Raw genomic sequence first — 144,179 nt, 5'->3', positions numbered from 1 at the left:
ACTCTGGGCACGCGAACTCCGGGCGCCTGAACTCCGGACACCCTAAGTTGCTCTAGGTGCTGGGGAAAAATTCGATGAAGCAATGCCCTCGGGCAGGTGCCTGGCCAGACACGCAGGCGATCCAGGAGCCTGGAGTTGCTCCAGGCGCCTGGACAACCAAAAACTCATCGACACGCTGAGTTGGAGCGCGATGATTGGCCAACCCACATCAGTGGTCCAGGCGCCCAGAGGGGGTCCAAGTGCCTGGACGTGGATAAATTTTGAGGATGAAGTTTTGACTATAGGTCACCACATCAACACAGTTTAGGTGCCTGGGAGTGGATCCAGGTGCCCAGATGGGGCTATAAAAGAAGGATTCAACCAGTAGCTTCAACATATCATTTCAAACATCTTCCGCTTCTACACGCTACTCCGAAAAGGTCTCTATGATGCCTGAAAGCTGCTCGAATGATGACTACATTGAAGATCTTCTTTTAAATCATCGGCATTATTTAATTTTGAAGTTACTTGTACTTAAAATGTAAATTTGATTTTGTAACTTTTCAATTAACTAGTGATTGCTCAACGAAAGTATTCTCACGTGCAAGCCTTAGAGTAGGAGTCGTCACAGGTTTTGAACCAAGTAAAACCAACTTGTGTCATTATTTTCTTTACTTGTTTTTAATTCCACTGTTTTTACTTGATCGTGTTTTCCAAAATCGTGAAAAAGCCATGAGAGCTATTCATGTAACACCTATAAATTTCCTCTATTTAAATACAACAAAAAAAAAGAAGTAGAAGAAGAGATAAAAGAAATAAAAATAGATTTACAAATGGCCTTGGGCTAGGATTGAACTCAAGACCTCTTATTTATGATTGGTTAAAGTTGTCATTAGGGTGGTGGTAAAGCATCACATTGGGAATAGGAAACAATTGATTATAAGTAGATTTTGTGTGAAAAGATGCTTCAACTTCCACCTAGTATAAAAGGGAAAGGAAGAGATCTCCTCTTCTTTCCCTAGCCGAATTTTCCCTTCTCCTTCTTATCCTTGATATTTTCAGCCAAGAAACCTAGGGCTCCAAATCTTGAAGCTTTTCAAGTGAAGGATCTAAGGAGTGGGTTTCTCTCAAGGAAGTAGTACATGCGGGGATGGTGTCTTGGGGATTAAAGCGTTCAAGAGGGGATTTATCTCCCTACACCCTAGAAGAGTAAGATTTAGCCAAAGGATGTAAGTACTTCTCACCTGCGGTATAAGTTTCTTCGTCGATGCATGTTGTAGTATGTATCTATGTAAGTTAAGAGAAAATTAATGCCATGATATGTTTTATGTATGTTAAAAGAGATAGATATTATGATTGTAAGATGCCCTCTAAAGTTTTGGGATTAAGAGCACGTTTAGAGTATTTGATTTGCTTCCCATTAAATTTTGGGACTAAGAAGCATAATCAAGTGGCCCAAGGTGCTTCCCCATAAGTGTGAGGGATTAAGTGCACACAAGCTGTTTGTTGAAATGACAAGCTAGTGCAAGTATAAGAAAGCGATATTTAAAGAAAGTATTTTACTTTGATGTGGCATTTTACTAGACACAAGGTCCATAGGTGGACTCCTAGATCACCCCTAGGCCCCTAGATCACCTAGTAGTACCTTAATAGGTTCAGGATTAGTTACCTCGGATCTTATTAAGGATGCGCACCAAGTGGTACAATGTCGGGCCCAAAGCAAGTTGATTATTATTTTCGCTAGTACGTAATATGAAGTTTTCCCAAGTTCATTGCTTATTTAAGTGGAAGCATTCTTAAGTTTGAGAATTAGAGATTATAAGGTGCAGTTTTGATGAACTCTATTGTATGACAAGGTCTATGGTTTTCATTACATGTTTTCAATACAAGCATGGTTTTATGTTGACGTTCTCATGATAATCCTATTTAAAAATGTTGATGTTTGCATGATGAGTCTATTTAAAAATACATGCCATGTACATGTTTCCAAATTATGGGTTTTAGCATGAGTAATTATTGAATGCATGTTTTGTGTTCATCAAGCAATTTTGCAAAGCATGTTTTCCCTTTTAATGCATTGTTTTGTGAGTAGATGACACTTACTAAGCATTCGCTTACAAAATTGTATTCCTTATACTGCAGATAAAGGTAAAGGAAAGCTCGAGTAAGAGGAAGCAACAGGAGCGGTGTCTGGGTGTGTGTGTGTGTCGGAACAGTGGAAGAAGATCGTGGGATTTGTGATAATGTATTTCCTTATCTCAGCTTTACCTGAACATTAATAAAAATCATGTATGATGAATTTACGGTTTGGTAGTAAATAACGTGTCAAAGACTCCCCCTAAAGTAGTGAGATATAATGATAAGCCAAGGAGGAGTACAAAGGGGAGAAACACTACTTTAGTGTAGCCATGTGTGACCCCCCCCACACGGCCGTGACACGGCCGTGTGGAGTCACACGGCCCCAACCCTCTCCCTTACGGCCAAGGTGACACGGCCGTGTGACCCACACGGTCGTGCACCTCTTGCTCTCGGCCAAGGCGACACGGCCGTGTGGTTTCACATGGCCGTGCACCTCTTCCTATCGATTAGAGTGACACATCCGTGTGGATCCACACGGTCGTGCACCCTTTTTGTCTCAGCCAAGGTGACAGGGTCATGTGGCTCACACGGCCATGCACCTCTTCTTCTCGGGCAAGATGACACGACCGTGTGGATTCACACGGTCGTGCCCCCCTTCATCTCAGCTGAGGTGACACGGTCGTGCCCCTCTTCCTCACTGCCCAGGTGACACGGCTGTGTGGAAGCCACACAGCCATGCCCTGCTCCAGCAGGGAAGGCCTTACATGGCCGTGTGGCGCACACGGTCGTGCCCAAACTTGGGTATAGTAAGTCCACACGGTCGGTCATCACCACACGGCCATAGCATGCCCCTTCACGGGTATGGCCACAGGGCTGGTTAGGGTCACACGGTCTAGACCCCTCAGTAACTATAGAGTTCCTCTCAGCTCTGCTTCACTCCAAACCATGGATTAACAGTCGAAACAAGTTCAGACCAGATTTCTGAATCGAGCGAAGTGCAAATAACAATGTCCTTAAAAGGTATAAAAAAAAACAAAAAGTAACGTCCATGCCCTAAGTTAGGGTTTTAGAAAGGCGGTCGTTACAATTCACCCCCCCATCTAATGTTTTCGATCCTACATTCCTGCTCCACTCCACGCACTTGCGATGCGACGTCCACCCCAAATCGGCCAATGGTCGGTACCACGTATGTCCTCGCTAAGAGATGACGCCAGAGCCACATCTCTTTCCTTCTTCAACATCATCGCCGGTTATCACCGGTCCATATGGTCTCGTGAGGAATACTGCTTGTGCCTCGCTAGACCGAGCCACCCTCGAGCTCTAATAACTACCTCTGGTTGCTTGCCTAACTGTTGTTTGTGCTCACTGCTCCGAGTGCCACCGCTGGTCCATAGTGATATCGACACCACCAGCGCCACCTTCGCCACCGTCTGCCACCTACCGCCGAGAGGCCACCACCAGAGGGTTGGGTAAATTTTGAGTTAAGCAAATAAATTAATGTTTTAATTAAATTTGATTAATGTGGATTAATTAATTGGTTAGTTAGTTTAGTTCTCATTAATTGATAAATTAAGTTAATAAATGGAATAATTTGGTTACCTTGATTAATATATTAATTTGATAGACTAATTCAAGATATAAATTTAATTTATTTATGATTTATTATTTAAGGTTAATTAATTACTCAAATTAATTAATATATTTTTAATTAATATGATAAATCCAGTTAGCCTCATTGACTAGTCCTGGGGTGACTGGCTTGACTCCACGGATTTTTTTCACCGGTTACTAGGGTAAATCGGGAAGTACTGGTGAACAGATTTTTAATTAATGTTATTTGATTAAGTGGATGAGTTAGATAATTGGTTGTTATATAGTTAATGAAAAGGTTAATTAAATTTATGGAGTGATTAATTGATAAATTGATGATCTGATTAATTAATAATATATTAATTAATTTAGAAAGATGTTAATCTATAATTTGAATCAATTAATGAATTGGATGATTAAGTTAGGATTAATAGAATCATTAATGGATTGAATAGGTTGGGTAAGTTGATTTACGTATGGATAGACCTCTTAGATTCTTTCGTATCCTTACTTGTAGGATTCGAGTTCAAAGAAAACTCTTTGACTTGAAGATCATTAGGATGATCTACAATCGAGGTGTGTAGTTCCTACTTGTCTTCTTTAGATCTTTGATCTTAGTGCATGATTATATCTATCTATATATTGATTAGGTATCATTTATTTGCTTATCTTAACTCTATTCATATTATTTTTTGAGCTTGACCTTGTATTGCTTGACCTTAGAGATAATTCATTTTAAATCTATGCAGTCTCATGATTCTTCATGCTTGATTTATTTTTTATATATGTATGTTATCACCATACCATAGTGTAGGATGTTAAGTATCCTGCTAGACCCTTGGTTGATGATTTGAGCTTGCACTTATTGACTCAGATCATACTATAGTATAGGATGTCAAGTACCCTGCTAGACCGTTGTTTGCTGTTTAGGCTCATACCTATATGATAGTGAGGTTAGATTGAGGGGTGATTATAAAGTGTTATATTGGATATGATTATTCAATTTTTTTTTGCTTATCATTACGTTGTTATATCATGGCAACCATTGTCTCCATTCATGGTTGAGAGAGTCGTTAGTAATATTTGGTATATCCTGAAGACCATTGTCTTCGATTCGTAGTCGAGAGAGTCGTTAGTAATCGTTGATATATCTTGTCGACCATTGTCTTCCATTCATGGTTAAGAGAGTTGTTAGCGATCATGAGACATACAACTGCTTATGGGACCATTCATGATAGAGCGTTGCTTCTGTAGTCTGTAGTTAGATAGCTACATGTCCTATTTTCCCACCAGACTAGATAGTGGTAGCTTGAGTTTGCCCACAAATAGTGACATTTATACACTCTGATAGCCCACTAGACTAGATAGTGGTAGCGTGATTCTACCCACAGTTAGTAGTTGAGGAGCTAGATGGCTACCTTATCTTGTCTGCACACTAGATCAGATAATGGTAGTATGAGTTTGCCCACAGCTAGTGACCTTAACTACCCACTAGACTAAATAGTCATAGCATGAGTTTACGCGTAGTCATGGCTTGATATATATTTGTTATATGATTGTTATGTGTTTTCTTTATGTAGGTGATTTATTGGTTATACCTGGTGGAGAAAGTTAGTGATGGGTTATATTGTTGTTTATGGTTTGATTAGAAGATGATTTTATGTTGGTGCCCTTACTTTTGTAGTAAGTGTTATTATCTGAGACTGCTTCCTTTTGATCTCCTTATATATATAGTATCATGTATTATCTTCTTATACCATTGAGTTGTTGTACTCACTATCCCTTGCTTTTACTTTGACTTTCATATTAGCAGATAGAGGATGTGTTGTGTCACTTAGAGGTCCTGGCTGCAGGTCCCACTCAAGTTTGTATTTCTGCCGCTATTTATGTTTTCTTTTCCTCATTGAATCGATGAAGTTTTGTTAAAATGGTATAACCATTATCTTGTGTAGTTGTAGTATGATGTCCTGTACATGCATACATATACGCATCATCTTTCATGTGTTTATTGACTTTATAGTGCATTAGAGTTTGCGTTGGCTTGAAGTTATTTGATATCAATTATTTCCTATATTGTTGTTAGAGGGCATTATCTGGTTTAGTAGACAAGTATACCCTTAGGGCATGACAATTTTATTGGAATCAAAAACAAGTTCGAGTTCGAATACTAGGTTTTATGTTATTGGGATTTCCATCTTGTTTTGATTTATAGTTTTTGAGTTTGGGATGCAAGGCAAGCCAAAGGACATCTCTGAGCTATAGGAAAGTATAGTATACTTCTAGCAATTATCTTACCTTTTGGGTTCACTACTCTGTTTAGTTCATTGTTATACAAGTTGAATATTGTAAGAATTAAGATCTGGTTAGTTAGACTCTGTCTAATAGTGTTGGATTATGTAGTTGTTTCTATACTTGTTTATTAGAAACTCACTTAGTTACAATTGGTTTTTGTATGATGACACTTAGTGAATCACCCTATTCGCAGTCGTGGTCGAGTTTAACCACGAAAGCGCTCAGTTGATTCTTTAGGACCTAAACATGATGTAGAGAAGGTGGATTTTTCTATAGCACTAATTGATACTAAGTTGGAAATTAGGGGTCGGGCCATCAAAAAAAACTTATTGGAGGTCAAGGAACATAGTCTCAAAAAGCACTAACAATCGTACATGCCCTTGCTACTACTAATTGAGTAATTGACAAGGTGAATATACTAATATTAGCTCAATTAATAGAGGATCAATATTCTCTATTCCATGGAAGATTTGACTCATCAAATACTCGTACCTGGTTAGATGATCTAGAAAGTACATTTGGATATATGACTCTTATTAATGTGAAGAAGGACATTGTGGGCTTCATGGCTCAAGGCTTGGCATTTCAACAAGTGAAGGTAGAACATCAAAGTGATGCAACAGAAGCATTATGGGCCATAACCCAAAGAGCGTCAATGACTATGTAACGACCCGCCTCCTACTAACTAAGCTATAAGGCCGGGGGTTACATTATACTGTTGCTAACTATTCTTAATGTGCGGAAAACTGAGTTAATTAAAAATTTTACTAACTAATACAATTTCTTTTGCTAATTGCTATTAGATCTGAAATTCATGTTTAAACTACATCTTGAATGATGTTCCTATGCTAAAGGAGGTAATCTAGGCTTCACATATGATCAAGGGCTGAAATGAGGGGTTTCCAGCTGTTATCAGGCCTCCCAATCGATCGGTGGATCGATTGGAGTGGTCTGATTGATCCATTGATCGATTCAGCTTGCTACTGTGCACGGGGTAAATTCTGGATCGATCGGCTGATCGATCCAGACTTGCCAATCGATCCAGTGATCGATTCCAAAGCTCTCTGTTCGCGAGAGCTAATTCCCCGATCAGTTGGTTGATCGATCCATTAACTCTCTGTTCGCGACAGAACGCTACCGGATCGATCGGCTAATCGATCCAAAAACTTACTGTTCGCGGAAACGAGCTCCCCAATCGATCAGCTGATCGACAGAGGGCCCTCCAATCGATCGGCTGATCGATTGGGGTTTCTGATTTCGCAGCTGAGCTATGATTTTAGCACTATTTCGTGCACAAATCACATATATCAATTCTATAAGCATAAAGTGAAACTACTAGGCATATCACTACTCATAGTTTGCTATCTAATATCAAACTTAGTGCATACTTCACCTTTCATACTACTTAAACATTCTAAAGTATAGAAAATAACCAAAATCAGAAATGCTAAATTTCAGGTTTGCTAGTTCCCAAGCATCTTTATTCCAAGTTCCTGTCACACACATCTTCATCGCATTGTCCTCCAGCCTCCGCTAATCCATCTTTCCTTTAACTTTATCTATAGTATAAGGAAAAGAAGTATCTATAAGCTTGGAAGCTTAGTAAGAAACCATCTACCTCACAAAAACATGTATACGATGAAAACATATTTTTTAAAGAATGCTATTTAAAACATATGCTGAACATGTTAAAGCATGGCATACTGAAATTACTAACATGAATACTAAAACATGTCATCGAAACTAATCATGGGATATCATTAAGAAAGAGCTAAACTGGAACATAAACTGAGCTAAACTGAACTAAGCTAATACTGAATTTAAATCATGTTCACATAACTGATTGTGAGTTTTTGAAAGCTATTTATCATAAATAGATGAAAATACTAATTATGCTACTGATGGGTCCGGCAACTGTACTTGCTATGCGCGTATCCCTAACTAGACCCGAGGTAGCAAATCCCGAATCTAGTAGGGTTTACTAGGTTATTTAAACCTAGGGATGACCATGGGAGCCCAACCCAAGGACATCTAGTCCAGTACAGTGCCACTGATAAAAGTAAAATACTGGATCATAAGCTAATTAATTTATCTTGCTTTTACTAGGTTATCTGAACCTAGAGCTAGGTTATCTAAACCTAGAGCTAGGTTATCTAAACCTAGAGGCGACTATGGGAGCCCACCCATTGAACTGTAGTCCCATATAAGCTGAAGCAAGACTAAATATGTTATTTTAAATGCTTCTACCGCATTTACTGAGCTATTAAAATGCCTACTGTAGCATTTTACTGAGCTAAACATTTTATCAAACACTTGGTGTGTACTAGAACACACCCTACATACTGAAACTCTGCATATGACTAAACTAATGCATAAAAACATACGAATAGCTACTTATACTGCAGGTGAGGGGTTTCTTACTTCTTGCGCTAATTTTCCTTACAACCCGATCGCTAGGTTTTCCGGAGAAGAGGATCTCTTCGACGATCTTCTTACGCCTATACGTTCTTCTTGCGGAGGGGAGCGTCCTCGTGCCGGAATTGTCGCCGGGAGGTGCTCCTATGGCCCTAGGGACGGAACCCTAGGCTTCTTGGGCTTGGGCGCTGAGAGGGTGAGGAGAAGAGGGGTTTCGACGGTGAGGGTTTGAGGGAGAAGAGAATTGCCGATCAAAATAACAACTCTCCACTTAATTTCTCTATTTATATTAACTAATTAATACACCCCCAACTAAACCTTAAATATAATTGTTCTCCTTTCCTTTCAGCACACCCCTGCTGAGGCCCCTTGGTTACTGGAGTCATCTATAAGGCGTAGAGTCTAATAGGTCTCGAGTTCGATTCCCGCTTAGGCTGTTTTACGCCCTTATTTATTTTTTCTACTTCGGCTATTCTAAAAATTCCAGAAAAATATTCTAAAATTTTAGAAAAATAAAAGAATATTTCTAAAATAAATTTGAGAATTTTTACAATCCCCCATACCTTATAAAAAGTTCATCCTCGAACTTAGAATAACTCTAGGTACTTCTGTCTCATATTAGCTTCCGTCTTCCAAGTTGCCTCTTCTGTTGTGTGATTCTGTCATATAACTTTTACTAATGGTACCTCCTTGTTCCGTAATTTCTTAACTGCTCGGTCTACTATCTGAATAGGCCGACTGTCATAGCTGAGGTCTTCGCGGACTTGTACCGACTCGGGCTCAATCACCTGGGTGGCATCTGTGATATGCTTCTTTAGCATAGAGACATGAAATACGTTGTGGATAGCTGACATCTCCTGGGGTAGCTCTAACTCATATGCCACCTGGCCAACTCTTCTAGTGATAAGGTATGGTCCCACATATCTAGGACTTAGTTTGCCCTTCTTCCCAAAACGCATTACTCCCTTCATGGGAGCTACTCTGAGAAATACTGTATCCCCAACTGAAAACTCTAAGGGTCTGTGCCGTGTATCAGCATAGCTTTTCTGGCGGCTCTGAGCTATCTCTATCCTCTGGCGGATCTGCTGTATAGCTGCTGTGGTATTTGCTACTAGATCTGTTTGAAGTTCTAGTTCTTTCTGTTCACCACTTTCATACCAGCAGATTGGAGATCTACACCTCCTCCGTAGAGAGCCTCGTAAGGTGCCATGCCGATAGTGGCCTGATAGCTATTATTGTATGCAAATTCTGCTAAACTCAGATATTTGCACCAACTTCCCTTGAAGTCTAGGGCACATGCTCGGAGCATATCTTCGAGTACCTGATTTACTCGCTCCGTATGACCATCTGTCTGAGGGTGGAAAGTTGTGCTAAATTTTAACTTAGTGCCCAATGTTGACTGTACACACTCCTAGAAGTGTGATGTGAATCTACTGTCTCTATCTAAAATGATGGTCCGTGGGACTCCATGCAGTCTGACGATCTCCTTGAGATACAACTGAGCTAGATGCTCCATTGAGTAGGATATCCTGATAGCTAAGAAGTGGGCTGATTTAGTCAATCTATCGACTATCACCCAGATGGCATCAAAACCATTCGTGGTTCTGGGTAATCCCATTATGAAATCCATGGAAATATCCTCCCACTTCCATTCTAGAATCTGAATAGGCTGCAGAACTCCTCCTGGTCTCTGGAGTTCTGCCTTGACCCTCTGACAGGTCAGACAGGTACTGACATATCTAGCGACGTCTCTTTTCATCCTAGGCCACCAAAAGCGTTTCTTTAGGTCCTGGTACATCTTAGTGGAACCAGAATGCATCGCATAAGGGGTCTTGTGAGCCTCGTCTAGAATCTTTCTCCGTAGTTCCTCCTGATTCGGAACGAATAGTCTGTCACCGAAATACAGTACCCCACTATCAAATACTCTGAACTCTCCACTTTTTGATTCTGCTAACCCTTGCTTGATTTTCTGAATTTCAAGGTCCTGATCCTGAGCTGTCTAGTTGTCACCAAGCAGGGTAGATGCTAAGGTCATAGTAGAGAGCTGTCCTACTATGAGTTCGAGACCGAAATCTGCAATCTCCTTTTGTAGGGGCGGTGACATGGCTGCTAGGGATGGTAAGGAAACACTGGATTTCTTGCTAAGGGCGTCTGCCACCTTATTGGCCTTTCCTGGATGGTAGAGGATGCCTATGTCATAGTCTTTGACCAGCTCGAGCCATCTGTGTTGTCACATATTCAGATCCTTCTGAGTGAAGAAGTACTTCAGACTCTGATGATCTGTATACACTCTACACTGCGCTCCATACAAGTAATGTCTCTAAATTTTGAGGGCGAACACAACTGCTGCAAGCTCGAGGTCATGAGTAGGGTAGTTCCTCTCATAATCCTTGAGTTGTCTGGAGGCATAGGTGATCACCTTACCTTCTTGCATCAGTACTGCTCCTAGTCCCAACTTAGAGGCATCGCTGTAAATATCAAAGCTATCGGTGTTTTCTGGTAGAGTTAGAATGGGAGCACTGGTCAATCTCCTTTTTACCTCTATGAAGCTGTTCTCACAGTCCTTTGTCCACTGAAATTTTCTGTTCTTCCTGGTGAGAGCTGTCAGTGGGGAGGCTATCCTGGAGAAATCCTCTACGAATTTTCTATAGTAGCCTGCTAGTCCCAGAAAGCTTCTGATTTCATAGGCGTTCTTAGGTCTTTTCCAATTACTCACAACCTCTATCTTATTGGGGTCTACCATAATACCATCTTTAGAGATGATGTGACCCAGAAAGGATACCTGATCAAGCCAGAATTCACATTTCGTGAACTTGGCGTATAGCTGGTTCTGCTGGAGAGTCTGCAGTACTATCCTCAGGTGCTCTGCGTGTTCTTCCTGAGTTCTGGAATAGATAAGAATGTCGTCGATGAACACGATAACAAATTTATCTAAGTATTCCCTGAATACTCTGTTCATGAGATCCATGAAAGTAGCTGGAGCATTCGTCACGCCAAAGGGCATGACTACGAACTCGTAATGTCCGTATCTGGTCTTGAAAGTCGTCTTGGGTATATCACCTTCTTTAACTTTCACCTGATGATATCCCGATCTGAGGTCTATTTTAGAGAACACTGCTGCTCCCTTTAGTTGATCAAACAGGTCATCTATCCTGGGAAGAGGATACCTGTTCTTTATAGTGACTTGGTTTAGTGCTTGGTAGTCTATACACAAGCGCATGCTCCCGTCCTTCTTCTTTACAAACAATACAGGCGCTCCCCATGGTGAGTGACTAGAGCGTATGAAGCCCTTGTCGGGTAGCTCCTGTAGTTGCTCCTGAAGTTCCTTCAGTTCTGCTAGAGCCATGTGGTAGGGTGCTTTGGAGATGGGATTCGTACCGGGGATGAGCTCTATCTCAAATTCAATCTCCCTGTCTGGTGCTAGACCTAGTAACTCCTCAGGGAAGACTGTTGGGTAGTCACATACAACTCGGACCTCTTCTAGCGTTTGGTCCTTGTTCTGACTAGTACTGACTACATGTGCTAAGAATCCCTTACATCCAGTATCAAGTAGTTTCTGTGCTTTCAGAGCTGAGAGAAACTTCTTGGCTTTTCTCTTTGGTTCTCCAATGTAACCAAACTGCACTCCTGCTTCAGGTTGGAATATAACTTTCTGTTTACGGCACTCTATGGAGGCACCATACTTGATCAGAAAATCCATTCCCAAAATGACATCGTAGTCAGCCATATCTAGCACTATCAGATCACCAAAAAGCTCTCTGCCTGCTATAATGACTGGCACTGCTTCGAGCTAGTGCGTGGATACCATGATCTCTCCTGAAGGCAATGTTATCAAAAACTGACCACTAAGTGCATCTGGAGTTAGTGCTAACTTTTCGGCAAATGCCCTGGATATATAAGAATGGGTTGCCCCAGTATCGAATAAGACAGTTGCACTTTGCTGTAAAATACTAATCTGACCTGTAAAAATTGTCGAGGCATTCGCTACATCCTCCCTGGTGAGTGAGTAGATCCTCGCGTTCGTTGTGGCTGAGGGGGCTTCTAGTCTGCCTTGGCTGATGTGTGGACCATCTATAGCAGCCTGCATCCAGTGTAGCTGTGCTGGTTTATCTCCATACTGAATCGGCTGTGGTGGAGGATTGTTGATTTTGTTCGGGCATTGCTTAGCCATATGCCCTTCCTGGCCACATTCGAAACATCCTCGTGTGCCCTTGCGACAAATTCCGGGGTGGAATTTCCCACAAGTGGAACATTTGGGATAACTAGGTTGTTTACTAGCTGGTCCTCCTTTTGGGTAGCTCCCTGGCTTACGTTTATGGCTGGGGTTCCCTTTCCAGTTAGAGTTGTGGCCCTGGTGTTTCTGAGTGCCTGAGCCTCCTTGGCCTTTAGACTCTGAAATGACTTGCTTCTGCTGTTTGATGTTGTTCTAGTAATGTTCGGTGGTCAGAGCACTGCTTACTAATTCTTCTTTAGTTTGCGGCCTATGAACGCCGCTGGCCACATTCATTGCTATCTCTGGCCTTAGTATTTTGAGCATCAACCAGACTCGTTTCTTTTCAGTGCTGACTAGTTCAGGGCATAAACGGGCCAGTCTATTGAATTTCTTCACGGCTTCCTCAACTGAAAGGTTGCCCTGGCGAAATTCAGTGAACTCGTCGTAGTGGCGGTTTGTGACCCGCATGTGGAAGAACTCCTCAAAGAATTCTCTCTCAAAGTCGGCCCATGTCATCTAGTTCACTGGGTGCTTCGCTTTAATTCTCTCCCACCACATACGTGCGTCTCCTGTCAGGCAGAATGAGGCGCATTTCACCTTTTCAAACTCTGGCCACTCCAGAAGCTCCATCGTACTTTCCAGTGTTTTGAACCAGGCTTGAGCATCCCATGGTTCACCGGTGCCTGAGAAATTCTCTGACTTGATTTCCTGCCACTGGATCAGATAGGCTTCTCTTCTTGCCCCTGCTGCTGGGGCTTCTGGTGCTGTAGGTTGGACTGGTGGAACCTCTAGCACCACTGGGGTTGCTAAGTTAGGTTCTGGAGTGACAGTGGGAGTGTTCTGCTGATTAGCCCTTAAGGTGGCTATCTCCTGTTGCTGTTCAGCTAGCTGCTTCTGTAACTGAGCCACTACTGCTGTAAGGTCTGGAGGAGGCACTGAGCTGCCTGCCTCATGTTGGGGCTCAGTAGCTGGTGTCTTTCTAATTGGGCGTCCTCGTACCATTTTCTAGAGAAATAGAGGACATACATAACTAATACCATCATATTTACATAACTATTACTATCATGTTAGATGCTATCATATATAAACATGCAACTGTTATCCATAAACATGAAAGCAAGAACATAATACCGTGAGAGGTATTCTTACTTGGAAGCTGCAGGTTCAATGCTGATGTGTGTGTGAAGGAAGTATGGAACTTGCTCTGATACCACTCTGTAACGATCCGCCTCCTACTAACTAAGCTGTAAGGCCGGGGGTTACATTATACTATTGCTAACTATTCTTAATGTGCGGAAAACTGAGTTAATTAAAAATTTTGCTAACTAATATAATTTCTTCTGCTAATTGCTATTAGATCTGAAATTCATGTTTAAACTACATCTTGAATGTTGTTCCTATGCTAAAGGAGGTAATCTAGGCTTCACATATGATCAAGGGCTGAAATGAGGGGTTTCCAGCTGTTATCAGGCCTCCCAATCGATCGGTGGATCGATTGGAGTGGTCTGATCGATCCACTGATCGATTCAGCTTGCTCTTGTGCACGGGGTAAATTCTGGACCGATCGACTGATCGATCCAGACTTGCCAATCGATCCAGTGATCGAATCCAAAGCTCTCTGTTCGCGAGAGCTAATTCCCCAATCGGTCGGTTGATCGATCCATTAACTCTCTGTTCGCGACAGAACGCTACCGGATCGATCGACTGATCGATCTAGAAACTTACTGTTCACGAAAACGAGCTCCCCAATCGATCAGCTGATCGACTGAGGGCCCTCCAATTGATCGGCTGATCGATTGGGGTTTTTGATTTCGCAGCTGAGCTATGATTTTAGCACTATTTCGTGCACAAATCACATATATCAACTCTATAAGCATAAAGCAAAACTACTAGGCATATCACTACTCATAGTTTGCTATCTAATATCAAACTTAGTGCATACTTCACCTTTCATACTACTTAAACATTCTAAAGTATAGAAAATAACCAAAATTAGAAATGCTAAATTTTAGGTTTGCTAGTTCCCAAGCATCTTTATTCCAAGTTCCTGTCACACACATCTTCATCGCATTGTCCTCTAGCCTCCGTTAATCCATCTTTCCTTTACCTTTATCTGCAGTATAAAGAAAAGAAGTATCTGTAAGCTTGGGAGCTTAGTAAGAAACCATCTACCTCACACAAATATGCATACGATGAAAGCATGCTTTTTAAAGAATGCTATTTAAAACATATGCTGAACATGTTAAAGCATGGCATACTGAAATTACTAACATGAATACTAAAACATGTCATCGAAACTAATCATGGGATATCATTAAGAAAGAGCTAAACTGGAACATAAACTGAGCTGAACTGAACTAATCTAATACTGAATTTAAATCATGTTCACATAACTGATTGTGAGTTTTTAAAAGCTATTTATCATAAATAGATGAAAATACTAATCATGCTGCTGATGGGCCCGACAATTGTACTTGCTATGCGCGCATCCCTAACTAGACCCGAGATAGCAAATCCTGAATCTAGTAGGGTTTACTAGGTTATCTAAACCTAGGGACGACTATGGGAGCCCAACCCAAGGACATCTAGTCCAGTACAGTGCCACTGATAAAAGTAAAATACTGGATCATAAGCTAATTAATTTATCTTGCTTTTACTAGGTTATCTGAACCTAGAGCTAGGTTATCTAAACCTAGAGGCGACTATGGGAGCCCACCCATTGGACTGTAGTCCCATATAAGCTGAAGCAAGACTAAATATGCTATTTTAAATGCTTCTATTGTATTTACTGAGCTATTAAAATGTCTACTGTAGCATTTTACTGAGCTAAACATTTTATCAAACACTTGGTGTGCACTAGAACACACCCTACAAACTGAAACTCTACATACGACTAAACTAATGCATAAAAACATACGAATAGCTACTTATACTGCAGGTGAGGGGTTTCTTACTTCCTGCGCTAATTTTCCTTACAACCCGATCGCTAGGTTTTCCGGAGAAGAGGATCTCTTCGACGATCTTCTTACGCCTATACGTTCTTCTTGCGGATGGGAGCGTCCTCGTGCCGGAATTGTCGCTGGGAGGTGCTCCTATGGCCCTAGGGACGGAATCCTAGGCTTCTTGGGCTTGGGCGCCGAGAGGGTGAGGAGAAGAGGGGTTTCGACGGTGAGAGTTTGAGGGAGAAGAGAATTGCCGATCAAAATAACAACTCTCCACTTAATTTCTCTATTTATATTAACTAATTAATACACCCCCAACTAAACCTTAAATATAATTGTTCTCCTTTCCTTTCAGCACACCCCTGCTATGGCCCCTTGGTTACTGGAGTCATCTATAAGGCTTAGATTCTAATAGGTGTCGGGTTCGATTCCCGCTTAGGCTATTTTACGCCCTTATTTATTTTTGCTACTTCGGTTATTCTAAAAATTCTAGAAAAATATTCTAAAATTTCAGAAAAATAAAAGAATATTTCTAAAATAAATTTGAGAATTTTCGGGCATGACTAGCAGGTTTACATCGAAAGTTTTTTGTACCTAAGTGTAAGGAGGAACATGGTATAATTCATTTCAGAGGGAGAGCACCATTCACTAACTAGAAGATCTACTATGAACATGCACAAATGATTTCGGAGGTAGCTAGTAGATGATGTAGTGTATAAGGGATCTCATACTGTTATAGACTATTTAAGATTAGACTAGTATATGTGTGCATTGCCTTGTTATTATCCTTAGATGAGGATAGTTTAGCATTACATATTGAGTAGTAAATTTAGAGACCAAATTTTTATTATTGGGGGAGAATATCAAATACTAATATATATATATATCGAAAAGGATTTGAAATGATTAAAAATGGAACTAAATGAATTTATTTAGGAAAATAAAATCAAAATAATTAATAAGCAAATAAATTTATAGATTTTTTAGAAATTTTTATAGATTTTATATGAATATGTTTATAATTTATGGGGAAAAAAGGATAAAGAAAAGCCTACTTAGGAATGCTTTTTTAAAATGAGAGTTGATTAAATTAATTGATGTAAGTTTTTGTAACGACCCGCCTTCTACTGGCTAAGCTGTAAGGCTGATCGTCACATTATGCTGTGCTAACTATTCCCTGACCATCATTGAATCTAGATGCGGAAGCAGTGCTAATTAAAAATTTTGCTGAACTATTATCTTTTCTCTATTCTACTGGTACTAAGGGGTATAATCTGAGCTATTTATGTCGTTATTACCTCCCCCCATGGTCAAGGAACCTAACTGAAGGTTTCTTGCTGATGTCAGGCTTCCTAATCGATCCACGGATCGATTGATGGGATTGGATCGATCCAGTGATCGATCCAGCCTGCTACTGTATGGTGAACATGAGTTGGATCGATCCAGTGATCGATCCAGCACACAACTGTGCTCGGGGCGATATTCTGGATCGATCGGCTGATCGATCCAGGCTGTTCAATTGATCCAGTGATCGATCCCCGACCCTTCTTGAAAACATCCCAAGTTTTTTTTTTTTTTTTTTTTTTACCAATCTCTATCAACAACTACGAATTGAATGATCACATTGCAGAACCATAACGGAACTATCATAACAATTAGACAAGGCTGTATCAACAAATGTGTATCAATAATGACCATAACCCCTCAACAATTCCCCACCCGAATGACAAAGAGAATGAAAATCTCTCACGGTAGATCTCGTATGCACTGCACTCCCGGACAACGGACAGAACTATGCGTCCATCCCGCCTCCTCGACTACTCCGTCCGTGGGCCTTCCAGCATATCTTGGAAGTTATCCTCACCTGTAATATAAATGGGGTGAGTCTACGACCCAGCAAGTACATACCAATATGAGTATAAAGATATCCATAAGATAGTAGAAATAGCAACTAGAAGCCTTTTAAAGAAAACATAGCACAACCAGGTACGGCATAAGAAAGATATAACATGCAACAGTGTTCCTACATAGCTAATAAGGTGAATATGTCACATATCCGGTAACCACAATTAGAGCCAGTCAACAGTCCCATGAACCTAGAGGTACCTCGTAGAGAACATGCATCCAGTCATATAGTCGAAGCTAACATAAATTCCAGTATCAGTCAAGTTTGGATGGGCCCTCCCCGGAGCTCATCCCGGGTCACCCATCCCGTACTGCTACCACATATGCTCATACTCATCCAATTAGCTATATAAGAAAACATAATATATCCGCGTTATACTGTAACAACCTATCACGCATATCCATTTCATTCATTCAGTAATCATTCCCATTCATAGAGACCTTTCCATTTTCGAATCATACGTAACATAAAATACACAATATAAATCATGCATAACAAAATTGAGAAACGATCACAATATAATCATACATATCCGTATAAGAACAGACCACAATGTAAGGTATACAAAACCAATAATCAGAACACCAAAGAAATCCGAAGAAAAGAAAACACCTTACAATGGCAAAAGAAATCCAAAACCTTCACATAAAACTACAGTTAACCTGAGAACCAAACAAGTGCGACCACAAAACGAACAGAACACCATCCACAACAATCAATTTCCAAGCAAAACACACTAAAACCTCAGCTAACCAAAGCCACTGGACACTTCAAGCTAGATCCGCAAGAAAAATCCATGGCAATTCATTCCAAATCATTCCAGCATTTCATGAAAATTAGAGAAATAAGAACAAAAACATAGTATCTCCAATCCGTGCCTAAAGCACTTGTAACCTGTCCAAGTCCTTCAAAAGCAGCAGAAAACATAACATCATCAATCCCAAGCTAAATCCGGTACTTAAATCAAGTATATCAAAGTAACGGAAGATCACAAGTAGGGAAGCTAACGTGTAGTCATCTAGGAAGATCACAAGCATACACAATTTTATACAGCACTAACCACAACAGAACCACATCGATCTACAATGACTACACCCTATCGTCTACTTGATTAAACCACCAATTTGAAACCAAATCGATAGAAACCCAAAAATCACCAATGCAGAAATCTCCAACCAATTAATACCATTTTGAAAATCTAGAACCCATCAAGTACTTGTAACCGCCATAGCAAATGTATTAAAATCTGTTGGATCAATTGCGAAAAACCTTGATTATCATAGAGGCAGATCAACCCCGCATTAAAACCAAACAAGTCCACATCTACCGGAGCAGAGCAACATCGAATTAGTTCTACATATTCTAAACCAAACCAGCAATGCTACACATGAAATCCAAAGAATATGGCAAGAAACAAAAACGAAACAAAGAATTGCGAAGCATCCACTACCCACCAAGTTCACCCGTCCTGTGAACAGGTACAAATAGAGAACCCGATGGAAACCTGAGAAATAGCATAGAACCTCAAAGAAATCGTATCAGCAAGCCTAACCATAACTAAACAACATTGAGACCACAAATCGAACCGCAACACCGCTGTAATCGCAAACCAAATCAAGAGTCCTCACGAAATCTCAAGATCGGCTCAAATACCTCACGGAAACCTTAAACTAAATTTAGAACTTCTCAAGAAACTCAACCACAACTCATTCCACAATCGATATCTTAGTCAAACATTTAAACAAACAAGTGTCACACAGAAAAAACTCGAAACATCATCTTCATGGAAGAATTCGAATCCAACTCAATCACTGCCTATCGAACACCAGAAGAACCACAGGAAGAACACTCCGAGGAAATCAAAGTCCATCAAAACAGAATGCACCGGTAAGAATCCAGAAGCATGCAAATCGAGCAAGAACATCAACGGAACCTCAAGCAGAATCACAACTCTATAGGGAAGAAATCAATCGCAAACTATACGACCGATCCGGTCACATAGAAAAACATTTCACAACTTCTACGTTCCTATCCCATACCTCATAGATCTCGCATAACCATAAGGATATGAACTTGCCTTCTTTCTTCTTGCGCCTCCACTCACAACCCTCGCTCCATGCTACCCCGCTGACGGTGAACTTCGCCCGATCAAGTGTCCTCCACGGTAGTCGGCTACAGGTTGCCAAGCTCAACCCGTGCTTGTGCGGCGATGAGGTGCTTCGTCGGTGTGGTGCTTGATCGAGAACCTGCGCTCGGCAGAGAGCCGATCGACACCAGCGAAGACGAAAAGAAGAGGTGAAATCGGCGATTCGGGCGAACCACAGGAATCGGGCGCAAAGTACAGGTATAAATATCTAGGTATTCCTAACCCAAGTTAATTAAATTAATCAACTCCTAACCTAACCGAGTATCATATATTTCCCTCAAATTTATTAGTTCTATCCCCTTAAAGTATGTCATATTAGTTTAATTAAAATTCCGAAAAATTTCTAAAATTCATAGAATATTTTATAAGTTAATCCTTTAATTAGCACTTATGTGCTCTTAGATATTTTTCATAAATCAATTCCTTAATATTTATTCATGGGTCCTTACAATTCTCCCCCCTTAAAAAAAAATTTCGTCCTCGAAATTAGACTTATCAATTAATTTGGGTAACGGTTACACACTTCTAGTTTGGTCTCCCAAGTAACTTCCTGCATCAGCTAATCTCCCATACCAACTAAAACATCCCTAAATTACCTCTTCTGTTGATTGGCGTAACTCTTCTGTCGACTTTGCGCCGTCTATATCCTATCTCGAATCTTGGCCTCTGAGTTCACAGTATGTATCATAATTTCTAAATCCAGAACTGCCCTATCTCCTACCTCGTCCATAAACTAGAAAAAAAATAACTTATTTCTAACAAATTCACTCAAATTCTAATTTATTTATTATTATTATATTTTTGAGTTCAACACATATTTATTCACGTACAAGGTCAATGTTGGATTAAGGATACAACAATGTGTAACCTTGTAATCATGCATTGCAAAAATAATCATATGGATTTTGACTTTGTTGTAATTATCAAAATGTATCCATAACAAATCCTTACCAATCATACCAACATAGGATCAATGTAGCCTTCACTATATCTGTTTTGCCTACTTCCCTAAACCTTAATGCCTATTTCATAACTAGATTGTAGCACCAACTATAACCGAAGTTTATCGTTACACTGTGATTCTTATCTACTATGTTAATACACTACAAATCAAGATATAATATTTAACCAAATTGCAACACCCATTATACTAAACTCTAGCATCTACTAGAATCATTATATAAACCCAAACTACTCTGAGATTGGCGCTATGCTTGTCATATGAAAGTATTCCTTCATCAGACCTTTGGTGAACAAACCTTCATATAGTCCTATCTATTTTCATAGGGGAATTCTAAGACCAGAAATCTAAGAAATTTCCAACTCCTCTTTCCATGCTTAGCTACAATATTTCCATTTTTTTTTATGAGCATACTGTTGGTGTAGTAAACCTGGCAACTTCATATTGGATTAACATTGCCTAATTCAAACATGACAATTTGTAGAAGTAATTATATTTAAGCATGGATAACAACTATTCCCTTCAACCAAGCATGTGCCAAATATATTAACTATAAGGTAACATGATATGGTATTCTTGGATTCCATCCTAACATTTTGTAGTGATGCATATCCTAACATGTGCAAGACAATATCACAGAAAAGGAAACAGAAATTATGAACATACTTGATAGAAATTCAGATATGAAAATTAAATCCTATTGGAAGCTAATAGAACACATTGCTATATAAAATGGAACACTTACCACCTGTTGCTCATACCAACATATGAGTCTAATTCGTTAAGGCATGCATTGCTTTTACAATTAAGAAACCTAAACATCCTGCTCCACAGATTATATAAACATCACAGAATCCAAAAATTTTCAAAATCAACACCCTTTACTAAATGAGCCAGCCACCAAATTCCCAACTGAAATTCCATGACACTACACATTAAGTTACTCTAGGTTCTAAAGCTTAAACATTCAATGAATCTATACACATGCAAACAAATCCAGGTTACTCTCTAAAGATGCACCCCTACTACTGTGGCCCAATTTGTGGCGTGATTCTGTCATGGCATTTAAGACAAGTGCATATAACATGGCATAGTTCAAATATAGCAGTTCATAACACTCCTACAGGTGGGTACATTGAAACAGAATCCATTCTTAATCAAACCTTTAAGCATCAACAACAGTACCGTTGCACTAAGCATGCGTATCAACTATTTCCTACAGCCAAATATGCGCAGAGACCACCTCTAACTAAACAGGTGCGTAAGCATGGTGATCTTATTACTGGGTTTACCTAGATATGCTAAGATATACAAGATCATAGTGTCCATAGTTGAAACATGAGCTTGTCCAAACCCATGCAAAATCCGCAACCAAGCATGTGTAATAATAATTTAGAAATTGTCATACGGGTAAGCCTAAAGCTAGTGCAGCAATAATATGAACTTAGTCTAAACTTATACAAAGACATTTGGAGTTCAAGATGCACATGTACAGGAACATTCAAGACCCCATGTTATACACATCCAGAAGTAGTAAATTGGTATTATCATGATGACAACATCAAAACTATAAACTTAACATGGACACCAACAACCAGTACACAAATCCCATTCAAAACACTAACGACTAGAAAATTAATGGCAGACGAATACTTGCCCACCTCAGTATATTATAAAAACCAGTTTGTATATAACTATAATTGCATCCATATAACTTTAATCTACTCTATTATCTCAAGTATATGCATAAACATAACTACATTTATGACTAGAAATTTAATTCTTACAGACTTGAAGGCAGAAGTAGCCGAGTTCCTGACGAGATGGCTTGCGCATGCTGTCCCTTAGGAGTGTGCTCTGATACCAACTGAAACATCCCAAGTTTTTTTTTTTTTTTTTTTTTTACCAATCTCTATCAACAACTACGAATTGAATGATCACATTGCAGAACCATAACGGAACTATCATAACAATTAGATAAGGCTGTATCAACAAATGTGTATCAATAATGACCATAACCCCTCAACAATTCCCCACCCGAATGACAAAGAGAATGAAAATCTCTCACGGTAGATCTCGTATGCACTGCACTCCCGGACAACGGACAGAACTATGCGTCCATCCCGCCTCCTCGACTACTCCGTCCGTGGGCCTTCCAGCATATCTTGGAAGTTATCCTCACCAGTAATATAAATGGGGTGAGTCTACGACCCAGCAAGTACATACCAATATGAGTATAAAGATATCCATAAGATAGTAGAAATAGCAACTAGAAGCCTTTTAAAGAAAACATAGCACAACCAGGTACGGCATAAGAAAGATATAACATGCAACAGTGTTCCTACATAGCTAATAAGGTGAATATGTCACATATCCGGTAACCACAATTAGAGCCAGTCAACAGTCCCATGAACCTAGAGGTACCTCGTAGAGAACATGCATCCAGTCATATAGCCGAAGCTAACATAAATTCCAGTATCAGTCAAGTTTGGATGGGCCCTCCCCGGAGCTCATCCCGGGTCACCCATCCCGTACTGCTACCACATATGCTCATACTCATCCAATTAGCTATATAAGAAAACATAATATATCCGCGCTATACTGTAACAACCTATCACGCATATCCATTTCATTCATTCAGTAATCATTCCCATTCATAGAGACCTTTCCATTTTCGAATCATACGTAACATAAAATACACAATATAAATCATGCATAACAAAATTGAGAAACGATCACAATATAATCATACATATCCGTATAAGAACAGACCACAATGTAAGGTATACAAAACCAATAATCAGAACACCAAAGAAATCCGAAGAAAAGAAAACACCTTACAATGGCAAAAGAAATCCAAAACCTTCACATAAAACTACAGTTAACCTGAGAACCAAACAAGTGCGACCACAAAACGAACAGAACACCATCCACAACAATCAATTTCCAAGCAAAACACACTAAAACCTCAGCTAACCAAAGCCACTGGACACTTCAAGCTAGATCCGCAAGAAAAATCCATGGCAATTCATTCCAAATCATTCCAGCATTTCATGAAAATTAGAGAAATAAGAACAAAAACATAGTATCTCCAATCCGTGCCTAAAGCACTTGTAACCTGTCCAAGTCCTTCAAAAGCAGCAGAAAACATAACATCATCAATCCCAAGCTAAATCCGGTACTTAAATCAAGTATATCAAAGTAACGGAAGATCACAAGTAGGGAAGCTAACGTGTAGTCATCTAGGAAGATCACAAGCATACACAATTTTATACAGCACTAACCACAACAGAACCACATCGATCTACAATGACTACACCCTATCGTCTACTTGATTAAACCACCAATTTGAAACCAAATCGATAGAAACCCAAAAAATCACCAATGCAGAAATCTCCAACCAATTAATACCATTTTGAAAATCTAGAACCCATCAAGTACTTGTAACCGCCATAGCAAATGTATTAAAATCTGTTGGATCAATTGTGAAAAACCTTGATTATCATAGAGGCAGATCAACCCCGCATTAAAACCAAACAAGTCCACATCTACCGGAGCAGAGCAACATCGAATTAGTTCTACATATTCTAAACCAAACCAGCAATGCTACACATGAAATCCAAAGAATATGGCAAGAAACAAAAACGAAACAAAGAATTGCGAAGCATCCACTACCCACCAAGTTCACCCGTCCTGTGAACAGGTACAAATAGAGAACCCGATGGAAACCTGAGAAATAGCATAGAACCTCAAAGAAATTGTATCAGCAAGCCTAACCATAACTAAACAACATTGAGACCACAAATCGAACCGCAACACCGCTGTAATCGCAAACCAAATCAAGAGTCCTCACGAAATCTCAAGATCAGCTCAAATACCTCACGGAAACCTTAAACTAAATTTAGAACTTCTCAAGAAACTCAACCACAACTCATTCCACAATCGATATCTCAGTCAAACATTTAAACAAACAAGTGTCACACAGAAAAAACTCGAAACATCATCTTCATGGAAGAATTCGAATCCAACTCAATCACTGCCTATCGAACACCAGAAGAACCACAGGAAGAACACTCCGAGGAAATCAAAGTCCATCAAAACAGAATGCACCGGTAAGAATCCAGAAGCATGCAAATCGAGCAAGAACATCAACGGAACCTCAAGCAGAATCACAACTCTATAGGGAAGAAATCAATCGCAAACTATACGACCGATCCGGTCACATAGAAAAACATTTCACAACTTCTACGTTCCTATCCCATACCTCATAGATCTCGCATAACCATAAGGATATGAACTTGCCTTCTTTCTTCTTGCGCCTCCGCTCACAACCCTCGCTCCATGCTACCCCGCTGACGGTGAACTTCGCCCGATCAAGTGTCCTCCACGGTAGTCGGCTACAGGTTGCCAAGCTCAACCCCGTGCTTGTGCGGCGATGAGGTGCTTCGTCGGTGTGGTGCTTGATCGAGAACCTGCGCTCGGCAGAGAGCCGATCGACACCAGCGAAGACGAAAAGAAGAGGTGAAATCGGCGATTCGGGCGAACCACAGGAATCGGGCGCAAAGTACAGGTATAAATATCTAGGTATTCCTAACCCAAGTTAATTAAATTAATCAACTCCTAACCTAACCGAGTATCATATATTTCCCTCAAATTTATTAGTTCTATCCCCTTAAAGTATGTCATATTAGTTTAATTAAAATTCCGAAAAATTTCTAAAATTCATAGAATATTTTATAAGTTAATCCTTTAATTAGCACTTATGTGCTCTTAGATATTTTTCATAAATCAATTCCTTAATATTTATTCATGGGTCCTTACACTTCTGTTCGCGACAGAAGACATCCGGATCGATCCAGTGATTGATTCCAGACTTCTCTGTTTGCAACAGAATGCGTCTGGATCGATCGGCTGATCGATCCAGAAGCTTACTGTTCGCGTACGAACTTCTCAATCGATCGGCTGATCAATTGAGAAGCCTCCAATCGATCGGTCGATCGATTGGGGTTTCTGATTTCGTACTGGAACTCTGATTTCAGCACTGATTCGTGCCAAATACATATACATAAGTTCTAAACTGACTAGGAAACATCCTAACATCACATAATTAATGTCCTAAGCATGGTAGAGTGTTTAATTTACTAGTTCATGGCATTTAGACATACTAAAGTATGGAACAACCAAAATGCTAAAGTGTTATAATGGTTTAAACAAAACTTGCTAGATCCCTAAGATCTTTATTCCAGGTTCCTGCCCACACACATCTTTATCGCATTGCCCTCCAGCCTCCGCTAGTCCATCTTTCCTTTACCTTTATCTGCAGTATAAGGAAAAGTATCTGTAAGCTTTCGCTTAGTAAGAAACCATCTACCTCACAAAAATATACATACGATGCAATTCATGTTTTTAAAGAATGCTATTTAAAACATATGCTGAACTTTACTAAACATGGCATGGCATGGCATACAACACGTAGAACTAAGAAGCTGAACATAGCAATAAAAGCTACTCATAAGCTAACCTGTGTATCCATAAGAAAGAGCTAAACTGATGTAAAAGCCGAGCTAAACTATTACTGATCTGATGCTAAGTTGTACTGAACTCACATAGCTATTTATGAAGTTTTGAAAACTAATTACATAATATGTGAAAATACATAATCATGCTGCTGTTGGGCCCGGCAACTGTACGTGTTATGCGCGCATCCCTAACTAGACCCGGGTTTGCAAGTCCCGAATTTAGTAGGGTTACTAGGTTATCTGAACCTAGGGATGACTGTGGGAGCTCAACCCAATGGATATCTAATCCAGTACAGTGCCACTGAGAAAGTAAAATACTGAATATTGCTAGTTACTGCTTATCCTGCTATTTCTAGGTTATCTGAACCTAGAGCTAGGTTGTCTGAACCTAGAGGCGATTGTGGGAGCCCACCCATTGGACCGTAGTCCCCTATAAGCTGTAATAAACTAACTGTACTAAATAAATTCTTCTATTGCATTTAGCTGGGCTGTTAAAATGCCTAAGTTGCATTTTGCTGTTCTAAGCACTTTTATCGAACACTTGGTGTGCTCTAACCCTACCCTCTATTAGGGAGGCCATCTCTAGGCACCCGACAGCGTCTACATCCTCCAACTGTAGGGGAAGGACATGTCCGGCCCATCTAGAGGTGCTCACTAAGTCCCTAAAACCGTGAAGTGGGTTAAATACACCCTAGGTGTCGAAAAGACTGCATATAGCTAATCTAAAGACATACAATCAAACGAAAAGTTACTTATACTACAGGTGAGGGGTTTCTTACCTCCTGTACTAGATTTCTTACAAATCTAATCGCTAGATCTCTGGAGGAGATGATCCTTTCGACGATATTCTCGCGTCTACACGTTCCTCTCGCGGAGGGGAGCGTCCTCGTGTCGAAGTCGTCGCTGGAAGGTGCCCTTGGAACCCTTAGGACGGAACCCTAGCCTTGCTTGTGGTTGGCGCCGAGAGAGGGAGGAGAGGGAGAGGTGGCGTCGGTGAGGGTTTGAGGAGAAGGAATCCCGATCAAAATAAATCCCACTTAATAATTTCCTAATTATATTAAGTGGGTAATTCGGCCCAACTCTAATATAAATTTAATTGCCTCCCTTTCCTTTCAGCACGGCCCTGTTGGGTTCAACTGGTTACTAGAATTATCCGTAAACCATAGGTCTCGGGTTCAATTCCCGCTTAGGCCGTTTTCGTTTTCTATTTTTTTTTACTACTTCCGCTATTGTAAAAATTCTGTAAAAATATCCTAAAATTCCAGAAAAATTATAGAATATTTCTAAAATAGTTTTGAGAATTTTTGGGCGTTACAATCCCCCATACCTTATAAAAAGTTCATCCTCGAACTTAGAATAATTCTGGATACTTCTGTCTCATGCTGGCTTCTGTCTCCCAAGTTGCCTCTTCTGCTGTGTGATTTCGCCAAATAACTTTTACTAATGGTACTTCCTTATTCCGCAATTTCCTAACTGCTCGATCTACTATCTGAGTAGGCCAACTGTCATAGCTGAGGTCTTCGCGGACTTGTACCAGCTGGGGCTCAATCACCTGGGTGGCATCTGGGATATGCTTCTTCAGCATAGAGACATGAAATACATTGTGGACAGCTGACATTTCCTGAGGTAGCTCTAGCTCATATGCTACTTTGCCCACTCTTCTAGTGATGAGGTATGGTCCCACATATCTGGGACTTAATTTGCCCTTTTTCCCAAAACGCATTACTCCCTTCATGGGAGCCACTCTGAGGAATACTGTATCCCCAACTGAGAACTCTAGAGGCCTGCGCCGTGTATCAGCATAGCTTTTCTGGCGGCTCTGAGCTGTCTCTATCCTCTGGCGGATCTGCTGTATAGCTTCTGTGGTATCTGCTACTAGATCTGTCTGAAGTTCTAGTTCTTTCTGTTCACCACTCTCATACCAGCAGATTGGAGATCTACACCTCCGCCCATAGAGAGCCTCGTAAGGTGCCATACCGATAGTGGCCTGATAGCTGTTGTTGTATGCAAATTCTGCTAAACTCAGATATTTGCACCAACTTCCCTTGAAGTCTAAGGCACATGCTCGGAGCATATCTTCGAGTACCTGATTTACTCGCTCCGTCTATCCATCTGTCTGAGGATGGAAAGCTGTGCTGAACTTTAACTTCGTGCCCAATGCTGACTGTACACACTCCCAGAAGTGTGTGAACCTACTGTCCCTGTCTGAAATAATGGTTCGTGGGACTCCATGTAGTCTAATGATCTCCCTGAGATACAACTGAGCTAACTATTCCATGGAATAGGATATCCTGATAGCTAAGAAGTGGGCTGACTTTGTCAACCTGTCGACTATTACCCAGATGGTATCAAAACCATTCGTGGTTCTGGGTAATCCCACTATGAAATCCATGGAAATATCCTCCCACTTCCATTCTGGGATCTGGATAGGCTGCAGAACTCCTCCTGATTTCTGATGTTCTTCCTTGACCCTTTGGCAGGTCAGGCAGGTGCTGACATATCTAGCAATGTCTCTCTTCATCCCAGGCCACCAAAAATGCTTATTCAAGTCCTGGTACATTTTGGTGGAGCCTGGATGCATCGCATAGGGAGTCTTGTGAGCCTCATCTAAAATCTTCCTTCTGAGTTCCTCCTGATCCGGAACACCTAATCTGTCACCAAAATACAACACCCCGCTAGTGGACACTCTGAATCCTCCACTTTCTATTTCTGCTAATCCTTGCTTGATTTTCTGAATTTCAGGATCCTGCTCCTGAGCTGTCTAGATGTCACCAAGCAAGGTAGACTCTAATGTCATAGTAGAGAGCTGTCCGACTATGAGTTCGAGACCAAAATCTGTGATCTCTTTCTGTAGGGGCTGTGACATGGCTGCTAGGGATAGTAAGGTAGCACTGGACTTTCTGTTGAGTGCGTCTGCTACCTTATTGGCTTTCCCTGGGTGGTAGAGGATGTCTACATCATAGTCTTTGACCAGCTCTAGCCATCTGCGCTGTCGCATATTCTGATCCTTCTGAGTGAAGAAGTACTTCAGACTCTGATGATCTGTATACACTCTGCACTGAGCTCCATATAAGTAATGTCTCCAAATTTTGAGAGCGAACACCACTGCTGCAAGCTCAAGGTCATGAGTGGAGTAATTCCTCTCATAATCCTTGAGTTGTCTGGAGGCATAGGCGATCACCTTGCCATTTTACATCAGCACTGCTCCTAGTCCCAACTTCGAGGCATCACTATATATATCAAAGCTGTCTATATTTTCTGGTAGAGTCAGAATAGGTGCACTGGTCAATCTCCTCTTTAACTCGCTGAAACTGTTCTCACAGTCCTCTGTCCACTGAAACTTTCTGTTCTTCCTGGTGAGAGCTGTCAGTGGGGAGGCTATCCTAGAGAAATCCTCTACAAATTTTCTGTAATAACCTGCTAATCCCATAAAGCTTCTGATCTCGCTGGCGTTCTTGGGTCTCTTCAAGTTACTCACAGCTTCTATCTTACTGGGATCTACCATGATACCATCCTTTGAGATGATGTGACCCAGGAAGGACACCTGATCTAACCAAAATTCACATTTTGTGAACTTGGCGTACAGCTGGTTCTGCTGAAGGGTCTGCAATACTGTTCTCAGGTGCTTTGCGTGTTCTTCCTGAGTTCCTGAATAGATAAGAATGTCATCGATGAATACGATAACAAACTTATCTAAGTATTCTCTGAATACTCTGTTCATGAGGTCCATGAAGGTAGCTGGAGCATTTGTCACGCCGAAGGGCATGACTACGAACTCGTAATGTCCGTATCTAGTCCTGAATGCTATCTTGGGTATATCCCCTTCTTTGACTTTCACCTGATGATAACCTGATCTGAGGTCTATTTTAGAGAACACTGCTGCTCCCTTTAGCTGGTCGAACAGTTCATCTATTCTGGGAAGAGGATACCTGTTCTTGATCGTGACTTGGTTTAGTGCCCGGTAATCTATACACAGGAGCATGCTCTCGTCCTTCTTCTTCACAAACAATACAAGCGCTCCCCATGGTGAGTGACTAGGGCGTATGAAGCCTTTGTCAAGCAGCTCCTGTAGTTGCTCAAGAAGTTCTTTTAGTTCTACTGGAGCCATGCGGTACGGTGCTTTAGAGATAGGATTGGTACCGGGAACGAGCTCTATCTCAAATTCAATCTCCCTGTCTGGTGCTAAACCTGGTAATTCTTCAGGGAAGACTGCTGGGTAGTCACATACGACTCAGACCTCTGCTAGCTGTTGGTCCTTGTCCTGACTGACATTGTCTACGTGTACTAAAAATCCCGTACATCCTGAATCCATTAACTTCTTGGCCTTTCTTTTGGGTTCTCCAATGAATTCGAACTGTGCTTCTGCTTCAGGTTGGAATACAACTTTCTGCTTACGGCACTCGATGGAGGCACCGTATCTGATCAAGAAGTCTATCCCAAAGATGACATCGTAGTCAGTCATATTTAGCACTATCAGATCACAAAAGAGTTCTCTGTCTTCTATAATGACTGGCATCGCCCTGAGCCAGTGCGTGGATGCCATAATTTCTCCTGAAGGCAGTGTCGTCAGAAACTGACTACTGAGTACTTCTGTAGGTATTGCTAACTTCTCAGCAAATGCCCTGGATATATATGAATGGGTTGCCCCAGTATCGAATAAGACAGTTGTACTTTGCTGTAAAATACTAATCTGACCTGAAACAACTGTCGAGACATTTGCTACGTCCTCTCTGGTGAGTGAGTAGATCCGTGCATTTGTCGTAGCTGGAGGGGCTTCTAGTCTGCCCTGGTTGATGTGTGGACCATCTAAAGCGGCCTGCATCTGATGTAACTGAGCTGGCTGGCCTCCGTACTGAATCGGCTGGGGCTGAGGAAGGCTGGTCTTATTTGGGCACTGCTTAGCCATATGCCCTTCCTGTCCACACTCAAAGCATCCTCGTGTGCCCTTACAACAAACTCCAGGGTGGAATTTCCCACAAGTAGCACACTTTGGATAACTGGGTTGTTTATTAGTTGGTCCTCCTTTTGGGTAACTCCCTGGTTTGCGCTTGTTGCTGGAGTTCCCTTTTCAGTTGGAGCTGTGGCCCTGTTGTTTCTGAGTGCCTGAGCCTCCTTATCCTTTGGACTCTGAGAGAACTTGCTTCTGCTGCTTGATATTATTCTGGTAGTGCTCGGTGGTCAGAGCACTGCTGACTAACTCTTCAGTGGTTTGCGACCTATGAACGCCGCCAGCCACGTTCATTGCTATTTCCGGCCTCAGCATCTTGAGCATCAACCGGACTCGTTCTTTCTCTGTGCTGACTAATTCAGGGCATAGAAGAGCCAATCTATTGAATTTCTTCACAGCTTCCTCAACTGATAGGTTGCCCTGACGAAACTCAGTGAACTCGTCGTAGTGGCGGTTGGTGACCCGCATGTGAAAGAACTCCTCAAAGAATTCCTTCTCGAATTCAGCCCATGTCATCTGGTTCACTGGGCGCTTCGCTCTGATTCTCTCCCACCACATGCGTGCATCTCCTGTTAGACAGAAGGAGGCGCACTTCACCTTCTCATGTTCCGGCCAGTCCAGAAGCTCCATCGTACTCTCCAGTGTTTTGAACCAGGCTTGTGCATCCCATGGTTCACTGGTGCCTGAGAAGTTCTCGAGCTTGACTCTCCGCCACTGGATCATATAGGCTTCTCTCTTTGCCTCTACTGCTGCTGGGGCTACTGGTGCTGTAGGCTGGACTGGTGGAACCTCTAAGACTACTGGTGTTGCTAAGTTTGGTTCCGGGGTGACTGTGGGGGTATTCTGCTGACTAGCCTTTAAGGTGGCTATTTCCTGTTGCTGCTGTAACTGAGCCACTAATGCTGTAAGGTCTGGGGGAGGCACTGAACTGCCTGCCTCATGCTGGGGCTCAATATCTGGTGCCCTTCTAGCTGGGCGTCCTCGTGTCATTTCTAAAGACATAGAGAACACACATAACTAAGGCAATCATGTTTATATATCTACTATCATTATCATGTTAGGTGCTATCATCAATCAACATGCTACAGTATCTATAAACATGAAAGAAGAACATAATAAAGTGAGAGACGTTTCTTACTTGGAAGCTACAGGTTCAATGCTGATGTGTGTGTAGGAAGTATGGAACTTTCTGCTCTGATACCACTCTGTAACGACCCGCCTTCTACTGGCTAAGCTGTAAGGCCGATCGTCACATTATGCTGTGCTAACTATTCCCTGACCATCATTGAATCTAGATGCGGAAGCTGTGCTAATTAAAAATTTTGCTGAACTATTATCTTTTCTCTATTCTACTGGTACTAAGGGGTATAATCTGAGCTATTTATGTCGTTATTACCTCCCCCCATGGTCAAGGAACCTAACTGAAGGTTTCTGGCTGATGTCAGGCTTCCCAATCGATCCACGGATCGATTGATGGGATTGGATCGATCCAGTGATCGATCCAGCCTGCTACTGTATGGTGAACTTGAGTTGGATCGATCCAGTGATCGATCCAGCACACTACTGTGCTCGGGGCGATATTCTGGATCGATCGGCTGATCGATCCAGGCTATTCAATCGATCCAGTGATCGATCCCCGACCCTTCTGTTGCGACAGAAGACATTCGGATCGATCCAGTGATCGATTCCAGACTTCTCTGTTTGCAACAGAATGCATCTGGATCGATCGGCTGATCGATCCAGAAGCTTACTGTTCACGTACGAACTTCTCAATCGATCGGCTGATCGATTGAGAAGCCTCCAATCGATCGGTCGATCGATTGGGGTTTCTGATTTCATACTGGAACTCTGATTTCAGCACTGATTCGTGCCAAATACATATACATAAGTTCTAAACTGACTAGGAAACATCATAACATCACATAATTAATGTCCTAAGCATGGTAGAGTGTTTAATTTACTAGTTCATGGCATTTAGACATACTAAAGTACGGAACAACCAAAATGCTAAAGTGTTATAATGGTTTAAACAAAACTTGCTAGATCCCTAAGATCTTTATTCCAGGTTCCTGCCCACACACATCTTTATCGCATTGCCCTCCAGCCTCCGCTAGTCCATCTTTCCTTTACCTTTATCTGCAGTATAATGAAAAGTATCTGTAAGCATTCGCTTAGTAAGAAACCATCTACCTCACAAAAATATGCATACGATGCAATTCATGTTTTTAAAGAATGCTATTTAAAACATATGCTGAACTTTACTAAACATGGCATGGCATGGCATACAACACGTAGAACTAAGAAGCTAAACATAGCAAGAAAAGTTACTCATAAGCTAACCTGTGTATCCATAAGAAAGAGCTAAACTGATGTAAAAGCCGAGCTAAACTATTACTGATCTGATGCTAAGCTGTACTGAACTCACATAGCTATTTATGAAGTTTTGAAAACTAATTACATAATATGTGAAAATACATAATCATGCTGCTGTTGGGCCCGGCAACTGTACGTGTTATGCGCGCATCCCTAACTAGACCCGGGTTTGCAAGTCCCGAATTTAGTAGGGTTACTAGGTTATCTGAACCTAGGGACGACTGTGGAAGCCCAACCCAATGGATATCTAATCCAGTACAGTGCCACTGAGAAAGTAAAATACTGAATATAGCTAGTTACTGCTTATCCTACTATTTCTAGGTTATCTGAACCTAGAGCTAGGTTGTCTGAACCTAGAGGCGACTGTGGGAGCCCACCCATTGGACCGTAGTCCCCTATAAGCTGTAATAAACTAACTGTACTAAATAAATGCTTCTATTGCATTTAGCTGGGCTATTAAAATGCCTAAGTTGCATTTTGCTGTTTTAAGCACTTTTATCGAACACTTTGTGTGCTCTAACCCTCCCCTCTATTAGGGAGACCATCTCTAGGCACCCGACAGTGTCTACATCCTCCAACTGTAGGGGAAGGACATGTCCGGCCCATCTAGAGGTGCTCACTAAGTCCCTAAAACTGTGAAGTGGGTTAAATACACCCTAGGTGTCGAAAATACTGCATATAGCTAATCTAAAGACATACAATCAAACGAAAAGCTACTTATACTGTAGGTGAGGGGTTTCTTACCTCCTGTGCTAGATTTCTTACAAATCTAATCGCTAGATCTCTGGAGGAGATGATCCTTTCGACGATCTTCTCGCGTCTACACATTCCTCTCACGGAGGGGAGCGTACTCGTGTCGAAGTCGTCGCCGGAAGGTGCCCTTGGAACCCTTGGGACGGAACCCTAGCCTTGCTTGTGGTTGGCGCCGAGAGAGGGAGAAGAGGGAGAGGTGGCGTCGGTGAGGGTTTGAGGAGAAGGAATCCCAATCAAAATAAAACCCCACTTAATAATTTCCTATTTATATTAAGTGGGTAATTCGGCCCAACTCTAATATAAATTTAATTGTCTCCCTTTCCTTTCAGCACGGCCCTGCTGGGTTCAACTGGTTACTAGAATTATCCGTAAACCATAGGTCTCGGGTTCAATTCCCGCTTAGGCCGTTTTCGTTTTCTATTTATTTTTGCTTCTTCCGCTACTCTAAAAATTCTGTAAAAATATCCTAAAATTCCAGAAAAATCATAGAATATTTCTAAAATAGTTTTGAGAATTTTCGGGGGTTACAGTTTTATATCTAAAACCTAAGTTTGATTACCATCTTTCAGCGTCGTCTCCCTCCTCACATGCCCATTGCCGCTTGTGGTCGTCGCTGTAACGCTATCGCAAGTGCATGATTATATCATCAATAATATAAAAGATTATCGAACCCACATAGGCTGCTTATAAGTACTAGTGATCTCTTACGGAGAATTAGTTAAACAATTGATGATTGAAAGTTATATGCTATGTAAAGGGAAATAGATTGAGAAGAGGAAAGAAAGAGGAAGAAACTTAGTTTGGAGAAATGTTCTAGGGGTTCAGTTTCATTGTGATGTTTATCAATGTATCATGTTCCACCAATTGCCTATCCTTAATTAACATGCACTTGCAGGAAGTTAGATTCATTATCAACTCTCCCTTGCAGTGGTCAAGCCGGCATGCTATTTGGATCAATATCCCTTGCTATTAAATAGAAATGATTCCTATAGAGTCCAGTAATGGGTCACCTCTATCACTAGGGCCCCTCAGTCATAAATCACAAGAACACACTAATATTTAATAACCATAGAGATAAAGATAACAATTACGTACAATTTCATACTTCCTTGTGAGGAATTACTTCTCCTTTCAAGGTGATGCCCTAGACGTCCGGAAATGGGTTACCCCTGTCATTAGAGCCCTTCAGTCATACAATCTAGGGTATCCCCCCTACAGGATCAATAATTCTAAACAACCATTCAATCAAACATGAGGATTAAGCTCAAACACAATGTATGCACATAAGATCAAATAGATACAAGATATGATAATGTCATGTAGATTGGAAATTGACATATCCATGATTTCTTACATTAATCCACACCACAATTACTCTCTTAATCATAGAACAATAGACTTACTCCATGGTAAGAAGAAAAAGATCAAAAGACATAAGAATTACAAGCATCAAAACACAACTAGAAGAAGAAGGGAGAAGAAGCTTATCCAATCGTGTAGAGTGATCTTCAGATCCAATCCTTTGCTTTTGAAGTCGATGAGGTGATGGAAATGGATTCAGATTATTGAATGAAGATCAAGAAGAGCATAGATTGGCACCAAGATGGATCTCCCAAAGGGAGAACCTTCCTCCTCTTGGAAAGGGGAAGAGATCCTCTTATATAGTGTTGGGCACAGGCCTGGCACGACTCGTGCAACCGCCGTGTGGCATCCACACAACCACCTTCTTCTTAGCCTTGGTTCAGGTGGCACGATCGTGTGGATTTAAATGGCTGTGTCTTGCTTGGTCTTTGGATGGGTGGCACGGCCGTAAGGAGTTACATTGCCATGTTCTACTCCTCTAGTAGACCACACGACCGTGTGGAGTCACACGACCGTGTTCTACTCCTCCTCTAGTAGGCCACACGGTCGTATGGAGCCACACGACCATGGCCTTTTCCTTCTCTGCTTCTCTGACACAACCATGAGGATTCACACGACCAGAGTCTTCTATCCTTGTTTGCTCTCCGGATTGTTTATGAGCACCATTTTCATCCCAAAAGTGACTCCTGTCAATAAAAAAATACACAAAGAGTAGATATATGACAAAGAAGAGTAATTATACTAAAAATATTACAAGATGTGTAGAAATGCACAGATCAAACATAAATAAAGTACGTGAATGTACATCAAAGTATGCATAAAAGTGTATATAATCTACACACATCAATCACTGCGCCGACTGCTCACGCGCCTCATATTCGGCGCTACACGTCCCTTCCATCCACCTCGCCTCGCGCTATTGGCCACACCACCTCTGCCATTTCCTTGCATGCACACAGTTCTATTCCTCCGTGCGAGCGAATGGTGCTACCCATGCACGCCCAGCCACTGGCGATGCTTGACTATTCTTGCGAATAGCTAACGATGGTGTCATATTCCTACACTCCATGCACCAATAATGTAGCATCCACCCTGAATCAGCGGATGGTCGGCACTACCTCTGTCATCGCTAAGAGATGATGCTAGAGCCATGTCTCTCGCCTCCTTCGATGCCATTGTCGATCATCGCCGATCCATGTGATCCCATGAGGAATAGTGGCCCCGGTTGCTTGTGTAACGCCCCGCCCCTTCCCGCTTAAGCTGACGAGGGTTACTTATTCTTTCTTCTTAAAACAGCGGAAGTCTTATCTATAGTATATATATATATATATATATATATATATATATATATATATATATATATATATATATATATTTCTTTAAACCTTTCTTTTATTTTTAACACATCATCATCAACTACCTATCATATGAGTCACATAACATGCTTAACATAACTTAAACCATAATACTAAAGAGCATGATGAAGTGTCATAGAGTTATAAAGGAAACAACATGAACATAATTCTTATTAATTAAAAGCAGGTTTTTCTCTTTAGCCAAGTCACTACTACACACGTCCTCCTTGCCCCCTCCTGCTGCTCCCTTAGTACATCCATTCTTTGCCCTTATCTGTAGTACAAGGAAAGTAAGCTGTGAGCACTCAAGGCTCAGTAAGATCCTTTCCTACTCACAAAAATCGTATAGCATAAATAAAGCTTCAATGCATAAAGCATAAAGACAACTCATCATATCATGTATAGAAGCATCATATCATAACAAAATCATATGGTATCATGGCATATCCTTATAAAGTCATAAAGTGCATTCTAGCATAACATGATCATGATCATAACATATCAAAACATAATCATAAGGTTCATCCTAACATAACATAACATAATCATAGGCATCATGGTATATCGTAACATAATCATAATGTGTTATGCAAAATGACTTTTAAAAACATGATTCATGCAATAATATATGCAACATGTCCTTTGAAAACTTATTTCATACATACTTAAACATAATCATAACATGGTTAGGGCCCCGGCTTGTACCACATACATAAATGCGCGCGTTTCTTAGGTCCAAGGTAGCAAGTCTTGAACCCTACAAGGCATACATACTAGGCCTGTTTCTTAGTCCATCGACCTAGGGGCACTTAGGAGCCCATCCCTAACGAGGCTCGTTTCTTAGTCCATCGACCCCGGGGCGCTTATGGAGCCCACCCTTGGTACAAGCCATACATAAAGTAAAATAGCATGTCTTACATATCATGGTTCTTATCATTTCTTGCACATTGTATCTCTTATCATATCATACCATATAGAATTTTGGGCACACAACTCATCATAATGGTATGTAAAAATTTGGGCACACAGCACATCATATATTTTATGCATAAATTGGGCACACAGCTCATCACATATATCATGCATAAATTGGCACATAACTCATCATAAATAATACACATCATAGCATAAGGGTTTCCATCATGTATAGATCATAAGTGTGCATAATTAAACATAGAAGCATAGAAATCTCATAATCATGACATATAATATACATGGAAAACATAATTAGGTTTCTAACCCTAATGTCTTATAGTGGCCGAACCATATAGATTGGGTTTTTGGTAAAAACTCCATACCAACATGTGAACCCTAAGTAAGCATCATTTCTTATACTATAAGAAACACCATGAGCAAGTTTAGGTAGAGTTCTAGGATTCTTAAGCTTACAACTTATCATGGCCGAAACTTGTCGAGCGTACATTGGGTTAAAAACTATCATTCAAGCTTGTGAACCCTAAACAACTTCCATAGCAAAAATATCAAGGAATAACATGAGCATCGTTGAGTTAGGTTCTAAGTTTCCTAGGCCCTTAAACATGAAGTGGCCGAGAGTTATAGGACTTAAAACTAAAGTTCAAGTGTCCTAAAAGCATGAGAACCTTAAACAACTTTCATAGCAAATATTTCAAGGAATAACATGAGCATAGTTGAGTTAGGTTCTAAGTTTTCTAAGCCCTTAATCATGAAGTGGCCGAAACTTGTAGGGCTTAAAACTAGGGTTCAAATGTCCTAAAAGCATGAGAACCTTCAACAACTTTCATAGCAAATATTTCAAGGAATAACATGAACATGGTTGAGTTAGGTTCTAAATTTCCTAAGCCCTTGAACATGATGTGGCCGAATGTTATAGGACTTAAAACTAAGGTTCAATTGTCCTAAAAGCATGAGAACCTTAAACAACTTTCATAGCAAATATTTCAAGGAATAACATGAGCATAGTTGAGTTAGGTTCTAAGTTTCCTAAGCCCTTGAACATGATGTGGCCGAATGTTATAGGACTTAAAACTAAGGTTCAAGTGTCCTAAAAGCATGAGAACCTTAAACAACTTTCATAGCAAATCTTTCAAGGAATAACATGAGCATAGTTGAGTTAGGTTCTAAGTTTCCTAAGCCCTTAATCATGAAGTGGCCGAAACTTGTAGGGCTTAAAACTAGGGTTCAAGTGTCCTAAAAGCATGAGAACCTTAAACAACTTTCATAGTAAACATTTCAAGGAATAACATGAGCATAGTTGGGTTAGGTTCTAAATTTCCTAAGCCCTTGAACATGATGTGGCCGAATGTTATAGAGCATGTAATTTAATTTCCATGCAACAATAAACATAAGAACATTAAGTTAGTTTCATAACATTTCATCAAGGAGGTCATGAGCATCTTAAACTTGTTTTAAATTCTCCTAGGCTTCAAAAACTAAACATGGCCGAACCTTCATGGACATGAAATAGAATTCAACTTAACATACAATCATGGGCATATCATAATAGTTTCATATCTTATCTTAGGGAGATCATGGCATGCTTAGTTTTAAATTAAAGCTCTCCTAGGCCCTTAGTTCTACCATGGACGAATACTCATGAATCTAAGTTCTACCAAACATTTTAACATAGAGACATGAGATAAATCCTTATCATAAAATACATGTTACAAGAAAATATCGAGCATATCAAATTTAGATCTTTTCATTCCCTAGGTCCTTCCTTTGGTTTTATCTTGGTTGGAATTCTTCATGTTGTTTTCTTAGATTTTTATGTAACCGAATCTTCATAGAACAACAAGAGCTATTGTACCATAGGTGAGGGGAACTTACATCCTTTCGCTTGTGGTTTTCCTTAGAGAGAAAAGTGTTCTAGGTGTCAAGGAAGGAGGAAGCTTCTTCTTCTTGTACCTCCTTTTGTTTCCTTTGCTTGTAAGGGCTAGAACTTGAAGGTTTCTTCTTGGAAATTAGATTTCTTGGAGAAGAACTTAACTTAGCTATTGGAATGAGGAGAGGGAAGTTTTCTTGGTTCGGTGAAGAATGAAGAAGGGAGAAGGAGGAAGAAGAAAATGAATTTAATCCCTTATTTTTCTTCTCTAAACCTATTTATCCCTTTGCCAAATGAAACATGTCCTCATTCATTCCCTCAACTCCTCTTTTCCCTCACTCCTTTAATTCCCACGAAAATAGAGAGAGGGAGGGAAGTAGACAATCCCTCTTTTGCTTGCTCCTTTTCTTAACCAAGAGGGAAAAGAAGGTAAGCAACTTGGTTTTCTCTTACTCTTTTTGCTTAGTTTTCTTTTCTCCTTTAACTAGATTTTCCATTCCTTTCTATCCAATTATTTCTCCTTATCCTAATGGTTATATTCATCAATTTATCTCCATAAATTGTGGGAGGTTCAAGGTTCAATCCTTGACCTCACCTCTTCTTATTCTATATTTTCTTTTGTTTTTATTTTCATTTTTCTCTTATTCTTCTCATTTCTTTATGCTCTAAGGAAAATAATATTCATATACCTATCGTATAATTTCGTGGGTGTTACAACTTGTGCCTCGCTAGCCCGAGCCACCCTCAAGCTCTAACAACTATCTTTGCTTGCCTGCCTAACTGCTATTTGTGCTAGCCGCTCTGAGTGCCACCATCGGTCCATAGTGTTGTCGACATTGCCAGGGCTACCTTCGCCACCACTGTCCACCTACCGCTGAGAGGCCACAACGGGAGAGTTGGGTAAATTTTGAGTTAAGTAAATAAATTAATGTTTCAATTAAATTTGATTAATGTGGATTAATTAATTGGTCAGTTAGTTTAGTTCTCATTAATAGATCAATTAAGTTAATAAATGGAATAATCTGGTTACCTTGATTAATATGTTAATTTGATAGACTAATTTAGAATATAATTAGAGATTAATTGGATTAATATAGGTTTGAATCATTAATTGATAGTTGGTAAGTTTTACTTAACAGATTTAATTTGGTTACGATTTATTGTTTAAGGTTAATTAATTGCTCATATTAATTAACATATTTTTAATTAATGTTATTTGATTAAGTGGATAAGTTAGATAATTGGCTGTTATAAAAGTAACGAAAGGTTAATTAAATTAATGGAGTGATTAATTGATAAATTGTTGATCTGATTAATTATTAAATAGATTGATTAATTAAGAAATAAAGATATTAACCTATAATTTAGATCACTTAATAAATTGGATGATTAAGTTAGGATTAATAGAATCATTAATTGATTGAATAGGTTGGGTAAGTTGATTTACATATGGATAGACCTCTTAGATTCTTTCGTATCCTTTACTTATAGGATTCAAGTTTGAAGCAGACACTTTGAATTGAAGATGATTAGGATGGTCTACAATCGAGGTGGGTAGTTCATGCTTATTTTCTTTAGATCTTTGATTTTAGTGCATGATTATATCTATCCATATATTGATTAGGTAGCATTTATTTACTTATCTTGAATCTATTCATATTATCTCTTGAGCTTGACTTTGTATTGCTTGACCTTAGAGATGATCCATTTTATATCTATGTAGTCTCATGATTCTTCATACTTGATTTTTTATATATGTATGATATCACCATACCATAGTGTAGAATGTTGAGTATCATATTGAACCCTTGATTGATGATTTGAGCTTGCGCTTATTGAGTCAGATCATACTATAGTATATGATGTCAAGTACCATTGTTTGTTGTTTAGGCTCATGCCTATACATTAGATTAGACTGAGGGTTGATTATAGAGTGTTATATTGAATGTGATTATTCAGTTTTTTGTTTATCGTTACGTTATTATATCATGATGACCATTGTTTCCCATTTGTAGTTAAGAGAGTCATTAGTAATCGTTGGTATATCCTAACGACTATTGTATCTGATTCATTGTTGAGAGAGTCATTAATGATCGTTGGTATATCTTGTCGATCATTGTATCCCATTCGTGGTTGAGAGAGTCATTAGTGATCATAAGACATAGATTACCCACGGGATCATCCGTTGTAGAGCGTTGCTTCTGTAGTTTGTAACTAGATAGCTACACGTCCTATTTACCCATTAGACCAAATAGTGGTAGTGTGAGTTCACCTGTAGATAGTGACATATATATGCTCTGACTGACCAATAAACTAGATAGTGGTAGCATGATTCCACCCGCAATAAGTAGTTGAGGAGCTAGATACTTACCTTATCCTGTCTTCCCACTAGACCAGATAGTGATAGCATGAGTTTACCCGCAAATAGTGACCTTGACTGCTCACTAGACTAGATAGTGGTAGCATGAGTTTACGCGCAATCAAGACTTGATATATATTCATTATGTGCTTGTTATGTGTTTGCTTTATGTAGGTGATTTATTGGTTATGCCTAGTGGAGTAGGTTAGTGATGGCTTATATTGTTGTTTATGGTTTGATTAGAAGATGATTTTATGTTCGTGCCCTTACTTCTGTAGTAAGTGTTATTACTTGAGACTGTTTCTTTTTGATCTCCTTATATATATATATATATATAGCATCTTGCACCATCTTCTTATACCCACTGAGTTGTTTTACTCACTACCCTTACTTTTCCTTTGATTTTTAGGTTAGCAGATAGAGGATGTGTTGTATCGCTCAGAGGTCCTGGCTGCTAGTACCACTCGAGTTTGGATTTTTGTACGAGTTAATTTATTTTTCTATCGCTACGCTGTTTATGTTTTTCTTTCCTCATCAAATCGATGAAGTTTTGTTAAAATGGTATAGCCATTATCTTGTGCAATTATAGTATTCCTGTACATGCATACATATACACATCATCTTTCAGTGTTTATTGACTTTATATTGCATTAGAGTTTGTGTTGGCTTGAAGTTGTTTAATATTGATTATTTTCTATATGCTCACTAGGGGGTATCGTGATATTTGGTGAACAAGTATACCCTCAAGGCATAACACTATGTATGTGGTAAGCCAAGGCATTTCGCACGTGAGTGTAACGAGCGAAAGGTATATCCTTCTTCTTTACATGGTATGAGTTATGTGTTATCTAATGTGATGTTTGCTAACTCATCTTCTTTGTGGATTGTAGATTCAGGAGCCACAGACCATGTAGCTCATGATAGAAGTACATATATGGAATTCTGCCATTTAAGTCCTCATGCCAGAAGACTGTATGTGGGAAATGAGGCATTTGTGAAGGTGAGAGAGATTGACACTTACAAGTTGTTGCTACAAAATAATCAAGTCATGTATCTCCATGACATGTTATATGCTCCGAAAATAAGGCAGAATCTAGTTTCTTTTCATAGTCTATACCTGTTAGGATATTGTGCTATAATTGGAAACTCTAAGGCTTTCATCTCATATGATACTACTTTAATATGTTTTAATTTTGTCCATGAGAGACTATATGCACTGAACTTGATTTCTTTTCATGAGTTTTATCCTACATCTACCATTGCCTTTAATTCTGATAATGTAGTGGATGATGTGAATGTTTGGTATAGCAGACTTGGTCATATAGGGCAAGAGAGGATGGGTCGGTTAATAGCATGTGGCGCATTAGGCCAGCTAACCAAGGTCGAGTTAACATTATGTCAGTTTTTTATAGAAGGAAAAACTATGAGAAAACCATTTGGAAAAATAATGAGGGTTGGGACTCTATTGTAGTTAGTTTATTCCGACATTTACGGACCCATGAATGTAAGAGCTTGAAATGGAGCCACATATTTTATTACGTTTATAGAAAATTTCACACATTTTGGTAATGTCTACTTGATCTCACATAAGTCTGAGACACTAGAGTGCTTCAGAAGGTTTATTAGCGAGGTAGAAAATCAGCTAGACATGAGAATGAAAACTCTCAGAACCAATCGGGGGTGTGAGTATCTATCTAAGCAGTTGAGAGAGCTCAATTTCAAAAAATATGTTATAAGACAGTTGACTATTCCTGCTATTCCTTAGCAGAATGGAGTCACCGAGAGAAGGAATAGGAATCCATTGGAGATGATGAGGTCCATGATGGCGCAGGCTAATTTACCAATCTCTCAATAGGGAGATGCGTTATTGATTGCAGTCTATGTCCTTAATCATGTTCCAATCAAGTTCGTGATTAGCACCCCATACAAACTTTGGACAGGGAGGCAGCTTGTCCTTAGCCATCTTAGGTCATGTGGTTGTGTTACGTATGTTAGAGATTTCTCACATAAGTACGACAAGTTAGGCCCGTGAGGAAAGAAGTGCATCTTCATCAGATACTCTAAACACTCCAAAGGATATGTGTTCCTAGGAGAACATACGAATGACATAATAACTAAGATTGAATCTCATGATGCCATGTTTCTCAAGAATGATTTTCTTAAGAGAGGAGAAATCGATTAAGACTACACCTTCTATGAGATGGATGAGCCTAGTGGTACAATCGAGCCCAACAGTAGAATTTAAGACCTGGTTACGGATCTTGGTCATAGTGGAAGTGGTCCATCTAAAGGTGGGGAGGCTCTCTCTCCTCATAGGAGTGGTCGAGGAAATACCTTTCATCGTTTCCTTATTGAGAATTTCTCATTGTGACTCCAAAGGATGATGATGAACCAAGGACCTTTGGAGTGACTCTCGAGGGTTCTGAAAAAGACCAATGGTTAATGGCCATATAGGAAGAAATAGAATCAATGAAAGTCAACGGGGTTTGAGACTTAGTTGACTTACCTAAGGTATAAACGCCATTGGGAATAAGTGAGTTCTCAAAATAAAGAGGAAGGTTGATGGATCGATCGAGAGATAAAAAACTCATCTTTTAGTAAGGGTTACACACAAACAAAGGGTATTAACTATGAGGAGACTTTCTCTCCAGTAGTCAAGTTTACATCGATCTATTTACTTTTAGCGATTGTTACAAGTTTAGATCTAGAGTTACACTAGATGGACATTAAGATCGCTTTCCTAAATGGAAGTTTGGATGAGAAGATCTACATAGAACAACCCTCTGGATTCATTTTAGTAGGTCAAGAAGATAAGGTTTGTCGACTTCAAAAGTCAATATATGGCCTAAAGCAATAATCTAGGCAATGGTACCTAAGATTTCATGAGGAGGTGATATCCTATGGTTTAACAATGGTCGAGGAGAATCATTGTGTATATTTAAAAAGGTTAAATGACTATTTTGTGATTCTGTCGTTATATGTGGATGACATAATGTTAGTTGGGAACAACATTGGTATCTTATAACCATTAAAACTTGGTTGTCATCTAGCTTCGACATGAAAGACATGAGTGAAGTTAAGTTCATCCTTGGAGTAAAGATCCAGACGGATTGCTCGAGAAGAGTTTTGGCTCTTTCACAAGAGACCGTCATTAAGGAAATTCTTTAGCGCTTTGGGATGAGTGATAGTAATCCAATTGATACTCTAATCACTAAAAGTAAAGGCCTGAGCTTGGAATTATGTCCTAAAACTCAAGTAGAAGTAAGGGAAATGAGTAAAGTACCTTATTCCAATGCAGTAGGAAGTCTAATGTGTGCAATGTTGTGTACACAACTGGATATATGTTATGCAGTCAATTTAGTATATAGATATCAAGCAAATCTTGGAAGGGGTCACTGGAGAGCAGTGAAAAGGATTTTTTGACATTTCAAAGGAACTATAAACTTCTCTTTGTGTTATGGAGGAGGTGATTTGTGACTTGTGGGATATTCAGATGCCAATTGGGGAGGCTATCTGGGTAAACACAAATCAACATTAGGTTTTTCTTTCTTGCTCAATGGTAGAGCCATTTGCTGGAGTAGTAAGAAGCAAACCTGTGTTGCTCTATCTATGATGGAGGTTGAGATCATTGCTTGACTCATTAGCAGTTCAAGAGAGTGTTTGGCTTCGAAAATTATTAGATGACTTAGGGATGGTAGCGGATAGTGAAAGACCAATAATGATTTATTGTGATAATCATGCCGCTATCGCTTACACTCGAGACTCTAAGTTTCATAGTAGAACCAAACACATAGATATAAGATATTATTATGCTAGAGACATCATTGAGAAGAATGAAGTGACTATCAAGTACATTTCAACACACATTATGGTTATTGACCCCTTCACTAAACCTATTAATAGAGACTCTTTTATAGGACAAAGAGTCATTGGGTTTGTGTACTTTATGACATGTCTTATTTTGTATCGATTTGACTATAGTAATGCATAATGAAATATATAACTTCTTGTGCATTAATTGGTCATATTTATATATATAACATCTTTGTAATACACTTGTTATATATATGTTCTGTAATATAATAGATAAGTCAGGCAGGCAAGGTCGACTCTATCACACGAGTGTCCACCTCCAAGAGTGGGGATAAGACGGTTTCTAGCTGTAAGAGGTTTTGAGAGTAGCCCTGCTAGAACTTAAGTCGCCCTAATATGTGTTTAGGATGAGGTTATATGTGACATGATCGACATGGACATAGTCACATCCATATTGCCTGTAAGAAGATAGGTTTGAGATCTTAAATATCACCTACGAATTGTGATATGTCTTTGAGGTACTCTCTCAGAGATCTCTGGGTAGAGTCTTATATTGGTGTAGCGGGGCCTAGTAAGAGGGGGTGAATTACCTACAATATTTAAAAAGACCTTTCTTGATCTTTAGATTTAATTAGTAGCACAATTAAATCTAATAATAATAAAACTGAACTAAATAACTTAAAAAGGAAGATTAAGAGGTCAAAATTTTACTTTGTTACAACCAAGGTGGTTGTTAATCTAAGATAGTGAAAAACACTAAAAGAACTCTTTCGTTGCAGCCGGAGAAGCCTCCTACAATCGTTAAAAAGCTCAAAGAAATGCTAGTAAAGTGTTACAAGAGTTGTAGTTCAAGTTCTTGATGATTTCCTACCTCCATGAGTCTTTTGATAGCCCTTGGAAAACTCTATCTGAGGCTGGAAGGCGCATAAGTTCTTGATGATTTCCTAACTCCACAGGTCTTTTTATAGGCCCTAGAAAACTCTATCCAAGGCTAGAAGGTGTTGGTGCGGGAAGCATCAGATGATCGAACCTATGTTTTGATAATGGCAAAGGGTTCAAAGTTAAGGTTACTTATTGTCTAACAAGTTTGAATGAGCTTGTAGGAAAGTCCTAAGTGTTCTTAGGCAAAAGTCCTAGCTATGGTTAGGCAGGTGGAAAACCCTAGGGGATGGTAACCCTAGGTCCTAGAGGGTGGTAACCCTAAGTCCTAGGGGGTGGTAACCCTAGGCTGAAAGTCTTGGCAGGTTGAGCGCTTTGGGCAAAACCCTAGAGTCGGGGACTCTAGGTGAAAACCCTGGTGGTCGCGGACTAGGTGGAAGACTAGACGAGTCATGGAGTGGATTTCCAACAGAAAGTCCTGAAGCCTCAGGTATTGAGAAAAAGTCCAGTTAATCTGGAGGACCAGTCTGGCAATAGGTAACTTCTCCTGAGAGGAGTAGGTGAGGACGTGTTCCCCGCTGAGGGAACAGTAGGCGTCGGTTCGACCGAGGGTTTCCGGAGGAAATCCGAAGTCAGAATTACACAGTCCGAAGGCTGTCAAATTATTTATTTACATACTAATTGCTATTTGTCTAACTCTATTTTGTAGGAAACTAACAAGTTTTGCAGGGTCAAACTGTCAAATTATTTATTTACATTTTAATTGCTATTTGTATAACTCTATTTTATAGGAAACTAACAAGTTTTGCAGGGTCAAACTTAGCCTTAATCGGTCGACCAAACCTCAGTATAGCAGGATCAGATTTCTAGATATCAGACCAGGTTTAATCGAGGGATCGGTCAACCGAACAGTGAATATACGGTGATCGAGATCAGGTCAGATTGATCAGATCAGACCAGATAAGTCGGCGAGGATAGTGGGATCGGTCAACTGAACGACGGGATCGGTTGATCGAATGAGGACTCATCCGAAGCTGAATCTAGACTGGAAAGCAGACTGATTCAGGCAGGATCGGTCGACCGTACCAGGGGATCGGTTGGCTGATCAGCGATGAGTCAAACTTGATCCTAAGATCAGTAGATATGAATCAAGCCTAGCTTGGCTATTTAAGGAGGGCCCGACTAGTTGCTTCAACAACACAATTTCCAAGATTAAGAACGGACAACTGCTGCTCTCTTCAATGCTGCTCCGACAACTGACGAATAAATTTCTAATTCCATATTGTCAGTATACTTTGTTTTTTCAATACTTGTAATTGTTTACTTATTAAATATTTCTGAACTATTAGTGATTGTCCACCGAAAGTGATCAATAATCGCGGGTCTTGGAGTATGAGTCATTACAAGCTCTGAACCAAGTAAAAGAAAACTATGTTAGCATTGCTCTTATTCTCCTTCGTTATTCCGTTGCGTTATTCTGAGTTTTCCGAAACGAACGAATTAGCCACGAATGATATTCACCCCCTCTAACATGTCATCGATCCTACAATTGGTATCAGAGTTAGGCCGTTCTGAATTGGTGAAACCACCAATCGAGCAGAGGGGGTTCCTTTTGAAAGAAAATTATATTTCATTGTTGTTTTTAAAATATTCTTACGTCTTTCATTTTTTTTCCTCCAAAATTATTTTTGAAAAATTATTTTTCATCTTTTCACCATTGGTTAGTATTAGCAAAATATCACAGTTATCAAAATTTATAATAATATTTTTATTAATATTTTATTATTTTTTTCTCAACATTAGTGAATTACTATTTTTATTTTTCTCCCACACTACTAATCCAAGACCAAGTCTTGAAACATTTGTTATTTTTCTTTTGTGCGAAATTTTTTTAATGGCCCACCAAGAAGGCTACAACACAACTTGCCCCCTCTTTTCTTCGGTGAAGATTTTGGCTACTAGAAGGGCCGAATGTAGTACCACCTCAAGATGCAGGAGGAAATGTGGATAATAATCCAGACATGATTTACATTTCCCACCGAAGATAGCGTCCTTGTCCTCATGACAAATGGGACACACCAACCCGCAAGAAGATTGAGGCTGACGCAAAAGCAACAAAAACTCTTCAATGCGGCCTAACCAAAGAAGAGCAGAACTGGGTTGGTCCCTTCAACAGTGCAAAGGAGTTGTAGAAAAAATTGATCAAGCTACATGAGAGAACTTCCGACACGAAGGCAAGTAAATGAGACTTCACATTAAATAAATTATATAATATAAAAATATAGAAAGGTGAGTCAACAAGATAGCTTCATGCTCGCATACATGATCTTCTAAACGAACTCCACGCGATTAGATAGAAAGTAGAGAATTACGACGTAATAAGGTACGCACTAAATGCTTTTCTGAGAAATATATTGTGGGCATCAATAGTAGATACCTACAAAGTATCCAAGGATCTTTTGTTAATTAGACTAGATGAACTCTTTTCAGAATTTAAAATTCATGAACAAACTAATGCCTTGACAGGTGAGAAAAGTATTGCTTTGATTGTAGGTGCAAGCAGAACACGGGAACCGAAGCTCAAGCGCTATACTGAACCCAAGTCCGAAGATGAACCGGACTCAGAAGACGACGATGAGATTGCTACCGAACTCGTAAACCTAGTCCAGAGACTATACAAGAAGAAGAAAGGATTCATCAAAAAGGAGATAAAAAAGGTGATCCAATAAAAAACAATGCAACCAAGCCCTAAAATCGAGTCAGAAGTAACCTGTTATGGCTACAACAAGAAGGGACACATTAAAGCAAACTGTCCAAACCAGAAGGAAACAAAGAAGGAACGGAAGAAGAAGAAGGTTCTTCAAGCAATGTGGGATGAATATTCATCAGAAGACTCCGATGAGAACCTTGAAGCAGACAAGTATCCTCGCACTTCCAGCCCGAGAACAACTTGACAAGTCTAAAACTAAAAGCGAATATGATGCTGAGTTCGAGAGAAGACACAGATCCGTATCTGTTTCTGAAGGGCCAAACAGCGCTGTAAGATCCTCTTAAGTAGATAAATTGTACAATTTAATTAATTATTTAATGCATAAATTAGCCAAGTCAAATATCCAAGTCAAGTCACTCTAAAAGGAGGTAACTACCCTTAAGGAAGTGACTAGCCCAAGCTCTTTGACCGAATCTATTCAAACTAGAACTTCAACTCAAGTTCAACAACTTGAGAAAGAAAATTCCAGTCTGAGAGATAAAGTCAAAGAACTAAAGGGAACATTGGAATGGTTCACCTTAGGTTCTAAGAATCTTGATCTGATTCTTGAAAAACAAAAGACCATATACAATTGATCTAGACTTGGATACAAGACTAAATACAAGTTCAAATCATACTTATCTCTTGTCAATAGAACAAATAGAAGAACAGTTCAAGCATGGGCCCCCAAGTCTAACTTGGTTAATCAAGTTGGACTTGGTCAATATTGGATCCCCAAGGATCAAATCCACTACCGTGATAGACCCTATCGAGGCTATGATCCAGGGGAAGCCAATAGAAAAACCATTGTTATCATTAGATAGATTTGTTTGATGCTTGCATTACTACTTTCACTATACATGCTTAGACTAGGGTAGATAAGAACCTAGGCTTGATTCACACTTGACTAGTTAGACCTAGGATTTTCAGAAAGAAAATTAAATATTCAATTTCTTTGAAAGGTTTTGTCTAGAAGTGGTGGATGATCTCATACCCAAGAAGGCATAGTGTCTCGCCACAGCCTGAAAGCTAACCATTGAAATAAATATTTAATTGACTAACTATTAAATCGTAGTCAAACTCAAATGTAAATCAATCCTTAGATGATAATCTAAATTGAAGATAAAATTAACCATCTCACAAAAACATATAAGGTTCCTTGATTGACAATTTAGAAAAAGGTGAGGTGGACTTAGGTAAATAAATAATTTAGTTCAAAACAAGTCAATTAAACAATTAACTTAATAAATTAATTAAATAATTAACTTAATAAATTAATTAAATAATTAACTTAATAAATTAATTAAATAATTAATTTAACAAATCTAAATAATTAACATAATAAATCTAAACAATTAACTTAACAAATCTAAACAATTAAACAATTAACTTAATAAATCTGAATCAATTAAACAATTAACTTAATAAATCAAAATCAATTAAACATTTAACTTAATAAATCAATTAAATTAAATTAATTAATTCAAACCCAAGGAATTAAGTGAATTAAAAATTAAAATTAAAATTACATAAAACTCAATCAACCATCTCACAGTCACTCATAGGAGCAACATGATTGACAACCTAGATTGAGTGAGATGGAAAATAAGGGGTTGAACTCAATCAATCTATCTTACAATCCTTTTAAAATTGGATCCAAAACAAATACTTTATATGTACGAACATAATGATTTGGACCACATGTTAGATAGTGGATGCTCCAGACACATGACTGGAGATCGATTGAAATTCACAAAGCTAAAATATCAAAACCTAGGGTCAATTGCATTCGGCAATGATGGAAAGCTTAAGGTAATTGGAATAGGTAATATCAAATTAAGTTTCGATTTTATTGTTCAAAAAGTGTTATTAGTCGATAAATTTAATTTCAACTTACTTAGCATAAGTCAATTGTGTGACTCCGGATACCTAGTAACATTTTCTAACTCTGATTGCTTAATTAAAAATATTGAAAATACCAAAATCATACTTAAGGAAATTAGGAAAAATAATGTTTACACAATTAACCTACCTACCTCCTCATTAAAGTGTCTTCTGATACAACAAGAGGAAACCAAGCTGTGGCACAGAAGGCTGGGTTACACTCACATTAGACTTATTTCAAAAATGAATCAAAATGGTCTAGTTAAAGGTTTAATCAAATTAAAAAACTTAGAAAATTTAATTTACAGTGTTTGCTAACAAGGTAAACAAGCTAAGTCAACTCACAAACCGACAAACCTAAGTTAAACCAACTCAATACTTGAGCTCATACATTTAGACCTATTTGATTCAGATAGAGCCAAATCACTAAGCAGAAACCAATACTGCTTAGTTATAATTGATGATTACTCTAAGTTTACTTGGGTAAAATTTCTAAAGACTAAAGATGAAACCTTTGAAATCTTTAGTAAGTTTTGCAAGATAGTAGAAAATGAAAACAATACTAAAATTAAAAGAATTAGAAGTGATCATGGAGGAGAATTTGAAAATCATAAATTTATTGAATTTTATGAAATTAATGGATACAAACATGAATCCTCATGCCCTAGAACCCCTCAACAAAATGGACTAGTAGAACGAAAAAATAGAACATTACAAGAAGTTGCTAGAACCATGTTAAATGAATACAACATAAACAACCAATTTTGGGCTGAGGCAATAAACACAACATGCTATATTCAAAATAGAATTTTAATTAATAAATTTTACAATAAAACCCCTTATGAAATATATTATAATAAAATACCCAATCTAAACTATCTAAAAGTATTTTGTTGTAAAGTACACATATTAAACACTAAGGATTACTTGGGAAAATTTACATCAAAATCCTCAACGGGTATCTTCTTAGGGTATCAACAACTAGTAGGGCCTATAAAATTTATAACAATAATACCCTAAAAGTAGAAGAAACATCCAATGTAATTTTTGATGAAAATAACTCACCTAATGAAATCAGTGAAAATAATATCCAAATTACCAGAAATATTGAAGATGATGAAAATAATGAAATTAGGCTTGAATCAAGTGAATCATAAGAACCAATTATCGACTCTAATATAAGACCATCTAGAATAAACCTTAATCACCCATCTAATCAAATTTTAGATGATCCAACCCTAGGGGTTTGAACTAGATCATCTTATAGAAACCTAGGTCAAATAGCCTTTATTTCTAAAATTGAACCCAAAACTATAAAAGAAGCCCTACCTGACCCAGACTAGATAATTACAATGCAACAAGAATTAGCTTAATTTGAAAGAAACCAAGTCTGGGAACTTGTACCTAAACCCACAAATAAATCTATAATTGACACTAAGTGGGTATTTAGAAATAAATTAGATGACAAGGGTGGAATAGTAAGAAATAAGGCTAGACTAGTAGCAAAGGGGTTCAACCAAGTAGAAGGGTTAGATTATGATAAAACCTATGTACCCATAGCCAGACTTGAATCTATAAGGATATTGCTAGCCTATGCAGCACATAAGGGATTTCAGTTATACCAAATAGATGTAAAATCCGTATTCTTAAATGAGTTCATCAAAGAAGAAGTTTATGTAAATCAACCTCCAGGATTTGAAGACCTAGACCACCCAAATCATGTCCTTAGATTAAAGAAAGCTTTATATGGACTAAAACAAGCACATAGGGCTTGGTATAAACGACTTTCAACATACCTAATAACTAAGGGATTTAAACAAGGACAAATTGACCAAATCCTGTTTGTTAAAACCTTAGAAAATGATATTTTTTTTATAGCCCAAATATAAGTAGACAACATAATATTTAGCTCAACTAATACTAAATTCTTAAAAGAATTTATCAAATTAATGGAAAATGAATTTGAAATGAGTCTAGTAGGTGAACTCAACTTCTTTTTAGGCTTACAAATAAGACAAACAAAAGAAAGAATTCATATTTTTCAAACAAAATATGCTAAGAAATTAATTAGAAAATTTGGAGTGGAGAATTTTAAAAATGTAAATACCCCAATGGCAGCTAATGCTAAAATTGACTCTGACTTAGAAGGAAAATTAGTAGACTTAAAATACAATAGAAGTGTAATAGAAAGTCTACTGTACCTAACTACAATTGATCTGATATTTTATTTGTAGTAGGTATGTGTGCTAGATACCAATCTTATGCAAAAGAATCACACTTAACAAATGTTAAAAGAATCCTAAGCTACATTAAGGGAACCCTAAGTGTAGAACTCTGGTACCCTAGGACTAGTACATTCAACTTAATTGGGTTCTCTGACTCAGACTATGCTAGATGTAAATTAGATAGAAAAAATACAAGTGAAAGCTGCCAATTTCTAGGTTAGTGCCTAGTAAGCTGGTCTAGTAGAAAGTAATACTATGTTTCTCTATCCACTACTGAGGCAAATACATAGCCATAGGAGAATGTGCATCTCAACTGTTATGGGTGATGCATACCCTAAAAGATTATCAACTTGAATACAAAATTACAAAAATCTAAATTGATAACATAAGTTCAATAATTTAACTAAAAATCTAATTCACCATTCAATGACTAAACACATAGAAGTTAAACACCACTTTGTAAGGGTTCACGTTGCTAAAGGTGACAATGTACTTGACTATGCTGATTCCAAGTCAAACCTAGCTGACATCTTTACAAAATCTCTACCTGAACTTGAGTTCAGTACACTTAGAAGAGAATTATGAATGTGCACAGTAGAGTAGAAATTGTTAACTTCAAAAAGTTGTTATTATCTTTTCAAAATTATGTTTTGTTTTAAAAATTCTAGGAAAATTATTTTCAAAACTCTCAGTTTTACTAGAATTTTTAAAGATTGGAACTAGTGTAGGATTTTCCCCTTTAGAGAGCATGTACCTATATATTTTAGTCAGAGCATCTCATAAACACATTAGGATTATCTTGTTTGTATATGAAAAATACTTAGAATGGTGTGAGGATCGGTCTGGCAACAGGTAACTTCTCCTGAGAGGAGTAGGTGAGACGCGTTCCCCGTTGAGGGAATAATAGTATCAGTTCGACCTAGGGTTTTCGGAGGAAAATCGAAGTCAGAACCGGACAGTCCGAAGGCTATCAAGTTATTTATTACATATTAATTGTTATTTGTCTAACTCTATTTTGCAGGAAACTATCAAATTTTGCAGGGTCAGACTTAGCCTTGATCGATTGACCGAATGACCGAATCAGTCGATCGAACCTCAGTATAGCAGGATCATATTTCCAGAGATCAGACTGGGTTCGATCGAACAGTGGATATACAATGACCAAGATCAGGCCGGATTGATCGGATCAGACCAGATAAGCCAGCGAGGATAGCGGGATCGGTCGACCAAATGGCGAGATCGAACGAGGACTCATTCAAAGCCGTGATCTAATGATGAAAATTATATTCCCTTGTGTACAAGTGGGAGATGTTAATAACTTATGCCCACTATGGGACATCCATATGGTGTTAGTAATGTATGCCTGTTATGAGGCATTCAAATGGGATAATGGAGGTTATCTCATGACTCCACTAACATAAATGACTGCACTAATATAAATGTATGTTTGTAATTCCATCTTATGACTCCACTAACATGAATGAATATAGTAACTCATCTCATGACTCCACTAACATAAATGAATGTTAGTAACTACATCTCATGATTCCACTAACATAAATGAATATTAGTAATTCCATCTCATGACTCCACTAATATAAATAAATATTAGTAACTCCATCTCATGACTCCACTAACATAAATGACTTTACTAACATAAGTGAATATTAATAACCTCTTAATTAAATGATTATCCATATTCTTATCTTATCCTATAAATCATACTTTTTTGTGAAGTATTGTGAGAGAAAAAGAAAGAAAATGGAGTCTAAGAAAGAAGAGAGTTGTAGTATCTATCTTGTTGAGAAGAACAAAAGAAGACCATCGTCATACATCATCATGTTAAAGATTAAAATGTTGTGACATAACATTAATAGCTAGTTTGAGATATGTGACTATCATCTTGACTTCGAACAGTCCGTGGCTAAGGTTTCTAAAATTTTCGAAAGTTTACGGTGTTGGAGACTATTGCATCACTAACTAAAGTACAAATTTAATTTCCACACTATAGAAATAAATTATACATTTTATTTTTATCAACATCCAATAATATTAAATTACCTAGTTCAGACATGAGAGAGCGTTCTTGGAGCTGTTCCTCATGCTAGAGCTGTTCCATGTTCACATCCCAACGTTTCATCAATCATTTATATATATGCACGTTTGAAGGATAAAGATCGAAAATCCTAATTTAATAAATTTAAAATTTTGAAATAATATCTAAATAAATTCTGAAAAATAATAAATATCTCCAATTGCCTCAAATATAGCACCTACAACCAACAACCAATAATATATCACATGAACCCTAAAAACCAATTTTCAAAAGCTTAGGTTCTGAAATTACCTCAAAGAAAATTCAAAATTTCTGTTAAGATTTGAAATCGAGTGACCCAAGTCCTAAGGAGCAAGAAATCGTCGAATGATAGAAAAAGTAATCGAGCAAGGACCGACAGATTCGAACATGATCGAAAGAAAACTTTGTAAAATGGATAGTACTAGATACGTTTTGTAAAGATGTTTCCAAATCTAATAACGGATCTAAATTTCGAGTACAAAGTCGAAGTGATTTGAAAGAGAAAGAAAATGAAAGAGAAAGAAAATGAAAATAACAAAATAAAAACAATATGACAGAAATAAGTGATTTGAAAGGTGAGGAGAGAATGTTTATAAATATATTATAGTATAGCTGACCAGATTTTAAGAATATTATTTGGAATCTGGCATATAATAATATTTATACATTAAGTATTATACTTTTAAGAGAATGCATATCACATGACACCACACCGGTTATGCTTTTGAGAGACATCGCATCGCATTCCCTGGACTTGTCCATTCAACATTTTAATCGTCAGGATAAACCTTCACCTCGACTGATTCTTTAAATTAATTGGGCATTTTATATGTTCTATCTTACTTTACTTAGAGACAGGGTCGGGATGCTGCTTCCGTCAACCTTAACTTTGCCCTGGCCGTCACGCTTCACTGTAACAAATCTACCATCAAATTACCAGCTGTTACTCCAATAATTGTTTAATGATTGCTATATTATTAAAGCCACTATTGTAGCTTTTTAAATTATTGTGCCAATGCACAGCTGTGTCGCCTACATAATCATGTTGAAGCTAAGTCACTGAACAACAACGAAGAAAGAAGCAGAAAACAAGATGGAAAGCCCTCTCCTCCTGATTGTCTCACTGATCTTCCTCCGTTTATTTTCCTCAGCTCTCTCATCTTCGGTGGTCACCCATTTGCCTGGATTCCAAGGCCCACTACCTTTCTACTTAGAGACAGGGTCTGAATGCTGCTTTCCCCCTACCTTAACTTTGTTGTGACCGCCATGAGCCTCTGCTTTAATTCTTTCAGGTACGTGGAGGTGGACGAGGAGCACGGAGGAGAGTTTTTCTACTACTTAACCGAGTCGGAGAACAAGCCGACAGAGGATCCTCTGCTCCTCTGGCTGACCGGCGGCCCTAGGTGCTCTGCCTTCTGCGGCTTGGTCTTCCAGATCGGTGGGTGAAATTTCCTTGTTTTCTATGATTAACTACTCTCGTTTCATAGTAGAAATCCACTCGCAGGCCCCCTGAAATTTGTGACAGCCGAGTACAATGGGAGCTTGCCAAGCTTGGTGTACAATCCCTATTCCTGGACCAAGGTGACTTCTTCTTCTTGATCAGTAATTGAGGAAGAAATATGATACATGCTTTTGTCATGTCTGCGTGAAAACATTCATGCAGGTAGCCAACATTATATTTTTAGATTCCCCATTGGGTTCTGGATTCTCATACTCAAGAAAATATGAAGGGTATGATGCCAACGATACGATTTGGTCCGAACAGGCTTCTAAGTTTCTTTTACAGGTGGGAAAGATCATATATTCCTGAGGTAATTACTGTAAGTGCCTTAAAGATGTAATCTTTCACTTTTGCAGTGGCTTGTTGAGCACCCACAGTTCATCTCCAATCCCCTCTACATTGCTGGGGATTCATATGCTGGAAAAATTGTACCTATGGTGGCCAAAAGAATATTGGATGGTAACTCTACTTTTAACTTAACTATTGATGAGGCTGTGAACTGTGAAGTGAGAGCTATTTTCATTTACTGTAATCCAGGTATTGATGAAGGGAAAGAACCACTACTTAACCTCCAGGTAAATTGCTAGAATTGATGGGCTATTGGCAATGAATGGAAAATACCTATTTAGGATCTTTTAATTGTTGTCATCTGATTGTATATGAAAGGCAAAGTCTTTACTTATGGATGACTTTCAGGGTTACTTGATTGGCAACCCATTCACAGGTGAAAACATCGATGAGAATTCTAAAATACCTTATGCTCACGGCATGGGGATAATATCAGATGACTTCTTTGAGGTAATCTAAGTCCAGTATTGATCAATTAGGGCGAATATATCAAAATGATATCTTATATCACCTTACTTTCTGAACTTTTAGATGATACAAAAAAGTTGCAGCGGGCAAGACTATCGGAATCCCACCACTTCAAAATGCCAGATACATCTTAACTCATTTAGAAATGTCAGTTAATATAAATAACAACACACCAACAATAACTTGACAATAGATAAACAATAACACAAACAATGGAATACATAACTGAAACTCTAGCAGCACTAATTAAACAAGGGCAACAAGGTTGAGGAAACTATCAAGTCAAGCAATGTAGTGAATGTACTTAAGCGATGTAGTCGGGGAAACTAAACAAGTCAAGACTTAGTCAAAGGAATCAGTTCATCTTGGTTCACTACTAGTTCTGCTACAATCCACCAACGTAAATTTAGTTTGAGCTTGATTTGAACCGAGAGATTTAACATCCAAAATATCCTCAAAAATTGAAAGTAAAGGATCCTAATAATCTATAATTATATTTACATGAATCTTTTTAAATTTTCTGAAATATAACAAATACGTTTCATGGACAGTTATTCGTATCGGAAATTAATGATGAACACATTTTAGAAATGTATTGTCCTGAGTGTCGATTGAAACCACTACCTAGTCTTGCGAGCACAACTTCTGGTAAACGAATTTTGAAGGAGAATCAAAACATTCTTCACCCTCCACCATTTCCCGATCCGGGTTGTCGAGTAAGGACTCAACTCCATTTGATGAATGAATTTCTTATTTTATTGTGCTAGGTAAATTGATCATGTTTACTGATCACAGTGTTATGTCTATACTCTGGCTTACTATTGGGCTAACAATAACATGGTAAGGAAGGCACTCAATATCAAACAGGTACGCTTTTCCTTGTTATTTCAATCATTTAACGATCTTGGGATATATAGAACACAAATGAATTCAATTGAGCTGAAAGTTAAAAGCCTCATGCGTGGTGTAAATATTGTTGAAGGAGACGATTAAAGAATGGATAAGGTGTAATCGTCACTTATCATACCCGATAGAACCCAAGAGTAATATCAAGTATCATCTCAGCCTTTTACAAAGAGGATACCGTGCTTTGGTTTATAGGTGATCAAATTAATATAAATATCATTTGCTTTGTTAGAAAATAGTTTTGTCATTGCAAGGTTTCTTCATTCCTAGTGGTGATCATGATCTGATGGTACCCTTCTCGGGGACAATACAATGGGTAAAATCCTTGAATTCTTCTATTGTGGAAGACTGGAGATCTTGGCATGTTGGTGGTCAAGTTGCTGGGTATGTTTTGTTTCTATAGTGCTTATAAGAAAGCCAACTGTTTTGAGATTATTCTAATTATTGTTCATTAAATCCCAATAGGTATACCATAACATATTCCAATAATTTGACATTTGCAACTGTGAAGGTATGCTGAAAACATATATGATATTTTTCCATCCTTGTACTATTTAAATGAATTGTTTGGTCATGTTCAGGGCAAATTAGTTCTCATTTTTTTTTTCACATAGGGTGCTGGACACACAGCTCCGGAGTACAAATCACAAGAATGTCTAGCTATGATCATGAGGTGGATTTCTGGTGCACTACTATGACGTTTTTTTTTTTCTTCATCGTGGAGTTTTATCTTAATATAAAAAGATCAAGAAAAACATTATTAATGCTTTTTCACTCAATTATCATGGTGATTGTTATTTTATATTACTTTCCCGCAATTGGAGTCTTAGCTACTTTCTGAATGAAAGATGAGCTCAAATTGCTAAAGTTTAAACATTTTGTTGGTTCAAATGGTGTAAAAATTGAATCTTTAAATTTCTGTGAATATAAATTAAGAAATAACTTGGTTGATTGCTTGGTTCATAGTCTAGTGATTGTTACTCTAAGACTTACGAGCCCATGATTCATTTTAGATAAATAATTCACTAATGCTCTCCTTTTCCGAAAAAAAACTTTTAGAGGAGGAAAGATCGTACAAGATATGAAGAAGATACACACTACTATCTGCTTAAATAAATGCAAGTATTAAATATATTGATAACATAGGATGTAGAGATTTGTTGTCAGTTGATGGAGAGCCTTTTGGCATATCCTAGACCTTCTTCCTTTTCAACTAGAGCAACTCTTGTTTTGCCTTTTCTTATCATCAGAGCTAACCGACACTATCAAAAAAGAGGGTAAGACTTCCGTTTTCTTTTCCTTTTACTGTAGTTCAAACAAATTGATTAATTATTACTTATTTATTTATTTTACTTGTTTAGGGATATAACTTGAACTATTTCAAAATGTAACATCAATATGTTGCAAAGAAAGAAAAAATATTGATATCTTCTTTTTTTAAGAAGAAAGATTGTCAGACTAGTGAAATATTTCAATTCTTACTGTCTCTACAATACAACTTCAATTTAGTAAATGTATACCAATTCCAGTGTCCAAATTCCTTTAATTTCCTCTCTTAGCGATGTCCATCATTCATCCTCTACTTATATTAAATGAGATTCGAGAAAAAGAAAATAGATATGTGAATATCATATGAATGTATGAGATGAGGTAATCGTTCTTATCAATAGATGGGCCCTTATAAATTAGATATATTAGAGTATCCGGGTATAAGTGCTGACGTGCCTGCAACTTCTATCAGTAAGATAATATTAACGAAACTTCTCGGTCGCCTATGTACCACCCAGTCACCTGGGTAGGGGTCATACTTCATCTTAACTGTTGTGTTCAGGTTACTGATAATTTTTCCCCACCATCACATGAAAGTTGCTCGGTCGCCCTATATTCAGTTGTCTAGACCCTCTAAAATCTTTTTGTCAAGAGTTATCACGAGCCAATCGTCTCCAAATTCCATCCGATTGCTTGAAACTGTCTAGCATGCTTTCTTGCAATTGTCACAAGTAATGAGTATGATATAGAATATTAAGTTACTCACACTTACTTGACTAAATTAACTTGTCTAGTTAAGTTTTGCCAAGCAATCAGCCTCTAGCTGATTCCACACACTTGGACTTGTGCCAAACAATCAACCTCTAGCTGGTTCCACTCACTTGGACTTTTTGCCAAGCAATCAGCCTCCAAATGATTCCACACACTTGGACTTAAGTCACCTAGACTCTAGCTAGAAATTTATCTATTAAGTCTTAACCACTTTGACTTGATTCATCTAGCCTTCAGCTAGGAATTTGTTTACCAAGTCTTAACCACTTAGACTTAATTCACTTAGCTTTTGTATGTATCCCATGTAATTTTGATGTGATCAACTAAGTTAAGTTAGGTCCTGTTTGTGTTTGATGCCTTGTATCTAAGTGTTCATGAATCTAGAAACATAAGAAGCCGAGTGAAAGACATAGCTAGAGAGAAGGATGGCACGAGAAGTGAGTCGATGGGATCAGTGCATCCGAGGGATGGATACTATGGAAGAGTACACTAGTGGATGAGAAGGACATGCGCGGCGTCTCCGAGGGACGAGAAGTAGGGGAGGAAGCCTATTTGAGGATAAGGTCAGAGTTAGATTCAGGTGAGCTTAACTCTAGTTGACCGGAGTATCACCCACATGAGAGAAGCACAGAAAAAGGTTAACTTGGGAGTTAACCTTGGCTTCTGAAGACTCGATGCGCCTTATTGTGCTTAGAGGCACCTCGATTGCATACTGAGGCAATGTTGCAGCAAAAGGCGCGGAGGCACCTCGGATGATCTAACGCGCCTTGGATGCGAGCAAAGCAGATAAGCTTCAACAGGCGTGGAGGTGCCTCCAAAGGATTAGATGTGCCTCCAATAGACGTAGACTGAATGTTAAGTGGCCATTGCATATGATAAAGTTTTCTCCTCTGCTGGAGGCGCCCTCAATGAATCGAAGCGCCTCCAATGACCAAACTAGCAATTATAAAAGTAGTCTGTGAGCTACTATCTCAATAACAACTCTTATAATCAATTTCTAGTTCATTTTTGAGCATTTAAAGAGTGTAAGAGGTTTTTCCATCTTCAAAGAAGGAGATCTTCATTGAGTTTTCAACCGACTTGGATTAGCAACCACCTAAGTGTTAGTCCCTTTTGGCACGATCGACAAGAGGGAGTGAATTACTCTGAAAAATAAAACCAAACCTTTCTCGTTCTTTTTAAACTAAATTAGAGAAACACTTCCTTGTAAAAGAATTAATTAAAATAAACTAATTAATGAAAAAAAGAGACACAGTATTTACTTGGTTTGCAATAATAAGATTGCTAATCCAAAACTATGAAAAGTTCACTAGAATTCTCCTTCTAGTGGAGTAGTCTCTTATAACATTGACAGCTGACAATCAAAGTAGTAAAACAAAAAAATAATTCGAGTATAAGTGTTGTTCTCTACTACTAAGACTAGAGCTCTATTTATAGCCTGCTGGTCAGATCTGACCATTTGCTGACATGGCAGCTCCGGGCGCCTGGAAGGGCTCCAGGTGCCTAGGCATGGATAAAACTTTATCCACGTTGCAACGGTTCTCAACGGCTCACAATGGATTAACCTTATATGGTCCGGGCGCTCAGACTGTGCTGACCTAGCCCATTCGAAGCCTCGTCAAGGGAGGCGCCCTTGGGTTGCCCCAAGGTCCGAGCGCTAGGAGCATCCGGGTGCCTAGAACTGTTCCAGGCACCTGGAGTTGCTCCAGGCGCCTAGAGCAGTCAACCTTTATTGACTGCTTATTTTTCCTCAAATCTGGCTCCATTTGCTTGGGTGATTTTGACCATCTAGAATAAGACTCATTTGAATTCATTTTTCGGCCTTCTCCTCAAGAAATCTTCTACTCCGACTTCTCGTCTCTCAGAAATATTGTGCACTTCCTTCTCGTACGCCAACGTACTCTTCCGCACCATCTCGTCCCTCCCGTCAACTCTCTCCCGTGTCATCCGTCTCACTAGCTGCGTTTTTCTCTCGACTTCGTCTGCTCCTATGTTGATGTACACTTAGTCATAAGACATCAAATATACACAGGACCTAACTTAACTCGGTTGATCGTATTAAAATTACTTTGGGGTATTTACAATCTCCCCATTTTAGATGTACATAAACTCGAGTTAGAGTTAGAGTAAAACATAGAATTAATAAAATGACAATTAAAATTAGAATTTTATAAACTAAAAATTACAATATAACCTCCCCTAGATTTAAGCTCTCATCTCTCATTCTTCCTTTGTCATGCCCCGAGAGTAAGGTTGTCCGACGAAAATCGGACAACATCTCCCCAGTAACAGTGACAAATGAAACCAGTATATATTACCCAAGGCTACTCACAAGCCAACAACAACCCACACGGCTAGATATAAAATACAACCACACAGTTATTCACACAACTCACACGGCTAAAATAAAAAGAACATAACCACGCAGTTATATAATAAACAGCCCACACGGCTATACTAAAAACAAAGCGGAAGACATAAGAAAAATATAAAAAAAATATAACTAGCTGCGAGTCGACCCGACTTGACACAACAAGTTCATAACCGAAATAAAGGACACCAGTTCGAAAAACCATACAGAAGGTACATAATACAAATACAAATACAAATACAAAACCAATAATGTGAGTGGAAGCAATAATGATAGAAGTCACTCGATGTGACATGGGACTGATGGACAGGATCTTCAGGCGACTCCATAAATCCTTTACCTGCTATCTAAAGAAATAAACCAGTTTACGACGTGGTGAGTACTAAGGCTCAGCGAGTAATAGACAGATAGTATATGAGCATAATATATATATCACTAAAGATTCAAAGGTATACAGTCTCGTAGAGAAATAACAGATACTACCATGATACACAGTAAATGTCCATACCTGAAATCATATCCTAGGCTAGTAATAGAAGGTCAGGAGCAGTAAGGATCTGTCATAATACTGCTCATAACTACGAGGGTAACATGTGAGAAATATACATATACCAATAAGTAACCCAGTGTCTAAACACATACATAGGTATATATATCTCAACATATGTAAGCATATTAGCATAAGTAAGCAACAGCAACATGCGTAAGCAACAACAACATAAGCAAGTAAAATAACAAAAGTGTATGCATGGATGGTCACTCCTGCAAACCCCCGTACCATGACCCTTGTATGGTCGAGAGGCCGGGATAATGACAAACTGTACAACACTCCAACTATCACTACTCTCGAGTGACCGAGTGGATAGTTGCATAGTAGCTAACTAGTTACATCTGCAACGGGATCCTTGCTATTCGCAACTCCAGCTATCACTACCCATGAGTGAGTGAGTGAGTGGGAGCACGATAGGACAAGCGACATCTGCTCCAGCTACCACTACCCATGAGTAGCTGAGCTTGCAGCTCATACTAACGACTCTCTCAACCACAAGGGAGACATGATCGCCGGCATGAATGCAATGACATGATGCGTAAAATACAACAGTCATCATATATATATATATAAACAGAAATCAGGTATGCTACATGAAACCTGCATGCTTAATAAGATACATGAATAAATAATAGTCAAAGCAAGTAAGCGTGGTATCTAGTATATGCTAAATATCATAGATAACAATGTGAGATTGTATAGATATAGAAACGAGTAGCTCAAAGATAGAGTGGATAAGCATCAAACATAGAAAAAACATGAGTGGTGTCAAGATAAACACAGTAACTATCCGAATATATAGTTCAAGCATTAAGATCAATGTACTAAAAAGATAAAACAAGAAGTACCCGCCTTTATCTGTTGATCGTGCTAAACAATCCCACATCGAGACGCTTGTCTCAAATCAAAAATTCTGCAAATCACATAATATACAGTTTAGCAAATCACATACAATAATTAGTTAAACCCAATCCTAACTCAATTAGATAACCATGTTTAAATTCCACCTGATAATCTAAATCCAATTAGATAATTAATCCATCCTTAATCCACCGATCAATTTCTTAATTCTTATAAATTAATCACTAATCAAATCCAATTACATCATCTAACAACTGTAATAATCCTCAATCCATAACAACAAAAATAAAAGCAAAATCTCAAAAACTTGTATCCTATAGATTCCATTACCTCAATAGCACAAAACTTAGCCCCTTCTCCAGAAATGATGTATCCATCCAATAACCTAACCACCTCAAGGATGCCTGTTTGCTGTGGTAAAGATCTGAAACCCAGAAAAAACTCGTAGAGCAATTAGATTTATGAAATCCTTACAATTGGAACTAAAACTTACCCTAATCAACCCCCTTCTCCAACTTGGATCCCTCACAGAAATAAGCCTCGAAGAGATCAGGGATCTGCTCAGTGAGATTTCAACAACCCGCTGTTTGAATGCCTCAGCTCAGTTGGTCGCCTCCCGGTGGTGGTACGGGTCGGTACTCCAAGAATACATCGACAAAGAGCGTCGGTGGTCGATCAGCTGGGAACAACATGAGCAGAGAAGGTGGCGATGCCCTAGGTGCAAATCTGCCGACAATTGAACTCAAGCATTCGCCGAAAGAGGTGGTAGCTCCTCCCTTCCTACAACAGCAAAGCAACTGGAATTAGTGATGTTGTGGCTCAGCGTCCATCGGGCGACACGGCTTCGGGCGGCATCGGCAATGTAGGGCAAAGGCGATGTAGAGAGAGAAAGTAGAGGGCGAGGGATCGGGTGGCGACAAAGACGCGACCATAGTGAGGAAGAAAGGAGAGGAGGCGGTAGCGTAAGGGGAAAGCCGTCGGTGTCGATGTCTAGTGGTCGGCGATCGACGCGATGGGGACCGACAGAGGGGAAAAGGAAATCGTGGAAGAGAAGGAGAGGATTCGACATTTAAAAGCTAGGTCACTGTAGTTATTTTTTATACTTAGGGTTAGGTTAATTAAACCCTAAGTTAGCTCCTCAATTAACTACTAACTAAACGGGTATTCCAAAATAGACTTTCACTTAACACAATCGATTCATCTACTCAAAACGATTCATACGGACTCTGTTTACATCCTGAAATATTTCTAAAAAAATCTAATAAGATTATTTCTCTCATAACACTTATTATTTAATTATTATTTGAGTACCGTATTTTATATCCTCTCTGATCACATCAAAATAAAGTTGGGAGAAAAACACAAATAAATAAAAGATTGAAACTTTTTCTAATGATTAAGAAAATATAATTCAAAGTGAGAAAGATTTTTATAAAATATTTTTCCAAAATCTAAATATTTAAGATTTAATAATCACACTTATCAAATTTAATTTAAAAATAAGTTTAACACATTAAAAAATTTTGAATTTTTTTCTTACGATTCAAAAGTAGTATATGAATATGTAAAAAAAATTTTACAAAAATTCTTTAAGTATTTTAGCACAAATAAATTATTTTGTACAGAAACGTAGTTTTTTACTAGATAAATTTTAAGACTAGATTTTTATCTAAAGAAATCTCCCAAATTTTTCTAATTATTTAGAACAGAATATGTTGCTAATGAAAAATTAAATTTTTAAAGATAAGTTTTCAAGATTTTTTAGTTTTATAAATAAGTTTTTCGATAAATAATTCATAGAAAATTCATTATTTATCAAAAAAATTAAAAAATTTAGATAGAGAACAAACTTTTCCATTAAAAAAAAATTGAATAAGAAATTATAAGAAAACCTCGCACAAAAAATATTTTAAGTAGATAATATTTATTTTTAAAAATAAATATTTAAAAATAGTATTTCTATTCTAAAAATCTAGCTAATTTTTATATATGTTCAAAATATAATGGTAGTTGTAAAAAAAATAAAGTTTTTCAATTTTTTATAGTACAAATTTAGACTTCTATAATTCCTTGAAGTATTTGGATTAACACATGCAAAAAAAATTTGATTTTTCAATTTGGTCTTTTAATTTTTCATTTCATCCTTTAGTTTATCATACAATTCTAAAGGACATATATTCGCTAAGATTGTTTTCAATTCTAAAACTTCATTTTTTTAAATTATTCATAACATGAAGCATATCATAAGGAATCATAACATGATGTCATAAGTGCACATACATAAAGCATATCATAAGGAATCATAACATGATGTCATAAGTGCATATAACCTAAAGCATATCATAAAGAGTCATTATCATGCATGGTTGGGGTTTTGATCTTCCTACAAACCCTAAATCATCCTTAGCCGAACCTTAATATGAGGTTCCAATTTTTTTTAATACCACATGTAGCATGAAACTAACAACATGTAAGAAATCATATATCATAAGGAAGCATAAATAAGCATGGTTAGGTTTCAAAACTTTGCTCTAAGTCTCAATTTCAACCTTGGCCGAAACCTAAATGTGAGGTATTCAAACTTTTAAATACAACATGAAGCATGAAACTTAAACTAACCATATATTAAAGATCATACATCATAAGGAAGCATATACAAGTATGACTAGATTTCAAAACCTTGCCCTAGACCTTGTATCCCAACTTGGCCGAAACATCAATGTAGGGTTTCTCAACCTTTAATACCACATGGAGCATAAAACTCTTAACTAACAACATATAAGAGATCATGTATCATGAAGGAGCATAAACAAGCACGTTTTCATTTCAAAACTTTGCTCTAGACCTTGTCTCTTAACTTAGCCGAAACTTCAAGGTGGTATTTCTAGGTTTTTCATGCAACATAAGCCATGGATATTTAACCTAACATAGCATAAGAAAGCATACATCATGAGGAAGCATAAAACAAGTATAGTTAGGTCAACAACTTTCTCTAAGCCTTTAATTCAACCTTGGCCGAAACTTCAAGGTGGTATTTCTAGGTTTTCATTCAACATAAGCCATGGATATTTAACCTAACATAGCATAAGAAAGCAGACATCATGAGGAAGCATAAAACAAGTACAGTTAGGTCTCAAAATCTTGCCCTAGACCTTGTGTTCATCTTTGGCCGAAACCTAAAGAAAGGTTCTAGATTTTTTTTATACATCATGTAGCATGAAAACTTATCTAACAACATATAATAGATCATGTATCATGAAGGAGCATAAATAAGCATGTTTAGATTTCAAAATCTTACTCTACACCTTATATTTTCTCTTGGCCGAAACCTAAGGTAGGGTTCTAGATTTTTTTTTTATACAACATGTAGCATGATTTGTAACTTGACAACCATAAGTGACCACAACTTCTTATCTTGGCCGAAACTTGCAAGGAGATCCCTAAGTCCTTTTTTTTCAAACAAAACGTAAAGCGTACGATAACTATTGTACTGCAGGTGAGAGGATACTTACTTCTCTTGCTTAATCCTCTAAGAGAAGAAATCCTTGGTTGTGAAGCTTTTCCTAGAGAGCAAACCTTCTTGCTTGGTTCGGCAATGGTGAGGAAGAAGAGAGTGGTTTCGGTGGAGAGAAGGAGGAAGGAGAAAGAGAGAGCAAAAATGAAGATTTTCATTCTTTTTCTCCTTTTATTCCAATTAAGAGGAAGAAGGAAAAATGATCTTTTCCTTCCCTCTTCTTTTACTCATCCTAAATGAAGGGAGAAAGTAAAAACTCTCTTTTCATTGTAAGAAGAGAAGGAAGCTTGAATTTCTCCTCCTTAGTGAAGTGAGCCTTCACTTTCCTTACCTTTAACCATAATTTCCCTCTTTTCATATCAGCACACCCCTGCTGGGGCTACTGGTTATGACATGGAACCACTTACCAAGAGGTCAAAGGTTTAATCCTTGGTCATGCCTCTTTTTGGTTCTTTTTCTTTTATATTTTTGAAAATCCACATAAGGCCCATACTATATCATGTATAAATCTATTTGAATTATTAAGGTACATTTTAATCATGCATAAATCTATATTAATCATGCATAAATCTATATGAATTATTAGAGATCCTATGGGTGTTACATTTATTGCTTTTATTTACTGTGATGTGTGTGATGTGTCTTTGCTAGGTTAAAATTCCTCACCTTAAATAACTAAGTGGGAGAGTGATTTTTAAATAAATTTCACGGTCTCCATTACTGGTTTGTAAGTGATGCAACAAACTTGCGTGTTGGCTCTGAGTGCCTCCCTCCACAACGGATGGGTTTGTTGTGAATCACTAGATCAAACTTCCTTTATGGATGGTTATAGGAAATTATTTAGGAGCGTGTGATCTTCTCCAACTGAAGGGGCACAATCCTATTTAATGGACTAAATATCAAGTAATGGTATATACTTAGACACATTCAATAGTATCCTCCCCAACGGAGTCACTGCTATTGTTTTACGTGACCAAAGGAAAATCAACTATTAATTTTATTTGTCATAAAGTTAGGATGACAAGATCATAAAATTAATGGGTAAGACCCTCCTCTTACAAATGTTGAATTTGTATACGTCCACACTAACGTGGCATGCATAATTCCCGGTGTTTGAAGTGTTGGTGAATTTAAATAATATTATTTTGAGGAATCAATATTATTTTAAATTCAAAAGTTTTGACCAAATATTTGATCAAAGAAAAACCAACTATTAATTTTATTTATCATAAAGTTAGGTTGACAAGACAATAAAATTAATGGATAAATCACAAGGATTTTGAGGTGTTGGTCTTGACCAAATATTTTTATGATTCTTAGGATTTCAAATGTTTGTCAATCCCCTAGCTGTTATACTATAGAATAGACTTAGTAGTCCCAATTATGATTGGAAACAAAACTTGGACTCTAAGGTGGACTTTCCTCTCAGAAATGAGAACAATAGAAGTGTATTTTATTCATTAGTTGTTGAAACATGTTTAGTGGTGTTATCTACCGGTACCTGGTGTGTAGATACGGGAACCACTGATCATGTCTGCAATTCATTGCAGGGGTTCCAGGAAACCTGACAACTATATGAAAGGGAAAATACTGTCTACATGGGCACCGCTGCAAAAGTAGCAGTTGTTATAGTGGGAGATGTTTATCCTTTGAAAGGAATAAAACATTGATTGTTTTTACGTACCAAGTTTTAGAAAAAAAATTGATTTTAGTTTCTAAAACTACTTAAGCATAGATATTCTGTCTATTTTGATAACAAAGTTGTTATCAAGAAAAATAGGAAAGTTTTCAGTTCTGGTACGTTGGTTGGCAATTTATAATCCAATACTCCCACGATGCAACAAATGGAAATTATAACATATCTTCTAACTTTAATAAGAGAAAGCAACTTTTGGAAATGAATCAATCATATCTTTGGAATCTAAGGCTAGGTCATTTTAACTTGAGTAGGATTCAAAGGAAAATAGCTGATGAACTTTTGGGTTCATTTGGTGGTGGAAAACTTTCCAACCTACGAGTCTTGCTTGGAAGGAAAAATGACCGAGAGGCTTTTTAAGTCTAAGGGGTATAGAGCCAAAGATGAATTGGAATTAGTTCATTCTGATTTGTGTGGATCTATGATTATCTAGGCAAGTGGTGGTTTCGAATAATTCATTTTTTAGATGACTATTCAAGATACGGGTACATTTACTTGATGTGCCGCAAGTCTAAGTACTTTGATAAGTTCAAAGAGTACAAGGCTGATGTGGAGAAACATCAAGGTAAAAGTATCATGACACTACGGTGAGATCGTAGTGGCGAGTACCTCTTAGGAGAGTTTAGGAGTCACTTATCAGAAATCGGGAGTCAATCCCAACTGACTGCACCTGGTACACCCTAACAGAATGGTGTGGCAGAAAGAAGGTATAGGACTCTTATAGAAAAGATTAAATCGATGATGAGTTATTTAGAATTACCAAATTCGTTTTGAGAATATACTCTGGAAATGGAAGTGAGCATAGTACCTTCTAAGTCAGAACCCTCTACTCCCATAGAATTGCAGAATGGGCGTTGTTGGAATGTATACTAAAAGTCTAGCTTTTGTATAAATATTTACTTAGAAATAAGAATCACATTGGTCAAATTATCTAGATTTATGCTAAGTGTAGTTGTTCAATTAATTTATATTGTAGATAACATGGTGTGTGGTGTCACACACAGAAGATCATGTTATCAGTTTCTTATAAATTATAAATAGTAGTTCACGACTAAGATGGTTAGGAACAAATCATTGGTATAGTCGTAGTGTAATTTGGTATTAGTCAATCTTGACTATAAAATTACACTAATACACTCTGAGTATATTGAGCATGACCATTTGAGGTAGTTGTTAGGATCTTAGATGGCTAGAGGGGGGGGGGGGTGAATAGCTCCTTTAAAAACTTAAACGAAAACTTCTACACAGATAATCGTTAGCACAGCGGAATTAGACAACTAAAGGAGAGAAAAACACAAGCACACTAACACTAGGATTTACGAGGTTCGGGGATAACTTGCCCCTACTCCTCGGCGTGTCCGTAAGGTGGACGACTCCTTGATCTTCGGTAGATCACACCCCGGATAAACTCCGGCTAGATCCTCCTTCTCGGTGGAGTAACCTCTCCACAAAGATCACAAGAGTAGATTTGAAAGTGAAGCACAATTACTTACAGAGTGTGGCTAAAGGATTGAACAGTTTAACTTACAGCCACGAAGCAGAAAAACAACGACAGGAGGAATCAGCCAAGAGCTCAACAAAAACGCACAGCCTCTTGCTTGAACGACAGAGAGAGTTTTTCCAGAGTGTTGGTGATCCTCTCCACTTCCTCCTTCTTATTTCTCTGCTTTCTTCACTGCGTTTGCCTGCATCGAATCACTGCAAACCAGTAGCGTATCATTGTCGCCAAACCAGGCGTCGCCAATCACGCTTCTTCCTCATCTGAATATCTGAGCTCACACCAATACCATCCTTGGTCTTCACTGGTGTCTCTGAACTCGAACCAATGAGGAAGAGTCAAGCTGATTGCAGCCAGTGAGCCAACTGAACAAGCCAGTGAACGTTGATGCTTCTTTTGCACAATCTGCAGCGATAACCAGTGGAAAAAAACATTTTGTTTTATTCCTTTGATAGTCATTGATTTGAATTAAAGCATCACCATGGTACCTGCAACCTGTTACTCAAAAAGCTCACAAGCAGATGTTAGATCAGACGTATAACAAACGAATTAGAAATCAGCAGAAACTGACAGTGTGTGCAGACAGTGTGGTGGATCGGTCAGCGGACCGATCCACACCTTTGGATTGAACTCTGATCGGTCGTGAAGACCGATCAGGGTATGGCCTGATCGGTCGACAGACCGATCAAGGTTTAATGGGTGCGGTTCCTCGCACTCCTGAGATCGTCACCTGATCGGTCTGGAGACCGATCAGGATATGACCTGATCGGTCCGACAGACCGATCAGGGTTCATATGGATCGGTTCACGGACCGATCCACTTCCTTTTTCCTTCTCGCGACATCATCTCCTGATCGGTCTACAGACCGATCAGATTACACTCAGTAGGCTACTGAGTGTTTCCTGATCGGTCTACAGACCGATCAGATTACTCGATGTGCTACTGAGTGACCGATCAGAGACCCTAGTTTCACTAGATCGGTCTGTGCACCGATCAGGAAAACAAAATCCCACTGGATCGGTCTGTTGACCGATCCAACGCCCATGTGATATTGGGATTGGTCTTGAGAACGAGCTACCGAGCCCTCTCTGACCTAGTCCGGAGAACGAGCTACCGAGCCCTCTCCGACTTCGTCCGGTCCAGAGAACGAGCTACCGAGCCCTCTCTGACCACTCCGTGCCAAGTCTCCATACTTGGACTTTTCCCATGCCAAGCTCCCTGCTTGGACTTTTCACCAGATGTCTGGTCAACCTTGACCCATCTGGATTTCCCTTGCCTGGCTTCACTCACCAGGACTTTCCCTCCCAATGGATCAACCTCGATCAGTAGTCAGTCTGAGTTTGATTAATATCTGATACAAACTTAAATCAGTGTCAACATCAAAACAACAGCCAGGTCAGACTGTATCAACAATCTCCCCCTTTTTGTTGTTTGACAACACGATTTAAGTTTAGATCAGAATTGTTCAAATTTTCATAATTTTAGGGGAATCAAGATCCTCCCCCTAAGGCGGATACTCCACTATATGAGGGTCTTCAAATTTTCATTCATCTAAACTTAGTTATCTTCTCCCCCTTTGTCAAACACCGAAAAGGTGCGAATATGGTAAGATAACATAAAGAGCTCCCCCTTAACCCTTACTGTCTGTTTCGTAAAGCACTTAGAATGCCCTCTAAGTGTATTATAAGACAGTAATAAAGAAATAAAGGACAAACAAGACATGCAAGTGAACAGCATATTAATATCCAATAGAAAATGAAGCATAATAAAGAGCAAGTAAATAGAAAACGGAGTAGCATAAATACAGGAGTAGCATCAGAAGTGCAAACATCCAGGTCAGTCATAAAGACTAACAAATAACATCCAAAATACAGACAGCCAACAAACAAACTGTGTCAATCAACATCCTCACACTGAGGAATATCACCATCATCGGCAAGAGGGGTGAAATCCTGAGACGGCACGCTGGAGGATGGATAGCCTGGGTAAGACTGCGGAGGCGGGTAGCGTGCCATCCATCCGAGTAGCAACTGCTGTGTCACCACCTGATGACTGCGCATATCATCGAAACGCTGGTCAATATGCCCGCGCAGGTCATCATAGCGCTGGTCTATCCGAATACGCAAGCCATCCAGCTCAGCAGATATCATCTCATCATGCCGATCAAAACGGCTCTCTAGCTCGGCGATCTGCCAGCGCAGATCAGGATCGTCCTCTCCATCGTCAGCAGCAGCAGGAGCAGCAGCAACAGGAGCAACCTGTCGTGGAGGTCCCCGTGGTAACTCACCCAAAACTCTCCCATCCTTCCACTGAACACCCCCATTTTGTCCAATGATGCCAGACTTGGAAAATGCCCGTTTCCCAAGTCGACAATCCTGCCTGACCATTTTGACTACCCTACCCTTAGACACATCAACCTGAAGGGTCTCGAGCCAATCAGTAATTATATGCCCATAAGGCATATAAACAGTGGAGCCACTGGGCCGAGAATATGAAATGATCGAAGAGTAGATGCTGGACATAATGTCAAAGTCGAGACGCCGACGTAGCCCATACAGCATCAAACAATGATAGGGTCGGATTTCAGCAAGAGGTTTGGATGTAATTGGAAGAATACAGTTTGTGACTATCTTAAAAAGAATATAGTCAGGGGCAGATAGTCGTAGGGCAGCAAAAGTGGGAAAGTCAACATCCAACTCATCTAGGTCATCTGGTCTAGGATGACCGAAGAAGTACTCATAGATGGAGTCAGGTGAGACATCAAGTGGAGGACGTAATGATTCTGGTAAATCAGGATAAATTGAGAAAAGATCCCCCGTACACATCCGGCAGCCTAGATACCCAAAAAATTCTCTGATGGAGAAATCGATAGATCTTTTAGCGACTCAGGTTTTATAAACATCATCACTGTTCTGATGAAGATTGTTATAGAACTCAGAAACTAGGTCAAGGTTGATGTCCCTCTCTAAGTAGACTACCGAGTCAAGTTTAAAATAGGCTAGGGTTTCGGACACAGAAGGACAAAATTCATCCATATACTTGCGATCCACAGATCGACATGGAAGCAGCTTGAATGTCCTCTGTTGAAATGCTTGCTCAAAATGGCGGTTTGGGAATCTACTAGAACCAGCTGGTTGGGGTCGAGAGGGAGCAGGAGACTTGGATTTCTCAGCTGGGGACTTAGAAGAACTCTGACCGGCTGCTTTCTTCCTAAATAGATAAAGATTTGGACACGGTCGGGGCAAATGGGAGTCCACGGGAGCCACACAGAGAGAACCGAGACAACACACATAGAGAAAATGTGAAAAGAAGCTAAAACGCTAAGAATGAACAAATCTCGGAAGGAAGAAGAGTTACCTGGGCGCCATTGTAACCTTCGGCTTTTAGAAGATGATGGGTCGAGAAGACGGGAGGAAAAGAGGGGCGTCGGCTAGGTTATGAGTCGGTCGGCTAGGGTTTTGAGAAGGAAGAAGATCGGGAAGAGAGTGGGTCGGGAGGTGTTAATGAGGGGATAGTGCACAGTGTGATCTGATCGGACGGCTGTCCGAACAGAGAAATCCTGACCGATCAGGAAACATCCTGATCGGTCAGTGATCGTCCTGATCGGTCGTGGAGACCGATCAGGGATCTTCCTGATCGGTCCTTGGACCGATCAGATGTGGATCAGTGGGCTGCGATCTGTGCCGGTGTCTCCTGATCGATCCCTGGATCGATCAGTGAACTCTGTCAGGAATTTCATGTCCTGATCGGTCGTGGAGACCGATCAGGTATCGTTAAATCTCCTGATCGGTCGTGGAGACCGATCAGGGAACCTCCTGATCGGTCCCCGGACCGATCAGAGGTCGATCAGTAGCGAATGAACTCTACTGATCGGTCGTAGAGACCGATCAGATATCGACCTGATCGGTCCCTGGACCGATCAGTGTCTGATAATCCTGAAATTCTGATTTCAGTAACTAAAATTTTTGAGCCGTTGTTGATCGAGAATTCTGAGAAGTTCACCAACTAAGAATTCAGAACCTCCCAAATTCATAACCTAGTACCTAAGGATCAACACCCACAATTATGAAAAAAAATGAACTCATATGGCCTGAGCGTGTTTAGAGCCCGAAAGTTTCAGACTTCAAAACCCAAAAACTCAGACATTTGGAATCTTAGAGTTCCAATCTTAGATAACCTTATAAAACTATTACCTATAGTGAACCAAGGTATTGGTTAAGACCTAGGATTGCTATGATCAGTTTCAAGTTTGTCAAAATATAAACAACTTGTCCTAATTTTCAAACAAGGCATGAAAGCTGAAATTCTTGATCCTTGTTATGTTTAGTTTCAAGTTTGTCAAAATATATCCAAGTTGTTATTATTTCCTTTAATAACCTATCGTTTTATCAATCAAAGTCATGACATGAACCAAGCAACAATACCAATCAACACATCAACCATCAACCATGATTAGAAAATTTCTAGGCAAAAGTCCAACCAAGATTCCTTAGTTGGAATATATGAGTAAGATCTAGGAGCCAAATACACATGAATTATGTGATGGCCTTCCTCATACTCAATTAATGTCTCTTCAACCTAATTATTCAAGGGATGCATGATACATTTTGAATAATTGGGTTGATCCTAGCATCTCACCCCATTTCTAGCAAACAAAAGTATTTTGTTAAACCTTATAGTTTGTGTGAGATGTTCCCAAGTTGCCCAAATTATTGTCCCAATTACTCTAGTCATTTTAATAGTCCTTATTGATCATGGTGAAGTTCTAATGACCTAAGGAGCCAAACACATTCCCAATTCCCTCCTTAAATGACTAAATTCATTCTCCGGAAGGGGTTTGGTGAAAATATCAGCTAGGTTTGACTTTGACTCCACATATGTGAGCACAATGTCACCCCTAGCTACGTGATCTCTAATGAAGTGATGACGCACTTCAATGTGCTTGGTCCTTGAGTGATGGACTGGATTTTTAGTTAGGTTGATCGTGTTAATGTTGTCACATAGCACTTGTACACCCTTATAAGAAAGTCCATAATCCTCTAGGGTGTGTATCATCCACAACAATTGTGATACACTCTCTCCCATGGCAATATATTCGGCCTCGGTCGTGGAGAGAGCAACACAATGTTGCTTCCGACTTGACCAACTAACTAAAGATGAACCTAAAAATTGGCAACCCCCACTAGTGCTTTTTCGATCCAATTTGCACTAGTCAGAATCGGTATAGCCTATCAAGTCAAAAGACTCTGTACGAGGGTACCATAGACCTACTCGAATTGTGCCCTTAAGGTATCTCAATATTCTCTTAACTGCAATTAAATGAGATTCCTTGGCACAGACTTGATATCTAGCGCACATGCCCACAGCAAAAAGTATGTCTGGTCGACTAGCTGTGAGATATAGAAGACTACCAATCATGCTTCTATATTGCGTTAGATCAATTGGTTTTCCACTCTCATCATTGTCAAGGCGAGTGCTTGTCGCCATTGGAGTGGACATTTCCTTAGAGTCACTCATATTGAATTTTCTAAGCATCTCTTGAGTGTATTTCGTCTGATGGACATAAATGCCATCTCGAGTTTGTTTGATTTCAAGTCCAAGGAAGAATGTCAATTCTCCTACTAGACTCATCTCAAACTCACTTTCCATGTGAGAAATAAATTTATTCAAATAGCCCTTGTTATTTGAGCCACAAATTATGTCATCGACATATACTTGGGCTACAAATATGTTTTCACTATCTCTTCGTAGAAATAGTGTTGGGTCTATTTGTCCTCTTACAAAACCCTTCTCTAGTAAATATGTTGACAACCTTTCGTACCAAGCTCGTGGTGCTTGTTTAAGCCCATAGAGAGCTTTCTTGAGCTTGTATACGTGGTTTGGAGCTTCGGTACTCACAAACCCCGGTGGTTGTTCAACGTAGACCTCTTCTTTAATGAAACCATTTAAGAAGGCAGATTTAACATCCATTTGATAGAGCTTGAAACCTCTATGTGCAGCAAAAGCTAGCATCAAACGAATGGACTCTAATCGGGCCACGGGAGCATAAGTCTCATCATAATCGAGACCTTCGACTTGACTATAGCCCTTGGCTACAAGTCTTGCCTTGTTTCTTACAACTTCTCCCTTTTGATTTAACTTATTTTTGAAGACCCATTTAGTTCTAATAATGGTGGTCTTCTTAGGTCTAGGAACTAAGTCCCACACTTGGCTCCTTTCAAATTGACCTAATTCGTCTTGCATAGCTATGATCCAATCAAGATCGTGCAATGCTTCATCAACTAGTCTTGGTTCAATCTCTGAAATCAATGCAACTTCATTAGACTCATTTCTAAAGAATGACCTAGTCCTAACCCCTTGTTGGATATCTCCCACAATTTGATCTTGGGGATGACTAGTGGTTATCCTAGATTGTCTTGGTGTTGGTGGTGCCTCATGAATGGTCTTACTAGGCACAGGCAAGGACTCAATATCAGGCAAGGGATCAACCGGAGCCCTTTGTTGCCTTTGCTCATCGTCATCAGAGTCAACCTCGACTCTTTCTTCATTTTGATCATTCAAACTTAGATTTCTAAGTTCAAGTTGAATTTCTCCTACATCCCTTGATTGTTCATTTGATTGAGGGATTTCTTCAAAGGCTACATCAGAGGACTCTTCAATCAATTTAGTCCTATTGTTGCAGACTCGATAGCCTTTGCTGGTGAGCGAGTACCCGACCAGTATCCCTTCATCAGCCTTGGCCGAAAATTTTCCAAGATGGTCCTTGGTGTTCAAAATAAACACCTTACAACCAAACACCCTAAGATGTTTAATTGTAGGTGGTTTCCCAAACCAAAGTTCATGGGGAGTCTTTCCTAAAAACCTATGTATCAGGATTCGGTTTTGCACATAGCAAGCTGTATTCACAGCTTCAGCCCACAAGTAACTCGGTAGTGAGTACTCATTGAGCATGCTTCGTGCAGCCTCTTGTAAGACTCGGTTCTTTCTCTCCACAACCCCATTTTGCTGTGGGGTCCTTGGAGTTGAGAACTCATGTCTATACCCTTTTGCTTGACAAAATTCTAAGAACCTATGGTTTTGAAATTCACCACCATGATCACTTCTAATGGTTTTAATTGTTGTTGATTTTTCATTTTCAGTTCTTCTACAAAAAGAAATAAAAATATCTATGGTTTGATCCTTAGTTTTCAAAAAGAAGGTCCATGTATATCTAGTAAAATCATCAATAATTACTAAACAATATCTACTACCATTCAATGAAATGACATTGTTACAATCAAACAAGTCCATATGTAATAAGTCTAAGGCAGTAGATGTACTCACAATGCTTTTACCTTTATGAGATGCTTTTGTTTGCTTACCCATTTGATATGCATCACATAGTTTGTTCTTTTGGTACTTGATGCTTGGCAAGCCTCGTACTAGTCCTTTGTTGGCCAACTTCCGAATGTTCTTCATGTTTACATGTGCCAACCTTCTATGCCAAAGCCAAGACTCTTCTTCTTTTGACATGAAACACTTAATCAAAGCATTAGTAGCACTTTTAAACGATACTTGATAAATATTATCAACCCTTGTGCCTACTAGTACCGTGTCAAGTGTGTCAATGTGTTTAACCAAACATTTACTTGAATGAAATTCAATTATGTAACCCGTATCACACAATTGACTGACACTTAGGAGATTAAAAGTCATCCCCTTGACTAGAAGAACATTCTTGATGTGGAGACATTCGGATATATGAATGTCTCCAACCCCTATAACCTTAAGACTACCATTATTGCCAAAAGACACATTACCTCTATTTTTATTTTGTATGGTAGAGAATAGTGACTTGTCCCCTGTCATGTGCTTGGAGCATCCACTATCAACAAACCAAGTTGATAGACGCTCCCCCTCGACCAATGCCTACAAGACACGAAAGAAGGATGTTTTAGGTACCCAAATTCTGGGACCTAATGCATCTACAATGAGAGACTTAGGCACCCATGCCTTGGTCACCTTCTTCCTAGTCTCATGAACCCTAGAAACATGTGTTCTATGAAATTGGGTTCTTGACACTAAAGAAATAAAACTAGACTCCTTAGGTTGGTATCCTAATCCAGCCTTGTTGTAAACCGCCCTTTGGGCATTTAGAATCATGTCTAAGGTCTTAGAGCTGGTTGAGAATTTCTCAAGCATTTTCTTGAGCTTCTCAATTTCACCCTTCAAGGTTTTGTTTTCATCCTCTAGGGCCTCTTGATAAAGGTCATCGACCTCATCTTCCCTAAGGGCCCTTAATTTCTCTATTTCATCTTTTAGCAGTTTAGTTTCTATTTTTGATTTTTTACGGGTAGTAGACAAATGTGCAATTGTTTTATAACACTTTTCTAAATGGGGAGATGTTACCTCTTCATCATCCGAAGATGATGAAGTCGCAGCTGAAGAGCTTGAGTCCTCACTCTCGGACTCGGACTCCTCTCTTGCCATGAGGGCTAACTGCCGTGTACTCTTCTCCCTCTTCTCTTCCTCAGATGAACTTGAAGAAGACTCATCCCATGTAGCTTTTAGAGCCTTCTTCTTCTTGACTCTTTCCTCCTTCTTTTTGGCTCGTTCCTCCTTCCTTTTTAATTTCGGACACTCGCTCCGATAGTGTCCCTTTTTGCTGCACTCATAACATGTAACATTAGTTTTGTCAATATTTTGTTCACTAGGTTTACCTTTCCCTTTGTATCTTCTGCTCCTTCTCATGATTCTTCTCACGAAGTTGGCCATCTCGCTTGATGATGATTCCCCTTCATCATCGGACTCGGAGGAGGATGAAGATGAAACAATTTCTTTCTCCTTCTTCTTTTCTCTCTTCCTTCTTCCCTCCTTGCTCTTTTCTTCTGCAACCAAAGCAATACCTTTCTCTTTTTGCCCTTTGTTAGCAAGTTCATGTAACTCCATTTCACAAAAAAATTCATCTAACTTAACAATGGAAAGATCCTTGGATACCTTGTAGGCATCCACCATAGATGACCACAAGGCATTCCTAGGAAAAGCTTTTAGAGCATACCTTACGAGGTCACGGTTTTCTACTCGTTCATCCACCGAATGGAGACCATTGATGATCTCCTTGAACCTTCCATGTATCTCACTTACAGTTTCATTTTCCTTCATGACAAGGTTCTGTAGTTGGTTTAGGAACAAATCCCTCTTGGCGATCCGAGAGTCTCGAGTCCCTTCTTGGAGCTCGATGAGCTTGTTCCATAGATCCTTCGCACTTGTGAAAGGACCAACCTTGACAAGTTGATCCTTGGCTATCCCACATTGCAAAGTGACAACCGCCTTGGCATCGGCTTGTCCCTTGCGAGTTTGCTCGGTTGACCATCTCGATGAGTCAAGTTCCTTACCTTCTTCATCCTTTGGAGGTGAGAATCCCTCCTTGACGGAGAACCACATGGAGATATCGGTCTTGAGGTAATACTCCATGCGGCTTTTCCAGTATTGAAAATCTGCTCCATCGAAATAAGGTGGACGGTTGGTGCTGAGTCCCTCCTTCATGGCCATTGTTTAGCTCTTTGGGTTGTTAAGCCGTAATGAAGAGCACCAGGCTCTGATACCACTTGTTAGGATCTTAGATGGCTAGAGGGGGGGTGAATAGCTCCTTTAAAAACTTAAACGAAAACTTCTACACAGATAATCGTTAGCACAGCGGAATTAGACAACTAAAGGAGAGAAAAACACAAGCACACTAACACTAGGATTTACGAGGTTCGGGGATAACTTGCCCCTACTCCTCGGCGTGTCCGTAAGGTGGACGACTCCTTGATCTTCGGTAGATCACACCCCGGATAAACTCCGGCTAGATCCTCCTTCTCGGTGGAGTAACCTCTCCACAAAGATCACAAGAGTAGATTTGAAAGTGAAGCACAATTACTTACAGAGTGTGGCTAAAGGATTGAACAGTTTAACTTACAGCCACGAAGCAGAAAAACAACGACAGGAGGAATCAGCCAAGAGCTCAACAAAAACGCACAGCCTCTTGCTTGAACGACAGAGAGAGTTTTTCCAGAGTGTTGGTGATCCTCTCCACTTCCTCCTTCTTATTTCTCCGCTTTCTTCACTGCGTTTGTCTGCATCGAATCACTGCAAACCAGTAGCGTATCACTGTCGCCAAACCAGGCGTCGCCAATCACGCTTCTTCCTCATCTGAATATCTGAGCTCACACCAATACCATCCTTGGTCTTCACTGGTGTCTCTGAACTCGAACCAATGAGGAAGAGTCAAGCTGATTGCAGCCAGTGAGCCAACTGAACAAGCCAGTGAACGTTGATGCTTCTTTTGCACAATCTGCAGCGATAACCAGTGGAAAAAAACATTTTGTTTTATTCCTTTGATAGTCATTGATTTGAATTAAAACATCACCATGGTACCTGCAACCTGTTACTCAAAAAGCTCACAAGCAGATGTTAGATCAGACGTATAACAAACGAATCAGAAATCAGCAGAAACTGACAGTGTGTGCAGACAGTGTGGTGGATCGGTCAGCGGACCGATCCACACCTTTGGATTGATCGGTCGTGAAGACCGATCAGGGTTTAATGGGTGCGGTTCCTCGCACTCCTGAGATCGTCACCTGATCGGTCTGGAGACCGATCAGGATATGACCTGATCGGTCCGACAGACCGATCAGGGTTCATATGGATCGGTTCACGGACCGATCCACTTCCTTTTTCCTTCTCGCGACATCATCTCCTGATCGGTCTACAGACCGATCAGATTACACTCAGTAGGCTACTGAGTGTTTCCTGATCGGTCTACAGACCGATCAGATTACACTCAGTGTGCTTCTGAGTGTTTCCTGATCGGTCGCCAGACCGATCAGAAACCCTAGTTTCACCAGATCGGTCTGTGCACCGATCAGGAAAACAAAATCCCACTGGATCAGTCTGTTGACCGATCCAACGCCCATGTGATATTGGGATTGGTCTTGAGAACGAGCTACCGAGCCCTCTCTGACCTAGTCCGGAGAACGAGCTACCGAGCCCTCTCCGACTTCGTCCGGTCCAGAGAACGAGCTACCGAGCCCTTTCTGACCACTCCGTGCCAAGTCTCCATACTTGGACTTTTCCCATGCCAAGCTCCCTGCTTGGACTTTTCACCAGATGTCTGGTCAACCTTGACTCATCTGGATTTCCCTTGCCTGGCTTCACTCACCAGGACTTTCCCTCCCAATGGATCAACCTCGATTAGTAGTCAGTCTGAGTTTGATTAATATCTGATACAAACTTAAATCAGTGTCAACATCAAAACAACAGCCAGGTCAGACTGTATCAACAGTAGTTTCTTTTTATACTGACTAAATAAAAAAACAATACCTCTGTTATTATGGAAGTGTATGCTCTTAATCCTAATATAATAACAAGCACATATACTTAATATTTATTTCTTTGATTTATCAAAAGGTGCGATTTAGCTTGATAAATCAAAAGGCCCGATAAGTTGGGAAATGATATTACTTATAGTGTGTATTGTTGATTATAGAAGGAAACTGTGTCCTAGTAATCTAGGTTGATAATGTCCCCAAGAGGAGCTCATAAGGATTGTCATGTTAAACCCTGTAGGTGGACTTAGTCCGACATGACGATAAGATTGAGTGGTACTACTCTTGTACTAAGACATTAATTAAAATGAGTTGTCAGTAACTCAATTAATTAGTAGGCATCCGATATCTTAAACACGGGGAGATTAACACACTCTTGATAAGAAGGAGCCCATAATGTAATTTGGGATTGGTGTGGTAGTGCAATAATAACTCTCTAGTGGAATGAGATATTATTGATGAACTTGAGTTGTGTGTTCGATGCGAACACGGGATACTCGAGCTCGTCGGGAGGGCAAAACCAATTTCTCCTCTAGGTCCCTGTCATAGCCTCATTAATGCCTCATATCCACTCATGAAAAGTCCATCTTGGTGTCCAAGAGGGGGCCGTCCCATGGCTTGGTGACCAAGCCATGGTGCCGGCCACTTCCTCCTCATAGGGGCCGGCCTCTTGCTTGGTACCCAAGCAAGAAGGAGGCCGACCACATAATTCAAAGTATGAGGGGTGTTTTGAATTTTTAAAATCTTCTCATTGTAGATAACTACAAGTTTTAAAAGATAGATTTTAAAATTATAAAACTTTCCATATTTGAATTAGATCACATGGTTTAAAAGAAAGTTTTAAAAGTTTTAAAACTTTCCTTTTTTAACCATCCACATGGTTTTTTTTTTAAAAAGAGAGTTTTAAATTTAAAACTTTCCTTTTTTGTAAACATGTTAAAAAAAGAAAATTTTAAATGAGAAGTTTTAAATCTTAGAACTTGTTTTAAAATTTTCCTTTTTCAAAACATCCACATTAGGAAATTAAAAAAGAGCTTGTAAAATTTTATAAGAGCTTTCCTTCTTTGCTTATAAAATTTTTACAAGATATATTTTTCTTCTTTTATGGGCCGGCCACCCTTGCTTGGTGCCCAAGCAAGGGGACGACCATTCAATCAATTAAGAGGGGAAAAAGGAATTAAAAAGGAGGAAAGGAAAACAAGAGGAAGATTTTAATTTTTTGTAAAAATCTTTCCTTATTTGCCTTGGGCAAGTATTATAAAAAGAAGGGGAGGAGAGACCTCATGATGGATCAATTCTTATTCTCTTGCTTATGCTCTCTCTTATGGTTGGCCCTCTCCCCTTTTCTTTCCCCTTCCTCTCTTTTGTTCCTTGGTGATGGTTGTGGCCGAAACTTAGAGAAGGAGGAGGAGTTTTTGGGTGGTGATCATCTTAGAGGTTTGTCGCCCACACGATGTCCAAGAGGAGGCGAGGAATACGGCAGAAGATCAAGAGGTTGTTGCATACAAAGAAAGGTATAACTAGTAATTATTTTTCGCATCATGCTAGTTTTTCTTTGTATGAATTCCAAACACAAGAGGCATATGATTCTAGCGTTTCAAATTTGTGATTCGAGTTTGTGTTTTTTTTTTTTTTCGAATTTGTGATTCGATTGTTCTTTTTGGTTAAACCTAGAGTTATATAAGGAAATTAAATATTAGATTTCTTTAAAAGGCTTTGTCTAGGCGGTGGTGGATGATCCCATATCCAAGAATGACTAGTGCCTCGCCATGCAATCCTAGAAGCCAATTTTGGAAATTAATATTTAATTAAATTTATAACATAGGTGGATTTGGATCAATAATGTTAAGCATCGTTTGTGATCCAAATATAAACCATTAAGAACAAATAAGTTAAATTTGGAATCAATAATGTTAAGTTCCATTTGCGATTTCTAATTTAATTTCTAAAGAACACAATAGGTTGTTTAGGAAAGGTTCGACACTTGTACAAAATTTTTGTATAGTGGAACCGGTATGATCTTCCTAGGATCAACCAACAATTGATATTAGAGCTAGGGGTTACCTCTGTGTGTTTGGTTTCCAGTTTAATTATGCACATGTCATACATAATTTAGGCAGGATAATAGTAGGATGTACTAACTCTATGGTTGTAGGCTCTAACTATTATGACTTACAGATATTGTGTGTGATTGGACCCTTGGACATGTCAAGGGCATTTTATTATGTGTGCATGATTGTAATATTAAATACAGCAGGAGCTGTATTAGTTATTAGGATTTTACATTTTTGTTTCGATCTAGATTAGATGTACATTCCTTTGTGGAATATAGGATCGATATATGTAAAATTCTATTTTTGTCGCGGATCGTATCCTTGTAAGGCGTGGTACTATTGGAGGACCAGAAGCACAGTGGAAAAGGAAGCTCGATGGACCCGACGGCATGAACCCTAGAGTTGGCAGCACGCGAAGGACAGTGATGGAAAAGACCATAATAGTTGGAAAATAATTTCCATATTTATTGCTTTTATTTACTGTGATGTGTGCTTGCTAGGTTAAAATTCCTCACCTTAAATAACTAAGTGGGAGAGGGATTTTTAAATAAATTCCATTGTCTCCATTACTGGTTTGTAAGTGATGCAAACAAACTTACGCGTTGGCTCTGAATGTCTTCCTCTATATTGGATGAGTTTGTTTGTGGATCACTAGATCAAACTTCCATTTTGGATTACTATAAAACATTAATTAGGAGCGTGCACTACAACAAAACCTGCAAACGACAACACCCCTACGACAACGGTTTTATGAGAAAGCGTTGCGTATTTGCTCAAAGACAACAGTTTTTGCCAAAACCGTTGTCTTTGAACTCCCCATTAAATATAAAAGACAACGATTTTGGCAAAACTGTTGTCATTGAGCAATATTTTTTTTAAACGACAACACTTTTTACAACGGTTTTATAAACCGTTGTCTTTATCCGCGTTTTTAGCGTCTACGATAACAGTTTTGAAAAAACCGTTGTAATTGAATTTGGTCATTTTCCCCCCTCGCTGTTTTCCTTTCCCTCGCTGTTTTCATTTCGGCACCGTGTTTTTCCTTTGCGCTCCCGAACCTAGGGCAATTTTCTTTCCCTCTCCTCATACAATCTCTTCACACCATCCCGTCGACCATTGGATCTTCCTCCACAACGGTGTGCTCTCCTCTCTCTCTCATTCTCACCCTCACTCTTGATTTGTCTACCTTTGCCTCCTAAAGGTTCGAGATGAGCCATGTCCTTGGTGCGCTCCTTGCATCTTCCCCTCTTCTGGCACAAGCCTAGACCCGCTGCCTGCGTGCCAATGCAGGTAGCGCCAACTTCGTCATTGACAGGAGCGACGATGCGGTCTTCATCACCTTCTCCAGGAAGCAAGCCGTCACTTCGTCGTCTGGCCTTGGTAGAGGGTTCTTCGAACATGTTTCCCTATATAGCGACACACATGACATCTTCGCACCGCTGGGAAGAGGCGAGGAGGGTGACGGCGGGAAGCCGCAGCCCATGCTCCTCCAGGCCAGTGCCCTCCGCTTGTTTATGAGCTTGTACCACACCTCCGAGTTCCAGGTCTGCGCTCGATCTTTTTTTCCTTCGATTAGGGTTTCCTCTGCTTTAGATTCAATCAAATTAGGGTCATTTTTTTAAAAAAATAATTCACCAAATCGTCTTAATCGTATCATTAATTGAATATGGCGATCATTTTCCACGAGATTTGTTCCTCTAGTTTTTCTTAATGACTTCTTAGATCAGAGAAGAACATGAAAACATACGTCTATTTCGCATGTAAGCAAGCTTCTTCTGCAGGGTTTATAGCAGACTGCAAAGGCATCAAGATTTTAGCCATGGCATCCTTGTTTATTGTTGTTTCTGTTCATGTCTATAGAACTACAGCAGAGTCGGAGATGCATATTTCTACATTATATGCTCCAAGAAGACTGCCCATTTTCTAACAAAGAGAGACAACAAGTTTCAGTCAAAATAGACTAATTTTTCCATGCCTGGAGAAGGCAGCAGAATCTTTGATGTCCAAGTAAATTTGATTTGCTTTCCATCATAAAATTAGCATGTGACCTCTTCTATACTCCTTTTGTTGTTTAGTCAGTATTAAGATAAGAAGTTCTGATTTTAAATCATTAATTAGTATTAGGATGGCGCCGAAGCCGCTGGACTACAAGTTGCTGAATGAGAATGTGAAGAAAGTTGCATATGCTGTTAAAGGGGAGCTTTACCTTCGGGCTTCGGAGTTGCAAAAGGAGGGGAAGAAGGTTATGATGCTTTCTCATACACAATTTTCATTGATTCTGCCACAACATGATTTGAGTTAAATAGAATAAATTTTATTGAAAGAGACTCTTATTTCGATTCTTGAAAGATCTGACTTTGATTGTTTTTTTCCATTCTTGTTATCTGGTTGAAGATATCTTCCTGGGTTATTTAGCATTGTATATGTTTGCTTTATTGCTTGTATCAAGATATGAAGTGCACATATGCCTTTGATTCTTTTTATTGTTAGCTTGTTGGGATGCCACTTGTGAGATTAAAATTTGAGGTTATAATACTGCACTCCCCTTGCAATTTATTCTTAAGAAACAAGATACAAGTTGGACTTACTTTCCATGAGATTGGTTTTTTTTGTTGTTTGCAGATTATTTTCACAAATGTCGGGAACCCTCATGCTCTCGGATAGAAGCCATTAACATTTCCCCGTCAGGTTTCCATTTTCTCTTTATTCTTTCTTAAAAACTACTTGTATCAAAGTGTTGATCATTCTTCTCTATTGCTTGACTTAAGGAACGCAGTGAGAAAAAAATCATCTTCACAAATCAAAAATTCCTTGTACATGGAGCAATTTCTCCTTCTCTGTGCTCCCTGAGATAAAGAGACATTTTTCATTAGATTTCATTTTTTAATGGTGTAATTTTTTACCTATACTATTCTCCAGGTGGTAGCATTATGCCAAGCTCCATTTCTATTGGATGACCCTAATGTCGGGCTTTTATTCCTAGCAGATGTCATTGCAAGAGCTAAACATTATCTTTCATTGAATTCGGGTGGTTTAGGTATTCACATATTCCTACAATTTTCAACTCGCAGTCTGCTTAAACCTTTTCCTTTTTGATGCAGTCTGTTTCTCAAGCTAAACTGCTTTGCAACTTGTTTCCTCTTGTTAACGGTGATCTGGAAAAGAAATGTATTCTGTACTTGTTTGTGCATTTGTAACCCAAGCAATTTTTATGTTGGCCTTTTCATAACATTTGTGTCATATTCCGGTTTTTAGTTGTATCTTTATATGTAACAAACCCAAAACATCATCTGCAGGCCTTGTTATTTTTTTTCATGTTGATGAGTAAATATTGTTTTAGTCATTCTGATAAGAATCTCAACTTTCTTTCGAGCAATCAGGTGCATATAGTGATTCTCGAGGACTTCCTGGAATTAGGAAAGAATTTGCAGAGTTCATTGAAAAATCTATGCATGAGTTGGACTTTTTTATTTCTTCTTCTAACTCTTGACATTTTGTATGGTCGATAAGTCATTTGCAATGGATGTTCAATCGAACTATCAGATTATTAGAAGCAGGTATCGAGCTAGTGTAAGTCCATTTGCATGTCTAAATATCTTTTGTCTATCATTCAGCCACCATATTTTATTATCATCTTTTTTATGCCAGATATGTATTTGACGATCAACCTCCAGAGCTGAAGAAACAAGAACTTGCCAAAAGGCTAGTCTTTACAGTTTTGTCATTGTCCCCCTCCTTTTTTTTTATTGCAAGATAATGACAATCTTTAAGCTTATTTTATTCTTTAGATATTTAAAGAGGAAAGATGCAACTAACGATCTGAACACAACAATTGAGGTCATTGCTTGTGCATAACAAGTACCTTTATTGGGACTCTTTAGTGTGCTAGAATTTCTTTTGCTGTCTTGGTTACATTTGTTGTTTGCAGACTGGTGATTTGGAGGGAATTGAAAAGTACAACAAAAGGACTGTCAAGGTAATCTTTGATATTGCTATTTTATTGGAAATTACCATGAGGATCTTATTGATTATGATGCAATCAGCATAAAGTTAGCATGTTGATTATCTGTTTTCTTCATATGTAACATAGAGTTTCTTTAAATATATTTTGAACTTTCAAATTACTTTCTTGAAGAATTTGATTCTAGTAGATGACTGTAGAGTTTTTTCACAGGTAACCAAGCAACATATTGAAGATTGTAAACGTCTCTTAAGACTAATGGGTGTGCCTACTATTGAGGTAAACTAGTCTACTTTCACTTATTGAATTCTTTATCCTTGCTACAAGAATTTGAACTAACAATGACACAATTTTACTTTCTCTTGCAAACATTTCCTAAAGCTGCATGCAATTGCTTAATATACAAGTATTGTATCTCTAGTTTTAGAAGCTAAACTCATCTTTCTGATCTAAAGGCACCCTGTGAAGCAGAAGCTCAATGCACAGCTCTTTTCAAAAGTGACAAGGTAAAATGATGCAATGTAACACATTCTATTTTATTTTTTTTAACTTTAATATCCTAAACGTATTTGTTTGTTATCAATCTCTAGGTGTTTGCGGTTGCCTCAGAAAACATGGATACTTTAACTTTTGGGGTACCAAGGTTTCTCCATCATTTAATGGATCCTAGTTCCAAAAAAATCTCTATGATGGAATTTGACGTTTCAAAGGTATATTTATTCTGCTTATTGTTAATTGAATTACTGTATTTATTCTCATCCTTATTTTTCAGGTTCTTGAAGAGCTAAGACTCACTATGGATCAGCTCATTGATTTGTGTATTCTCTCTGGATGTGATTATTGTAATAACATTAAAGGTAAACTTTCTTATGAGATATTGTACATTCAACAAGTTTAACATACAAGGCTAGTACTCTACTGCTTACTGTTTACGAAATTTGATAACTAATGTTCATTCAAATCTCTAGTATGATAATGCTTGTGTGGTTGAATATGATGTCAGTGCTACAACTGTTCCATGTCTATGTTACTTGGACTTGATATAGTTCAACATGAGTATGATCGCAATCTCTGACATGACTATTTTTTCAAATTGTACATGTGTTCAATAGGATTAGTCATTGTTCACTCTTAGTGTCACTGTTTGAGTGTCATTATCCAAGTATCTATATCCAACGCAGATTCCATGAAATAAATTATACACATACCTTTGCCCAATACCTCATTCTAACATTTGATGTTACATGACGCTTATTTAGTTGTTTCTGCATTATGCAAGGACTGACGGTTAAATTATATTTTGTGAATACCAGAGTTCTTTTCCTTTCAGACACAGCCTTGATATTCCTCTTCCAATGTGTTACTCATGAATGCAGCTGATTGAGAGAGGATTTATTATTATTATTATTAGAACCATATTTTGATAAGGCTCCTTGAGTCACATGGAGTACATTAGTTGGAAGAGTTTTTCCATTTCTTCTAGCAGTGGCTAACAGTTCTGCAACATGTACAAATAGATACTCAAAGATTATGTTCAAGGGTAGTCATAAGTTTGAGTCAATGTAAAACTTGATGAAGTTGCAAAAAATCCTCTTTAAACCAGTCATTATTTGAAAACGTAAGAGAAGGAGGAAAATTTGTAATTGTCTATTTTTTTCCCTAACTGGATAAAAGTAGTTTTTTAGTTGCTCTTATTCTTTGGTAGTCATATTTATAGTAATTTTGACTATAACCACCTCAAACATACAACTTCGAGTATAAAATGGCTTGTTTCCTTGTATTGCTTATTTTCCAAGAATTCATATTGTCATGTAGACTATAATCTGGAATTATGGAATTTTATAAGTTTTGTTGAATTTTTCTTTCGCAGGTCGGGCAATTCATGAGGCTTGAGTTTTTTTGATGCAAGAAGTGAGCTTTGTTAGGATGTAGCTTGCCTTGCTAATTTGTAAATTAAAAGCGCGCCATATGGAGAACAACAAATGGAAAACATGTGATTTAATGTATATGGAGAACAGTAATGGAAAATATGTGTATTTTGATGAGTAACAACTCATTTTGTATATTTTTGTATATGTGTGGCTACAAGATGAATTATATATGGATGTTTATTTTGGATTTAATGTAGTAAATATTTAGTTTTGTATTGGTGGTTTGTTTATAGTAAAATAAGATTGGTTGTTTGGTATTAATGAACATTAAAGACAACAGTTAAAAATGTTGTAAAAACTATGTAAACCACAACGATTTTTTTTTGAAAAAAGTGATAAAAGACAATGGTTTTATCCGTTGTAAAATATATTAAAACTATTGTAAAAAAAAAGTAAAACGAGTAAATATTATCTACCACAACAGTTTATATCTGTTGTAAAAAGAGTCTACTACAACGGTTTATTTCTGTTGTTGAAATTAGCTACAACAACGGTTTTAAACCGTTGTCGTATCCTTCGTAGCTAAATTTTGAGCATATATACAACAACGGATAAAAACCGTTGTCAAATGTCTACAAAGACAACGGATTCAAAACCGTTGTCGTAGGGCAATACATTCTACAACACCCTCAGTTACAATGGTTTTTTGACCCTACGACAACGGATAATATCCGTTGTTGTTTGCAGTTTTTGTTGTAGTGGTATGATCTTCCCCATCGGAAGGGGCACAATCTTATTTAATGGACTAAGTGTCAAGTAATGGTATACACTTAGGCACATCTAATAGTATCCTCCCCATCGGAGTCACTGCTATTATTTGTATGACCGAAGGAAAACCAACTATTAATTTTATTTGTCATAAAGTTAGGTTGACAAGGATAAAATTAATGGGTAAAACCTCCTCTTACAAATGTTTGATTTTGTATACGTCCACACTATCGTGGCATGCAAAATTCACAGTGATTTGAGGTGTTGGTTAATTTAAATAGTATTGTTTGAGGAATCAATATTATTCTAAATTTAGAGTCTTGACCAAAGTTTATTTTGTGATTCTTAAGATGACTTTCAACCCACTGGCCATTATACTATAGAATAGACTTAGAAGTCTCAATTATGATTAGAAACAAAACTTGGACTCTAAGGTGGACTGTCCTCTCATAAATGAGAACAATAAAAGTGTATTTTATTCATCAATTGTTGAAACATGTTTAGTAGTGTTATCTACTAGTACTTGGTATGTAGATATGGGAGCCACTGATCATGTCTGTAATTCATTGCAGGGGTTCTAGGAAACCCGACAACTATATGAAGGGGAAATCACAGTCTACATGGGCACTGCTGCAAAAGTAGCAGCTGTTGCAGTGGGAGATGTTTATCCTCCGATAAGAATAAAACATGGATTTTGAGAAATTGTCTTTACGTACCAAGTTTAGAAAGAACTAGATTTCAATTTCTAAACTATTTAAAGAACTTATATTCTGTCTCTTTTGATAACAAAGTTGTTATCAAGAAAAAGAGGGAAGTTATCTATTTTGGTACGTTGGTTGGCAATTTATATAAATCCAATAACTTCCACGATGCAACAAATGGAAATTAATAACACATCTTCTAACTCTAATAAGAGAAACCAACCTTCGAAAATGAACCAATCATATCTTTGGCATCTAAGGTTAGGTCATATTAACTTGAGTAGGATTCAAAGGAAAATAGTCGATGAACTTTTGGGTTCATTGGTGGTGGAAAACTTTCCAACCTGCGAGTCTTGCTTGGAAGGAAAAATGACCGAGAGGCCGTTTAAGTCTAAGGAGTACAGAGCCAAAGACGTGATGAAATTGGTTCATTTTGATTTGTGAGGACTTATGACTATCCAGGCAAGAGGTGGTTTTGAACATTTCGTCTCTTTTATAGACAACTATTCGAGATACAAGTACATTTACTTGATGTGCCGTAAGTCTAAGTACTTTGATAAGTTTAAAGTGTACAAGGTTGATGTGGAGAAACGTCAAGGTAAAAGTATCAAGGCACTGCAGTGAGATCGTAGTGGTGAGTACCTCTTAGGAGAGTTTAGGAGTCGCTTATCAAAAGTCGAGATTCAATCCCAACTGTCTGCACCTGGTACACCCCAACAGAATTGTGTGACAGAACGAAGGAATAGGACTCTTATGGAAATAGTTAGATCAATGATGAGTTATTCAGAATTACCAAATTCGTTTTAGGGATATACTCTGGAAATGGCAGTGAACATAGTACCTTCTAAGTTAGAACCCTTTACTCCCATAGAATTGTAGAATGGGCGTAAGCCTAGTCTGAAGCATATTCGAAATTGGGGTAGACCAGCACATGTGCTGAAGGGAGACACTGAAAAGTTAGAATTATGAACAGGAGTTCACTTGTTCATGAGTTATCCTAGAAAGACGAAAGGTGGTTTATTTTATAGTCCTAAAGATCAGAAGGTCATTGTTGGCACCAATGCCCGATTTTTAGAAAAGAACTATGTAATGAACCATAAGCCCATGAGAAAAAATGTTCTTAAGGAAATAATAAAGGACACGTCTAATCTAGTACCAACAATACAAGATGAAGTACCACAAAAAACTGCAGCATGTGTCATAAATGATGCACAGTTACAGACAGTGCCTCGTCATAGTGAGAGGGTTGTTAAACAACCTGAAAGATTCATGTTCTTAGGAGAGTCTTCGACTTGATCCCTGGTGAACATGAACCTGATCCCCGATCATATGACGAAGCACTCCAAGATAAAGATGCAGTATCTTTACAAAGATCAATGAATACAGAATTAGAATATATGTATTCTAATAAAGTCTGGGAGCTTATAGAACCACCAAATGGTGTAAAAGACATTGAGTGTAAATAGGCCTATAATAGAAAAAGAGGGATAGATGGGAAGGTGGGAACTTTCAAAGCAAGGCTTGTTGAAAAAGGAAACCTTTTCACCGGTAGCCATGCTTAAGTCTATCCGGAATCTTTTATCTAGTGTTGCTCATATGAATTATGAGATTTGGCAAGTGGATGTCAAGACAGCTTTCCTTAATGGAAGTCTTGAAGAAAACATCTATATGAAGCAACCAGAAGGGTTCATTGAAAAAGGCAAAAGGCATCTAGTATGTAAGCTAAATTGGTTTATTTATGGACTGAAGCAAGCTTCAAGGTCTTGGAACATTCGGTTTAATGAAGTAATCCAGTCGTATGGATTTATTCAGTGTCCAGATGAGTCTTGTGTATACAAGAAGTGTGATGGAAACGAAGTGGTATTTCTTGTACTATACGTAGATGACATTTTTGATAGTTGGAAACAATATCAAAGTGTTGTCGGAAATAAGGGTATGGTTGTTCAAGCAATTCAATATGAAGGACTTGGGAGAATGTGCACATATTCTCAGGATGAAAGTAATAAGGGATCGCAAGGAAAGAATATTGTGCTTATTCCAAGCATCATATATCAATAAGATCCTAGCTTGTTTTAGCATGCAAGACTTCATGAAAGGTTTTTCTACCTTTCAGGCATGGAGTAACTTTATCTAAAGAGATATCTCCGAAGACATCAAAAGAGATAGAAGGCAGTTCCTTATACTTCAGCTGTAGGAAGCCTAATGTAAGTTATGCACGAGACCAGATATCTGTTTTGTTGTGAGCATAGTTAGCAGATATTAAAGTAACCTTGGACAGGGACATTGGACTGCTGTAAAGCATATAATAAAGTACTTGAGAAAGACTAGAGATTATATGCAGGTTTACCAAGCAGATAATTTTCTCCCTGAAGGTTACACGGATTTTTGACTTCCAATCAGATAGGGACAATGGTAAGTCGACCATGGGGTTTTGTGTTACTTTAGGAGGTGAAGCCACAACAATGGAGGAGTGTTAAGCATGTAGGACCATTGCGGCCGGCTAGAAGGGGGTTGTTGGTTAGTCCTGTAAAGACAAAAGGCAAACAACCCTTCTCAAAATTTTTAAGCTAACACTTGCATAAATAATAAGCAGAAAGTAAATAGAACATTAAAAAGAACGAGGCACAGGGATTTACTTGGTTACAACCGATGTGGTTGTTAATCCAAGGAAGATTAAGCACTAAAACTCCTTCAGGCGGAGAAGCCTCTTACAACGTTGAAGCGCAGAAATAGAAGCTTAACTACAATTAAAGCGTACAAGTGTTTGGAAATGAAATGCTCGTGATTGTTGAAAAGCTTCTGGACCAAGGCTATATTTATAGCCTTGCTCGGGGTGCCCCGAAGGGTTCCGGGCGCCCTGGTGGGATAAACTTTATCCCCCAATGATCAGATCGAGTCAAAACTCGATCCTGGTCAAAAGGCTGGTCCGGGCGCCCGGAAGGGTTCCGGGCGCCCCGGAGCCCGAAGTCAACAGATGTTGACTTTTTCGTCCGGGACCTCTTCTCTGGTTCAGTCCCGCCTCGGTCCGATTCTTCTCCTCCAGATCCGCTCACTTGGGTGATCTCTGCCATCCAGAAAAGGGCTCACCCGAACCCAAGTTCCGGTCTTCTCGAGCAGGCTTCGCTCCGGCTCCTCGTCCCTCGAAGTCGTAGCATGATTCCTTCTCGTCCGCCAGCGTACTCGTCCGCAGTGTTCGTCCCTCAGTCCCACCGAGCCCGTAGTCTCTCTCCTGTGCCAACCTTCTCGCTAGCTGCGTCTCTTGCACCCCGAGCAATCTTCCGCTCCGGCTTCTCGTCCCTCGGAACCAACGCACGCTTCCTTCTCATCCACCGGGGTACTCTTCCGCGGCACCTCATCTCTCGGACGCACCGAGCCCGTCGGCTCTCTCCCCATGCCGTCCTTCTCGCTAGCCGCGTCTTCCGCTCGAGTACCTGTGGTCCTAAGCTCCTGTACACTTAGACACAAGGTTAGAAACACCACAGGACCTAACTTAACTTGTTGATCACACCAAAACAACCTTGGGGTTCCAACAATCTCCCCCTTTTTGATGTGATCAACCCAAGTTAAGATAGGGTCAAAAATAGATATGAAAATTAAACAATTTTCAATTTTTCAATTTTTCAATTAACGTGCAACAAGATAGAAACAATAAATTTCAAAAATTTCAATTTTTCTACCTCCCCCTAGACTTATACTTTTTCTTCTCCCCCTTTGATCACATAAAAAATTGGGGTTGCAAGAAAAAATCTAAGGTTTGACACTTAGAAACTTTATAAAGATCTATTTCACTGATTTTCTGACAATATTTCTAAGTCAAAGTGAATTTCTAAAAGAAATTCTAAGTCACTAGAACTTTTAGAAAATTTTGAGAACTTTGAAAATTTTGTAATAATTTCCACAAAAGCAATCTCAAAATATCAGAGAAAATTTCTAAGTTAAAAATAACTTTTGAAAAATTTCTAAGTTTTCGTCATGAAAATTAAGAATTTTCTCAGTAGAAAACTTTATGCATAAAATTTTTTTTTGGAACATGTAGAAATAATAAAAAAAAATCTATGTATTTATTTTTAATTTTATTTCATCATTATTTTAATGCTTTTATCAGAAGGTTTTAAATTTCCATTTTAACTTATTACAATTTCTCAAATTTGAAGTAAGAAAATTTGAACATACGAAGAATTGTATCATGTTAATATCTGTTAATAGTTTGTTGAGATACTTTAATCAACAGGCTATTTCTTTCAACTTTAAAGCAACAAATATTAAACATGCAAGAAATTGTATTGGCAAAATAATTGGTAAAAATTCGTTTGATAATTTTTCTAATTTGCAAGATTCATTTGACAAAATATTTTGTAACTTGCAAGAGTCTTTTGGCAATATTTCTGATTTGAAAAATTCTTTTGACAAAATAATTTGTAATTCGCAAGAATCTTTCGTCAAAACTTTTTGCAATTCGAGAAACTTTTTCGATAATATTTCTAGTTTGCAAGAATCTTTCGTCAAAATATTTTTTAATTCGAAAAATTCTTTCGATAATATTGGTAAACCGAAAAGCTTTTTCGATGATTGAATTTTTGATTCGCAAAAATTTTCAGGCAACTTTTCAATTGATTGTGCCAATTGTTCAGAAGGTCATACCTGACTTACCTTTTCGGCAATTGATTCTCCCCCTGTCGAGTTGCTTTCTTTCGAAGTCTCTCCCTCTTCAACGATGCTCATCTGGGATGAGCTTTCTGTGGCTTCGGGATGGAATTCGCCTGTTGGGGTTGTTGCGGTACTTACCTCGGTTTCGGACTCTTCAGATGGCGAATCGGTGTTGGATTCGTCCTCGACTTCAGCTGGTTCATTGTGGAGCTTCAAGAACTTTTCCCAAAGTTCTTTTGCGCTTTTGTATTCGTCGATTCTGTCGAGATCTTCATTTGGTATTACGGTTAGAAGATGAAATTCTGCCCGTCCGTTTGCCATCGATTCGTTACGTTGTTTGTTGGTCCAGAGGCGTAAATCGATTTCTTCTCCATTCGCATTATTCGGTTCTTCATAACCAAATTTCATTATTGAAAAAATACCAGAATCAGAGTTTAGATATACCTCCATTTGTTTCTTCCATGAAGAAAACTCCCCCTCAAATGCTGATGGATATTCGCTAGCTCCGGCCATCGTTTTGTTGCTTCAAACGGCGGTTAGTCCTTCTGAGGCGTCTCGGCTCTGATACCACTTATAGGACCGTTGCGGCCGGCTAGAAGGGGGTTGTTGGTTAGTCCTGTAAAGACAAAAGGCAAACAACCCTTCTCGAAATCTTTAAGCTAACACTTGCATAAATAATAAGCAGAAAGTAAATAGAACATTAAAAAGAACGAGGCCGATGTGGTTGTTAATCCAAGGAAGATTAAGCACTAAAACTCCTTCAGGCGGAGAAGCCTCTTACAACGTTGAAGCGCAGAAATAGAAGCTTAACTACAACTAAAGCGTACAAGTGTTTGGAAATGAAATGCTCGTGATTGTTGAAAAGCTTCTGGACAAAGGCTATATTTGATAGCCTTGGTCGGAGTGCCCCGAAGGGTTCTGGGCGCCCTGGGGGGAGGGGATAAACTTTATCCCCCAACGATTAGATCGATTCAAAACTCGATCCTAGTCAAAAGGCTGGTCCGGGCGCCCGGAAGGGTTCCGGGCGCCCCGGAGGGCTCCGAGCGCCCCGGACTGCTCCGGGCGCCCCGGAGCCCAAAGTCAACAGATGTTGACTTTTTCGTCCGGGACCTCTTCTCTGGTTCAGTCCCGCCTCGGTCCGGTTCTTCTCCTCCGGATCCACTCGCTTGGGTGATCTCTGCCATCCGGAAAAGGGCTCACCCGAACCCAAGTTCCGGTCTTCTCGAGCAGGCTTCCGCTCCGGCTCCTCGTCCCTCGGAGTCGTCGCATGATTCCTTCTCGTCCTCCAGTGTACTCATCCGTAGTCTTCGTCCCTCAGTTGCACCGAGCCCGTCGGCTCTCTCCTGTGCCGACCTTCTAGAGAGCTGCGTCTCTTGCTCCCCGAGCAATCTTCCGCTCCGGCTTCTCGTCCCTCGGAACCAACGCACGCTTCCTTCTCATCCACCGGGGTACTCTTCCGCGGCACCTCATCTCTCGGACGCACCGAGCCCGACGGCTCTCTCCCCATGCCGTCCTTCTCACTAGCCGCGTCTTCCGCTCGAGTACCTGTGGTCCTAAGCTCCTGTACACTTAGACACAAGGTTAGAAACACCACAGGACCTAACTTAACTTGTTGATCACACCAAAACAATCTTGGGGTTCCAACAAAGCATAGGTGCTTTTTCGGACTCCACCATAGAAGCTGAGTATGTGGCAGCCTCTGAAGCAGCCATAGAAGTTATATGGCTCAAAAACTTCATGATGGACTTAGACATGATTTCTGGTTTGCCCAAAAATTATTACAATTTATTGTGATAATAGTGGTGCAGTAGCAAACTCGAAGAAACCATAAGTCCATAAGGCAAGTAAACAATAGATCGCAAATACCACCGAATACGAGACATCGTATAACGAGGATAAGTTGTTGTTGCCTAGATTGCATCAGGTGATAACTTGGGAGATCCTTTCACTAAGGCCCTTAAGGCAAGAGCTTTGGATGGGCATGTTGAAGGGTTGGGAATCAGATGTATGGAAGGATATATGGTAGCATAGTCTTTTAGTATAAGTGGGAGATTGTTGGAATGTATACTAAAAGCCTAGCTTTTTGTATAAATATTTACTTTGAAATAAGAATCACATTGGTCAAATTGTCTACATTTATGCTAAGTGTAGTTGTTCAATTAATTTATATTATAGATAACATGGTGTGTGGTGTCACACACAGAAGATCATGTTATTAGTTCCTTATAAATTATAAATAGAAGTTCACAACTAAGATTGTTAGGAACAAATCATTGGTATAGTCATAGTGTAATTTGGTATTAGTCAATCTTGACTATAAAATTACACTAATACACTCAGAGTGTATTGAGCAAGATCATTTGAGGTAGTTTCTTTTTATACTGACTAAATAAAAGAACAATACCTCTGTTATTATGGAAGTGTGTGCTCTTAATCCTAATATAATAACAAGCACATATACTTAATATTTATTTATTTGATTTATCAAAGGGTGCGATTTAGCTTGATAAATCAAAAGGCCCGATAAGTTGGGAAATGATATTATTTATAGTGTGTGTTGTTGATTATAGAAGGAAACTGTGTCATAGTAATCTAGGGTGATAATGTCCCCAAGAGGAGCTCATAAGGATTGTCATGTTAAACCCTGCAGGTGGACTTAGTCCGACATGATGATAAGGTTGAGTGGTACTACTCTTGGACTAAGACATTAATTAAAATGAGTTGTCAGTAACTCAATTAATTAGTGGACATCCGATATCTTAAACACAGGGAGATTAACACACTCATGATAAAAAGGAGCCCATAATGTAATTTGGGATTGGTGCGGTAGTACAATAATAGCTCTCTAGTGGAATGAGTTATTATTGATGAACTTGAGTTGTGTGTTATAGGCGAACATGAGATACTCGAGCTCGTCGGGAGGCCAAAACCAATTTCTCCTCTAGGTCCCTGTCGTTGCCTCATTAATGCCTCATATCCACTCATGAAAAGCCCATCTTGGTGTCCAAGAGGGAGCCGACCATGGCTTGGTGACCAAGCCATGGGGTCGGTCACTTCCTCTTCAAAGGGGTCGGGCTCTTGCTTGGTGCCCAAGCAAGAAGTGGGCCGGCCACATAATTCAAAGTATGAGGGGCGTTTTAAATTTTTAAAATCTTCTCATTGTAGATATCTACAAGTTTTAAAAGAGAGATTTTGAAATTATAAAACTTTCCATATTTGAATTAGGCTACATGGTTTAAAAGAAAGTTTTAAAAGTTTTAAAACTTTCCTTTTTTAACCATCCACATGGTTTTTTTTTTAAAAAAAAGAGTTTTAAATTTAAAAATTTCTTTTTTTGTTACCATGTTAAAAAAGGAAATTTTAAATGAGAAGTTTTAAATCTTAAAACTTATTTTAAAATTTCCCTTTTTTAAAACATCCACATTAGGAAATTAAAAGAGAGCTTGTAAAATTTTATAAGAGCTTTCCTTCTTTGCTTATAAAATTTTTACAAGATATATTTTTCTTCTTTTAAGGGTAGGCCACCCTTGCTTGGTGCCCAAGCAAGGGGTCGGCCATTCAATCAATTAAGAGGAGAAAAAGGAATTAAAAAGGAGGAAAGGAAAACAAGAGGAAGGTTTTAATTTTTGTAAAAATCTTTCCTTATTTGCCTTGGGCATGTATTATAAAAGAAGGGGAGGAGAGACCTCATGATGGATCAATTCTTATTCTCTTGCTTGTGCTCTCTCTTGTGGTCGGCCCTCTCCCCTTTCCTTTCCCCTTCCTCTCTTTTGTTCCTTGGTGGTGGCTATGGCCGAAACTTAGAGAAGGAGGAGGAGTTTTTGGGTGGTGTTCATCTTGGAGGTTCGTCACCCACACAACGTCCAAGAGGAGGCGAGGAATACGGCAGAAAATCAAGAGGTCATTGTATATAAAGAAAGGTATAACTAGTAATTATTTTCCACATCATGCTAGTTTTTTTTTTGTATGAATTCCAAACACAAGAGGCATATGATTCTAGAGTTTCAAATTTGTGATTCGAGTTTGTGTTTTTTTTATTTTTTGAATTTGTGATTCGATTATTCTTTTTGGTTAAACCTAGAGTTATATAAGTAAATTAAATATTAGATTTCTTTAAAAGGCTTTGTCTAGGCGGTGGTGGATGATCCCATACCCAAGAAGGACTAGTGCCTCGCCATGCAGTCCTAGAAGTCAATTTTGGAAATTAATATTTAATTAAATTTATAACATAGGTGGATTTGGATCAATAATGTTAAGCATCGTTTGTGATCCAAATCTAAACCATTAAGAACATATAAGTTAAAGTTGGAATCAATAATGTTAAGTTCTATTTGTGATTCCTAATTTAATTTCTAAAGAACACAATAGGTTGTTTAGGAAAGGTTCGACACTTGTACAAAATTTTAGTACAGTCAAACCGGTACAATCTTCCTAGGACCAACCAATAGGCGTAAGCCTAGTCTGAAGCATATTAGGATTTGGGGTAGTCCAGCACATGTGATGAAGGGAGACACTGATAAGTTGGACAGGAGTTCACTTGTTTGTGGGTTATCTTAGAGAAACAAAAAGAGGTTTATAGTCCTAAAAATCAGAAGGTTATTGTTAGCACCAATGTCTAATTTTTAGAAGAGGACTATGTAATGAACCACAAGTCCATAAGTAAATTTGTTCTTAAGGAAATAATAAAGGACACGTCTAATCTAGTACCTAACTGTATAAGATGAAATATCACAAGAAACTACAACACGTATCACAAATGATACACAATTACAGACAATGCCTCGTCGTACTGGGAGGGTTGTTAGCCAACCTGAAAAATTCATGTTTTGGGAGAGTCTTTGGACTTGATCCCTGGTGAACATGAACCTAATCCCCAGACATATGACGAAGCGCTCCAAGATAAAGATGCAACATCTTGGCAAAGAGCGATGAATACAGAAATAGAATCTATGTATTCTAATAAAGTCTGGGAGCTTGTAGAATCACCAAATGGTATAAAAGTCATTAGGTCCACAATAGAAAAAGAAGGACAGACAAGAAGGTGGAAACTTTCAAAGTAAGACTTGTTGAAAAAGGGTATCAATTATAAGAAAACCTTTTCACCGGTAGCCATGCTTAAAGTCTATCCAGATTCTTTTATCTATTGTTGCTCATATGGATTATGAGATTTGGCAAGTGGATGTCAAGACAGTTTTTCCTTAACGGAAGTCTTGAAGAAAACATCCATATGAAGCAACCAGAGGGGTTCATTGCAAAGGGAAAAGAGCATCTAGTATGTAAGCTCAATCGGTCTATGGACTGAAGCAAAGCTTCAAGGTCTTGGAACATCCGGTTTAATGAAGTAATGTAGACCTATGGATTTATTCAGTGTCCGGATAAGTCTTGCGTATACAAGAAGTGTGATGGAAATGTGGTGGTATTTCTTGTACTATACGTAGATACCATTTTTGGTAGTTGGAAACAATATCAAAGTGTTGTCAGAAGTAAGGGTATGGTTGTCCAAGCAATTCGATATGAAGGACTTGGGAGAATACGCACATATTCTTGGGATCAAAGGGATCACAAGAAAAGTATGTTGTGTTTATCCCGAGCTTCATAATATCCTAGCTCGTTTTAGCATGCAAGACTCCATGAAAGGTTTTTTCTACCTTTTGGGCATGGAGAAGCTTTATCTAAAGAGATGTCTCCGAAGACATCAAAGGGGATAGAGGACATGAAGGCAATTCCTTATACTTCGGCTGTCGGAAGCCCAATGTATGCAATGCTGTGAACGAGATCAGATATCTGTTTTACCGTAGGCATGGTTAGCAGATATAAAAGTAACACAGGACTGGGACACTGGACTGCCGTAAAGCATATATTAAAGTACCTGAGAAGGACTAGAGATTATATGTTAGTTTACAAGTCAAATGATTTGATCCCAGTGGGTTACTCGGATTTTTGACTTCCAATCAGATAAGGACAATAGCAAGTCAACCTCAGGGTTTTGTGTTTACTTTAGGAAGTGAAGTCATAACTATGGAGGAATCTTAAGCATATGTGCTTTTCGGACTCCACCATAGAAGTTGAGTATGTGGCAGCATTTGAGGCAGCCACAGAAGTTATATGGCTTAGAAACTTCATGATGGACTTAGACATGATTTCTGGTTTACCCAAAAAATTATTACAATTTATTGTGATAATAGTGGTGCAGTAGCAAATTCGAAGAAACCATAAGTCCATAAGGCAAGTAAACACAATAGAGCGTAAGTACCACTCAATACGAGGCATCATATAATGAGAAAAAGTTATTGTCGCCTAGATTGCATCGGATGATAACCTAGATAGATCCTTTCACTAAGACCCTTAAGGCAAGAGCTTTTGTTGGGCATGATGAGGGGTTGGGAATAAGATGTATGGCAGGATATATGGTGGCATAGTCTTTTAGTATAAGTGAGAGATTGTTAGAGTGTATACTAAAAGTCTAGCTTTTTGTAAATATTTATTTTAGAAATAAAGAATCACATTGGTCAAATATTTACATTTATATGTTAAATGCAGTTGTTCAATTAATTTATATTGTAGATAACATGGTATGTGGTGTCACACACAGAAAATCATGTTATCAGTTCCTTATAAATTATAAACAGTAGTTCACGACTAAGATGGTTAGGAACAAATCATTGGTATAGTCGTAGTGTAATTTAGTATTAGTTTATCTTGACTATAAAATTACACTAATACACTCAGAGTGTATTGAGCCGGACCATTTGAAGTAGTTTCTTTTTATACTACTAAATAAAAGAACAATACCTCTGTTATTATGGAAGTGTGTGCTCTTAATCCTAATATAATAACAAGCACATATACTTAATATTTATTTCTTTGATTTATCAAAGGGTGTGATTTAGCTCAATAAATCAATAGGCCCGATAAGTTGGGAAATAATATTATTTATAGTGTATGTTGTTGATTATAGAAGGAAACTGTATCCTAGTAAATATAGGTTAATAATGTCCCCAATAGGAGCTCATAAGGATTGTCATGTTAAACCCTGCAGGTGGACTTAGTCCGACACAACAATAACGTTGAGTGGTACTACTCTTGGACTAAGATATTAATTAAAATGAGTTGTCAGTAACTCAATTAATTAATGGACATCCGACATCTTAAACATAGGGAGATTAACACACTCATAATAAGAAAGAGCCAAAAATGTAATTTGGGATTGGTGCGGTAGTTCAATAATAATTCTTTAGTGGTATCACTACAAGAATTTCTGGATTTAACCACACCTAATAGACAATAGTTTTTCAAGAAATTATTGTCTTTTTTCCATTTAACAACAGTTTTATTGAAAACTGTTGTTGTTCACCATAATATTTTTTAAATAACAACAGTTGTTCAAAACACTGTTGTCTAATGTATGTCAAAGACAACGGTTTTAAAACACTATTATCTTTTATTGTTGCTTATGTGATAATATACAACAGTTTTATTAAACTGTTGTCTATTGAATGTTGTTGAATCCTAACAACACAACAGTTTTTTTAACTTCATGAAAAAAAACATAAAACCCACTTCTCTGTGACTCTTCTAACGAACAAAAACCTATCTCCGACTCCTCCTTCGCGACTCCTCCGCGAAAGATGCTCCTCCTCCAAATTTTACTTTATTTGGAGGTCAAATGATGGAGATCAAGAAGAATTAATATGAGTCGTTGATCCAGATCAAGAGAAATCTTCCTCCTTCATTCAGATCTAAGCCATCCAACCCTCCATCCAGATTTGAAGCTACATGGACCATTAGATCGAAGCAAGAAGGCAACTAGATCCGCACCACTCATCTCTTCATCAGCTAGATCAAATGGATCCATCTTCATCAAATCGGACGGCCCAGATTAAAGGAGGAGAAAATCATTCCCTTTCCTTTATTTCTTCGCACGGCACAGTATCAGAACCCCCGATTCTGATCTCGCGCGGCTTCTCCTCGAGATAGGGCTCGCGACGCCACCGCCCTTCCACTTCTTCTCCTTCACCAACGGCGGGCGGCAACCTCCTCCCGCACACCGCCGTCGGCCGGCCATCCACTGCCCAATCTTCCTCTTCTGGATTCCAATCAGTGACGGCAGCAGCAAACATCTCTTGGCGGCAATAGCGAGCGACGGCAGCAGCAATGAGCATCCACCTTATCGGAGGGGTTCTCCAACAAGATCCTTCACCTTACGGCGGTCTTCTTCACTTCTTCCTATTGGGGTTCAGGCGGTAGAGGTAGAGGTTGGCGGCGGTTCATTCCAGCACCTCCATTACTTCCATTCATCTTCCATCCGAGGGGGTTCCTTGGTGGAAGATTCGTTCATCATCACCGTTGTTGAAGCAAGCACAGCCGGTATTTGGTTGTTGTTCATCGGTTCTGGGAGTTCAGGAGCTGGGTGTTTTGTGTGAAGCTCCTTCATTAGATTCTGAACAAAGCATCGATTTGATTGTCAGTTGTTTATAAACCCCAGTAGGAAGAAAACAGGTCATCACAATCAAATCGATGATCAATGATAGAAAATAGGTCTTTCACAATCTTAATTTTTAGTTGTTTATAAACCTTTGATCATCGATTTGATTGTGATTTCCATACTTTGCAGACCCATGGAATTCTTTGTGTTGTCAGTTGGGGTGTTTTGTTTCCACTAGGTCAAATATTTGCCAGATATCTGAAGACATTCAAGTCCGCAGACCCCGCATGGTTTTACCTCCATATTTCCTGCCAGATGCTTGGCTATGTCATTGGTGTTGCTGGCTGGGCTACTGGTCTGGAATTTGAAGGTGGCAGAGTGCATGATGTCGATGGTATTCAGATAAAGCCCAAGTCGAGGCATATTTGGATAGACCGCTGCAGCTTACAAGATTATGATGATGGACTAATTGATATCACTCGCGAAAGTACTGATATCACCGTTTCAAGGTGATGTAATATACTAATTTTCTGTGTGATTATAGATTAATTGTCCTTGTAGAAGTTTCTGTTTCTTTTGGTCTATATTCTGATACACTTGTAGTTGCTTTCCTTCTTTTACTAGCCATCACAACATAATGCAGCAATCTTTTCTAAAATTTCTTTAGCAAAATATGCAATCTTGTCAATATGGTTTGTTCTTGCAATAGATTAGCATAAAAAAGTTAGTGGTGATCACTACAAGAATTGTTGTATGCTTCTCATTTCCATGTTTGAACAGATGCCGCTTCGCCAATCATGACAAGACAATGCTTATTGGAGCAGACAAGAGTCATGTTACCGATAGATGTATTCGCATTACCATTCACCATTGCTTCTTCAATGGAACAAGACAGAGACAGCCTCGACTTAGATTTGGCAAAGTTCACCTTTATAACAACTACACAAGAAACTGGAGCATATATGCTGTCTGTGCCAGTGTAGAAGCACAGGTCCTTTCTAATTTAAAATATACAAGCAGCGCTTGTTTGTCTGTGTTCTACTCAAAATACCTGACTGACTTTTTTCTCTGGCTCCAGATCTTGTCTCAATGCAATATTTATGAAGCAGGACAAAAGAAGTTGGTATTTAGGTACATACCTGAGAAGGTAATTCTTGTTAGATTACAACATGAATCATTCCTGACAAGTTGGTATTTCATTCTAAATGAGCTTATGAACATTTCATGTTGAATTTATTAAGAATGTAGTGAGCCTTGGTAATTAGATGTATGTTGTTGGCACAGGCAGCCGATCGGGAAGAGGTGAAGGCGAGTTGGATAAACCAACCATCTATTTTCGTTCAAGTTTCATTGAAAATGAGTGCATAAACCAACCATCTATTTTCGTTAAAGCTTAAACAGTCTTCGATTACAAAACTAACTTTGCAACAAAAGTGAATGCATCAAGAGATTCCATGCTCACAAAGTTTCAAGATACACATTTGTTAACTGATTTTTAGTTCCTTAATTTCTTTCAATGCTTTGTTTGGTTAAATGTTAGTGATAGTTGTCCTTTTATTGTATGCAATTAGGATTAGATTTCTTTAATGCTCTAGATTACGTTCCATGCTTAATTTCTTTAGTTGCTTACTTTATGTTGTCTTTAATTTCCTTGCAATCATAGCTTAAGTTAGACTAGGTTTTCTTATTTGCATCGTCTTTCATTTCTTAGGTTAGGTTCATTTAATGCTTTGCTCTTTCATTCCTTAGTTTGGTTCCGTTAATGGTGAAATCATAGTGTAGAGTGACAATGCGCTATGAGATCACTACTAATGGATAGATAGGATGTTTTTCATTAATTAGGATTAGATTTCATACTTGCTTTGCTCTTTTGTTCCTTAGGTTTAATTTCATATTTGTTTTGTTTCATTAATTAGGATCACTACTAACGATTTATGTTGTTTCAGGTAATTACTGCAACCATTCCTACTATAGTTGGTGAAAACATTAACGTGTTCATGACTTTAAAATAGTATATTCCAGATTTTCTTAAGGTGAGGACACAAATTTAATGAGGAATATACTTTTTAAGCTGTTAACATCTAAATTGGTATCCTATGCATCAGCTTGATGATGTAATAGATCTTGAGATTCCAAGAGGAAGAAATAGACTTGTTTCTTTAAATGGTGAAACTTAAATTAAAGATTAGAAAGTCAACTGATGTAACATGCCACTCCACTTCTCTTTTTATGATTTAGCTCATGATCAATGTAAACTTAAAGTATTAATCTAAAGCCTATGGTAACTTTCTGGATTCATTTTTATTTAAGACATTCTTTCCTTTAATTGCCCCTTTTAGAATTTAATGTATGACTTACTCCTTAGCATCATATGGAGTGTGTGGGAACGTTTGCATTAGATTGTACCTTTTAGAATTAATGTTGCTTGATCACTGGGAAAAATAATGTTTGCATGGTTTATAATAGAAGCTTTGTATACAGTGACATAGAATGAAAATTCTGCTTAATAAGAAATTTAAGAGCCACCATATTATTTCAAGAGGTTACCATTTATGTTACATAGATAACGCTTTTTGCACTTCTGTTAGATGACTATATCAAATGGTTTTTATGGTTATGTAACATTTATGCAATGCAATTAGAATCACGCGTACAGTTTAGTTTCTAATTTGTAATATATATCTTTATTCGAATAGGTGTCCTCAAGAGTATTGGGAAGAATGCCGACAAGCTAAAAAAATGAAGAGACTTTAACAAATTAAGGAGCACTAGGAGCTGCAATCCCTCCTCTTCACCGACATCTAAGTAGAAAATCTCGTGTTACATTGTTCTACCTTTGTTTTAATAGTGTTATCATATTCTTGGTTGCTTATGAAATTTTGTTGGTTGCTTATGAAATTTCTTCAGAATGTTATAGATATTATTTTTGAATGTTAGAAAATTGTATATTAAATTTTATTTTGAAATTTAGTATTTTGAATGATTTATAATATTGGAAAATTGTGTATTAATTTTTTTTATTTTTTATCTAAAAAAGACAATGGTTTTTCATCGTTGTCGTAGATAGTTTAAAACTGTTGTTGAAGACCCTGCTATTAAAGGTAGACGCTTAAAGACAACGGTGAAAAACTGTTGTCTTTGAAGGAAAAGACAACAGTTTTTCACCATTGTAAAAATGTTGTCTTTGCCTTCAAAGACAATGGTTAAAAACTGTTGTCTTTGGGCACCCCCTTTAACAACACGACATTTAACAACAATTCTAAATGAGCTACGACAACGGTGAAAAACCGTTATTGTTAGGTTTTTTTTTGTAGTGTATGAATTATTATTAATGAAATTAAGTTGAGTGTTCGGGGCGAACACGGGAAGCTTAATTTCATCGGGAGACCAAAACCAATTCCTACTCTCGGTCTCTATCGTAGCCTCTTGTATATAGAGAATTATATCCACCTTCCTACCCACCCTTAGGTGGCTGGCCAAGTTAGCTTGGAGCCCAAGCTAGGGTCAGCCAAGACCAAAAGGTTGAGCCAAGTAGGTGGTCGGCCAATGCTTGGAGCCCAAGCATGGTGTGGCCGACCCTAACCAAATTAAAAGGATTTTTATTTTAAAATCTTTTCTTATGAGGAAGCATGGTTTTAAAAGAGAGTTTAAAATTTAAATCTTTCCTTTTATAACTTTCTACAAAAGATTAAGTAAAAAGTTTGATATCTTTCCTTATTTTTTGTTAAAAGGAAGATTTTAATTTTTGATAAAACGTTCCTTTTTTGTAACCATGTTCATGATTTAAAAGAAAGTTTTAAAAGTTTTAAATCTTTCCTTTTATAGTTTTATACAAAAGATTAAGAGAATAATTAGATATCTTTCCTTATTTGTAGATTGAAAGGAGATTTTAATTTTAGAAAAAAATTTCCTTTTTGTAAATCATCCACATGTATGAATAGAGAGATTTTAATTTATAAAAGTTTCCTTTTATGACCAACCATGAAGGGAATTTTTTAAAGAGAATTTTTTATTTAGAAATTTCCGGAAACAAATTAAGAAGTTTTAATTTTGTGATCAAAACTTGCCTTGTTGGGAAGGATTAAGGTGGCTGGCCATGTATTGTTTGAAAGGAAATTTTAATTAAAACTTTCCTTTCATTGGCAAAGACAATAAGGAAGTTTTGATAAAACTTTCCTTATTTGCCAAGACCAAGGAATATAAAAGAGAGGGTAGGTGTATCTTCATGGGTGACAACTCTCTTCTATTTTTCCTCTCTCTTTTCTTCCTTGGTGGTGGTCGGCCATATCATCTCCCCATCTCCTCCTTTTCTTCCTCCTTAGTGGCCGAACCTCATCAACCTCTAGGAAATTATTTTGGTGGCCGGATCTAGCTTGGAGAAGAAGAAGAGAAAGGAGGATTTTGTTTCCTAGTTTTCCTTGGAGCTTGGTTGGTGGCTGAGAGTTATAATTTCTTGGAGAAGCTTGCTTGGCCGAAACATGGAAGAAGGAAGAAGGGCTTGGGTGATTCTCATCTCGGTAGATCATTGCCCACACAATGTCCGAGATAAGAAGAGGAATACGGTAGAAGATCAAGAGGTTGTTGCATACAAAGAAAGGTATAACTAGTAATTATTTCCCTCATCATACTAGTTTTTCTTTGTATGAATTCCAAACACAAGAGGCATATAATTCTAGGATTCGAATTTGTGATTCGAGTTTGTTTTTTTTTGTTTTTCGAATTTGTGATTCGATTGTTCTTTTTGGTTAAACCTAGGGTTATATAAGGAAATTAAATATTAGATTTCATTGAAAGGCTTTGTCTAGGAAGTGGTGGTTTCTCTCATATCCAAGAAGGCCTAGTGCCTCGCCATGTTTAACCTGAAAGTCGATCTCTGAAATTAATATTTAATTGAATTTGTAACATGGGTGGATTTGGATCAATAATGTTAAGCATCGTTTGCGATCCACGTCTAAACCACTAAAAACAGATAAGTTAAATTTGGAATCAATAATGTTAAGTTCCGTTTACGATTCCGAATTTAATTTCTATAGAACACAATAGGTTGTTAGGAAAGGTTCGACACTTGTACAAAATTTTTGTACAATGGAACCGGTACGATATTCCTAGGATCAACCAACAGAACACGGGAAGCTTAATTTCATCGGGAGACCAAAACCAATTCCTCCTCTCGGTCCCTATCATAGCCTCTTGTATATAGAGAATTATACCCACCTTCCTACCCACCCCTTAGGTGGCCGGCCAAGCAAGCTTGGAGCCCAAGCTTAGGCCGACCAAGCCAAGGGTTGAGGGGGTCGGCCATAGCTTAGAGCCCAAGCTTGTTGTGGCCGGCCCTAGTTAAATTAAAAGGATTTTTATTTAAAATCTTTCCTTATGTGGAAGCAATGATTTAAAAGAAGAGTTTAAAAATTAAATATTTTCTTTTATAGTTGTCTACAAAAGATTAAGAGAAAGATTAGATATCTTTTCTTATTTGTAGTTGGAAGGAAGATTTTAATTTTGAAGAAAACTTTCCTTTTTGGAAATCATCCACATGTTTTAAAAAAGAGATTTTAATTTATAAAATTTCCTTTTATAACCAACCATGAAGGGAAAAATTATTAGAGAAATTTTTATTTTAAAAATTTCTGGAAACAAATTAGGAAGTTTTAATTCTTGTGTTATTAAAACTTTCCTTCCTTGGAGCTATGAGGTGGTTGGCTATGTTGATTTAAGAAAAGGAAATTGTTTTTTATCAATTAAATTTTCCTTTTCATGGAAAAAAAATTAAAGAAGTTTTTATTTAAATTTCCTTATTTACCAAGACCAAGGAATATAAAAGAGGGGGTAGAGGTGTCTCACCTTATATAACTCTATTCTATTTTCCTCTCCTCTCTTCCTTGGTGGTGGCCGGCCTAGTTCCTTGCTCTTCTCCTTTTCTCTTCCTCCTTGGTGGTCGGCGACATCAACACAAGAGGAGCCCTTGGTGGCCGGTTCTAGCTAGGAGAAGAAGGAGAGAAAGGAGGCTTTGCTTTTGCATCCCTTGGAGCTTGAAGGTTGGTGGCCGAATCTTGCAAGAAGGAAGGTGTTGGTGGTTCTCATCTCGGTAGATCGTTGCCAACACAACGTCCGAGATAAGAAGAGGAATACGGTAGAAGATCAAGAGGTTATTGTTTATAAAGAAAGGTATAACTAGTAATTGTTTTCCGCATCATACTAGTTTTTCTTTGTATGAATTCCAAACACAAGAGGCTAGAGATTCTAGATTTTTGGATTTGTAATTCGAAGTTGTGTTTCTTATGTTTTATTTGTCGATCTTGTGATTCGATTGTTTTTTTTTGTTAAACCTAAGGTTATATAAGGAAATTAAATATTGAATTTTGTTAAGAGGCTTTGTCGAGGCAGTGGTGGATGTTTCCATACCTAAGAAGGCCAAGTGTCTCGCCATGTTTGACCTGGGAGCCGATTTCCGAAATAAATATTTAATTAAATTTGTAACCTAAGTGGATTTGGATCTATAATGTTAAGTATCATTTGCAATCCAAGTCTAAACCACTAAGAACAGATAAGTTAAATTTGGAATCAATAATGTTAATTTCCGTTTGCGATTCCGAATTTAATTTCTAAAGAACACAATAGGTTGTTAGGAAAGGTTTGACACTTGTACAAAATTTTTGTATAGTGGAACCAGTACGATCTTCCTAGGACCAACCAACACTAACTGGCAGTTAGGAAAAGTGAAGTTTAAGTGGGCCAAAGAGGATCGCATATTGGTAAAGTAAAGTCCTAACTGTGGTTAGGCAAAAGAAAGTACAAGTGGGTCAAGGAGGATCATACGTTGGCAAAAGGAAAGCCCTAACTACGGTTAGATAAAGGAAAGTCCAAGTGGATCAAGGAGGACCGCACATTGGCAATGAAAGTCCCAACTGTGATTAGACAAAGGAAAGTCCAAATGGGTTAAGGAGGACCGCACATTAGTAAAAGGAAAGCTCTAACTGTGGTTAGACAAAGGAAAGTCTAAGTGAGTCAAGGAGGACCGCATGTTGCAAGAGGAAAGTCCTAATTACAGTTAAGCAAGAGAAAAATCCAAGTGGATTACGAAGGACCGTACTTGGTGATTGGAAGTCTAATGGGGAGTTGGAAGAAGAGAAACTCCAACTGGGTCAAAAGTTTAACTAGACACTTGTTGAAGAAGTCCCAACAGGTGATAGTTGACCAGAGGTTGGGTAAGGGAACCCTAGACTTAGAGTAAGCAAGTTAGAGTTGAATAATCGATTGGGTAATCGATTGAACCAAAGTCAATTGATCAGATAATTTATTGGGAGCATTTCTTCATGAAACAAAAGGTGTCTCAATTAATTGGGTAATCGATCAAGAGCTACGCTAATCGATCAGGTGATCAATTGGGAGCCTTTCTTTGTGAAACAGAAAGGGTTCAGATTGATTGGGCAATCGATCAAGGTAAACCCAATCAATTAGGTAATCGATTGGGAGAAGAAGTTCATGACAAACAATGGTTTTTGAATCTATCAGGTGATCGATTGAGAGAAGTTTGCGAGCGAATAGTGAGCTTCTAAATCAATTGAGTGATCGATTAAGAAGCCGTGTAATCAATTGGGTAATTGATTGGGAGAAGCATAAAAGAGTTGTTGCGAAGTTTGGACAGCTGAATTTGATCATATTTGACGAGGCAATCGATTGGGGTAAGATTAATCAATTGGGAACCCTAATCTACATGATATAAAGGCGTTCGCGAAGGATTCAAATCACTTCTTCTTCTCCACCCTTCTCCGCCAGTGCTTGAAGTTGTGGAAGACAAGTGTTGCTGTACTTTCTAAAATTCAAGAGACTTCTATAAGCAACAAGAGATCAAGCAAGCAAGGTTTTCCTTGTATTGTGTATTTACTTATTTTTTTGTATTCTTGTTGTGAGCTTGTATGAGGCTTCTCCGCCTCTGGATTGTTTTCGAGAAGAAGTGATTTCATAGTGGATGAGATCGGGAGGAGAGTGGACTCTTAGATTAATCACTTCAAGGAGGTGGATGTAAAGTAAAATCAAGAATGTAAACATTCCTTTAAGTTTTCGCCCACTCCCGAAGTGTCCTAACACCAATTAGGTATTCAGTTGTCTAGCTTCACTATGACTTAACTATTGTCTGATTTCCAATCAAAACTTCATTATTTATCAAGTAACCTGTTCCTGTACACTTGACACAACTTGTTAGATTTCAACAAATCTAATTTTAATCTTAGTAATCATCAAAATTTTGGGTTTAATATTATGCTCTTGAACATGGATTCATTCAAAATTGACATCGTTGCACTTCTGGGCTTCCACTTAGTTTTTCCATGTTGTAATTTCCAGATCTTGAGGCATTGAACGTCATCAAGCACTTTTGCCAAAAGAAATGATCATCGTGTTTGATGCATAGAGAGCTATTTATTCGGAATTAGCATCATTACACTCCTAACATTCACTTGAGTCTTCCCATCGTTTTATTTGTTTGTTTGTTTTTTTGTTGTTTTTGACACATCAATGTCGTTAGGCACTTGTAATAAAAAGTGATTGATGAACTTAGACACCCGTCATTGACTTCAAATAGGCATTGTTGAATTCCTGATATTCCCTTGAAGTCTTCCTATATTTAAAATTTCTAAGTTTGAACTCTCAAGTGTTATCCATCACTTTTAATTAAAAGTGTCTGATGAACTTAAACACCTCATATTCGCTCCAAACTGGCATTGTTGCATTATTGACATTCTCTTGAGTTTTTTCATGTTCAATTTTCACAATTTTGGGACCTCTAGGGCCACCAAGCACTTTTGGCAAGAGTATTAAGGATCATGAATTCAATGGACTAAAGTTCTAAGTCGACTAACAGCTTTCATGTGGATGCTTCAATCAATTAGAAAATATCCAATCGATTACAAAAGTTGATTTCATTACACCAAATTAACTGATGGTGTTTTTATATTCACTTAATGTTTATTTTTAACGTGTTTATTGTAGGCATGACCCTATTCCTAATAAAGAATAATAAAGCATTCACCTTCATTTGATAATATTAAAATCAAGATAATAGAAAAGTCACTTGGTTGCTTTACCTAAAGCGAAATATTTGTACTGATAATATATCATCTATAGTTGAGTTCAATGTTGGCTTGAATAGAAATACTAGTTATTTGAAGTACTACCACCAACTCAATAGCATTTGGATTAGGGTTGTAATGAGCTTAAGCTTGGTTCAAATTTAATTTGAATTTTTTTTTATTTAAATATTATCGAGCCCTTATTCGAGCTTGTTTGGAATTTTATTTTTTTAAACTTATTTAATAAGTCAGTGAGTTTGATATTACAAACCTATTTGTTTGTTTTAAGAACTTGTTTGTCTATTTATAAGTTTGATAATAACTTTGTTGTTGAACAAAAATTATAAATTTTATTCATAGACATTGTTTATGAAAATTATTTGCAAACGGTTCATGATTTTTATACACAAGCATCAACAGAAAGGCAGCAAAGATAAAATACGTGAAAGATTATGGTTTCCAAAAATATAATTTTCTATAGTGGATGAAAATTAAGTGAAAGAAAGTAATTATATTTTTTATTATTTATTTTTAGTAATTCAGATGTATAGATTTTGTCCGATTAATTTTCAAGGTAGACGATATTTATCGGATAAATTTAGAGTACAATTTATCCATACTTAGTTGACCTCTAAAATAATCTAAGATTCAAATTCAAGTCCCCTTATTTACCCTTTAAATATTTTAGCATGGAGCAATGATATTTATTGCTCGGATGGAAAAGAAAGAAAGTAGGGGAAAGGAGCAAGAGAAAAGCAGTGATGAGAAAATCAGACCGGACCGATAGTTGAACCGCGAATCGATTTTTGATCCGGTTCGATCAACCATTAAAGTTAAAAAAATAAAAAAAAATCGGTCAAAATCGATCAAAACCAGTCAAACCCGCATAAAATAGGTCAAAACTGTTCAAAATCGATCAAAATCGCAGGTTCAATCATGATTGAACCATGATTTTTAATTATTGAAGCATGATTTATATATATATAATGGTTGAACCATCGATTCGACCGATCTAATCTTAAAAATTTCGATCCAATCATCACACCGGTTTGGTGACCGGTCAGAATTTCAAAACATTGGAGAAAAGAACTGTTGTGTTTTAATTCAAATTATTTCATTGCTTATTATAATGCATAGAAGTATGCATTTAGTCCTACATTGCTAAGCAAAGAAAGGTTGGAAGACCTTATATATGAAGCTCTTCCATCCTTGCTTAGCAAAGTTGGGGGTCTACAGGCATGCGCGGGCTGAGCACAAATCAGGTGGTTTCGGGGGGTTCGAGCCGGAAATCCATAAACCGGACGCGACGCACGCGATCATCGCCTGCAGGGGGGGGTGCAAATCCCCAGCTCGTGGGCCTCGCGCTTGTAGGCGGACTGGTTTGGTCTGATTCTTGTTTCTGTCCCGAGCCGTCTGCTCGCGCGTGAAGAGGCAACGCACCTGTCCGATTCGCTGCCAAAGCAATGCTTCGGCGTGAATAAATGCAGCACCTCTGTTTATCATTCCTGACACCGAAAAAAACAAAGCAGTCTGCTTTCTCCTCCTTCTCTGTTCTGTCTGTGCTCGCTGAGAATTTAGCTTTTCCCTGTTCTGAGGCTTGGTTTTTAGCAATCTGAGGTTGAGTCCGAGTGTGACGTTCGTCTTGGAGTGCACCTACGGACGACGCGAGTGGTTGTCGGATCTTGGGAGAATTTTGCCGGAGAGCCTCTGCACCGTGGGCGGCAATAAATTCTCTAAAAATAGTCGGCACGCCGGCGCTTCAACCAGAGATACACGATTTCTCAACCTTACTCTTTTCATTTACAAGTTTATTGCATGCTTGCTATTTTGGTGCAATTATATTACTGAGTTACTGCTGTAGTTCAAACAATAATTTTAGAGAATTTATTGTAAGCATCAGTAAACATGATGAATGATAGGATAACGGGTTCTGATGAGGCTAGTGCCAGACCCGAGAAATTCTTCGGGGAAAACTTCAGACGTTGGCAACAACGGATGAAATTTTGTCTTACTATGCTAGGGCTATTCTCCGTTATAGAAACAGATCCTCCTTCGCCTAATGAAGAGGAACCTTCCTATAGTGCTGCCTTACAGAGGTTTAAGCAAAGGGATTATCTCTGCCATTGGAGGATCCTGTCTGCCCTCTCAGACGCACTATTTGATGTGTACTGTTCAAGGCTTCGACTAAAGAACTATGGAAATCTTTGGATAAAAAATACAATTCCGAAGATTCTGGTTTAGAAAAATACACTGTGGCAAAATTCCTAAACTTCAAAATGGTTGAAGACAAATCTGTGGTTGAGCAGACACATGAATTCCAAGTTCAAATTCATGGTCTTGCTGAAGGAGATATGTCATTACCCGAAAAATTTCAGGTCTTGTCTATCATCGAAAAATTGCCTCCGAGTTGGGAAGATTTTGGCATGACTCTTAAACATCGGAGAGGTAAAATCTCTCTAGAAGATTTGATGATTGCCTTAAATATCGAAGAAGAACATCGGAAGCAACATAAAGATGATGATAAAAGAATGCCCATGGATTTTATTCCAAAGGCAAACGTAGTAGTCTCATCCAACAAGAAAAAATTAAAAAAAATAAGAAAATGAAGAACAAGATGAAACCCAAACCAAAGATTCAAAATAAAAATGGAACTAAGTCGTGCTGGGCATGTGGACAAGTTGGACATTATGCCAAATTCTGCCCCAAGAAGAAGAACCAGAGCAATATGTCCAACACCAAGGCACAAGCAAATGTTGTGACTGCTAGTGACGGCACCAGCGATAGGTTTGTTACCTTCAAACCCGAACTAAATTTGATCTATCAACCCAATGAATGGTTAGTTGATACAGGTGCTAATGTGCACTGTTGTGCTGATCGCTCTGCCTTCCTTACTTATCAGGTAATTGAAGGCACTTTCGTGGTCATGGGGAACCATTCTGCAACCAGGGTGTTTAGGATAGGACAAGTTGACCTGAGGTTCACCTCTGGAAAAGTCCTATCACTGCATGAGGTGCATCATGTTCCAGCGGTCCGTCGGAATCTGATTAGCGGGTCAAAATTAGTCCGTGCTGGTTATGAATTGAACTTTAAATGTAATAAAGTTGTAATATTACATTTAGGAACCTTTATTGGAAAAGGTTACCTTAATGAAGGTTTATTTAAACTCAATGTAGAAAATGCTACCTTAAATAAATCTACTGATATTGGTTGTTCATATAACATTGAGTCTTATGATATATGGCATGACAGATTAGGACATGTTAATTTCAATACTGTGAAAAGGATGATGAACCTAGACATGATTCCTAAGCATGCTATAAATGATAGGAAAAAATGTGAAGTTTGTGTGCAATATAAACAAACCCGAAAACCCTTCAAATCAGTTGAGAGAAATTCTGATATTTTAGAATTGATCCATACTGACTGTTATGAGTTTAACGGTGTAATAACAAGAGATCATAAAAGGTATTTCATCACCTTCATTGATGATCACTCTCGTTATTGTTATGTTTATTTGCTGAAAACCAAGGATGAAGCTTTAGATAAATTTATGATTTTTAAATCTGAAGCTGAGAATCAAACAAATAAATCTGTTAAGAGGTTAAGGTCTGATAGGGGTGGAGAGTTTACCTCGAACCTGTTTCAAAAATTTTGTCAAGATACAGGTATAATTCACGAGGTAACTGCTCCATATAGTCCTCAATCCAACGGTATAGCAGAACAAAAAAATCGAACCCTTGAAGATATGATTTATTCCATGTTAGGCAGTTCTGGGTTACCCAACTTCATGTGGGGGGAAGCTCTATACACTGCATGTCATGTGTTAAATAGAGTCACCATGAGGTCTAGGGATAAAATCCCATATGAGCTTTGGAAAGGCCGGAGGACAAGTTTGAAATACCTTAAAGTGTGGGGGTGCCTTGCAAAGGTAATAGTACCTGAACACAGAAGGAAAAAACTTAGTCCAAAGACCGTAGATGGTATTTTCTTGGATTATGCTCAAAATAGTATTGCATATAGGTTTCTGATTATTAAATCTGAAATTTCTGGAATAGATGCAAATACTATTGTAGAACTTCGTGATGCTATATTTTTTGAGGACATATTTCCTATGAAGACGAGAAGTCTATATCTAGTATTCCTACTAGAGATATGCCTGCTTCCGAAGAGACCCCATTATCCGTATAAGGTACACCTTCCTCAAGTCACTCTAGACTAGATGAATCTAGTGAGCATACAGAACTGAGAAGGAGCAAGAGGCAACGTGTGTCTACGGATTTAGGCCAGGATTTTATCACCTATAATATAGAAGGTGACCCTGTGACATATAGAGATGCTATGGCTTCTCCTGAAGCTAAACACTGGAAAGAGGCTATTAAAAGTGAAATGGACTCTATTATCTCTAATGCTACTTGGAAGTTGGTAGATTTACCTCCTGGGTGTAACACTATAGGATGTAAATGGGTGTTTAAGAGAAAACTAAAACCTGATGGGTCAGTAGATAAATTCAAAGCCCGCCTAGTTGCTAAGGGATTCAAACAGAAAGAAGGGATTGACTATTTTGACACTTATTCTCCTGTTACCAGAATTACTATAATCCGAGTGTTAATAGCATTGACATCCATATATCATCTTGAGGTCCATCAAATGGATGTCAAAACGACATTCCTTAATGGAGATCTGGAAGAAGAAATATATATGGACCGGCCTGAGGGACATGTAGTTTCTGGAAATGAGAATAAAGTCTGTAGGTTAGTCAAATCCCTTTATGGTTTGAAGCAAGCCCCAAAGTAGTGACACGAAAAATTTGATAGAGCTATGTTATCGTTTGGCTTTGAAATGAATGACTCTGATAAATGTGTGTATGCTAAAATGAAAGGTGATAATTGTATTATCTTATGTTTATATGTAGATGATATTCTACTTTTTGGTTCTAACCTTTCTATTATTAATGAGACTAAGGCTCTCTTAAGTGGTAAGTTTGATATGAAGGATATGGGTTGTGCTGATATGATTTTAGGGCTGAAGTTGACTCGATCAACTGATGGAATAACAATTTCTCAGTCACTCTATGTTGAGAGAGTATTAGAGAAATATGGCTATAGGCAAGTTAAATCTGTCGTCACACCTTATGATCCTTCAAAAACTCTCCACAAGAATAAGAGTGGTGTGGCAGTGTCTCAATTAAGATACTCACAAATAATAGGTAATCTAATGTATTTAGCAAATTGTTCTAGACCTGATATTTCTTTTGCTATATCGAAATTGAGCAGGTTTACCAGCTGTCCGGACAGAACGCATTGGGATGCATTAGACAGAGTACTCAGATACCTAAAAGGTACTATATCCTTGGGCTTATGGTATGAGAGATTCCCTGCAGTCCTGGAGGGATATAGTGATGCTAGTTGGATAGCTAACTGCTGAGTGTAAAAGCGTTACTGGTTATGTCTTTACACTTGGAGGCGGTGCAGTTGCTTGGAGGTCTGTTAAACAGACGATTGTAACACGTTCTACATCTGAGGCAGAATTGTGTGCTTTGGATACCACAGTAACTGAAGCTGATTGGCTTAAGGGTCTTCTTTTTGAAATTCCCTTGATGATAAAGCCAATACCTTCTATTTCAGTACACTGTGATAATCAAACAACAATAACTCGGATTAGAAGCTCCAAGTATAACCAGAAACAAAAAAGATATGTACGAATAAGATTAAAGTCTATTCATGAGTTAGTGTCTCTTGGAGTGGTGTCATTGGACTTTGTAAGTTCAAAAGACAATATTGCTGATCCACTCACTAAAGGACTTGATTCTGAGAAAATCAAGAGATCCAGTAAGGGAATGAGACTGAGACCTATCCTGGTTTCACCTATAATGGTAACCCAACCTATCTGATTGGAGATCCCAAGAAGTAGGTTCAATGTGGTACAAACAAGTTATAAGGGTGAACCGTAAGTATCAAATTGATTGAGATGTAATCTCATAGTCTCTTCCCTGGATAGATGCTTGACTGCTAGTAAGGATGAGCTTAGGAGCTCTTAATGAGTTCAAGGTCTTAATGACAGGATGCTTGCAGTACATCCTTGGAGAACTCACCTATGTAAGTGTAACTGTGTGGCCGCAGTGTGGGGGGTCTAGGTAACTCTCCTTAGCACTTATGAAACAAGATTCGGTGGCATGGCCGTAATGCACCAACCCAGAAGGATTCAACCGTCGCCCGTGATGTGTTGTTACCAATTGATTTTCACATATAAAAGGTTTAAGTTCAAGACTGAGTTCACTACAAACCTATGTGAATAAGATTGGTGTACTTAGGTGAAAATTCAAACCGGAAGGTATTTTCACTAAAAGCTCATTGCAACCAAGCCTCAGAACATATCTTTGTTTTCAACCAAAATAATTTGAATTAGTGGGGGATTGTTGTGTTTTAATTCAAATTATTTCATTGCTTATTATAATGCATAGAAGTATGCATTTAGTCCCACATTGCTAAGCAAAGAAAAGTTGGAAGGCCTTATATATGGAGCCCTTCCATCCTTGCTTAGCAAAGTTAAGGGGGCCTACACGCATGCGCGGGCCGAGCCCAAATCAGGTGGTTTCTGGGGGTTCAAGCCAGAAATCCATAAATCGGGCGCGACGCACGCGATCAACGCGCGCAGGGGGGGGGTGCAAATCCCCAGCTCGTGGGCCTCGCGCTTGCAGGCGGGCTGATTTGTTTTTGCCAGTCTCTGGTTTGGTTTGATTCTTGGTTCTGTCCCGAGCCGTGCGCACTCTTGGGTTTGGTCCGCGCGTGAGGAAGCGGCGCACCTGCCCACGCGTAAGGAAGCAGCGCACCTGCTCGTGCGTGAAGAGGCAACGCACCTGCCCGATTCGCTGCCAAAGCAATGCTTCGGCGTGAATAAATGCAGCACCTCTGTTCATCATTCCTGACACCGAAAAAAACAAAGCAGTCTGCTTTCTCCTCCTTCTCTATTCTGTCTGTGCTTGCTGAGAGTTTAGCTTTTCCCTGTTCTGAGGCTTGGTTTTTAGCGATCTGAGGTTGAGTCCGAGTGCGAACACAACAAGAAAAAAGACTTACAACAACGGTTTTTCACCGTTGTCGTAGCCCCTTTCGGACTGTTGTTAAAGGCTGCATTGTTAAAGGGGGTGCTCAAAGACAACAGTTTTTATCCGTTGTCTTTGAAGACAAAGACAACAGTTTTTAACCGTTGTCTTTGAAAACAGACAACAGTTTTACAACGGTAAAAACCCGTTGTCTTCTCATTGACAACAGTTGTTCACCGTTGTCTTTGAACATATGCCTTTAATAATAGACTCTTCAACAACAGTTTTGAACTGTCTACGACAACGACTAAAAACCGTTGTCTTTTTAACCAAAGACAACGGTTAAAAACCGTTGTCTTTTTAGCCAACAATGTTATTTAACATCAGTTTGATAATGATTTTTCACTGTTGTCTTTTAATGTCATTGACAACAGTTTCACATATTTAAACTGATGTCTTTGGGTACAATATACAATGTTTTGACAATAAATAAAAAACTGAATTTTTTCCATCATTTAATAACCATTATTTTATTTAAATAATATATCTACAAAATATCATCATCCAGTGCAAATTTCATTAAAGTACCAAACATCATCATCCAAACATCATTAAAGTACCAAACATCAACATCCAAACATCACAAAAGTTTACAAAACTAAATAGTACCCATAACAATATATCACACATATATATGAAGTCCAAAATATCTTGTTTTGTTGGATCAAATCTTCTCTACCTGTGCATCTTCTAAATACCCTGTGCATCTTCTAAACACCATATCGAGAACTGCAGCCTTTTCCCTGAGGTATTATGCAGAGTTTATATATGCTTTCTAAACACCCTGTGCTTTCTCCTCCCTCCTAGCTTCTCTTTTCTTCTCCTTTCTGGGTATGGTCATTATCTTTTCCCTGAGGTAAATAGCATATGATTGCAAGTTAAGTCATTTCCCCAGAATAAATGGCATAAAGATGATGATGACAAAGATGTTGTACATATCTTTCTGGCATAGTGTGCTGCAGCAGCAGGACAAATTTGAACATTTTGTCGCCCCTGGGAAAAAGTCCAAGCTTGTCAGCAATGGTGATTATTCCAAGTCCTGTAGGAGGAACCAAAACCAATCTTCCAAATATGATAGCAGCAGTTGTTCGTAAACCAAGTCTTTTACTGCCTGGGCCAGAGCCTGGAACACAACAAAGTGCCATATAGCATGTAACATTCTGGATATTCTAGATTCAAGATGGAAACCCAATGGATAGTTTTTATGTCAACTATTTCATCAAGCATCACTAAATGTACTTGTTCAACTTCTACCAGCAAAAGAACTTTAGGCTGTCAGACATAGGATATCAATATGTGTTTGAAGAAATGTTACATAAGAAATGGAAGATTGCATACCATCCACAAGATTTCCACCCAGAGCAAGCAAAATACATGGGATCATCGCTTCCCTGGAAATCAAAATATAGACAATCCTTCAGGTCTTAAAATATTTTTTGCTTTGAATGTAAATACAAAAAATAGAGGTCCTTGAGTGTTAAAAGGTTATGCAAATAACCAAGTCATTAACCAGACAAAACTCCAAAGCAGAGGTCCGTAAATGTCAAAAAAATTATGCAATAACTGTCATTAACCACTAACCAGACATCAGATATCAGGCTCATCTTATTAGCTCACTATAGTGCAATTAGAATAGTTACAGAAATGGATGGCCAATAAGTGATCTTAATTCTCTAATCTAAATTTACCATAGAAGAATGTGATTGCAACTTGACATTTCTTAAACAGTTCATACTTAGCATCATTCATAGAAATCTTCATACTTTTTCAACCTTAACAAGGTAACTATTTTCTGTTTTAAGACTCTATTTGCATGTTACTAAATGAAAAGGTTCTAAATTTCAGTAACATGAGAAAATTGGCAAAGACAAAGAAGGAAACCGATCAATACCCAAGAATAAGGCAGCTGTCAGTGAAGAAGAATAGCGGGGTATCATCAGTCAAGATGAAGTTCTTCAAAAATGGTATAGCGCCAATGATGATAGCCAAAGCCTAATTCCATATAAAACATTAGTAATACCTAATCCCATATAAAACATCATTAAAGTAATCATGCAAAATATTGCTTCTGCATAACATGTTAAAGACAATCATTAACAGAAGGTAACAATACAATAATTCAAATAACCACCACAAAAAATTCAGAGAATTTCATGTTACCCCCCAAAAGTTTGCCCTTTTGCCAAATGTACTCAAAGTTTCATTATAAAACTCTAGTGAAGGCAGGGGTTTTAACTTATTAGAGTTTGTAAAGGTTGGGAGTTTGCTTTGCTAAACTAAAATTTTGATTTAGAGGGATGTTGCCAATGAAAAAGTAGTCATCCGGTATTGACAAAATGAAACTCTGATTCATTTCACAAGAGAGTAAAATCTGGAAAAAATTAAAATTTCAATATGAGAAATGGGCAAGTTTGTATTTCTTCATAATCAAAGAATTCATAAAAATAACAGAGGAAGGAAATTAGGAAGAGTCAATGAGATGATACTTGATCTTGACCGGTTAAACTAATACATTCATTACAGAAAATCAAACAAATATGAAGTTCACATTTTTATCTCAACACAAAAAATGTTCATTATACTAGGCATGCCAACATCATTACTCTTCACTCTAAAAGCATAAATAAATTAAGATCCCAATGTCCATGAGACAAGAAGCCCCAGAGAGTGTTTTAAGTATAAAGTATTTAATAACAAGTGACAAGGACAAGGAATTGGAAATTAGAACTTCAAAAAGACAATCTTCAAATCAAATACTCACTGAGGCAATAATGGGAGGCTGAAAAATTTGCTTTAGCTTCAGCTTTCCAACAATATACCATAGGATGCCAATTATCTGCATAACCATCCAATCCGACATATGACACGCTCAGATATTAGTATAAAAAAAATTAGAATTTAAAAAATGAATCACCAGAACTTCAAACAAGGTTCTTTCATTTTCTAAACTAATATTCAATCCAATTAATATAAGTTAACAGGTAACCACAAATTTAGAAAGCCATTGCCTAAGCTGCTTATGCAACTGCATAAACCTTATGGCCACATAAGGATCATACACACTAAAAAAATCCTAGGCTTGTTGAAATCCATGCCACGCTCAAGTTAATATTGACTACACCATACCAACTTTGACAAATCGACAAACAAAAAAACAAGTATTTAGTTTAGATGAACTGAATAAGGTTTTAACTGCACATACAGATCACATATCTCATATGTCACTATTTAGTCCTCTTAAAAAACTATCTAGGCGGCTCAACGTTGCCCAAGCATGAGCTTTTTAATACCATGGTGTGAGATTGCAATTTGTTTTGTTAGACATCACACAAAGATAGCATTATGGCTGATAGGAAAAGCAATGTTATACTAAAAAGAACGCGGAGTCTTATGGTCCATATTTGTGCACAATCCATATTCCATATACATGTGATTCTCATGTGCCGTTGATGAGAATTCAAGCCTAGTTTAGCCATAGTGAGGTGAGTCTTGCATGTTGAAATCTATCATCGAATACAAGGTTCAACAACAGTAGATTGTTCAGCGATCCAGTGTGCAACAAACTGTAATCATGGGTACAGACTCACAGCAAACTATAACATAGCCAACTGAAAGGGGTTTACCTAGCCATAGCATGAACAATATCTAGCTGCAGCCTTGTAACATCAGACAATGTAGTGCACAGAACTGTACAATTGCAATTATCATTCCATGCTACACCAAGCATCATTAGTTTTCATATGTTGCACCTATGCCATGGAATTTGCACATGATGAAAGATAACAATAATCACCACAACATCGTGAAACCCCTTTGAAGGAATTTGTGGTATAATCAACATTTATTAAGGAAGGAAATGATATTCGGATCGGGTGTGATTATCTGACACGAGTGTGGATCCAAGTGCCTGTCATGGAAAGGATATCAAGCATCCATTCAGAGTGTCAATGCTCGAGTGCATGTATTCAAGATCAATACAAAAGGAATAAATGAAAAGTCAAAGTATCGAAGAGGAATCATTGTTGCTTAGATCAAACCTAATCTTTATGGGTTTCCATCTTGACAAAAGCCCAGTCATCAACTCACCAAATCAAAATCCAACGATCTACTTCCACATATTCGAAAGCAAGAAGGAAAAGAACAAAAGCATTCTCCACCAATACCCTAAAGCCCCCAAATCCGATAAAAAAAAAAAAAACTAGAACATCGCATAGGAAGGCTAGAGCATCACGGCAGAAGATCCAATCGCGACTCAATCCACAAATTGGGCATCACCAACAAGAAATTAGACTCCTCCAAACAACCTAATCATCACCTCACAGATCTCATACCATCACATGGAAGTATACTTGCCTGACCAGTTAAGGCACGGCTCGGAGAGAAGAGGATCGACGGTTGTGGTCCGCAGTGCTCGAGCGAGGGAGAAGGATCGCTGCTGTGTTGTCCTCGTGAGGGAAATAAGAAGATCGCCTGCTCGCACACAAGGAAGAGAGGAGACCGGCGACTGGGCCTCATCTCTGATGTTGGCGTGAGGAGAGGCCGGCAACGCCCAGGAACTCGCGAGAGGGAAGGGAGGATGGAGAGGGCGGCGTCACGAGGTGAGGCTTAGGGGAAGAAGTCGGCGATGAAGAAAGGGGTTCGGCGGTGTCGCGGGAGTGAGGGCTCGGGATTAAGGAATTCAGTGGAGAAGGGAAAGTAAGGGAAAAATAAGAAACCTTGGTTTTAAAAATTCGCGGAGGAGTCGCGAAGGAGGAGTCGGAGTGGGTTTTAGGTTTTTTTAACGAAGTTAAAAAAACTGTTGTGTTTTTATGATTCAACAACATTTAATAGACAACAGTTTAATAAAACTATTGTATATTATCACATAAGCAACACTAAAAGATAACAGTTTTTTAAAACCGTTGTTTTTGACATACATTAGACAACAGTTTTTTAAAAATTGTTGTCTTTGACATACATTAGATAACAGTTTTTTAAAAACTGTTGTCATTTAAAAAAATTATGGTGAACAACAACGGTTTTCAATAAAACCGTTGTTAAATGGCAAAAAGACAACAGTTTCTTGAAAAACTGTTGTCTATTAGGTGTGGTTAAATCTAAAATTTTTTGTAGTGGAAGTTCGTCTTGGAGTGCACCTACGGACGACGCGAGTGGTTGTCGGATCTTGGGAGAATTTTGCCGGAGAGCCTCTGTATCGTGAGCGGCAATAAATTCTCTAAAGACAGTCGACACGCCGGCGCTTCAACCAGAGATACACGATTTCTCAACCTTACTCTTTTTATTTATAAGTTTATTGCATGCTTGCTATTTTGATATAATTATATTACTGAGTTACTGCTGTAGTTCAAACAACAAGAACTTGGCGGCTGAGTCGGACATACTTGTAATGTCATGGGGACAAGCAACCTAGCGGCAGCCTTACCGAGATCACGAGCGACCTCATGAAGGTGGTTTGCCACCGTCACAATTAGTGACCTCACGATCGCCTTGTAAGATTTGTAGGGCACACGAGCACTCTCATGATATTGCCGCCATGCAAAACTTGTAGGGCGAAGAGGGCTCTCGTTCTCTCCTCACAAGACTTGTATAGTCGCCATGAGCAACCTCATGATCGGCGTGCAAGACTTGTAATGGTTATGAGTCGCTTGTGGTAGCCTGCTACAAGTCATTCGTGGTTGGTACATGCTCATGGTTGTCACTGCGAGAGAAATTAAGTAAAGTGTGTATAAATTGTACTTTAAATTTATTCGATTACCTCAATGCACGTCTCTCACTTGGCAATAATAGTGCAGATGCATTTCTTTGCCAGACAATATATACAAGCTTTTTTATAGAGAGAAATGCGTTCGTATCATATCCCTGGACCTGCCCATTCAACATTTTAATCGCCAGGATCAACCTTCACATCGACTGATTCATTATAATTAATTTGGGCATTTTATACGTTCTATATTACTTTGCTTATTATATTCCTATCTCCCGCCTCAACTGTTCCATCTTTGACTTCTCTGCTAATGTTGCTGTAATCACATGAGATCGAGCTGTACTAATCAGTCCCGTACAATCTTGGTTGCAGATTTAATCATTTATGTAACTCCAGGTCACCCAAACAAGAAGGAAGAAGGAAGATGGAAATCCCTCTCCTGATTGTCTCACTGATCTTTCTCCGCTTCTTTTCCTCTGCTCTCTCATCTTCTGTCGTCACCTATTTGCCTGGATTCCAAGGCCCCCTGCCCTTCTACTTAGAGACAGGGTCCGGATGTTGTTTCCCCCAACCTTAACTTTGCTCTGACCCCCATGAACCTCTGCTCTCGTTGGTGCAGGTATGTGGAGGTGGACCAGGACCACGGCGGTGAGTTTTTCTACTACTTCATCGAGTCGGAGAACAATCCGGCAGAGGACCCCCTGCTCCTCTGGCTGACCGGCGGCCCCAGGTGCTCTGCCTTCAGCGGATTAGTCTTCGAAATCGGTGGGTTAAATTTCTATGTTTGCTATGATTAGCTACTCTCGTTTCACAGTAGAAATCCACTCGCAGGCCCACTGAATTTTGTGACAGCCGAGTACAACGGGAGCTTGCCAAGCTTGGTGTACAATCCCTATTCCTGGACCAAGGTGACTTCTTCTTCTTGATCAGTAATTGAGGAAGCAATATGATACATGCTTTTGTCCTGTCTGCGTGAAAACATTCATGCAGGTAGCCAACATTATCTTTTTAGATTCCCCATTGGGTTCTGGCTTCTCATACTCAAGAAAATATGAAGGGTATGATGCCAACGATACGATTTGGTCCGAACAGGCTTCTAAGTTTCTTTTACAGGTGGGAAAGATCATATATATTCCTGATGTAATTACTGTAAGTGCCTTAAAGATATAATCTTTCACTTTTGCAGTGGCTTGTTGAGCACCCACAGTTCATCTCCAATCCCCTCTACATTGCTGGGGATTCATATGCTGGAAAAATTGTACCTATGGTGGCCAAAAGAATATTGGATGGTAACTCTACTTTTAATGTAAACTATTGATGAGGGTGTTAATTTACATGCCATTTTCATTTACTGTAATTCAGGTATTGATGAAGGGAAAGAACCATTACTTAACCTCTAGGTAAATTGCTTGAATTGATGGGCCACTGGCAATAAAGGGAAAGAATCTAATTTTGATCTTTAAATTATGTCATAGTTTATATGAAAGAAAAAGCCTTGGCTTTCAAGCTTACTTGATTGGCAATCCATCCACGGGTGGAAAAGTCGATACCAATTCTAAAATACCTTATGCTCACAGCATGAGAATCATATCTGATGACTTCTTTGAGGTAATCATAGTAGATCAATTAGGAGGAATATCTCAAAATGATCTTTGATATCACTTTACTTTCTGAACTTTCAGATGATACAAAAAAGTTGCAGCGGACAAGCCTATGAAAATCCCACCACTTCACAATGTCAGATGTATCTTAACTCATTTACCAATGTGAGTCAATGTAAACAACAACACGAACAATGAAATACATAAATGAAACTCTAACAGCACTAAACAAGGGCAACAAGGTTGGGGAAACTGAACAAGTCAAGTAATGTAGTGAATGTACATAAGCAATGTAGTCGAGGAAACTGAATAAATCAAGACCTAGTCAAAGGAATCAGTTCATCTTGGTTCACTACTAGTTCTGCTACAAACCACCAACATGAATTCAGTTTGAGCTTGAATGGCAAGACAAATAAATTTTCATTCGACTATGATATTTACCAAGAGATTAACATGTGTATATCCTCTAAAATTGAAACTAAACAATCCTAATAATCTATAATTATATTTACATAAATCTTTTTAAGTTTTTTGAAATATAACAAATATGCTTCATGGGCAGTTATTCTTATCATAAATTAATGAGGCACACATTTTAGAAATGTCTTGTGCTGAGTGTCGATGGGAACCCCTGCCTAGTCATGCAAGCACATCTTCTTGTAAACGAATTTTGAAGGAGAATCAAAACATTCTTCACCCACCACCATTTCCCGATCAGAATTGTCGGGTAAGGACTTAACTCCATTTGATGAATGAGTTTCTAATTTTATTGTGCTAGGTAAATTTATCATGTTTGCTATTCATAGTGTTATTTTTATACTCTGGCTTTCTATTGGGCTAACAGTGACATTGTGAGGACGACACTCAATGTCAAAAGGTATACTTTTCCCCATTGTTTCTATCATTTAAAGACCTTGCGATAAAAAAAAACTAGAACACAAATGAATGGAGCTTAAAGTTAAAACTCTCATGGGTGATGTAAATACTGTTGAAGGAGACAATTAAAGAATGGGTAAGGTGTAATCGTTACTTATCATACCCAAAAGAGCTCAAGAGTAATATCAAGTATCATTTCAGCCTTTTGCAAAGAGGATACCATGCTTTGGTTTACAGGTGATCAAATTAATATGAACATTATTTGTTGCTTTGTTACACAACAATTTGGTCATTGCAAGAGGTTTCTTCATTCCCAGTGGTGATCATGATCTAGTGGTACCTTTCTCGGGGACAAAACAATGGATAAAGTCCTTGAATTCTTCTATTGTGGAAGATTGGAGATCTTGGCATGTTGGTGGTCAAGTTGCTGGGTACGCTTTGTTTCAAGTGTTACAAGAAAGTCAACTGTTTTGGGATTATTCTACTTACTGTTCATCAAATCCTAATAGGTATACAATGACATATTCCAATAATTTGAAATTTGCAACTGTGAAGGTATGTCGAAAACATATATGATATTTTCCTATCCTTGTACTATTTGAATGAATTGTTTGGTCATGTTCATGGCAAATTAGTTCTCATTATTTTCATATAGGGTGCTGGACACACAGCTCCGGAGTACAAATCACAAGAATGTCTAGCTATGATCATGAGATGGATTTCTGGTGAATTGCTATGATATATTTTTCTTCCCTCCATCATGGAGTTTTATCTTAGTAAGAACAAGATCAAGGAAAACATTATTAATGTTTTTTTTACTCTATTATCATGGTGATTGTTATTGTATATTGCTTTCCCTCTATCGAGCTTTTCCTCTATCGAGGTATGAGCATTGCGCATCTTTCTGACGGAAAGATGAGTTCAAATTGCTAAAGTTAAGACATTTTATTTGTTCAAATGGTGTAAAAACTGAATCTCCAAATTGCTGCATATCCTGTGACTGTTGATTGTTGAAATGCTTTGGCACAAAATGGTGTTTGCATTTTTGGATCTGATCCAACTTATTTAGAAAGTTGTGTTGAAATGGTGTTAGTTAAGGAGTATACTCAATCGAGATCAGATCTCTGGTTTACAAATTGATGTTAGATTATATATTTATTTATTTATAGCTTTTAAGATAATTTCAATTTTTTTATAGAGTTTAGGGTTTCTTAACTTAATTATAACTCTATATTTCTATATATCAATTTTAGATTCAATAATATGGTTAGATTTTTTCTTTTTTTAATTTCTACATGGTATCAGAGCGGTTCTCCTTCTCTGACCTAATTTTTTTTTACCACCCCTTGTTATTACTTCTGTTGCCGCTGCTATCTCCTACTACTGCTATTGAATTTGACGTCAACATCTATTTTCTGTCGATTTCGGTGTCGATGTCCTGTCCTACCGATTTCGGCGCCAATGCTATTTTCTGCCGATTTAGGTACCGACGTCCTGTGCTGTCAATTTCGGCGCCAACGCTCTTTTCTGTCAATTTTGGTGCCGAAGTCTTATGTTGCCGATATCGACACTAACATCCTTTTCTACTGATTTTAACACAGACGTCCTGTGCTACTGATTTTTACATTTGACATCCTTTTCTGCTTCAGATTCTTTGTGTGACCACGGGTTATCCTGACATCAGTTTTTACACATCATACAAATATGTATCCTTACAGTTTGGTTATTTTGAGAATTATTCGTTCTGTCATCATATCTGGTCGTGCAGATGCTTTATGGAAATCTGATTCATATATGTTTGAGCAGTTTCAACAGTTCCTTCACAACCCTCTGCTATGTCAGCTTCCTCTCATATTGGTTTGTCATCGTCTGGTATTTCAGGTATATATTTATCTTTGTAGATTTTGGACTCTGGTGCCTCCCATCATATGTCATCCAATTTGTCATCTTTTATTTCTTTGTCTCCCAGTTCATCTATATCTATTGTGATTATTGATGACACTCCTATGTCATTACTAGGTGTTGGTTCAATTGTTACATCTTCTTTATCTCTTACTAATGTTTATTATATTATGAGTTTTACTTTAAATTTTATTTCTGTTAGTCAATTATAAGAGTCTGGATACCTAGTCTCTTTTTCTTCATCCAATTATTATGTTCAGGACCCACAATCTCAGAAATTGATTAGAACCGGTGATAGGCAAGGAGGACTTTATGTTTTAGATCAACTTAAAGTACCAAAAGTTGTAGCTTCAAGTGTGGATTTATCATATTTTCATTTGAGTCGTTCATCTTCTGATTTTTATTTATAGCACTCTCGTTTAGATCATGTTTCGACGTCTCATTTGCAATTTTTAATTTCTACAGCAGTATTAGGACCTTTAAAAAGTTCTGATATTTCTGATTGTAGTGGTTGTAAACTGGTCAATTTTTTTATCTTACCATTTTTTAAAAGTCTCTCTTTTTCTTCTGCTCCATTTGATCTTATCCATTCTGATGTGTGGCGACCCTCTCCTATTCCTACAAAAGAGGGTTCAAGGTATTATGTTTCATTTATTGATGATTGTACTCGTTATTCTTGGGTTTATCTTATGAAACATAGGTCTGATTATATTACCATTTTCAACAACTTCATAGCTCTTGTGAAAACTCAACATTCTAGTGACATAAAGTGTTTTTGTTATGATTTGGGGGGCGAATACACTTCAAATCATTTTTCACAATTACTTGCTTCTGATGGTACTATTCATCAAACCTCGTGTACAGATATTCCTGAACAGAATGATGTGGCTGAATGAAAACATATGCATCTTGTTGAAACAACCCGTTTATTTTTATTGTCTGTCAATGTTTCTAGTACCTTTTGGGGGGAAGCAATCCTTACCGCTGCTCACGTGATTAATAGAATTTCAACATCACACAATGCATGCTTGTCACATTTTGAAAAATTGTATGGGCATGCTCCTCTTTACTCCTCTTTGCGTATTTTTAGTTGTACTTGCTTTGTCCTTCGTCTACATATCGAGCGTAATAAATTAACCTCTCGGTATACTCTTTGTATATTTCTGGGTTATGATATTAGTCAAAAAAGATATCGTTGCTTTGATCCTGTTGTCAAAAATTGTATGTCTCTCGTCATGTTGTGTTTCTTGAACATATTCCATTATTTTCTATTCCTGCTAGTTCGTATAATATGACAAAGTTAAATCTACTTTGCATTGATCCTTTCAATACTGACATTGAGAAAGCTTCACCCACAGCTCCTACTGATAGCTCAACTGAATCTGGTACTTTGGTTCCTGAGATATCCACTCCACATGCTCCTCCTGCTGCGACTACCCAATCATCTCCTGAGATTGCGGATGATCCTTCTCTCCATCGTCGTCAATCCACTCCTGTTCGTAACTCAATTAAACTATCAGATTTTGCTTACTCTTGTTATTCTCATTCTTTTTCTTCATTTGTTGCATCTATTCATTGTCTTTCTGAGCTCGTATCCTATAGAGAAGCTGTTTGTAACCACTTTGGCAGAGTGCTATGGCTGAGGAACTAACTTCTTTGCATCAGAGTCATACATGAGTTTGGTTCCATTGCCACTAGGAAAACATATTGTTGATTCTCGTTGGATATATAAGATCAAAACTAAATCTGATGGATCTATCAAATGATACAAAGCTCATCTTGTTGCTAAAGGTTATTCTCAGGAGTATGACATGGATTATGAGGAAACATTTGCTCCTGTTGCAAAAATGACGACTGTTCGTACTCTAATTATTGTTGCTTCTGGTTGTCGATTGAGAATATCTTAGATGGATGTCAAGAATGCATTTCTAAATGGTGATCTTCTGGAAGAAGTTTATATGACACCTCCTCCTGATATTTCACACTAACCTGGTGAAGTTTGCAGACTTCGTAAAGCGCTTTATGGTCTCAAATAAACACCTCATGCTTGGTTTGAGAAGTTCTCTATAGTGATTACTTCGTTTGATTTTCATCTTAGTAATCATGATTCAACATTGTTTGTCAGATGTGCGAATGTAGGTTGTATTCTTTTATCATTATATGTTGATGACATGATTATTACTGATGATGATTCTGATCAAATTGCTTCCTTGAAGTCTGAATTGGCTCATTATTTTTCTATGAAAGACTTGGGTATACTACGCTACTTTATGGGCATTGAGGTTGCTTATTCCCCGAAAGGTTATATTTTATCTCAATCAAAGTACATATCTGATCTTTTTGAGCGTGCTCGTCTTACTAATAATAGAGTTGTTGATACTCCTATTGAGACTAATGCTCGAAATTCTTCATCTAATGGCTCACCTTTGTCGGATCTTAGTTTGTACAGAACTATTGTTGGAAACTTGGTTTATCTCACCATGACTCATTCAGATATTGCGTATGCTGTTCATGTAGTTATTCAATTTGTCGCTGCACTAGCTAAGGTTCATTGGGCTGCTGTTCTTCGTATTCTCAGGTATCTTTGGGGCACTCAATTTCAAAGCCTTTTATTTCCTTCTACGTTATCTCTTGAGCTGCGTGCATACTGTGATGCAGATTGGGCTAATGATCCTACAGATCGCAAATCTACCACTGACTTTTGCATTTTTCTTGGGGATTCCCTCATTTTTTGGAAGAGTAAAAAAGCAAGATGTTGTTTCTAGATTTTCCACAAAAGCTGAGTATCGTGCCATGACCTCAACTACTTGTGAGATAATTTGGTTGCGTTGGTTGCTTGCGGATATGAGTGTCTCTCTTCATCAACCTACTCCATTATATTGTGATAATCAGAGTGCTATTCAAATTATACGCAATTCAGTTTTTCATGAGCGGACGAAATATATTGAAATTGATTATCACATTACTTGTCATCATCTTTAGATTGACACCATCATATTGCCTTTTGTTCCTTCAAAGCTACATATTACTGATATGTTTACCAAGACACATTCCGCTTCACGTTTTCATTTCTTATCTGACAAACTCTCAATGCTTATAGCTATAGCAATGTGAGTTTGAGTTGGATGTTAGATTATATATTTATTTGTTTATAGCTTTTAGGGCAATTTGGACTTTTTTCTTTTTTTTATATAGAGTTTAGAGTTTCTTAACTTAACTATATAAGACCTTATACTCTGTATTTCTATGTATCAATTTTAGATTCAATAATATGATTAATTTTTTCCTTCTCTTAATTACTATAGTATGAGCGTTGAGCATTTTTCTGACTGAAAGATGAGTTCAAATTGCTAAAGTTTAGACATTTTGTCTGTTCAAATGGTGTAAAAACTGAATCTCCAAATTGCTGCATATCCTGTGATTGTTGATTGTTGAAATGCTTTGGCACAAAATGGTGTTTGTATTTTTGGATCTGATCCAACTTTTTTAGAAAGTTGTGTTGAACTGAAGGTGTTAGTTAAGGAGTACACTTAATCGAGATCAGATCCCTGGTTTACAAAAAGTGGATTAGGTGATGGACCACTTATAATTGCGGTAAGATCATGGTCACGATCTGATTGTAATTGGTTGCAATCCTTTTTTGGGTTCACCGTACCTCCCAAGTTATAGTTTGGGTCGGGCGAATGGCCAGAGACCACCCGGAGGCCGGCCCTGCTCGGCGCTAGGCATTCGGAGGTCACTCGGAGGCCGCTGACGATGGACAAGTAACTAGGTTGTCGGGTGCCAAACTGGGGGTGGCCTCGGATGGCCTCTACCCATCAGTCCTGACCCAAACTATAACATGAGGAGACGATGAACCTAAAAAGGGATCACAACTAATTACGACCAGATCATGACAACAATTCAACTACCATTCTATGGTATATTCTCTGTTCCATTTTTTTTAACCAGGAGATCTGGCCTCCACTAAATCATGCCAAGTCTATTCAATGTATTTATTATTTAACTGAAATTTAAGTGATTCAAAATAGTTATCTTTTCTTGGATTTGCCTCTAAAAAGAATGGGTTGGTAGTAGAAAAGATAAGAGTACAACTTGAAGTTCTTAACAACCTGAGAAATGTTTTATATATTTTTTTACTAAAAATATATTTATTCCAACATTAGTATAGTAACTACAAAGTAGTCGTTACATTAATCTTCTCATAGGTATGGTACATTGGTAAATCATTAGGAAAATAAGTAAGAAGATTAGGGTTTGAATCACATTAAAGATAAAGATTTAAAAAATCGATTTTTGAGTGTGCATAAGTGGACTCTGAATTTATCAGATAGATTAATCAAGGAAGAAGGAAGAAAGTTGTCTATCTCTAGGATTAATAGGATAAAACCTAAATACCTAATATGCAACATAACACTCCAATTATTATAATATATTAAAAATATTATTTATCTTATTATTTTATTAAGAATATGAATCATTTAATAACTAATTTTATTGAAACTTAAAATAAAATTACGTTAGTGTTATTTGTTTTCTTTTCACACTGAAAATAATTTTAAGCCTTATTAGTAATTTTCTCTAGTTGATTTATATAAAAAACATGTACGGTCATAATTCATTTTACACTCACATCTTAGGATTGGTAATTCCACAAGCGGAGAAATTTCTATACATAATTTGGGCCGACAATGTTAGAAAGTATATTTTTATCGACTTTTTCGCTAATATGAGTGTGATATTAAATTAATTTTTATATGAAGAATTTGTTACAGTAACTTACTGTTGAGGTTTTCGAGCACCACCTTACATTGCACTATCTAGCACACTTTTACTAAGATCAATTTATAAATCTAAAGTACTAATTTAGATATATTCATATATTATATTATACATATAATATGCACTAGTTTTAATTAAAAATATTGTACATAAAGATTTTTAGATAAAATAATTTAACAATTCGATTAATATATTTAAAATTAATTAGAATCACTTACAAAAAATACTAACGTCATTGTAAAATTATTATAACAGACCGTTAACCACTGTATATCGATGACTGCTATATTTGTTATTTAATGATTTAATAATTATAATTGACTGCTTTAATAATTGCATAAGATTTTCAAGAACTTGACTTTTTAATAATAATAATAATAATAACTCCTTACTTAAAAGTGATAAATGGTCTGTCGTGTGGGCCGGTGACGAGGGGTAGGGATTTTTTGGTTCAGAGATATCTTAGTCCCCTGTATATTTATTAATTGAATGAATTGAATCCTATCTATTTAACATGTGGGATCTAACCTAACCAACTAATAAAAGAACAGGACCTCTTATCCAGAAAATTCTGGACCAGAGGATCTGACTTCGGCTATAAAACCTTGCGATGAGCAAGTATCTTTTGCCACATGAATTATCTGTCGTGTACTAATCAATGCAAGCACATCTTGATCACCTATTGAATAGGTTAAAGCTCAAGAAGAATAAGATGGAAAGCCCTCTCCTGATTTGATCCCGTCCGGAAGCTGAGTCAGACGGAGGCTGGCTGTGCTGTCCTCGAGGTTGACAGAAAGTCGTTGAGACGCCTGGTTGATCTGGTACCTCCTGGAAAGGTTCCCAAGGATGGATGACAGGGGGTGATGACAGGAGGTGATGACAAGGACGATGAGGCAAGGATCCTGCACATACTCAGACAAGCCGCCCTCACGTTAGAGACCAAGAACCATGGGTCAGGCCCTCCGACGCTCAAGTCAGGTACTTTTTCCCCATAAGCTCAGTGAAAGGACGAAAGTAAATGACGAATGCGTAAAGACGAGTGAGCGTACCTGCGTTGAGAAAAAGCCTCCCTTTTTATATGGCAGTGAGTACTTCTGGAGTCTGACGAGTGTAAGGGAATGTCAGGTGTCAGAATTTGTCTAGCGATGAATGACACATGGCGTCCTCCTATAGGTCTGAGAAGGGATCGGCGGGCAATGAGCCTAAACCGTTACCATATTCCCTGACATGCGGTGATTATTCTCTGACAGGTTGTTACAATTCCCTGACTTGATTGTCATATAATGTGTGCCCACCCCGGTCTGTTAACTCTGGCCTGGGTCCTTGTACATGCAAATCTTGACCTGTGGGCACAAACCGGCATTCCCTGGCGCATTACCTGTCTTATGCTTGTCGCCTCGTGAATTCAGATCTGTACGTCCAGCCCTACATTTCCCCTTCGTAAATCCCGACCTGCGCTTACCGCCCTGCCAGTTGAGGCCTTCGCTTATCGTTCCTTAAGTCTCGTTTCGTAACCCGACCCTGCTATGTATTTTACCCTGTAAGTCCGGAACTGTATTCTGGAACTATATCCCATAAGCCCTGACCTGTATGTCTTGATCCGTGTCTCCTGCTCTGCCTGTCTTATCCTGTGAGTCCTGACCTGCGAGCCTTATGCCACCTATCCTAACCTGCACGTCTTGGTCCGTATATCCTGACCTGTACGTCTTGATCCGTGTCTCCTGACCTGCAAGTTCATACTGGCCCTGTAGGCCTGGCCTCTGAATGCCACATAAGCTCAACCATGATCGCTCTGTAATCCTGACTTTTGACTTACACGTGGGTTGGCCCTTTGACCGCCACGCAGGCTTGACTTTCGACCTTTACAAAAGCTTGACTTCTGACCTCCACATAAACTTGACTTCTGACCTCCACATAAGCTTGACTTCTGACCGTGTCATCTATCCGACCCCTCCACCATGCACCGTATCACAAGCCTCCCCTTCAAGTCTAGTCGAAGGAGGCTCTAGTCTGACTGACTAGACCCAAGCCCCATTCTTACCTGACCTGACCTTTGTGTCTCTTTAGTTGCTGACCCTTTTCCCAATATCCCACTCAAAATTTATCACCCTTCATAAATGATAGGTGGGATTTTATTGCATGTGTGTTCCTTCTCCCCTCCTCGATCATGCTACTTTTCCATAAATCCCATACTATTTCCCAAATATCTTTGCGTGCCCCCAGATTCACTCTTCATATTCCCCTCTTTAAAAAGGGGTCGTGTATACTGTTGCTTTCACTTTCCTCAAGCACCCTTCCTCTTTGTTCATGGAATCAGATGAGATATCTTCTCCGCGTCACCAGCTTACTCACTTGACTCAGTTATTAACTCATAAAGATAAGGCCCTACTTGAGATGACGCAAAGTAGGGACCTTCAATCCTCTCTCTGTCAGGAAATGGAAGAACTCTGGCTGTCAGCTAAATCCAGGACCTGAGCCGAGGCAGCTCTAAAGCATAAGGCTCATTCAGACCTGAGGAGTCAGACTCATTTTATTGCCTACTTGAAGCTGAAGCACGAGGACACTGTAACCCTCCTGCAAGAGGAAGGCCAAATAAAAGATGAAATCATTGCCCATCTACAAAACAGCATCCAATGTATCAAGGAAGAACTAGCTTAAGCACAGGTTCATCTAGCGAAAAGGGATCAAGCATCTTGATCTTGTAATAATGTGAACTCCTGAAAAATGTTCCTCAACTCTTATTAAATAAACCATGTTCTCTGTGTTACCTGCCTATCAAGATGTGAGTCTGTACTTCCTTTTCTCTTCTTCTATTATCATGTTCTCTAGACACATACTAAGAAAAATTTCTGGAAAGGATAATTTACTTACCAAACTTTTTTGTTACCACAAGGGTTGGGAAGTCGTGGCTCATACAGACATGCTTGTTTGTACCTCACATTTGTAGTAGAATTATGGTCTACAGACTTGTTGAGCACGAGAGTATGTCTCCTTGTGGCCTAGCACTGAGGCGAGAGTTGGGGACACCGACCTGGAAGATCGTTGGGCGTGAGAGCATGCTCAATTATAACTCGCACTGGGGTGAGAGTCTGGGACACTGACCTGGAAGGTCGTTGGTCGTGAGAGCATGCTCACTTATAACTCGCACTGGGACGAGTGTCTGGGACACCGACCTGGAAAGCCGTTGGACATGAGAGCATGCTCACTTATAACTCGCACTTGGGTGAGAGTCTGGGATACCGACTTGGAAGGTCGTTGGGCGTGAGAGCATGCTCACTTATAAATTGCACTGGGGTGAGAGTCTGGGACACCGACCGAGAAGGTCGTTGGGCGTGAGAGCATGCTCACTTATAACTCGCACTGGGGTGAGAGTCTGGGACACTGACTTGGAAAGGTCGTTGGGTGTGAGAGCATGCTCACTTATAACTCACACTGGGGCGAGAGTCTGGGACACCGACCTGGAAGGTCATTGGTTGTGAGAGCATGCTCACTTATAACTCGCACTGGGGCGAGAGTCTAGGGCACCGACCTGGAAAGATCATTGGGCGTGAGAGCATGCTTACTTATAACTCGCACTAGGGCGAGAGTCTGGGACACTGACTTGGAAAGTCGTTGGGCGTGAGAGCATCCTCACTTATAACTCGCACTTGGGCGAGAGTCTGGGACACCGACCTAGAAAGTTGTTGGGCGTGAGAGCATGCTCACTTATAACTCGCACTGGGGTGAGAATCTGAGACACCGACCTGGAAGGTTATTGGGCGTGAGAGCATGCTCACTTATAACTCGCACTGGGGCGAGAGTCTGAGACACTCACATGGAAGGTCGTTGGGCGTGAGAGCATACTCACTTATAACTCGCACTGGGGTGAGAGTCTGAGACACTGACCTGGAAGGTCGTTGGGCGTGAGAGCATGCTCACTTATAACTCATACTGGGGCGAGAGTCTGGGACATCGACCTGGAAGATCGTTGGGCGTGAGTGCATGATCACTTATAACTTGCACCGGGGCGAGAGTCTGGGGCACCGATCTGGAAGGTTGTTGGTCGTGAGAGCTTGCTCACTTATAACTCGCACTGGGGCAAGAGTCTGGGACACCGACTTGGAAGGTCGTTGGGCGTAAGAGCATGCTCACTTGTAACTCGCACTGGGGCGAGAGTCTAGGATACCGACCTGGAAGGTCGTTGGTCGTGAGAGCATGCTCACTTATAACTTGCACTGGGGCGAGAGTCTGGGACACCGACTTGGAAGGTCGTTGGGCGTGAGAGCATGCTCACTTATAACTTCCACTGGGGCGAGAGTCTGGGACACCGACCTGGAAAGATCGTTGGGCGTGAGAGCATGCTCACTTATAACTCGCACTGGGGCGAGAGTCTGGGACACCGACCTAGAAGGTCGTTGGGCGTGAGAGCATACTCACTTATAACTCGCACTGGGGCGAGAGTCTGGGACACCGACCTGGAAAGGACGTTAGGAGTGAGAGCATGCTCACTTATAACTCGCACTGGGCGAGAGTCTGGGACACCGACCTGAAAGGTCGTTGGGTGTGAGAGCATGCTCACTTATAACTCGCACTGGGGCGAGAGTCTAGGATACCGACCTGGAAAGGTCGTTGGGCGTGAGAGCATGTTCACTTATAACTCATACTGGGGTGAGAGTCTGGGATACCGACCTGGAAAGGTCGTTGGGTCTGAGAGCATGATCACTAATAACTCGCACTGGGGCGAGTGTCTAGGATTGTGAACAGGAAGCTACTTAAGAAACTTCTTAGGGCTGGTCCAGCAATGAGATTGATATTTGAGGGCTGGCCTGGGGAGTATCCCCAAAATTCCTGCTCTGGTGACGCATTTTAGGTGTCTAACCAATTGTGTGCTACTCGAGATATTGCCTGCAAATATCTCACACAAACTTTAATCAGATAAGTTATTTGTTTATTTCAATTCTTACTGAGCGGCAAATTCAAATTCATACTTCCCTTCGTTTTCCTCTCTCTTTCCCGAGGTGACCGCATAACCCTGACGTATGACTTTCCTTTGCTTTTCTCGAGGTAACCACATGACCATCTTTCCGTCTGACGTATAGCCTTCCTGTGCCGGAATGCTACCGTACAAAAAATCTCCTTCCATGATTTGCTTGTCACGTCCATCATTAATACCCTTCATAGGCGAATGACACGTGTCCCACGAACTTTTCCCGCCACCATGACTGATCAGAGCCTTTTGGCACGCGACCCTAGATCCGACGACTCAAGTTATCATATCCCCCCCCTTTTCGATGCTTCCTAGGGGTTTTGGCTTTATAAATCCTAAAGGTTGTCCGCCATCATCTTCTCACCATTTGGATTGTTTTCGACTCTTCTACTTCTTCTTGCTCTTCCTGTTGCTTTCGAGCGCTTCTTCTCTTCCCCCCCCCCCCCCCCCCCCCCCCCCCAATTTCCTCATGGCTAAAGGTAATGAGGTGCCTTGGTATTCGTATTATATTTCAGACTTAGATGATAGCGACTTATCCCAGATCCATGCTAGCCTGCATCTTATTGAAGATTATCAACTACGAGCTCCCAAGCCGAATGAGCATCCTTCTTCTCCTCCCCAAGGGGTTGTAATTTTTTTCAAAGATCAACTCTTGGGAGGTCTTCACTTTCCTCTTCACCCACTTTTCTCTTCCTTGAGTCAATATTTTGGTATCCCACTTTCGCAGTTTGCTCCCAATGCTTTTCGTGCTATCTGTGGCATGGTTATCCTCTGTAGGGTATACCAGATTCCTTTAACCGCACAACTTTTCCACCATTTCTATTCTCTCAAATGATCTGAGCCCGGTGTGTTCATGGTACAATCCCATGCCAGGTGTAAATTCTTCCCTGATATGCCCTCCTCCAATAAGGGTTGGAAGTCCCACTTCATCTTCATCAGACTGCCTGAGTTGGTATCCTGGCTGACCAACTGGCGCTCCAATCTTCCTTCACCTTTTGAATTGCTTGAACATAAGCATCAACCTATCTGCCATACAACTTCAGAGAAACTAAAGGGAGTCCGCCTTCTCCTTTCCGTAATACTGCGAGAAGGTTTTTACATCTTTTTGAACTCAGCCTGATCCTCACGGCTATAGGAGCTCCATTTGGTAAGACTTTGCTTTTCCTTCTGCTAGTCTTCGCTAACTGAGGTATTTCCTTCTTTCTTTGCAGAGGTTGCTATGTTTCGGGCCTACTCATCCGAATCATCCAGGATGCCCAGCGATATTTTGAAGGCCATAGGCGAAGAAGTCGCGAGAGGCCTTGCCGCTCCCTCAGCCACATCCTCTCATGAAACAACGGAGGATCCAGCAGAGTCCTCCACCCCACTCCTTCTAGCAGCTGCCCTTCCTAAGATTGGCTCTATAGCTTTGGAGCCCATCGAGGAAGAGTAGACTCTTTCTCCACCTCCAGATAAGCGCCTACGCCTCCAGCGCAAGCGTAAAAGAGTCGCACCATCAGTTTAGTCTTCCCCCTCGCTTCCTCCTCTCGAGAAGGCTTCCTCCCAAGTCCCTAAGGTTTGGGTTAAGACAACTAAAACCTCCTTCTAGGAGTCTCCTCTGATGGAAGAAGTACCCGCACCTACTCCCGTCCGAGTCTTAGCTCCCGAGCACGTCGACCCCTCTGTCGGAGACCAGCTCGGGAGTTCTGCGACCCCCTCTACTGCTCCTGTCGCCTCCTCTCCCTCAGCCGCTCACACCAGGGCATAGTCCAAGAGGAGTAAATATGATTTCACGGCTTCATAGCGTCTGCCCTTTGTAACTAGATTAGATTCAGCGAGGGATTCAGCAGAGGCTAGCGGTACTTCTCCTATCCCCAGCCAGCTTCAGCTGCATGGAGCCTTGGCTACCTCCTGACGGTTGGCCAATGAGCAGTTCTGGGGAGGCTCCCAATGGGAAGGGCTGGATCTGGTTTCTCAACATATTATATCAGTGAGTCTTCTTTTTCCTGGCCTGACTATCTGAAATTACTTCTGACTTTCCTCTTTTTGGCGGGCAAGCCTGCTCTAGTGGCTTGAGCTTGACCCAGTTTGCAGCTGATCTGCTACAAGAGAATGAGTTGCTGAAGTCTTGTGTCCGGGAATTAGAGTTACCACTTACTCCCTACGATCCTCTTGACCCTCTGACTTCAGACAACCCTCTGGATTCTTATCTTCACACGGTCGGGGAGTCCGCTCAATCTGCGAGGAATTTGGCTCAGGCGTCTTCCAAAAAGATAAAAGAACTACAAGCGGCCCTGAAGACCAGCGATTCAAAACTGAACTCAAAGGGGCAGCGTCGTCGCCAGCTGGCGACCGAGATGGAGGAGAAAGAGTCAGAGCTGGCCACCCTCTCTATAGATCTGAAGGTATTTCAGGAGTCTTATAAGGTTCTGCAAAAAGACCTGGAAGTCGCCCAAGCAAACCTGGCTACTAGTGCCGACCGGGAAAAGGCATTGAAGGCTCAATGGGACATTGACCAGGCCACCATCAAGTCGCTCCAAGCGGATCTTCTCAAGGCTCAGGAAGATGTCTCCACCCTTAAGCAGGAGAAGACACTGGCTTTAGTGGATGCAGACAAAATACAAGTCGAGCTGGTGGAATAGCAGTCGGGTGAGAATGATCGCCTCAGAGCCTACAGACTCGCCTACGTTAAGTCCTCATCCTTTAGGAAGAAAATAGGCGACTTAGTTAACCTGATGCTATGATATGGGGGCGTGGCCGCTGTACGCCAATTGTTTGAACAAGGCCTTCTTTGCTCTGCCCCCCCCCCCCAGATAACTTCCTACACAGGGCTCGCCTGGTGCAAGAACTTCCCGATGAAGCCTTCCCTTCTTTCATGGCCGACGATGACTTCTCGACTCCTTTTGTACCTTCCCCAAGTGTTGTACCTCCTACAGACCCCCAGCCATGATGTAAAACTTTCTTAGAAAATCCATCGGTCTGCTCTTGTCTGAAATTACTTAAGCTTAGGAAATCTCTTGGCAATTATCTCTATCTTAAGAATTTTTTATTT

The 144,179-nt window shown here is 38.8% G+C and overlaps 4 protein-coding genes, 1 long non-coding RNA gene and 1 pseudogene across 8 annotated transcripts; 4 read left to right on the top strand and 2 right to left on the bottom strand.

Annotated features, from left to right (window-relative positions):
- Nucleotides 1–56,661: 56,661 nt before the first annotated feature.
- Nucleotides 56,662–88,353, top strand: LOC122006119 (serine carboxypeptidase-like 17). 2 transcript variants are annotated; one of them, XM_042561480.1, is made up of 18 exons: nt 56,662–56,843; nt 56,915–57,060; nt 57,127–57,203; nt 57,286–57,408; nt 57,480–57,582; nt 57,661–57,698; nt 57,820–57,921; nt 58,003–58,086; nt 58,491–58,655; nt 58,735–58,806; nt 58,922–59,040; nt 59,116–59,229; nt 59,311–59,356; nt 59,460–59,518; nt 86,896–87,019; nt 87,400–87,465; nt 87,697–87,814; nt 88,158–88,353. In XM_042561480.1, the coding sequence occupies exons 1-16, from the start codon at nt 56,716–56,718 to the stop codon at nt 87,439–87,441; spliced, it is 1,542 nt and encodes a 513-aa protein (XP_042417414.1). In that variant the 5' UTR covers nt 56,662–56,715; the 3' UTR covers nt 87,442–87,465; nt 87,697–87,814; nt 88,158–88,353. The 2 variants fall into 2 exon arrangements, with proteins under 2 accessions (XP_042417414.1, XP_042417415.1); XM_042561481.1 differs by lacking the exons at nt 86,896–87,019; nt 87,697–87,814; nt 88,158–88,353.
- On the bottom strand, nt 64,570–65,647 carry LOC122006122. Its single transcript, XR_006118637.1, has 2 exons — nt 64,998–65,647; nt 64,570–64,719 (listed from the first exon to the last, which is right to left on the bottom strand). It is a non-coding gene; the product is annotated as an uncharacterized LOC122006122 (long non-coding RNA).
- A 194-nt stretch (nt 88,354–88,547) lies between the features above and the next one.
- On the top strand, nt 88,548–90,651 carry LOC122006121 (flap endonuclease 1-A-like). Its single transcript, XM_042561482.1, has 6 exons — nt 88,548–88,753; nt 88,952–89,017; nt 89,194–89,244; nt 89,329–89,448; nt 89,511–89,595; nt 90,609–90,651. Exons 2-6 carry the CDS (start codon nt 88,997–88,999, stop codon nt 90,629–90,631), a joined length of 300 nt encoding a protein of 99 aa, XP_042417416.1. The 5' UTR covers nt 88,548–88,753; nt 88,952–88,996; the 3' UTR covers nt 90,632–90,651.
- A 14,814-nt stretch (nt 90,652–105,465) lies between these two features.
- On the top strand, nt 105,466–107,162 carry LOC122004483 (putative pectate lyase 21). The gene is made up of 4 exons (XM_042559361.1): nt 105,466–105,659; nt 105,931–106,141; nt 106,229–106,297; nt 107,097–107,162. The coding sequence occupies exons 1-4, from the start codon at nt 105,466–105,468 to the stop codon at nt 107,160–107,162; spliced, it is 540 nt and encodes a 179-aa protein (XP_042415295.1).
- A 14,749-nt stretch (nt 107,163–121,911) lies between these two features.
- Nucleotides 121,912–126,033, bottom strand: LOC122003863 (protein PIN-LIKES 6-like). 3 transcript variants are annotated; one of them, XM_042558855.1, is made up of 6 exons: nt 125,671–126,033; nt 124,079–124,153; nt 123,209–123,309; nt 122,656–122,708; nt 122,257–122,440; nt 121,912–122,173 (listed from the first exon to the last, which is right to left on the bottom strand). In XM_042558855.1, the coding sequence occupies exons 1-6, from the start codon at nt 125,830–125,832 to the stop codon at nt 122,158–122,160; spliced, it is 591 nt and encodes a 196-aa protein (XP_042414789.1). In that variant the 5' UTR covers nt 125,833–126,033; the 3' UTR covers nt 121,912–122,157. The 3 variants fall into 3 exon arrangements, with proteins under 3 accessions (XP_042414789.1, XP_042414788.1, XP_042414787.1); XM_042558854.1 differs by having other exon boundaries at nt 121,912–122,168; nt 122,253–122,440; nt 125,671–126,032; XM_042558853.1 differs by having other exon boundaries at nt 121,912–122,440.
- Nucleotides 126,034–127,373: 1,340 nt separating this feature from the next.
- On the top strand, nt 127,374–130,305 carry LOC122004482 (annotated as a pseudogene).
- The last annotated feature ends 13,874 nt before the right edge of the window (nt 130,306–144,179 follow it).

The sequence above is a fragment of the Zingiber officinale genome, chromosome 7B, assembly GCF_018446385.1.
Source record: "Zingiber officinale cultivar Zhangliang chromosome 7B, Zo_v1.1, whole genome shotgun sequence".
Taxonomy (NCBI): domain Eukaryota; kingdom Viridiplantae; phylum Streptophyta; class Magnoliopsida; order Zingiberales; family Zingiberaceae; genus Zingiber; species Zingiber officinale.
The sequence above is the reverse complement of the archived record's forward strand: the minus strand, read 5'-3'. Positions and strand labels throughout refer to the sequence as shown.

What these genes read in the sequence shown, in the direction of transcription:
- LOC122004483 (XM_042559361.1), top strand. Translation starts at nt 105,466, where the DNA reads ATGCTTGGCTATGTCATTGGTGTTGCTGGCTGGGCTACTGGTCTGGAA. An exon ending in ACTGATATCACCGTTTCAAG is followed by an intron (nt 105,660 to 105,930) that starts GTGATGTAATAT and finishes ATGTTTGAACAG; the next exon opens with ATGCCGCTTCGCCAATCATG. An exon ending in TTAGGTACATACCTGAGAAG is followed by an intron (nt 106,298 to 107,096) that starts GTAATTCTTGTT and finishes ATGTTGTTTCAG; the next exon opens with GTAATTACTGCAACCATTCC.
- LOC122006119 (XM_042561480.1), top strand. Translation starts at nt 56,716, where the DNA reads ATGGAAAGCCCTCTCCTCCTGATTGTCTCACTGATCTTCCTCCGTTTA. An exon ending in TTCCCGATCCGGGTTGTCGA is followed by an intron (nt 58,656 to 58,734) that starts GTAAGGACTCAA and finishes TACTGATCACAG; the next exon opens with TGTTATGTCTATACTCTGGC. An exon ending in AGGCACTCAATATCAAACAG is followed by an intron (nt 58,807 to 58,921) that starts GTACGCTTTTCC and finishes ATATTGTTGAAG; the next exon opens with GAGACGATTAAAGAATGGAT.
- LOC122006121 (XM_042561482.1), top strand. Translation starts at nt 88,997, where the DNA reads ATGGGTGTGCCTACTATTGAG. An exon ending in TGGGTGTGCCTACTATTGAG is followed by an intron (nt 89,018 to 89,193) that starts GTAAACTAGTCT and finishes TCTGATCTAAAG; the next exon opens with GCACCCTGTGAAGCAGAAGC. An exon ending in TTATTGTAATAACATTAAAG is followed by an intron (nt 89,596 to 90,608) that starts GTAAACTTTCTT and finishes TTTCTTTCGCAG; the next exon opens with GTCGGGCAATTCATGAGGCT.
- LOC122003863 (XM_042558853.1), bottom strand. Translation starts at nt 125,832, where the DNA reads ATGAGGCCCAGTCGCCGGTCTCCTCTCTTCCTTGTGTGCGAGCAGGCG. An exon ending in GCCGTGCCTTAACTGGTCAG is followed by an intron (nt 124,154 to 125,670) that starts GCAAGTATACTT and finishes ATGGTTATGCAG; the next exon opens with ATAATTGGCATCCTATGGTA. An exon ending in GACAGCTGCCTTATTCTTGG is followed by an intron (nt 122,709 to 123,208) that starts GTATTGATCGGT and finishes TTTGATTTCCAG; the next exon opens with GGAAGCGATGATCCCATGTA.